Genomic DNA, 144,179 nt, shown 5'->3' on the forward strand with positions numbered 1-144,179 from the left:
AGAACACTTGCCTCCATCATTACATGTCTCCAAGCTCAAGACAGGATTGTGGTTCTGGCTCTTGACTTGCAGGATGCATATTTCCACATAGTCATCCACCTGGCCCACAGGAAGTACCTAAAATTCAGTTTCAGAGTAGCAGCCGTGTTAGTCTGTATCCGCAAAAAGAAGAACAGGAGGACTTGTGGCACCTTAGAGACTAACAAATTTATTAGAGCATAAGCTTTCGTGGACTATAGCCCACTGCATCCGAAGAAGTGGGCTATAGTCCACGAAAGCTTATGCTCTAATAAATTTGTTAGTCTCTAAGGTGCCACAAGTCCTCCTGTTCTTCTTTTTGCGGATACAGACTAACACGGCTGCTACTCTGAAACTGAATTTTAGGTACTTCCTGTGGGCCAGGTGGATGACTATGTGGAAATATGCATCCTGCAAGTCAAGAGCCAGAACCACAATCCTGTCTTGAGCTTGGAGACATGTAATGATGGAGGCAAGTGTTCTCATCCTGAACCTGAGATGGCATATATATTTATTGAGTATGATCAGGTCTAGGATAGAATGAAGACACCCTTTCTTCTCTGGAATGAGAAAAATATCCTGGGAATTGAAGCCTCTTTCCCTCAACTCTACTGGGAACTCCTCAATGGCTTCTAGACAAAGCAAAAAGAACAATTCTGTTTGTAGCAAGCTCTTGTAAGAAGATTCCCTGAAGAGGGATGACGTAGCCTTGCGCAATAATCTCTAGTATCCACCTGTCTGATGTCATGGCAGATGACACACAGTGGAATGGGAAAAGGTAACTTCTGAAGATTATGCTCTGTAGATTGGGTCTGATGTAGCTCTTGGTCTTGTAAAATCTGCTGCCGTGTTGAAGGAGCAGGGTGTGTTCCACAGTAAGAGGAAGGCTGCTGCCATCTGCTGTGACTTCAGCTCTTCTTGCTGTGATATTCTATGGTATGATATTCTATGAACTCTCACAGCTATTGCTGAAGACGTGACAACTTGTGGTATGGAACAGGGATGTGAACGGAGTCCTTCAGTGAGTGCAGAATGCCATCTTTCTTTTCACACTAAAGAACTCTGAGACTTCAAAGAACAAATCCTCAATTGTGGCCTGTACCTCTCTCAGTATGCCTAATGCTTGCAGCCACAATGCTCTGTGCATGGGCACTGTGGTGGTTATAACCTCTCTGCAGTGTCTGAGGCATCAGTCTCCACCTGCAAGTCTATTTTGGCCATCCACTGACTGTCCTTAATTATATCCTTAAGCTTCTCTCTGTTGTCATGAGGAAAGGTGTCACCCTGTCCCAGGTGAGAACACTGTAGTTGGCCAGCACAGCCTGGCGGTTAACCAAATGCTGCTGCAGTAAAGCTGAATGCAACCCTTCCTCCCAAGTCTTTTAGAGTCCTTTTCCTTAGAAAAGAATTAATGGACACAAATCTGACATCAGTAATCAAAATACTCAAAAACCAGTGGGAGAACACTTTAACCTGTCTGGTCATTCAGTGACAGACCTGCGGGTGGCTATATTACAACAGAAAAACTTCAAAAACAGACTCCAACGAGAGACTGCGGAGCTAGAATTGATATGCAAACTAGACACAATCAACTCCGGTTTGAATAAGGACTGGGAATGGCTGAGCCATTACAAACATTGAATCTATCTCCCCTTGTAAGTATTCTCACACTTATTGTCAAACTGTCTGTACTGGGCTAGCTTGATTATCACTTCAAAAGTTTTTTTTCTCTTAATCAATTGGCCTCTCAGAGTTGGTAAGACAACTCCCACCTGTTTATGCTCTCTGTATGTGTGTATATATATCTCCTCAATATATGTTCCATTCTATATGCATCCGAAGAAGTGGGCTGTAGTCCACGAAAGCTTATGCTCTAATAAATTTGTTAGTCTCTAAGGTGCCACAAGTACTCCTGTTCTTCTTTTTTCTTTGGCTACTTGCATCACAGCAGCCCCCACAGTAGATTTGCCCACTCCAAATTGATTCCTGACTGACTGGTAGCTGTCTGGCATTGCAAGCTTCCACAGGGCTATCGCCACTTGCTTCTCAACTGAGAGGGCTGCTCTCATCTTGGTATTCTGGCGCTTCAGGGCAAGGGAAAGCAAGTCACAAAGTTCCATGAAAGTGCCCTTACACATGCGAAAGTTACACAGCCACTGGGAATCGTCCCAGACCTGCAACACTATGCCGTCCCACCAGTCTGTGCTTGTTTCCCGGGCCCAGAATTGGCATTCCACAGCTATAACCTGCCCCGTTAACAGCATGATCTCCAAAGCGCCGGGGCCTGCGGTTTGAGAGAATTCTGTGTCCATGTCCTCATCACTCTCGTCGCCGCGCTGCCGTAGCCGATTCCTCCTCTCCTGGTTTTTCAGGTCCTGGTTCAGCATAAACTGCACGATAATGCGCGAGGTGTTTACAATGTTAATGATTGCTGTCTTGAGCTGAGCAGGCTCCATGCTTGCCGTAGTATGGCGTCTGCACAGTTCACCCAGGAAAAAAGGCGCGAAACAGTTGTCTGCCATTGCTTTCATGGAGGGAGGGGTGAGGCTGTACCCAAAACGACCAGCGACAATGTTTTTTGCCCCATCAGGCATTGGGATCTCAACCCAGAGTTCCAATGGGCGGAGGAGACTGCGGGAACTATGGGATAGCTATGGAATAGCTACCCACTGTGCATCGCTCCGGAAGTCGACACTAGCCTCGGTACAAGGACGCACACCGCAGAATTAATGTGCTTAGTGTGGCTGCATGCACTCGACTTTATACAATCGGTTGCCCAAAATCGAATTCTGTAAATTCGGAGTAATCCCGTAGTGTAGATATACCCTTAGAGTAACAAAGTTATAATACAAACATGTACCTGTCACTCCAGGCTATATCGGAGGTCTTTAGACAATGAGAGCATAAAATACCTCCCCCACCCCCAACTCCGTCCTTAACTGTTAAGAAAACATAGGATGGTACATATTAACTAATGATCTTCATTTAAATGCTAATTTGTTTTTTAATGGCACAAAGTGACAACTGCTTAACTGCCATGAAAAACTAACCCAGAACAAGATATGACAAGCATGTATTGCCAATACAAATCAGCAAAGAGGAAAGCATAGTTTATTATTTTGATGTATAAAAAGTACTCAAAAAGGCATCTATCTAGCGCTTTTTACACCTTGGTCTTAATAAATAAAATAAAATAATAAAACAAAACAACAAACAACAACAACAACTGAAACAAGAAGCTAACCCCTTCAACTGCTCCCCAAAAAAATTCAGTTCAGAACAGAACTTCTCCTCCCCCAACCCAACGTCAGCTCCCTTTACACTTTCCCTCCACAGAAAAGCCAATGGTTACACCTTGTAGTATGCCCTGAAGGTCAGCAGATCCAGGTTATTACAGGCAACTGTATAGGCAGCGATGCCAAGAAATATGGCTTAATAAGCAGGTTGTTGCTTTATGTATCCGTTTAAGTTTAGCAGAACTCTTGATTTACTGTTTTAGTATAACAATCTTTATTCCCTATTTTGTTAAAACCATGTTACTATCCAAGAGATACACAAATGCTTGCTCTGCAGAACCACCCTCATGCATGTCCAGGGAGTAAGATGAAATTTCCAAAAAACTGGTATGCATATATAGTTGTGCATGAAGGAATTTATTTGATTTGTAGTAATAGATGTTGAATTAGCAGTTAAAACTATGACGGGCAGGTCTGCAAGCACCAGATGAGAGATTCTTCAGGAAAGGAACGATTAGAATTTCAGCCTACTTTTGTATCATAAGATGCTTCATAGTTAATTTGCAAGGTAAACTTTTTAAACTCAATATGAACACAATAACACAATGAGATAAGAACCAACTAAAATGGGCTTGATACAGAGAGGAGATGACTACAGCAAAACAAAGATGGAAAAGGTCTATACTTGGATAAGATTGGGAAGTGTTGGGCAGCACTTTTTGCTCTCTCAGTGGTTTACCAACATTAACTGATCCTCATGACATTCCTGAGAGGTCATCCCATTTTAGAGCTGAAGGTACAAACAAGGTAGAGGGTTAAATGACTGGTCCAAGAAAACGGAAGTAGTAAATGACAAAGCCAGAATTACAACTCAGGAGTTGCTCGTTACCAATCCTGTGCTCAGACAAGATTTCTCTTAAATACTAAACATGGGGAAATTGTTAAGGCCACACATAGAACTATCCATACACAGACTGGCTCGATCAGCCCCTCCAGCAGTGAAACTGTGGACCAGATGGTAGTCAACTCATGATTTCTGTATATTCGCTTTAGGCCCAGTCTGCATGCAAAGGTGAGCCAAAATTTAACTGAAGATGTGTTTTTAAATCCATTTAAATTGGTGCAAAACCCTGCATGGACACTGTTAATGAGATAGAAATCTGGCTTATATTGATTTGGCTTCATTCAACTTCTTGCCAACTTAAGATAAATCAATATATACCAGGGTTAAGTCAATTTAAGGGGTTTGCAGCAGTTTAACTCAACAAGTTTTTAATATCAGTTTTAGTTAAACCAGTGTGACTTGTGTGTGAAGATCAGTCCCTAGCTACACAATTTGTATGATGGGCTCAGAAATTGGGATTCTTGAGTGAGAAAGTGTTCTGGTGGAACAGAGACAAGACAATATTGCTGGGAGAAAATGAAGAAGGCTCTGCTATCTGCAGGACAGAGGAGGGGAACCAAAGAAAAGACGTAAGAAATAACGAAAACAGAGTATCTTACAACTAAGACCATACTACAGAATAATGGCTTCCCTCTCCTCTGCCAATGTTCATAAGACTTCACTGTCTATCAACACCAGAAGACTTTTCTGAAGGGGCTGAGAAAAGAGGAAGACAAGGAGAAAACATTGGTGAAATCATTTTTAAATAAAGATATATGCAAAATCTTTAAAATATAGATATAAAATCACTATATGACAATTCATAAAATACTACAGAAGCAATATATACAATTGGTGGATTTTCATTTTTAGTCCTTTAGCTTTTGGTACAAAGTAAAGATAAAAACCCTTTTCATTGTGTTTTTTTACAGCTTCCTTCCATGAGATAATTAATTTTTCTTCTCTTTTTTTGCAATCTGCTTGTCCATAAGGTCTCTGTTAATCAGTCACTGTGAGGACAGGGCTTCAGAGATCAGGATGGAAATCCAGCAGAAAGAAATCCTGTTGCAAAGGATAGCTGTTTTCATCCAGCACAAAATGGCTTCTAATGTCCAACAGATAGGAGGCTTTGGTGTCTGCTAGCAGCGAGTGGCACAGGTCTGCTACTATCATGCCATAGGTTGTATCTGAGGGAGGCACTGCAAAAGACAGTGAACCAACCAGTTATACTTCATTGTTATCATGCTAACATCTACACTTAAGTTCTTCCTCCAAGCCCCCAAAAGCTGCCATTGTAATGTCACATTCTCAAATTAGATCTCCTCCCTGGAAGGGATAAAACGCAGGAAATACCGCTCAGCATTTGAATAACAAAGTTGAATAATTAATTTAGTAATTAAAAAAGTATACCTTTTCTTCGAAGAGTTTTGAACACCTTCTGATTTGCTGAGCCTGTCATTCATAAGCTAAACTACAATTCCTGTGACTTACCCTATAGCAGCTCCCAAGCAGGAAGTCTACTTTGAGGATATGTCAGCAACACGGGAATTCTCAGCAAGACACCAACATTTGCAATTATATACATTCTGAAACTATGGCAGTTATTTTTAAAAATTGAGATAAATCCATATGCATACATTACACACACAGAGAAAGTGAGAGAGAGAGAGAGAGAGAGACACACCCCCCCCCCCCCCCCCCAGGTAATAACTGTATTGAGCTATGTAAAGTTATAAATAAGGCTGTGAGTTTTTCACAGAGGTCACGGAAGTCATGGATTCCGTGACATTCCATGACTTCCGTGAGTTCTGCAGGGGCCGGTGCATCTAGCTCAGGGGCAGCTCAAGCAGCCCCTGCACCAGGCGCACTGTTCGCTGCTGGAGCAGTCTTGGGCCTCCACCGCCCCAGCAGCAGAGTTTGGGTGTGGGAGGGGCCAATGGATTGGGGCACCAGACAAAGTGAGGTGGGCTCTGGGCAGCGCTTGCCTGGGGGACTCCCCGGAAGTGGCAATATTCCCCTTGCTCAGCTGCTAGACAGAGGCGTGACCAGGCAGCTCTGTGGGCTGCCTCCACCCAGAGCGCTGGCTTTGCAACTCCCATTGGCTGGGAACCCCCCAGAACCAACACAGGTCCTGGGCCGTGCGGTGCTGCCAGATCCCCCCCAAGCAGCCAGGCCGCCCTATCCCAGCACCATTGGGGCCCCCAGGCAGCCTCTCACAAGTTTTATTCACTGGTATTTTTAGTAAAAGTCACAGACAGGACACGGGCCGTGAATTTTTGTTTACTGCCCATGACCTGTCCGCGACTTTTACTAAAAATATCCGTGACTAAAATGTAGTCTTAGTTATAAATAATCATCTCACAATACCTCCTGTTACCTAAATTCTATTCTGAACTTCCTAGATGTCTCACATTTGTCTTTTGTGACAATTACAATATTTGCCTTCAGGATTCTGAACAATTGATCAATGTTTATAAACTTAACTCCAGACTAATAATGTTTGGGAATTAAGTATAAATGTCTGACAAATCCACAGTGGAACATGAAACATATGCAATTCTTTTAAAGCTACATGTTACATAAAACATCAGAAACATCATACCAAACCAGATAAATGTCCTGGCCTCTGGTGTGTATGGGCAGTAACTATAACTTTGTTTCAGTTAAGTGTTTCTGGTTCTGTGCTGCAATTGATTGTTTTTCTAACAAAGAATGTATGGTACAGTACCTATGAATCTGTTCAGCCAGTCTGCAGGAATATTAAGGAATATTTTCTCCATCAACTCTGACACCACTTGAATACAAATCTCACATCCTTTGTCTTCTGCAGTCATCAGGGCTGGTCTAAATAAGAAAACAGATTCCCATAAATGCTTGCATTTGAAATGGTTTTATTTTTGCAGCAGAAACAAAATTTATGGTCAAGGTAATTAAATATAATATTGCCTTTATTCACCTAATATTATTGATCTGGTAAATCTCTTTTATGCTCTCAATTTCTGCCAACCTGCAGATCAGGAATCTGTGCCTGACAGTTTAATGGATTCTCTAATGACTGTGCATGATGATGCCACAGAATTATCAACCAAGCTGTGATTTTAGAAAATAGGGATAGATTTATGCTGTTTGTAATCTGTGCTTTAGTTTGAAAGAAAATGAAAATTGCCCCATACAACATGTTTAGGGCCAGACCCTCAGATGAAGCCATGGAACTCAGCTGATATCTTGAGCCCTGCGCGGATACAAAATTTGTATCTGCATCTAATCCGCGATCCACAAACATGGTCTGCGGATAACCATGGATATAAAGCAAATATCCACAGATTTGTAGGGCTCTACTGATTTGCACCAGGCTGAGCATCTGACACATTCTTCAAGCTCAAAACCTTAGTCTTGAGATTAAGATTCCTTAAGAAGATGCCAGGAGAACTGATAGTTCTGTGATCCAGTGGGAAATGACTATTTCCCTTCATCACTCAGAGAATGCACTACAGCCGTTGGCATTTCAACTTTCTGTTTCGATTAATGTATTAACATGAGTTATTCACACTGGGCCAAAAACTGCCATCTTTAGCAGGCACAACTTCCATTAAGTAAAGGAAAATTGTACCTTAGTAATGATAACATTTGGCCTGACCTCCACAAACAGAAAGGGCATTTGTTTCCAAAGTAAGTTGGCAAAGATATAGTCATAACAGTTTTCATTAACTGTTTTCTGGAGGTTAAAAAAAAAAAAAAAAAAGGTGTAGGTATTTTTAGTAGAGGGTGAAATGCTAAATTCTCTAATGCCAAGAATGAGCAGAATCAAAGATGTGTGTGTGTGTGTGTGTGTGTGTATGAGAGAGAGAGAGAGAGCATAAGAGTGCACAAGTGTGCCCACCATTCCTGCCACATGATTTACAATTAAATTATAGCAAAAACAAATATACTCAAGTACCTAAAGCTATGGCATTTCAGGAGCGAAGGACATTCTCTGCTTTTAACTCCAGACCCTTGACCAGTGGTTCAGCCTAATCAGCGTACTCTCTGTATGCAAGCAATTAAGCTAGCAGAACCTGTTGGCAGCTTAGCAGTCGCTTCAGACCCCCTGCTGAAATTTCTAATCAATTAAGAATAAATTGCAGTATCAAAGAGAAAGAGTCATATGTTTCTATTTCAGAAATAAATAAAAATTAATAAATAATGAAAATAGAACACTACGTTCTAATTAATTTATAGTTTTATCAGTTTTTGATATTACTCTTGGAGCCCATGACAATTTAAAAATCTTTAAAAGTTATTTTTCTCTATTAACTGTCACAAACTAAAATTAATTATTTGAAGTAAATAACACGTCAGCCACAGAAAGCTTTTATCATCAGATCTAAAGAAACAGAAAATAACAATCCCACATTTAGAGACTGATCCTCACTCTCCCAATCAATCATCTAAAATCAATTTTTTCCCTTTTCTAATATATTTTAATTGCTCACATTTTGGATCTTTGTCCCATATTATGTCTCCTTTTTGGTGCGGACATCGCAATGTAGCTTATCGGTGTCAACAGGATAAGCATCAAGAAACTGATTCTCGGAAGTCCATGTGTTCACAGCAAAACTAAGAGTTCGTCACTCTAATAAGCAAGTCCAAAGCCCATAAGACTACACAAAGACTGACCAATTGCATCTCTCTCTAGTAGAGTTCCCAACAAACACTGACAAGAACTAAGGACATTGCAGGATTCACTATAAAAGAGATTTGAGAAATAGCCAAAGGAATAATTAATCGATAATGACACCAGCTATCACATGCGGATATTAATAAGTATAATGCTAACAAAGAAATATATATAGCTTTTTTTGTTCAGGCAAATATTAGATAGACAATGTAGATAATTCCAAGTCAAATCAATAATAAATTTGAACGTCAACCCTACGTTTTTTAGGTGTCTGTCTGACTCCTTGTTGGAATGAATACTTTAATGCTGCTGGAGTTTCACTGTATTGTATCATTAATTATGATACGCATCCAGAGCCTTGGATAAGTGCATTTTTAATCATTTTAAATCTATATAAATAAATGAATAAAAGGCAGGCACAAAATCATTCCAAGTCTGGGTCTTTACAATGGATATGCCCACATCTCAGGGGCCACCCTACTAGGATGGCATGAGGGAGATAGGAGAAAGGGAAGGAGTCACTTCCATAGAAGAGATCTGCAAACACAGATGAGGTACAAGGTAAGAATGGCAGATTTCCATAGCTCCAGTGTGTTGCATCCTATTTGGGGTATGTTTAGCTGTTATCACTATTAATATAATAACTGAGCAGGTAATACAAGAAGAAAATGCACCAAACTGCACTACCTTTTAATGCTTAACGTTTAACATTTCTGCAGCAAGTAGAGAAGTTGATTGTGGCTGGGACATCTTCACTATGGGCAGGACTTTGGAGCTGTGCTCCGGCTCCACTCCAGCCCCAGGCAAAAACCTGCATCTCCACGCCAAAGCCCTGTCTATGGGCAAATTCTTTGACACACCATCTGCTAAACACTTAGGGTCGTAGCCATATTTCTTTGGATCAGATCTCATTATCTAAACATGGACAGTCCTGGTAAATAGTTAAGATAGGAGACCTCTAAGAAGTTAGTGAGTAGTTACAGAAAGTAAAAAGCAACAGAGAAGTCTTGCATCTGAAGAAGTGAGGTTCTTACCCACGAAAGCTTATGCTCCCAGTACTTCTGTTAGTCTCAAAGGTGCCACAGGACCCTCTGTTGCTTTTTACAGATTCAGACTAACACGGCTACCCCTCTGATACGTTACAGAAAGTGGTATTGGTGATATTATCCCTGTGCTGCTGAAATCTGTTGGATTAGACAGATAAAAATCAAGGCCCTGATCACATGTGGTCTTCAATAATCTGGTGGTACTTTTAGTAACCACGGTGTCCTGGCTAAATTCTAATTTGGGTAATGCTATTCTCCTTACTCAAGATTCTCCCAGTAGTTTTAACTGGAGCCTGTATACTCAATTCCCTGAGCTCTTATGGAGAATTGTTGTTGAACAGATGCAAACTTTTACTTCAGAAGAGGTGGTTGCATTTCAGTGTAGTTAGTTTAGATCTCACTTTGTCATCCTTGGACATATATAAGGTGTCATATATAAGTGTAAGTAATTATTAGTGGCTTCAAGAAATGCCACTCACACAACTTGACTGCAATATAATTAATTTAGATACCTTTTCAGGGGAACATACCTAGACCTGGTGCTTCAGGTCTTTTTTAAAAAATGAGGAAGTTAGTTAAAGTTGCCTGAAGGGAAGAGTTAGGAGATCAAAGTTCATATAATCAGCTAAAAGAAAGGAACATAAACTTTATTAGCTAAGATGTCGATTAAGAAGAAATGTGAATAAATACCTAGAGATATAAAGATAAACAAGAAATTCTTTTAGTGCATCATAAGTAAGAAGCAAGGGTCTGTGGACCATGAGACTGTAAAGTGGTAAATCAAAGGGGTTAAGAAGACTGCAGAGAAGCTGGATTTATTTCCAGGTTGTTGTTTTTTTAAATCACAAAAGATGAGAAAAACCTAATTGGGGGATACTTTTTTAAGATAATGAAAGTAAAGCACTACCCAAGGCAAAAGTAACAAAAAAAGAGGTGATTCTGTTCTGCATCAGATTTAGTCTTGGATTTTTCATCTTCTATGAAATTGTGAGCATTCAACAAATATAGTTTATTTCCTCCAAAGATATGGAAATAAGTAACTGTCCACTGGATTTCCTAATAAATTCAAATAATCTCCTGGAGAAACTGCTTAACTGCAAAAACCCTTCACATCAGAGATAAGCCAGAAATGATTTCATTTTAGACCTCTGAAATGCAAAATATTGTCTTTTGCATGGTATCTTTCTTACAAATTGTATCCATAACACTTTATGGGGTGAGTCTTGCTGCCTCATCATTCTGGGGATTCTCAGGGCATGTGAGTTAACAAACTTAGGTAGATTTCTGTTTAGACTGGCTCTGGACAAAACTTAAAACTTTTGCAATCCACAGTATAAAATAGATTGCAGAAAAAGCCTGTAGTGGATCAAATGGGGCACTTGGAAAACATTTACATTTGCTTGGGTTCTGCTTATGGCCTCAGGTTCTTAATTCAGAGACTTTCTTCCCAATGTCATCTAACTTCACTCAAAGGGTCTTACACGGTTTAATAAAAATAAACATCTTATTGTAATACCTAGTAGTAATTTTTTTCAAATATCTGTCACTCTCAATTCAACCTTCTGTTTGGTGCCTGACACAATGGCTATGACTCTGAACTATGCGTGGGATTCCCCTGCTCACATACACATACCGGTACTTCAGCTAGCTCGATGAGAGCCAACTCAAATATAAATAGCAATGTAGTCACGATAGCACGGGTAGCGGCAGAGGACCAGCTTAGCCACACCGCATTCATACCCACCAGTTTTAGGTGATTATGTACTCAGCATGGCCAGCACAATGAGAATAAGTGAAAGTATGTGTAAGTGAGCAGGGGAATCGCACTCCTAGCTGGTAGTGTAGACATAGCCTATGTCCATTTTTATTTACAGTAGCATACCACAGAAAATACTGATCTGTAATTAATCTCTTTTGCACAAGTACTATATTTTCTAATATAGCTACTTTAACCCACTGCAAACTAGATATCCAGCTACAATTTGGTGACCATGGAGAGAGTATATATAGCCACCTCTATCGAGTCAAACATGCTATCTAAAAATACCCCTAAAATTTACTACTGGTACAGATAGGCAGGTACTGGGAAACTGGGTATTTTCATTCCATGTTGCCAGAATACTCTCTAATCCTTAAATGCTGCCAGAATTCCAGCTCTCCACGGCAGTATACAACATATACAAGTTTGCTGGGCCAAAACAGTATGATGCTGTGTGTACTTCATTTAAAGAAACCCCTGCGGACTAAAGCATATAACCCCCTTGAACTAAAACAGACATTGTGTGTATAATTCTCTGTACACTGGGAATCTGTTTGCTCATTATTACTGGCACTACAGTGTTCTTTCTAATTAACAAAGTGCTGTTAGCTATAGATAAAGAAAATACAGCTGTGTGCCACTTGAAGGAAACACTATTACATCCTCCTCCATAAAGAAAGTATAAGGAAGGGATGCAAAAGGGTAGATATCTGGGATAAAAACATGGAAAGAGGAAGAAAAGAAATAACATTGTGACCTTTGAAATCCAAAAGAGGCATGATTGTATGAATAGTTTACTATTCTTTCTAATCTCCCTTAGTTGACAATATTTTTTCTGGGCCATTGTAACCATAGCCCAGAAGGAATCTGGTTTATTTTTATTATTTATTTATTTATTTATTTGAATTTTTAAAATACAACTGTAGGTACCCATTCAGTGGGCTCTTGGTTCTTACATTAAAAATCTAAACAAATATTTATATATAAACACCGTAATAGCTACCTCAGCCTAGGCCATGTACGGCCTAAGTCAACAGGGGGGAAATATGAGCTTTATAGCATGCCTGAAAGGTTAATAAACCTGGGCTCAGGCAGATCATGGTTGCATTTCATAAATAAAGATTAAACATTTAAAAGGAAAAAAAAAATCTAGCTGAGGCGGTCAAAATATTTTATAATTCCAGGGATAATGATGTATTTGTTAAGATATTAAAACAGTTAGCTCATCAGCTGTAATTTTTGCGCTGCTCCTGAATCAAAATCAGATGCTATTTCAAATTAGACATTTCCCTTGCTTTGTGAGACACCAGAAACACAAGCAAATGTACTATGAGATATTATATCTTATTCCTAATTATGCCCTAAAAATTAGTGAAAGTGTTTAAGATTATGAATATGAATTAGTTAAAGTGAGACCCGTTTAAAGGTCACAGATGATCCATATTAGAACTCTTCATGTAACAAAGTACAAACAACATGCAGATTATAAAAAATTGACTCCCAAAAAAGGTGCAAGGAGCAATTCTGTTTCTGGAACCACCAATCATGCTGAATTTACAACACTCTCATGCAAACAGCTTTAAATAACCTTCTGAAAAAGTCATGGGGGACATGATTCAGTGGGCTGAGGAGAAAGAAATGTTACTTGATCTCAATCACTAATATTAACTATTTTAAATGGAACAAATTTTGACATTTCATGCTCTTACAAAAATAGGGAAATAGAATGAGAACAACATGTTTTGTTAATAAATTGGATCTCATTCATTTAGATGAGATCTCTCTCTGGTGAATCCGGGGAAAGAGACATCTCTTGTTAGCATGCACTAAGTAGTGTTACAACACGCAACTTGGAATTGCTATTAAGATATGCAGGATGTTTTACTAGAACACCAAAATCCAGAATGTCAATGTGAAAACATTAGATGCACACTACTCTTTATAAAAAGTTATGGGTTCAAGGTCCACGTAAAGGCTCAGACTCAGGAACTGCTATACAATGCAACTCTAGGAGATTGTCTCACCATCATTTGTGCCAGCCTTGGGTGAGAGGTTAAACAGATGTCCTGTATGCTCATCTTGAAAAGAGAAAGTTAAAATTTCCATGGCAGGGACACCTTATTTATTTTAATTTATATCATAAATTTACCATATTTCTTTCATGCTCTTACAACAAGTTGAAAAATATAAAAAAAATTTCCTCCGATAAAATGTCAACAATGTTAAAAGAAATCTCTCCCTGCTGAACAAAACCAAACCTTTTTCATTTAATTCATGCTCATAGGAAAACACTGAGTAAACAGATAAGCTTTGCGATGTGCCCTGAAAGTCATAATATTTGGCCTGGGTTACAGCAAAGGTGGGAAGCAAATTCCAGAGTTACAGGCCTCTTCTGAAAATCCCCTACTAGCAATTCTGAGATATACAAATTGAAGGTCAGGAACTGTACAAGAACAAAATGAGCATTATTAACATCTTACAGACGCAATCTCCTCCCATGTGCCCCAGACCTATTCCAGGACTGGTCATGTGCACACTTGTTTTCTTCTGTATCTACAGTAGGCAGGTAGGCTTGGCTTTATTATAAGGTAGGGTGACTGACTGATGGCTGCTTCATATGGATTTTAACTTATGCAACTGGTAATTTATGTATTTTCCTCAAAGGTTTGGACTAGTTTGGTTTCGGTATTCTTGTTATGTCTTTTATTAAAGAAATAATGCCAAATCCTTATCCGTATTTGTAACGGGGCAGCACCCACCTTCCGCAAGCGCCTCCTTCTGGTCAGGTGTGTCTGCAATCTTTCAGTTTATGGTGACTCCTGTTAGTGGTTTCTCAGGCAGTTTTTCAGTAATTCAGCCCTCTGGCTGAGTCACTCACACTGTCTATAGGTGAAACAGAACAAACCCCTTCCGGGGTATACGGTCTTCCCCTTGTCCCGGCCCTGGTATGGGAGCTGTAACCCCAAAGCATCCTCCCTGGAGACACTGTCTTCTTGCAGCTCTCCCTGAGCTCAGTCCTTACTCAGTCCCAGCAGCCAGCCAGGAGGTCCTTCTTAGCTCCCCCAGTTCCTGCTGGCAAGTGTCTTGGGCTCAGACCCAGCAGCCAACCAAGAGCTCCTTCTTATCTCCCCTAGTCCCTGCCCAGCCTCAGCTGTCCATGGTCCTGTTGCTCTTTCAGCCAGCCAGGAACACAATCCTCTCTCCTCCAGCTCCAGGCAGCAACTGAATACTGCTCTGTTCTGCAGCTCCTTTTATATGGCCTGATTTGCTGCTCCCTGAAGCCTCTCTCATTGGCTTATTCCCTTCAACACCTATAGGTCATTTGAAGGACTTCTCTGCTGGCTCCTCTCTGGGATAGGGTGTGGCTGGACCCAGAGGCCTCCAGCAGGGGACCTCTGGGCCTAGTCCACCCCGTCACAGTGTTACATAAAGAAGAGACGGTACAGATGATGTCCTACTACTTCAGCACCCAAGCAGCAGGGTACTGTTCTACCATCCTCTTGAGTGCTACGGGAGGGACCTACCTAATTGCAGGTGCTGGCACACTACAGCTCTAGGGGGTATAGTCTGACAGTTTGGGACTGGCTAGACTCCCTGCCCCCCTCTAGCCATATACTATGGTGTGCAGTGTCTGTTCCCCACTTGTGTAGCTCACATTAGTAGGCAGGACTGTACCCATGTATGTTCACATTGTATTGTCCGTGACTAATTCTGGTTGTATGCTTTCTTTGGGGAAGGGGATCATGCTGTCATCTATGATTATTTAATACAGTCCTAAGCACGCTGTCAGCACTCAGAAAATAACAAAATAATAATTACTAAAATCTCTAATACTACAAAAACTAATCCCCTGGTATTTATTGAGTAGGGGATAATTCCAAAGACCAAGCTAATATTACCTTATCAATAAAAGGGGCTCTTATGTTAATTGCTGTGTGAGCTATTACTGAGTAAGACATTACTGCTTTATTTGCTGGTACTCAATCACCACACTCCCTGTTCCATCTCATTATAAAGCAAGTTAGGATAATTTAGGAAAATAAGGAGTTATATGTAAAAGTAAATTATATGCCAGACTTTATGCACATTGCCTCAGAATTCACCTGTACTATATGCATGCTATGCTAAATCCACTTTGCAAACAAGGTAAAGGTAAATAAGTATTTGAAATAATAAATTATTTAAAACAAATAATGATCTCTACATTTAATAATTATGTTGTTAAATCAAATGATGAGGCTTAAGTTTGCTTTAACTTGTTATAAATCCAAGGGTTTGCACAGCCTATCTCATACTGCCATCTGCTGTTCATTACGGTATGCCTGTTCTTTCCTATGCAATCAATTGGAAAGATGCAGGGTTTTTTGCCTTTTGTCCCTCTTAGTTTAAATTAGATGGCATATCTCGTTTCAGGATGAGGTTCTGCTTTCACCAAATTTGAAAGCTAGACTGAGGCATGACATGGTCAAATGGATTTCTTGGGTTCTCACATAAGCGCTAGGACCAGGATCCTCGTTGATCCCAGTCCAGTGTTACAGTAACCCCCAAAAATCACTACTACCCCTTCATCACATTAAATGGGAGTTAACAAATTATGATGGATTATTTAAAGATGGAATATAACCTTTAAGTAATGATAAAAATAATATAACACATAAGGATACTTTGCATTCTGGAAAGTTTTCCATCCAATGTACTTTACAAACACAAATGTAGTAAACCTAATATTGTTTTTGAAGAAGATAAGTATTATCATCTCATTTTGCTGGCGAGGAAGTTAAGGCAAAATGAAGTTACAGGACTCATCCTATGTCACACAAAAAGTCAGTGGCAAAGCCAGGAACAGAACTGCCTTTTGAGTCCCAGAAATGTGCTCTGACCACCAGAAAATGCTATTTCTTAAAGAGCACACGAAGTATAGTAAGGAATAAAACATATTTCCATTCATAATGTTAATGTATGTGAAGCCAAATTTACATGAAATTTATTATGGTTATTCAACATATTTTAAATCTCTCTCTTTAATACTAAACATTGTTTTACTGGTCTTAGTTTCTTATTTGATTTACCTGTAGAACTTTCTCACTTTGTTAAATGGTAAGCAACTAAGGCACTGCTTGTAGATCTTGTTCTCATCGGTCTGTAGTTCCAACCCACATTTTGCACAACCAGAATAGATGATCATAGGAAGAGAAGCCAAAATACATTCTAATGAAGTGTCAGCATCTAAGATGAATTGCCTGTACTGGGGAGTAGCAATGGTAAACTTCAAGTCTAAGACATGGGCTTTCAATTGAATCACTCCTACGAAAACAAAAGGATTAGATCAAATTTTGTGCCATCTTAGTATTTTATAATATCATAGATAGCAGTAACAAGAAGATATAGCTCAACTGATTCCAAACAAAAACTGTGTATAAATAGCATAACAATAACCTGAGATTTACTTTATCTTTTTGGAACTGCATATTGACTTGCTTTACAAAGAATGATTTCCTCAGCGATGAAATCATTATGATAAAGAAAAATAAATCTGAAAGTAATGACGTATGTGCTTAAATATTACTGTGATAGAGGCCAATATTTAAAAAACAACAACAACCAGACTTAGAGATCAGATAGGCAATACATCATAATAGCTCAGATGTTCTCTGATTATAACAGTACCAGGGATTATTCAAACATTTCTCAGATACACCTCTACCCCAATATAACGCGACCAGATATAATGCGGTAAAGCAGCGCTCCGGGGGGAGGGTGCTGCAGGCTCCAGCAGATCAAAGCAAGTTCGATAGAACGCGGTTTCACCTATAACGCGGTAAGATTTTTTGGCTCCCAAGGACAGCGTTATATCGGGGTAGAGGTGTATAGAGATGTCTTGGTAAGTAAACCTGGAAACATAAAACTTTCTATGGCAGGTACAACAACAGAAAATGGGGAAACAGGATGCTATGATACACCAAAAGTTTATAGCATCAAAGGACAGTTTGATGGAGGGGAGCAGGAGCAGGAGGAGCATTTGCTTTGCCTAAATGTTAAACAAGTCCTACTGTGTATGTGTAAATGGTGATTTTTCACAGCTTATAACTTAACCAAATCTGGATAGATTGTCATGGGTACAGCAAAAAAGACACCTCTCGAACCTCAGGACTATGCCCCGCCACATTTTAAGTCTGTGATTCAAACTTCAAAGGCGTTAGATTTGTTCAAAATGTCATTTCAAAAAATATACTAGCAAAACTACCTATTTTCATTACTTAAGTTCCCAAAAATGGCTGAACTGTTAAAAGTGATCACAGTTACAAGCAATGGAAAACAACTGGTTATTGATGTGGATAAAAAAAAAATACTGAACAAGCGCCTTATCCAGCCTGTGCACTGAACCAGAGAGGCGTCCTGCAGAAAACACAGTTTGTAGCAATATAATTAAAAGCTATATCATAATGCACACACACAAGAGTGCACAGGAAACTATAATTCTTTCATTTCCTATCTTCTGAACACTTGACTTTGCATCCTCAACAATGTTCTTCCAGCACAGTTTTGTTGAATGACTATACACAGACATAGGAGTCCATCCTATGCTCTAAGAGAAAATGTCTGTTTTGTTCTGCTCCTGGGGTTTACATAGTTTTTAAAGTGAAAAAGGACCATAATGCATAATACAGGCCAAAAAACCTCATCTAGTAGTCCTACACCTGCCCCAGTAATTTTTATTGAACCAGTGCATATCTTTTAGACAGATTTCAAACTTGATTTAAAGACTTCATGTGATGGAGAATTTATCACATTCCTTGGAAAGCTGTTCCAATGGTTAATTATCCTCACAATAAAAAAATGTTACAGTGGAGAGTAGATGGCGATATTAAAACATTTAATCCAAGCTGTTTTTATTCTGCTCCCCTTCACAGGTCATCTATATGCCTTCTGAATGAAGGCTGCATTCACACTTTGGCTGGGATACTGAGCAACTGCTTCCAAGACACACAATTTCAGGCCTACAGCCAGCTGTGTCTATCTGGTTTTAATGAAAACACTGTTAATGGTCATAAATATAATCAGCTTTCCTGCTTAGCAATGTGTCTCTCACTTAAATAGGTAGTCAACAAAGAACTATGGATTACAATCTCACCTGAACATTTTCCCTCCAGGTGTGTTAACAGATTTGTCATTTTCATGAGAGACTTTTCACTTTTTTGAAACTTCTCTTTAAATTCAACTGCCCTTTTATCATCATCAAACAGACACTCACAGGATGACCATGGAGTTGTGTGCAGTTCAATGTCACCTGAAATAGAACTACGTTGGGCAAGTAGATATTTAAATTCCCATATGTGATCTGAAAAATAAAGCAAGAACAAATAAAGATGCAAGACATTGAGTTAACTTCCATGCTATGGTTAATACTTGTAGAAAGCTGCAAACACCTATGAGAGTCCTTAATAAAACAGAATGACGTGCTCAGTGTTGTCTGCTATCGCAACTGTATCATAAGTCTCATAATAGTTGGCATTTTTCTTAAAAACTCAGTTCCTGGATCAAATTGATTGCATCAGACTCTCAGGTTTCACTATAAAATGTAAGCTTTTTAGTCTTCATGGTTCCATATAAAAATTTTAAGACATGATCCAAGTGTACCCAAAAAGCAAACCCAGAAAGTAAAATGAACCCCAATTTTATCCTTTTAAAAATCTCGTGGTTTTTTAAGGCAATCTAATAACTGGGTGTGGGGTGCTGGCTGATAATACTGAATGCTTGTTTTTGGCAATGCTGTTGCTCTCTGACATAGGACAGTCACGAGACCATAAAACATTCTTAATTAATGCAGTGAAATAGTATTGCAATAACTTCTTGTAAAATTTCTTTCAGAACACCTTGTACTATGAATACTACTATTCCTTAGGAGTTACCTATAAAATAACTAAACATTTTTTTTATATTTTGGTTTGTTATAAAAAGCTCCTATCTGTGTTTGGGAAAACGAAGGGGAAAATGTGCTAAATGCTGAAAGGGTTAATTACGAGAAAGATGACTTAAAAACACTAAGCTAAATTCTCCTCTCCAGTCCACAAAATGGGTCTCTTCAAAGCTATTCTGGCTTCTCTTTGTGCCTAGAACTCCTACTGAAAGAAGCTCAGTGCATGCTGGGAGAGTAGAACAGCCATGAAGAAATCAATTGTGGGGGGAGGGAAGGGGATTTGGTGTGATGAATTTAGCTCTAACAATGAAACAGTAATCCTTAAACTTACAATAAAGCAACTGTTCAGAGGTGGATTTTTTTCTCCCTTTATGACTTGTAGAAAGGGCCCAACTGTCAAAACACACTATTAAACCCTACTATTGTCCAGAATTAGTTTATTGGCATGCGGTTATGGAATTGAATCCTGGAACTTGAAGAAGGAAATTATATTAGTAGAAGAATTATAGCGGATATCACTGATAAAAGTCATTTTGCCATTGTCCAAACACTGATCCATCTTCCCAAAACTCTGTACTTTGTTCAGGACATTTCATTTTACTGACTTGCACCATTACAGATCACACACAGCAAATGATGAAGGTATTACAATGCAGAAATACTACACTCTCTGCTTCAGGGGGCACTAAACCACATGCCTGTGCATATTCTTGAAACACAATCACATGATGACATCGCACAGTGTGGATCCTGTGGTAAGCAGGTCTAAGTTACATCGATTAGAGTTATGCTATTCACGTAACTCAAATTGCGTAGCTTAGATCAAATTTCCCCTATAGTGTAGGCAAGGCCTTAGACAAACTATACTGCCCAGAAGTAATGCTACAGACTGCATTCCTCTGACTGAAGCAAGCCACTTTTTGTTTGCCTTTTCACTCTTCTTCTGGATCAAGCTGAAGAAAGTCCTGTCTTGTCACTATGTACACTGGGTTAGGGCAGGTTAATGCAGATTCCACAATTATGCAGAATTGTATTTTAGGTGTATTGAAAAATATCACGTGGATCCTTAACATGACTGCCATATAATTTAATTTCTTTTCAGTCAATCATCTGAAAAGCTGTTTCCAAAGAAAGCAATTTTCATATGTTAAATTGATTTTTTTAAATCACCTTACTATGGTTGAGAAAATACCCTCCCCTCCCGCCCCCCCCAAAAGGAATTGATAAAAAAGCTGCCTGAAATTGGCTCAACAAGCACAGAAGATTGTAAGCCCATTAAAGTTAATGAGAGACTTTCCACAGACTTCCATGGGCTTTCGATCAGATCCGCCATGCTCATTTCACCATTCGCTGTGTGCTTGGTCACTGTCTATCTAGCCTAGTCTATCTAGCTCTTATAATATCTTTTAATCTATTTGCTTTTATCACCTTATCTGGCAATTTGTACAGTCCCCAGTGCTACTATTCTTTGGAGAAAAACAATTCTGTCGGTATTCTCAATTTTTAGATTGTTTTCTATGGTTTTTAATACTCCTCACTAGTGTGAGCATTAATCTTTTTCACTTTTCCAAATTCTTTCATAATAATTTTCTCTGTTGCTTCAGTTAACCCACATTCCTTTTCTCTAATAGAGAGACCTTCACTTTTCCTAAATGCTGGAATCGTCCTAGTAGCTCTTGCTGTATTCTTTCCAGGGCAGTATAAAAATAATTGTTGGAATAACTACTACTCTCAGATGTTAATTTTCATGTCCTTCTTTAAAGCATGGAAGACATTCATTTAACTTGATAGCAAAGACTACTGCCCTTTTTTTAAAAAAAAAAGTTACATTTATTTCTTTAGCTTCACAAAAGCTTAATTTGTATCAGAAGTAAATTCTCTACTTGTGCTACGATTTTGACATAAACTGCATATTGTTACTTAGTCAGGATGAGGTGTGTGTCGCAAATTCATTTTTTAGGAACACAAGGAACACATTTTTAGTTGTAAAATCTTCATGGGTGAAATCCTGTCCTTAATGGGAATTAGCCATTGCCTTCAATGGGTCCAGGATTTCACCCCATGTTACTAGGCCTGTTCTGCTCTCCAAAGGCTGTTGGCCTACAGAAAAGTATTTCATTATTCAAGCCATCACGTTTGGTAACCTCAGCCAGATCAGAGTAATATAGATAATAGAGTCTGTACTACCTGATGCTATTACAAAGAAAGTCTATAGAACTGGCACAGTTTTTAGTGGCAGAGTATGAGTGTTTTCTTTACAACGTCAGTGAGAGGTGAAAATAACTGTATCTCTTTGTTAAAAGAATTTGCTTTGATGTTTCAAGATAGAGTTATTAATATCACTAAATATCCTTCTGTCTTTCTAGGGAAGTATAAAAAAGACTGCAATTCCTCATCCCTACTTATCAAGACTACTATGTAAAGTTTAACCTTCTAGTACACATGGCCATCACATGCCTAGCTGTTTTTGTCTCCTAGCAAGAATGACCATCATGTGGTGTCTTCCTGTGACCCAATCATGCCAATTAGTTGTTGTGACCTATACACTTGTTTGGCATGACGTGGACTTTTCTTGGCTGTCTTGCTGGGATCAAACATTCATGGCTTGTCTATCAGTGATGGGTATTTGGACAGTTGAGAAATCAGTCTTTTATCTTGCATTTTAGATATAGTCTTTTAATGATTAAAATATGTGAATTGCTAGATTCATAGAATACTAACTGGAGAATAAATTACAAGCTCTCTGGCACAGTTAAAACAATTATAATAATCCTATACATGGTTATATGTTATTAAAATTTCCTGTTATCGTCCACTGAAGGAACCAAACAACAACGTCTTTATTATAGTATAGTATCTTATGGCTTGATTATCCAGTGTAACTATTTAACTTGCTGCAGCACATACTGTAGTGTCGTGTCAAGAAACTTTTCAATGATCTCCCATATTATTTACCAATTAATACTTCACCTTTCTCAGTTCTAATAAGGAACTTACGGGAGTTTTGCCATTGCCTCCAATGGTCCAGGATTTCATCTTATGTTAATCTCCCATAAGTTCCTTATTTCTCTTGGACAATATTCACATGTCCTATTCCCTTCTTATTACAACATACCAAAAAATAAGGTCATGAAGGTTTCATCAGCTTAATGCTCAACTTTTGCTGGTAGTCTACTCTCTTCCCATTATTATTTTGTGTGTCTTATTGCTTTAGTTCTACCTGCAGCTACTTGAATTTTGAAAGAGCATGTGCTCTAGAGGTTAGAGCAGGAGAAGCAGTAGTCAGAATTTCCAGGATCTATTTCCAGCTCGACTACAGATTCACTATGTGACTTGGGCAAGTTTCTTAACCTTTATGTATTTCAGTTTCCGCATTTGTAAAAATGCATATAATATTGCACCTCACTGAAGTGATGTCTTTTTAAAATCTTGCCCCAAACATTTATGGCAATAATCTTGATAAGCAATGCATCCTCGGATTGACATCAATGGGATAAGAAGGCATTCAGCATTTCTCAGGATCAACCTCTAAGTCAAAACTAGACTAACATCTGTAAAGCCCTGTGAGATTCTGATATATGAAAATATAGATAAAGCATTATGAAGTCACTGCTAAATCCTTAAACAGCAATTTAAAACTCTCACTGGTGTTCCAGAATAAGTGGATGAAGCAAGCTGACGTTTCTGAGCCAACTTGCATAAAAAAAGGTAGTGTAGAATGGTGGGAATTGTTAAAACTTCTAAAAACCTCAAGTACATTGTCACAATAGGACTGAGGGACATTTACCCATTGAATAAAAATGTTTACTAAATGAATGTTTTAACACAATTAACAGCATCATGCAAAACATATTCTCATGCTACCTTTTCTCACTCTTCTCTTGACCTTTACTAGGACTGCAGATTACACATATTAATCATTTACCTGGATAATACATACAAAGAGTTTATTTATACTTACCCTTTTTCCTTTGAAGTTGAGGACACCAGGCTGCCCCTGCTCCCCATAATACCATCAAAAAGTGCTGATCTCTGATCTGTTCCACGGTTAGAATAATTTTTCTTTGCTTGTCTCCTTTATAACTGTATACAGACTCTGAAAAGGGTTTAAATGATATCACTGTGATTTTACAGAAAAACTTATTTAAAATGTACATGAAAATACCTGTGAACCCACAGCACCAATTAGGGAGGAGTGGGCAGCAGATGTTTTCCCCCACGCCCACATTTTTTGCACTTGCTCAAGTTCCATAAGTCACAGAGCCATGGAGGGTGGGGGGAACGGCCTGACCACTTTTAAGCAGTGGTCCCATACTATATCAGTACAGCTGCTGCCAGAGCATTGCTTCAGCTTTTTGGTCACAATGGCACTGAAATTGGACTCAACTCTGTACAGATGGAGTTGCAACCAGGCCAAATTTCAGTGAGTGGCGTTGTGACATGGTGCTCAGGGTCACACCACCACTCAAATTTGGCCCAGCCACCTCTCCATCCAGCTGCTGGATGGAGGGGTGGCCGGGCCAAATGGTGTAGAGATCTGGAATGTGGGGAGTCTGTTCCTGTGCAGCACAGTGTATAGGAGTTTGTCAAGAAGTCAACTCCGGGCGACACTGGCTCAAGCACTTTGTGAGTCAGAGAAATAGGAGGCCTCCATTGAGAACAACAGGTGAGATGCACTTTTGAAAATAGAGCCACTATTTAGGTGCTTTAATGGCAGGTGCTGAGTACTAAGACGTTTTAAAATCTTGCCCCAAACATTTATGGCAATGACTTGGTAGGCACTGAGCACCCTTGGATTGACATCAATGGGATAAGAGGGCATTCAGCATGTCTCAGGATCAAGCTCTAAGTCAAAGCTAGGAAAAAAATGCTGTAATAGTTAAGCTGCTTTCTCAAAGAGAAACATTTTTCTACTACTTTTCACTCAAAACAGGAATTATTGCTGTGTGTACAAACAGACTGAAAGGGATAACTGGTAAATCTTGAATGTATTAATTATAAGAGCCCTATTCACCTGTTCATTTTTGATGTCACTTAGAGTCCTAGAGTTTTAGGGCAGAAGGGATCACCAGATCATCTAGCCTGGCCTGCTGTATACCACAAGTCATCAACACCAACCAGTACCCACACATTAAATCCAATGACCAAAATATTACAGTCCACAGAAGACTAACTATTACGTGCCACAGGGAGAGAATAGGAAGGACCAAGGAGCACCAGTGCCTGAGGCCACTGTAATGGCAGTGCACTGATTAAGAGAACCACACCTCTTACCCCAATACAACTCTGTCCTTGGGAGCCAAAAAAATCTTACCGCGTTATAGGTGAAACCGCATTATATCGAACTTGCTTTGATCTGCTGGAGCACCCCGCCCCCCCCGGAGCGCTGCTTTACCGCGTTATATCCAAATTCGTGTTATGTCGGGTCGTGTTATATCCGGGTAGAGGTGTATATCCAGATAATCCTGGCAAGTCACACCCCCACACACACACAGTGCAGAGGAAGGCCAGAAACCCTCAATGTCACTGTCAATCTGACCTGGGGGAAAAATTTCTTCCCAACCCCTTATAGGGCGATCAGTTAGATGCTGAGCATCTGAGCAGAAACCGGGCACTAAAGTACATAAGGGTGAGAATGTCTGGTTACACATCAGAAAACTGGTCCCACCTATTCCAGTGGCCCATTGCCATCCCTAATACTTCAGATGAAAGAGAACAAAATAAAACAAAATATACTGGAGGAAGGGGGCAGGAGAATCCCTGCAGGTGGCTGGCTAAAGCCCGGAAGCACGGGCTTTTAGGAACATAAGACATAAACTGGAAGTGAGCTCCAGGGCTGTCACTGCACCCAACCATCAGAAAACAAACTAGACATAAAAATCACACTCAGAAATTTGTCCAGCTCTCTCAAAACTAAGTTGCTTTCCCCCACAACTCCTATGGGAGGCTCTTCCAGAACCTCTCTCCTGATAGTTCTCCTTCTAATTTCCAGAATGAATTTGTTCATAGCCAGTTTATAACTATTTGTTCTTGTGCCAACAATGTCCTTTTTCTTAAATAGATCTTCACCCTCCCTCCCTGCTGTTTACTCCCCCTTCTTTTTGATAGGCTGAACAAGCCAAACTCATCTAGTATCCTCTCATAAGATAGGCCTTCCATTCCCCTAATCATCTTAATAGCTCTTCTCAGCACTATTCAAGTTTGAATTCATCTTTCTTGAACATGGACAACCAGAATTGTACAGAGTATTCAAAATGAGGTCTTACCAGTGCCTTATGCAATTTTTCTCTCTCTCTCCCTACTAGAAACACCTTGCCTGATACATCCTAGATCTGCATTTACTGTTTTTGAAGCCGCACCACATTGGTGGCTCAGTCATTCTGTAATCAACCCATACACACCATTCTCCCACCTCCTCCATCGCTTCCAGATGATTAGCCCACACTTGTAGCAGAAATTCTTATTATTAGACCCTAACTGCATGACACCGCACTTTGTACTATTGAATTTCATCCCATTACAATCACTCCAGTCTTCAAGGTCATCCAGATCTTCCTGTATAATATTCTGATCTGCCTCTGTATTGATGATCCCTCCCAACTTTGTATCATCAGTAAATTTCATTAGTACACTCCTTTTTTTAATATCAAGATCACTGATAAAATATTGAGTAAGACTGGGCCCTAGACTGATCCTTGGGGAACTCTACCAGTAATCTCCCTCCAATCCAATAGTTCGCCTTTTACCACAGCCCATTGCCTTCTCCTCTTTAGCCAGTTCCTTATCCATCCTACAATTCTTGTACAGTACTAATTCCCACCTTCTCTGATTTAACTAATAATTTCTCATACGGTACTGTGTCAAGACTTTAAGGAAGTCCAAGTACATTATTAGATCTACTGCATTTCCCTTTTCTAAAAAATCAGTTATTTTCTCAAAGAACGAACGAACAGTTCTGGCATAATCTACCTATGATATAATGTAGCATGGGTTTATCTCCTTTACCATTTACCACATTTAATTTAATTATCCTTTCCCCTCACAATTTGTTCTAAAGCCTTGCATACAGCTCTATTACTCTGAACCAGGTAGTAATTGCTGGGATCACTTCCCCCCAACCCCCTTATTAAATATAGGTATGACGTTAGCTATTCCTTAGTCATATGGTACTGTCTCCCAACAGAGAGAATTATTAAAAATCCTTGCTATGAGACTAGCAATCTCATGTGCCAGTTCTTTCAGTATTCTGGGATGGTTTAGGGCTTTAAACCCCCCTACATTCAGTGTTTCTCACAAATACTTAACATAGTTCTCCAATAGCAAATTATGTTCAAAATAGAACTGTTGAGATGTATGTACAGTATATGCAAGCATACATCATGAAGAATTCCACCTTTAGAAAGTTCAATCTGTAGGAGAATAAAGACAATATTGACAATTACAGATAACAATGTGGGGAAGTAGGAGAAACAGGTGAAAGGGAGACTACTACTGCTTTCACTGAAAGAAAGAACCAGCTCATGCCAGTGATCCCAGACTAGGACCACTTAGAGAAAACAAAGGCTATCTTCTCTGCTCTAGGCAAAAAGCTATCAGCTTCCCTCTCCGTCTGTCAAGTCATGCTCACACTTGACCCCATTATGTCTTGCTCAGGTCACCCAGAACTGTGAGCCACTGTGTTACTGCTCTGTCTCAGCAAGAGTGAGTTTTGCTGTTGCTAAGTTATGTGTTAGCTCCCTGCCACACCAGCTAGTCAGCCTTGCCAGCAAACTCCTCGGGACTCTGCCAGTCCAAATACTACCTTGCAGGTAACAATTAGTGAACACCAGTTTCCAGGTTCCCCGGAGACAGCTTGCTGCAATGTCCACTAGACTTTCACAGAAGTTTTTAAGATCTCTGCCTCCAAAGAGACAGAGCACAGAAAAGCCTGTTAGGTTACCAGAAGACTTACACTTCAATACACCAGCACTGAGATGGTTTTGTAATGAAACAGGAATAAGTTTATTAACAAAGAACTCAGGTATGAGTGATTTCAAGTAAAAATGAAAAAGATTTTAAAAGGTTACAAACAAAACATGCTTTCTAGTGACTAAAACCTAACTTCAGCAAGTTACAATCCTTGTCCAAGCAGGTTGATCACTTATAGTCAATTTCCAGAGACTTCAACCCCCTTAGCTGAAAGATCCACCTTTCTCAGATTTCAAGAGCTCTGGCCTCTTGTGTTTCTCTGGTGATGATGACAAAATGGCTCTCTGTTTTTGCTTATAATTTTCATAATTCCACGGTCTCTGTTTCAGGAGCCAGGACAGCTTCCTGAGGGTACACCCTCCATCCCCCATCATGATCAAGTGGTCATCTCACCCACTTGCTAGTTTGATGGCTTTGTTTACCTTCTACGCAAATGTACTTCCATTGTTTCTGGTCGCATCTTGCTCAATTTATATTGGAGACAGAATCAAGCAGACAAAACAACATTATTTTGTCTATGAAAGGCTGGGCTTATACACTGCCTGCCAAACTCCTTTATAAGAATGTTTCCAGGATACATCTATAATTCTTTATATACCACCTGTACATATGTCATGCAGTAATATTAATGACCAGCATGTTACCAATTTACATATGATACCTTACATGACACCTTTAAGATATAGATTATGACAACAATGAGTTCGGGCAATGAGTGGGTCAGGCCTGATGTGAGTTATGGTATGATGTGCGTTCTATCAGTTGACATTGATGGGTTCCTGGGGTCACACCCCCTTCCCAGTCAACTAGCAGTTTTCAGGTCCCCTCTGCCCCTCCACCAACAATCAGCTGTTGGGGATTTCATGCTGAATTGAATTCAGAGGGGAGAACCACTTTCATTGATACAACAATCATCTTTTGTGCTGGAACACAATTCTGACTGAAAGCAAAGTCTGGTCACTCTGGGGTGACCAGAGCAGAATATGGAGGTATAGGGTGGGAAAAAGCAAACATCTAAAATTTAACTGCTGATTTTTAAAAAGTTTGAAAAAAAATTTCTAAAATTTACTGTCATTTAAAAATGCTGGTTTGTGGAGCAGGATTTAACTATCCTTTAGCATATTGGCAAGGTACTTGGGCTTGCAACATAATCATGAACTTGTGTCACTTAAGCTCTAACACTTACCTGTTAGTACAGTGATGCTGACAAGTTTTAGTACTGAATGCACCAATGTATCTGGCTGAAGTCGATCTAGCTGGACATGCTGTATGCGATCCAACTTCTGCGGTTGTCTGTGTGGGAGATCTCTGAAGTAGGCAAATTTTGAAGACACATATGCCAATAAATCTTGGAGAACATCAACATCTACAACATGGGAAACTTAAAAGAAAAGAAAAATAAAATAAAATGACCCTTTCTCTTTTGTTGGCCAAGAAATGTATTATAATCTGATTAGTGAGTGTTTGAATTGAAAAAAATAATTCTGAACCAGGGAATAACCTGGAAATATCATCATAAACAGTTTATCATTTGATTCAGACTTGAAATTAAAGCTTTTTTTTATTTGGCATTAAAAACAAACTAACCATACTATATTATTTGACAGAATTTCAGCACAACATGTGTGTTGCTTTAAATGCACCCAAAATTAGTAAGAAAACAAAAACAGCTCTTACATTGGTACAGAATCATATAAAGTGGTCCTCATTAAAAAGTCAGCATTTACTAAAGAGCTATATCTGAAATATGGCAGTTATTTCTTATTCTAAGTACAGAGAACTCAGATAGTTCTGTAAATGTTTGCTTTGTATGATGAACACTCAATTGTGTCACATAGTCCATCTGGCTAACAGTCCAGGATTGCTCTTTACAGATCACTTTCTAGTGTTCTGCACACTTTAGATGTTTACCTTTGCAGGGAAAATCCAAACAACAATAAAAAGATTATTTTTTAAACAGCCAATTTTCTTTTAAAATAAAATCTAGAAAATACGTGATTTAATCTGTAAACAATTCTCTTCTTTGAATTTGAATCTAGTGAAGTTGAGAATTAGATAAAATATAAAGACTCCCTTATGCACATATTGCAGTCTCACATTCTTTGGGATTGATAGCTGAGCAGCTCCCCAGATTAAATAACTGACTGGTAAATGTTGACTGCAGCATCATTTCTCCATACCAATGGTTCTCATACACAGTGACATCTGCAACAAAGAAAACAGACATCAATTCACAGCACATTAATGGTCGATGTATATACAGGTCGTACTTCAGCACTGGAAATCTTTAAAGTGACGTTAGCTCTGAATCTGAATTTGGAATCTTATTTCACTCCTCTAATGTTTCAGATGCTCCATCTATTTCCTTGGTCTTTTCCAATGCATTATGGCCTACCTGCTGTTCCTGTCTTGCCAGTGGCCTTCTCCACTACTCAGGTAGGTTACTTTCCTTTTATGTGCTATCTAAACAGTGATCTAGGGCTGACCTTGAAAGATGCAGCCAAGCGGTTATTTTGGCTTTAAATATATTCCTAAGACCTGAGCCTGCAAAGTTGTTCTATGCAGGCAGAAACCTATGCATATGCAGAACCCTGTGTACTTCACTGGAACTCTGCATAGCCCATGCAGAGCAGCTGACAGGACTGGAGCACTAGCTTGTTGCTGAAGAGTGTTTTTAGAAGAGGCTCTCTTTTTACAACAGCTTAATTTTAAAACAAATTTTCAGAATTCACAGAATTCTGAACCAATACACAGAACCAATAAAAGCACCACTTTATCAAGTCTTCTCAATGGTAGTCATCCTCTACTGTATGATATTTAATAGTCCAACACCAAGTATCTCATAAAGACACATTGTGCAAGGGAATTCCATTTATCAAGTATGATTTCCAAACAGCAAGGCAGGTAGACTAACAGTTTCTTATTGACTCATATAGCCAGTCTGAGGCAGGCAGTGGTAGGCTGGCTTAAAAATACTTTGGATGGAGTCTGACATAAGGTAAACAAAAAGAGGAAAGTGGCAGGGGGAGCTATCTTTACTTTCAGTTTTTCTAGAACACATAATACCACAGTATCTAAGCAATAGTAAAAAAAGTTAAAACTATACAACAAACGGAATTTAAACATTCAAAACTTTGACTGAAAAAGTCACAACAAGCAAGAGATAATGTAGACTCTCAATATTAGAAACAATTTTGTTGAAATGTCAGGGGGGGGGGGAAATCACAATTATTTCTCATGTTGAATTCTTAGAGGTTCAGGTATCAGTCTTCGGCTCAGTATAAGAGCCTACATAAAAGTAGGGATAACCAGATAAAAATACCCCAGCATTAGTGTTTGTAGGATTTGATAATAGGAATAATTCTATATCACCTTCAAGGAATAAATGGTCAGATAATAAAACCCTACAGCAGTGAGGATTTTGTTCAGATCTTGAAAGATTCTGGATTACTTTCCGGTATAGAAACAATTTAGGATTGATAAAGAACTACAACAGAAGAAATCCAAATAAGGATCTCAAAAGCAGATTAAATGAAAATGCAAAACACTGAACACCTTGTTCATTCTGGAGAGATCCCAATGTTTCTATGATGCCACAGTGATGGCTGCTTTATAAATGCTCTTTGGCTAGATAGATTACATACACAGAATACACTTGACTTGACCTACTGCAATATCTCAAGGTCAATATATTGCTCTTCTACATGGTGCATGCTGGAAATCAAAGAATCAATATGTATTGTATAATAGTGCAAAGTCCCTGCTCCCTAAAATCACAATTTGTTGCTTTTTATGTGGCAGGATAATTTAGATAATTTTCAGTGAATAAACTAATGATTCAAGTCTCTCTATACAAATTATTCTACGTCAGATACAGAAAAAGTTTTAAAAAGGTAAATTTTTAAAGAGCAAACATTAAAAATGGAGTTTTTACCTGTAAGTAATACAATATCTCCAGGAAACACTGTAAGTGACCAAAATGCAGCAGCCCGCCACAACACAACCTTCCTCTCTATTTCTGACTGGTCAATAACTACAATAGTTGCTATGGGAACTTTGGAGGAAGATTTTGGTCTTGACTTTATCTGTATTTCTTTGACATGACAAGGATGTACTACTGTGACCAAAACACTGTACTTCTGGCTCTTGCAGCAGCAGTCTTTAAGTAGCAATGGATTCTTCTGAAGTTTCCAAAACTTTGACAATATCTCTTGATCCACTTTTGTTTCAGGACTGGTTGGAGAACAAACCAATTTAGCTCTCTTTGATGTCTGCTGAGTTTTAAGTGTAGAGTAAGAAATACTTAGGACATCTTCAGATATTCGGGCTCTTTTAGAAGAGCCCTTATTATAATTATCTAGTTGGGAGCACAATATTCCTGTGCTCAATGGTTCAATATGGATCTCATTCAGCAGTTGTTCATCAGCAACACTGACAAGTTCTTGAGAGTCCTCCGCATTTTCCTGAGAACTTGTTTCTCTTCTTGTAGACTCAAGACAGATAATGTTCCCAGCACTCTCCGAACTGAAAAGTTCAAGGGAGTTTGCAGACTCTTGTTGCTGGTCAGTCTCTGCCACATTAATGCATGCTCCAACAACAAAATTAGTCTGGAAAGATTCATTTAAAACTACTTTATTTTCTCTATATTTTTTTTCTGCTTCTATTCCCTTTAGTTTCATGGCTTCTTTCTGTTCTTTAAAGTGCTTTTGTGCAAGAATGGCAATTTGACTTGATGTCATTATACTAAGAAATTCGGTGTCTGTTGATATCGCAAAGTCTGAACAATTACGCAGTGCTTTTTTTGTATTTGACGCCTTTGCCATTTTGGGAAAAAACATTTCCAGGTACTGACTAAGATGTTCATGATGGACACTATGATTGTCTGATGGAACGTCTTCTTTTCCCTTAGACCTTAAATCTATGCTAATCTGTTTAGTACTGGAAACCAAATCAGAAATATCACAGCACTTATCTTCCAGATGGCTGACACCTTTTTCAGAGAGGTTTGGAAAACAGTCATTTGAGGGTTTTGTACACTGTCCATCTGTTTTTGTAAATATACAAGGAAGCTGTTGATATTCAACTTGACTCATATTTTTGCATGTGTCTCCATCTCCAGATATTTGATAACCATAGGAAGTTACATCACCAGTCCTCTTCAATGTACTGCCACAAGTTTCCATCCCTTCAACTACACGTACACATGATGTTAAATAATCTTCATCCACTCCAAACCTCCCCGTTTCAGAGTTCACAGAGAAATGATCTCTTGTGTGAACAGTTGGGTCTCTAGGGTCTGGTGCCTGATGTTCCACATGATCCATGCTTTTGCATTTTCCAGCAAAAAGATGGAAGGCATATTTGTCAGATGAAAGGTGGAGTTCTTTCCATGTTTCAGTAGTGACTACCGAAAAACTCTGTTCCTCTGACACCTCCAGTGGGGTTGGAATGATGGGTGCTCCCAAAAAAATATGGATTTGTGGTCTTCCAGACATGCTTTTTGTATTTTTTTTTTTTGAGAAAATATAATTTTGTGCAATAAATACAAAATTTCAAATTTTAACATAAAATGCCACAAAACTTCATTAACTTATTTTCCTGGCCGTCATGTTAAAGTTTCAAATAATTAATTCATAGAGATAAATATTGTGTTTTATAAATTAACTGGCTAAAGCTATAAATACCACCATTTTATATTTTTGAATAGTCACGGATTCATAATATAGAGAAATTGGAACAAGTTAGTCTGCCCTACAGCTGTATATTGGACTACAATGATAATTAGGCTACATTTTTCATTTTGATACGTGTTACTATGAAACATATGTAAATTTGCAGTGCAAACAAAGAAAAACTGAACAGTCCTGAACCAATTCCCAGGAAGCTAAACCTCCTTTATTTCTGTGAAGATTCAAATATTATCATCATCATCTACTACTTAAAACAATTTAACATGAACTGGTTATTTACACTTTCATTTTATATTGGCAGAAATAAATACCTATATCAGAAATTTCTTACTGCATGATTACCAGTTGATTTCATGTTATGGGGGGAAGGGGGAATTCTCAAATAAATAATAAGTAATTAAAAGGGTTAAATCTGGTTTAAAAAATTAATTTCAAATTGAAAAACTTGCTACTTTAACATAAAAATGACATTGATTATATGACTATTTTATCAAAGCAGGTAATGTTATTGCAGAATTCCTAATACTTTTTCAATACACACTAAAAAAACCCCACACTATATTTGAGTAATTGCTTCAGCAGCAGCTGTTATTCATGTAAGTAATGACACACTGCCTAGGAAGTTACTAATCTCTTCTCCAAATTAACAACACTGTGTCCATCTTAAACAGTTTGTAAAAAAGGACTCTCAGATTTTTATCTTTGCTATGAGTCTTCAAATTGAACTGTATGTTGGAATAATACCCCAATCCTGATACTGTCCAAAGATAGCTGCCTAATATGGAATTTCAGGAAAGTGTAGACATCTGCTTATTTCTGTCTAAATGTTTTGGAAGTCATGGAACTATGAATCCTGTTGAAGCCGCAAGCATAACATCACATGAAGGAAGTTCAGAAATTTGATCCAGCTGCAGATAAAAGAGAGGAAAACATTTAAACACTGCAATAAAAAAAATGATATTTTTTCTTTATCAGTTTCATTTATTTAATATAGTCAGTTTCTTAATTGCCCATTAGGGGTCGCCAAACCCTATGACAAACTTCACATTCACAAAATTCATAAAAGGAAACAGGGAAAGGCCGTATAATAGTTCTGTGACACAGAGACTTGTGCTATTTCAGAAATTGGAAAAAAATATGTGATTATGTAGTTAAAGACTTTATCATAATGCATACACATAGAGGCTGAATTAAGGCTGCAAAGGCAACCTCAATTCTGGACTTCCCTAACTTTTTAGTGCTTGACTTTTCAACCTTAATAACGTTCTCTGATCGTAGTTTTTAATGTAACAGCATTCAAAAATAAAACAATGTAAAACTTTAGAGCCTACAAGTCCATTCAGTCCTACTTCTTGTTCAGCCAATCACTAAGACAAACAAGTTTTTTTACTTTTATGGGAGATAATTTTGCCCACTTATTTACGTCACCTAAAACTGAGAACAGGTGGGTTCTACTTGATAGTGAGCCAAAGCAGTGCGGACCAACGCACCTTCATTTTCATCATCTGAGTCAGATGCCACACAGAAGGTTGATTTTCTTTTTTGATGGTTTGGGTTCTGTAGTTCCGCATCAGAGTGTTGCTCTCTTAAGACTTCTGACAACATGTTCCACACCTTGTCCCTCTCAGATATTGGACGGCACTTCAGATTCTTAAACCTTGGATCGAGTGCTGCAACTATCTTTAGAAATTGCATATTGGTACCTTCTTTGCGTTTTGTCAAATCTGCAGTGAAAGTGTTCTTGAATCTAACATGCTGCGTCATCATCCGAGACTGCCATAACGTGAAATATATGGCAAAATGCGGGTAAAGCTATAGAGTAGGATACATACTATTCTCCTCCAAGGAGTTCAATTACAAATTTAATTCTATCATTATTTTGTAAATGATCGTTATCAGCATGGAAGCATGTCCTCTGGAACGGTGGTTGAAGGATGAAGGGACATACAAATATTTAGCATATCTGGCATGTAAATTCCTGGCAACACTAGCTACAACAGTACCACGTGAATGCCTGTTCTCACTTTCAGGTGGCATTGTAAATAAGAAGCGGGCAGCATTATCGCCTATAAATGTACAAACTTGTTTATCTTAGCAATTGGCTGAACAAGAAGTAGAACTGAGTGGACTTGTAGGCTCTAAAGTTTTACATTGTTTTGTTTTTGAGCGCGGTTATATAAAAATTAATTCTACATTTGTAAGTTGCACTTTCATGGTAGAGATTGCATTACAGTACTTGTATGAGGTGAATTGAAAAATACTATTTCTTATCTTTTTTACAGTGCAAATATTTGTAATAAAAATAACAGCATAAAGTGAGCACTGTACATTTTGTATTCTGTTTTGTAACTGAAATCAATATATTTGAAAATGTAAAAAAATCCAACAATATTTATAATAAATTTAAATTGGTATTCTATTATTGTTTAACAGTGTGATTCAAACTGTGATTAATTGACTAAATTTTTTTAATCTAGTTAATTTGTTTTGCATTAATTGCTTCAGTTAACGGTGATCAACTGACACTATTAATTCTGTTCTTGTTCACAGAGTAACAGCTTCATTCTCTTTTTATGGTCCATGACTACTACCTCCCAGGTATTAGCCCATACATTTCTTTTCATTATTTTTACCTTTGTGTTGCAGGCTGTAGTTTTTCCTGTATACTTTTAATCCTCTTTAAAATATCGTAGCACACTCATGCCTCCCTTCTGCAGTACCTATCCTGTCAAAATGAAGACCAGCCTCTTCTTTTATGATTTGTATTTCCAACACCATTTACTAGGGTGTGTTTCTGTTGACTAGGGTTACAATATTTTGAGTGTCCAAAAAGAGGACACTCCACAGGGCCCCGGCCCTGCCCTGCCCCCAGCCCCGCCCCCGCCCCAACTCCACCCCTTCCCCAAAGTCCCCGCCCCAACTCCGCCCCCTTCCCTGCTTCCCACGAACATTTGATTCGCGGGAAGCCTGAAGCAGGCAGCAGGTAAGCTGGAGGGGGGTGGAGGCGCGGCCCAGTCTGCCCCCCCGCACCAACTGAGCGGCTCCCTCCGGCGGCCAGCCCCGGCCCCAGCCTGGCTCAGCTCGGGCCCTTGGGTGCCGGCCCCCGGCCAGGACCCGGCCCAGCACGCCCGGCCTGGGGCCAGCCCCCGGCCGAGCACCCCCAGGCCAGCACCACTGGCCCCCGGCCCAGCGCCCCCGGCCCGGCCCCGGCCCAGCACTGCCGGCCCCGCACCGCCGGGCCCGGCCTGGCCCCGCAGGCCTCTCCCTATTTTCCCGGACATGTTCAGCTTTTTGGGATTTGCCCCCGGACGGGGATTTGACGCCCAAAAAGCCAGACATGTCCGGGAAAATCCGGACGTATGGTAACCCTATGTTGACAAATGTTATTCCTTTCCCTTAGTATTAAAAGCACCAGCTTGCCAATGCCCCCAGTTCCTGACACATCAGGACTCCTGCTATTTGGATTAGCATCATATTGTACCAGCCAAGACACCAGGGTACAGAGATAAGCAGCCAGGGATTTTCAAACTGGGGGTTGGGATCCCTCAGGAGGTCGTGAGGTTATTATGGGGGGTGGGGGGGAATCATGAGCTGTCAGCCTCCACCCTAAACACCACTTTGCCTCCAGCATTTATAATGGTGTTAAATATATTAAAAAGTGTTTTTAATTTATAACGGGGGGTGTCGCACTCAGAGGCTTGCTATGTGAAAGGGGTCACCAGTACAAAAGTTTGAAAATCACTGAGCTAGAGAGAGGTATCTGGACTTCCAGGAGGCTCTTGTTAGAATTCTAACTCTGAAATGAAAGGGAGATTGAAATGATTTTCCTGCTTCTACTAAGCTCTTTCCTTTGAACACTGCTAAATCATCCCTTACAAAAACGACTTATCCTTGGGTCTCATAAAAATACTTCTGAAGAGCAGATGCTTTGCCTTTGGACAAGGCCAGATTTTGCTGAATGTCAGACATTTTCCAGATATTTCCTTAGAGTAGGATATTCCAAGCCCCCCTATACATGGTCTTCCCTCCCACACTTCAAATTAGACATGTTGAAAATAGTATTTCCAGACACTTCTTTTAGGATAAGTGTGTTTGCCAAATAGCAGTGCCTTCTTTCTCAGTTATGAAAAAAAGTATTCTTGTCCAAACTGGAAAGCAAATGAAGCCTCTAGTCCCTCTACCTTATCTATCAGCTCATGCATCCCTAGGACACAGTATCTGGGGAAAAACATTCATGAGAATCTATAAAAACAGCTGTAGCACATCAGTGCCAAGGTGCCAATAGTGGAGTTCACTGTATGCTCACTTTGAGATAGGAGATGGAGTCACTTAGGAATGTAGAACACCTCACACTTGATGTAAAAATTACAGTAATTTCCCTCTCTCTATGTCTTCTTATGAAACCCTATAGCAGTGAGGATTTTGTTCAGATCTTGAAAGATTCTGGATTACTTTCCCACTTTCAGGTATAGAAACAGTTTAGGACTGTTATCACACCATATGAAATGGGACATGTGCAGCACGTGTACTCCCAATATAGATCCATGTAGCACCCCACTTGTTATTTTTCTCCTTGCTGACCCCAAATGTTTTGCACTTATCAGCTTCAGGTCACCTCACCAGCTTCTGACCCACTCAAAATCTGTGTCTTCTCTGCTGTACATACTTCCTTACATATAAGTATGTCACCTAGTGTGGTGTGCAGTGACAAGTACGCTTTAAAAACCCAAAAGGATTAAGGCCCCACCTTATCTGCTTACTGAACCATATCTTAAAAAAAAAAAAAAAACTACCAGGTTTGTCAGACACAATTTACACTTTAGAAAACCTTGCTGATTTCTATTTGATCATGTAATTTCTTCAAATGTTATGATATTACTTTCCTTAGGAATATCTCTATCATCTTATCTACCACTGAGGTCAGTTTTTCTGTTGACAATGTCCTAGCTCCTCTTTAGCCTCTTAAAAATTGAGTTATGTCTTTACTTCATTCAGTGTCCCCAATGATGTCTTAAAATTATCTAATACTGGATGAACAATCTCTTTAGGCTTCCATTTCTAGGGTCCTTTCTAGTATTTAACCCATCTGGTCCTAGAATTTTCAGGGATTTAAGACCGTCATCGTTTCACTATCACATCCAAAAAAAAAAAAAGTATCATTTCCTGGAACTTTTATTTCCACTTAAGGGATCTTGGCTCTAGACACCCGTATGAAAAATATTAAGAAGTAATTTAATTTTTCAGCTCTTGTATAGGCTATTCCTGTGTTATCAGCCCCCAAGGTTCTTTTATTTTATTAATTACTTTATTGTCATAGGCAAGATGAATATTTTACAATAACACAACCTTTGAAAACTCTCAGAGAAAAAGACTTATCTATCTAAATTGTCCTGCTGCAAAACAAACAATTAAAGGACCAGGCAAGAGGGTGGGATCAAATATAATCAGAGGTGATGGAAAGGAAGCCTAACAAAATGTTTCCAAGGAAAGTCTGGGAGAAGGTTCAGATGCTTGTCACATGGGAAAAGGGAGGTTGTTCCAAGCATATGGGGCAGCCTGAAAAAAGACTTAGGGCTTGTCTACATGGAGAAATTTTCACGGAATAACTATTACTAGCTTATTCCAGAATAATTTTCTGATGTAGACAAGCTGAAAATTTGGCATGAAAGAGACCAAGGAAACATTAAGGAAATAAAAAGGGATCTCAGTTATCTTGTGATTATAACCTAATCTTTGGATGCAGCATTAAGTAGGATGACTTCTAAATGTAACAAATTTAATATCTTGTAGACTAGGATGAAAACAAACTTTAAATCCTTATGGGATCAAAGGCACAGACAGAAGGAAGGAAAGGCTGTGCTTCAAAAATGTATGTCCCTGAAGGGCAAAGTCTTTGAAATCTTTGTAAATTTTTGTATGTAGAAATATGTAAACATGTTCCTGTCATATCTGTGGAAACTAGACTGTATACCTCTGAAAAGTTTGGTGAAAAGACTGTACTGTAGTTCCAATACTGTCATCTACCACAAGAGAAAAAGACTGAATGAAATGTGTATGAATCAAAGTTCTCTTATTCAGTTCTCTTACCCGTTTCACCCTCCTGGCAAGGTAAGCTTCTAGGAAAAAGGAGGCCAGTGGATTGTGATTTTGAGATTGTGGGCACACAATTGTTCGGTGGACACTGTGTGATTCAGTTCTTGGCAAATCTTGATGAGGACATCAGTGGGACAATCTGGTCTCTGGAGAGACGGGATTATTAGATCAGGTACTGTGCTAAGAGAGTGACTTGTCTACAAATCAACACTGCAAGACGTATCTCACCACATATTCATATCTGAAGGTAAACTGTCATTTAAAAATGTCACCAAAATGTAAAGTCATCATAGTTAAAATGAAAACCCAGCTGCTGTTTTCTGTAAATACTTTGTAGGGATTCACATGGCAGTCTAAAGCAGCTTCTTGCAGTGTTTAGCTGAGAAACAGAAAAATAATTTTAATTAAAGGGATAAATACATAATATTCAAGAATGAAAAAGAAATATCTTAGAAATGTGATGTTGTTTTACACTATTTCCAGCAGTGTGCTGAATACCACGTTTCATACATACTCTGTCTGCAAGATGATTGTGCTCAACAACAATCAAGTCTGTGTAAGGAAAAACATTGGTGGAGAATTACAGTCAAACATATGCAGTTCTTTTATTTTGTAATTTTGGCTATGATTAAAAACATGGGAACTAGATTTGTTTTTAATTCCCAGGCACTACTATCTTTAGTTTCCATGAAAAACTGCATCAACATATGAGAATAAAACTGCAAAAGGTAAAATTAAAGAAGCCCAAAGTTAGCTCTTTTCTGTTAATACATGAGAACATGAACTGTATTTATGGCTGTTTATCCCAGTGTAAATTAGTATTTTAGATTAGATGTAAAACTGAGGTCCTGGCAGACTTTCTTTAAAGGTTCCATAGCATAGATTTTACCAAATTCTAACATAGGTAATTACACTCTACCTATCTAAATTTCCCCTGAAAATTCAACTGGATGAAACATTCTCTCTTGATTTTGCATAATGTTGTCTAAGGCCTGGTCTACACTGGGGGGGAGGGGCAGGAAATCAATCTAAGTTACGCAACTTCAGCTACGTGAATAACGTAGCTGAAGTCGACGTACTCAGACCTACTCACCACGGTGTCTTCTCTTTGGTGAGTCGACTGCTGCCGCTCTCCCATCGACTCTGCCTGCGCCTCTCGTGGTGGTGGAGTACTGGAGTCGATGGGAGAGCGCTCGGGGGTCCATTTATCGCGTCTAGAGTAGACACGATAAATTGACCCCTGCTGGATCGATCCGGTGGGTAGTGTAGACATACCCATAGAACTTTAGGGGGGAAAAGGAGACCTGGTTCTTGCCCCAGACTCCAAAAAACTTACAATTTAAGTTTAGACATAACAAAATAAATGATAAAAATAAACATGGGGGAGGACGAGGTTTATAACAATATGATTATGTACTTTTTTGGTTTGTTGTGGGTTAAATAGCTCTATGTTTTGTTTTAATAATTGTGCTTGCTGTTCATAAGTGTGTATTTATAGGGTTTAGAATACATGAGATAAAAGTAGTGAAGTACACACATAGTAAAGGAAGTGGGGTATATCAGAGCACGGGAAAATGGAGGGAAGGAAAGACCGGTTGATATTGAAAGTTGCTTTAATTCCTCCCAGAGGATTTCAGAACTGGGAAAAGTGATAGTCATCTATACGTATGCCTGGGAAAAGTGAAAGTCATCTATGCGTGTCTCTGTACTCGTTCACATACATACAGACAGAGGCCAGGCTCTGCTTTGGGATCCACCTTGGTGAGAGGCACTATATAAATATGTGACTACAATATTTTCAAAGCCATTTTAACATGTTTTCTTCTTTAGACAACTGTTTTTGCATTAATGCCTCAGCTATTACATGATCTAGCAATGTACACATGCCTTATATAAACAAAAAGGTATTAAATGGTGACGTGTTTACTGCAATACCAAAATACTGTCAAGCACAGAAAGATCTGCCAGCTGCAGATGGGGAAAAAAAAAAAACTTGGAATGTTGGCAGAGTGTAATACCGTACAGGTACTGTACAGGCCTGGGGGCATCTTGTGACATTACGTTAAATACTTTCCCTGAAGTGGATTAAATGAGACTGCAATCTGATGATTTTTGTCAACTTTTAATATAGAAACAAAATATTATTTGCATGAAGACGTCATTTACTCTAGCAAGTCATCTATTTTGAAACAATTTTTTTGGTACATGAAAATGTATTCAGAATAAATTTTGCATACATTCTGTATAAAGCAATGTAAACATATAACATTGCTTTAAAGATGTCTGGTTCTTATTAAATGACAGAGCAGTTTTCAAAACACCAGAAATCTCCACTATGGGCTGGCAAACTCTCAGTTATGGAATGCTTTAGCAACTTCTCATTAAATGGTCATATTTCTTCTCCATTTCTTTTTCTCTCATCTTTGCTGATAAAGCAAAATATCAACATGTAAATTCAGGTATTCTCCTGTATGAAAGCATAACTTTTTAGCCTCAGGTTTCAGAGTAGTAGCCGTGTTAGTCTGTATCCGCAAAAAGAATAGGAGTACTTGTGGCACCTTAGAGACTAACACATTTATTGTAGCATAAGCTTTTGTATGCTACAGCTCACTTCATGGGATGCATGTAGTGGAAAACACAGAAGGAAGATATCTATCTATCTATATACACACACACACAAACACAGAGGGAACATGAAACAATGGATGTTACCATACACATTATAAGGTGAGTGATCAGTTAAGGTGAGCTGTTGTCAGCAGGAGAGAAAAATAACTGTTTGTAGTGGTAATGAAAATGGCCCATTTCCAGCACTTGACAAGGAGATATAAGGAACTGTGGGGGGGGGGGGGGGGAGATAAGCATGGGGAAATAGTTTTACTTTGTGTAATGGCCCATCCACTCCCAGTCTTTATTCAAACCTAATTTAATGGTGTCCAATTTGCAAATCAATTCCAATTCAGCAGTCTCTCGTTGGAGTCTGGTTTTGAAGTTTTTTTGTTGTAATATTGCGACTTTTAGGTCTGTAATCGAGTGGCCAGGGAGGTTGAAGTGTTCTCCAACTGGTTTTTGAATGTTATAATTCGTGACGTCTGATTTGTGTCCATTTATTCTTTTGCGTAAAGACTGTCCGGTTTGGCCAATGTACAAGGCAGAGGGGCATTGCTGGCACATGATGGCATATATCACTTTGGTAGATGTGCAGGTGAACGAGCCTCTGATAGTGTGGCTGATGTGATTAGGTCCTATGATGGTATCCCCTGAATAGATATGTGGACAGAGTTGGCAATGGGCTTTGTTGCACGGATAGGTTCCTAGGTTAGTGTTTTTGTTGTGTGGTGTGTGGTTGCTGGTGAGTATTTGCTTCAGGTTTGGGGGCTGTCTGTAAGCAAGGACTGGCCTGTCTCCCAAGATCTGTGAGAGTGATGGATTGTCCTTCAGGACAGGTAGATCCTTGATGATGCGCTGGAGAGGTTTTAGTTGGGGGCTGTAGGTGATGGCTAGTGGTGTTCTGTTACTTTCTTTGTTGGGCCTGTCTTGTAGTAGGTGACTTCTGGGTACTCTTCTGGCTGTGTCAATCTGTTTCTTCACTTCACCAGGTGGATATTGTAGTTGTAAAAATGCTTGATAGAGATCTTGTAGGTGTTTGTCTCTGAGGGGTTGGAGCAAATGCGATTGTATCGTAGAGCTTGGCTGTAGACAATGGATCGTGTGGTGTGGTCTGGATGAAAGCTGGAGGCATGTAGGTAAGTATAGCAGTCAGTAGGTTTCCAGTACAGGGTGGTGTTTATGTGGCCATCGTTTATTAGTACTGTAGTGTCCAGGAAGTGGATCTCTTGTGTGGACTGGTCCAGGCTGAGGTTGATGGTGGGGTGGAAATTGTTGAAATTATGATGGGTCCAGATGATGAAGACGTCATCAATGTAACGCAAGTAGAGTAGGGAGTTGATAGGCCATTACACAAAGTAAAACTATTTCCCCATGCTTACCTCCCCACCTCCCCACACACTGTTCCTTATATCTCCTTGTCAAGTGCTGGAAATGGGCCATTTTCATTACCACTACAAACAGTTATTTTTTCTCTCCTGCTGATGACAGCTCACCTTAACTGATCACTCTCCTTATAATGTGTATGGTAACACCATTGTTTCGTGTGTGTGTGTGTGTGTGTGTGTGTGTGTGTGTGTGTGTGTGTGTGTTCCTTCTGTATTTTCCACTACATGCATCCGATGAAGTGAGCTGTAGCCCACGAAAGCTTATGCTACAATAAATTTGTTAGTCTTTAAGGTGCCACAAGTACTCCTATACTTTTTTTAGCCTCAATTTACACTAACATCTACCTCTATCCTTCATGATCCTTGTATCCTCACACTTTTTCTGCAGTAAATAAATTACATCACAAACACAGAATTAAGGAGAGATTACAGAAATTATTGTGCAAGGTAAAGAAATTAATTCCCCTCATTTCAAGCTTTCTGCACTGCGATTTTTCTTATGTTCTTTTGAACTTTGGAAAGTTAAGAGGAAGCATTATCAGCCTTTGGTCTACTCCCTAATTCATCTGGCAATGCCACAATAAAGCAATATGCTTTGGCAATACCCAAGTGATTTACTAGGTCAAATGCACTAAACTTTGACAATGCTCTTCATAATCAGTATTCATATGGAAAAATATGTAATATTTTAATGAGGTTCTGGAAAAATCTCTCTCTAAATCTGAGTGTGGTGATGGCCCTTTAAAACAGCTCTCTTTGGTAGGTAGTTCTATCACTTATTTACTTCAATAAGTTTCATTACCAGGATGCTTTCTCTGTCTTTACATGTTTTGCACTCAAAGAAACGAGTCTGAAAAAAAGAAACAAATCAGAATTTCTTATTAAGACTGCAGACCTTTAAAATGATCAGAAAGCCACCTGAGTACCTGCTGACATACCACTGTCAGAGAACTAATGCCTATTTACTACACATTTGGTCATGCACACATAGCTTAAAGAGTTAATCACACAAAGATAATAGGACTTGAAACTCAGAGATACTAGCTGAAACCTGAATGCTCCCATCCATTACTCCTGTTAATGATTACACCATTTCTCAATTTGCAGAAGGGTGCTGTACTCAGAGACCAATGGAAACATAGCTTCTTATCTCTGAAGTGGTCAGAGTCTGATTGACTGGTCAATGATCTATTAAAACACAACTAGCTGCATCAGCAAGTTTTGCATTTGCAATGCACTGCAACTAATCATATCAAATCTGGTAGAGCACATTAATAAGTTTTTCTCCAGCCCACACAATAAAACATTCTCATTTTAACACAACTCTTTTGAAGCCACTATGCCAATATCATTTATTAGCATTTGAAAAAGTGTGTGATCCGCCTAACACAATATTCAAGGCAGTTTTAAATATCTATAGTTTTAAACAGATAGATGCTAAACACCATTAAATGAATTTACAAGTCAATATCCATTACCTAACTATGTGTCTCTGCATCCACTAAAGCTAGTATGTTAATCATCACACATAAGACTGAAACCTTCGAAGGGGTCTGACTCAAGCTGAAATGTAATGTGAGTAAGGTGCCTTACTCCCTTTAAGTCTCTGAAAAAAAAAAATCACAGCTCCAATATTGATTCAGAAGGATTATTTCCCTATTTAGAAAAAAAATGACTACAATTCCGCCTCATAGTTTCTATATCTATAACACAGAATGACATCCCTAGCCTCTGTTTGCCAGAAGCTGGGAATGGGCGATGGGGGATGATGGATCATTTGATGATTACCTGTTCTGTTCATTCCCTCTGGGGCACCTGGCATTGGCCACTGTAAGAAGACAGGATACTGGGCTAGATGGACCTTTGGTCTGACCCAGTGTGGTCACTCATATGTTCAATTGGTAAATAAAAAAAGTCTGGTGGAAATGTACCAAAGGAGATAATAGGAATAGATTCATGTAGTGTATAAAGCTTAATTGTTCTCATTCAATAAATTTTGTGAAAATGCCAATATGTTATTGCACTTGAACCTTTGATCTGGTATTCTGTGACAGCAATAGGTAAGAGCCAGATTGTGAACCCCTTTACTCAGGATGACAGTTACTACCTTGAGTAGTTCCATTTTATTTAAAAGGAGCTATGCAGATTGAGCCCAGCTGAGGATATGGCCCTGTATGTTTAGTGCCTTATAAATAAATTAATAAATGAGAATTTCCTCTGCAGTTGTAAAGGGTGGCAGTGCTTTTATTTTTTGTTCATTTCACTATTACTTCCAGGCCTTTCCCATCTTCAGTTTAAACAAAGATAAGACCGAACTAAACTTCCATTGGCCTAGTGCAAAGTCTTCTTACTAATAATCTCGTTTATCTCACTTTCAAGTTCAGTTCAAAGTAGGGTTTAGAGTCTGTGGTGAAAAATAATCTGCCCTAGGTAGCTAGCGAATAAAAGGTTGGTCGGGTAATGTGTCAGCTACAAGGAAAATCACAATGGGAACAAAGGGGTCAGAGATCACTATGGGATTTGTCTCAGTGGGATCAGGGCTAGGATTGCACTGGTACACAGCTGCATGGCATATTGGCACCTTTTTCATGTCTCCAGAATCAAAGCATTTTAAAAAAAAAATAAGTCTCTAGCTGTTGTGACTGCTGAGATAGCCTCAAAAATGTGAAACAAGTGTAATCAATGCACTGACTTTTCCCTGCATTTACAGCATGGGAAATGCTGAAAGATGTAATCTGCACAGACTGTCACATCTGCCCCATTCATTTCAATAAGCATTCAGATGCCAATGATAATCCTTTAAATATCAACATTGGTAACTGCTCATTAATTCAAATAAGAAAGGAGAGGAAGGATCATGTTATGAAGATCTACAGTGACCACTCATGTTGGCACCACAAGTGAGGTAAGCTAGAGAGTATCACCACTTTTTGTCCCACGCAAATCAGTAAAAAGCCAAGCCCAGGAGCCCAGCAGGGACACTGAGCCCTCTCATGGAGAGACATGCACAAGAAAGGGGCATACAAGTATCAGGAAGGGGAAGCCAGGTAAGATCATATACGTGATCATATTGAACATCTGCACAATATACCAAGTCATGTCTCATATGGGCAGCGCTTGGAAGAGAATCTAGTCCCACCACTAAGTGGGGGTCCAGAAAAATAAGATGATTTCGGATGGTCTGTTGGAGTAGCAGCCATAGCGAGAAATGGTAAGGAATAAAAAAAAAAGCTGTGCACACACAAGAGAACTGCATGACTTCTTTTTGTCATCCTCATCCTCCTTTTTACCTTATCCCAACGTCATGGCTTGTAACCACCACACAATGCCTCTCATCTAAACCTTAAATATAAGTCTTTGCACAGAGATTATGACCTTCACTACCTAGCAAAATCAGCTAGCAGAGTTACTTCAGAGTAGCTATTCTCGAATACTGGACATGCCTTTATTCCAGTTATTCTGCTAAAACAGTGTAGTAATTATTCTAGAACAGAGTGTCCACACAAGGGACATTCTATGGGGACAACTACTGTGGAATAATTTATTCCGCGATAGCTATGCTAATCAATCTCCCCACTTAGATAATAACTATGTCTTTATTATTTTCCTGTGAGGCTCTTCTTATAGCAAGGATGAAATTGGCTACATGTAAATAGTACTTACACTTTTCATTGAAATTCAAATCTACATTAATAATGAACAGGAAAGCCATTTTATTTTTAACAATATTAAAATCCTCCTCCCCCTCAAAATTGTCTACTTAGTATCTCATTTTTGATCCAGACTGATAAAAGCAGATTGGCTACAGGAACTCGAGGTCTGGATTAAAATGTCTGATGGGCCGGATGCAGCCCGTGGACCAAAGTTCGCCCACCCCCGTTCTAAAAGAACAGTCAGTTCAGAAAATGGAGCCTAGAGTTTAAAGCTCACCTCACTGTGAGATACTCCTTTATTTCTTCTTCATAACTCCTTCATACAGTGATTTTACTATTACAATTGCTTACTGAATGGGAAGTAGTCCAATGGGACTACTCAGGTGCTTGAAGTTAAGCATGTAAGTGTCTGCAGGTTCAGAACCAGGAGTTTCTCAATTTCTGATCTGCATTTTGTTTTCGCCTACAATGGGCCAATTGATTTTGACTAGTTATTCCCTGAAAATAGACAGCTTACATTTGGATATTTTCAGTTAGAGTTAACTATAATAGACATTATTCATTTTAAAGGCTATTTTATAGTAATAAGGCTGCAAGTTTTGAATATTCAAACATCTGAATATTCTTTCTATTCAGACAACTGAGATGCCTTCCTTTTGTCTTTAAAAATTAGAATAAAAGGAGAAGTTACTTTGCCGTAGCTAAATAATGCCTTTGCTGATTCTTGTAGCATCACTTGCAGGATTTTTCCTTTTGAAAACAAACAAACATTATTGATTTTTGTTTTGCAATACATACAGCACACACAATTAAAGAGACATGAGCATACAGCGATCATTACAAATAACAGAAGTTAAAAGTCCTTTAGAACAGTGACCTTTCAGAGAATGAGAGATAAAGGTAAAAAGTCAGGTAAAACAACTGTAACACACAAAAAGGATGAAATATTCAAGTCTTTGACTGTGCTTTGGTATCAGGTGTTCAAGAAAAAAGTATCAAGGTACTCTTTTCTCACACACATCAAGTGCACATTATGACGAGACACACAATTTTCCAAAACCTCAGTTTTGAGGAAGGGAGTTTTGGTGTCCTTCAGACTAGGAGATGCATGATCTTTTAGCTTTCAATAGTATGGATAGATATTAGTTTGGCAAACTAGTTAAGCTTTAACAGAAAACAGATGACTGAGTAACTATCAAACATAGATGACTGCACCAAAGGTGCCTTTTCACATTTTAGATGTAGTTTGCCCCACTTCTTTTCCCTCTTCTTCTACCTTTAAACTTAAACTGTGTGCTCTAAGGCAGGGGTTCTCAAACTTTTTCTTTCTGAAACCCTCCTCAACATGCTATAAAAACCTCTATGGCCCATGTGTGCCACAGCTGTTTTTTCTGCATACAAAGCCAGGGCGGGCATTAGGGGTTAGCAAACAGGGCAATTGCTTGGGGCCCCACATCACGGGGGGGGGGGGGGGGGGGGGGGGGGGGGGGCCACGAATCTACATTGCTCAAGCTTCAACTTCAACCCCGGATGACGGGGCTCAGAGCTCCAGGCTTCAGACCCATGCAGTGGGGCTTCGGATTTCTGCTCTGGACCCCAGTGAGTTTAACACTGGCCCTGCTTGGAGGACCCCCTGAAGCCTACTCATAGCCCCCCAGGGGGCCCCGGACCCCTGGTTGGGAACCACTGCTCTAAGGCAGTGAAGCAAATGGTATTGAAACAAATGCACTTCATTTTGTTTTCACAATGGGTTGATTATATTTCTCTCGGTTAATGAAACAAGCTGCTTGTCAACTTCCTGAATTGCAGACTGCTGACATCTTTGACCTGGTCCACACTTAAAAGTTTTACTGGCATAGCTATGAAAGTTGGGTGAAAGACAGGACGGGGGCGGGGCTAGGGCGGGGCTCCTCCCGTCCTCTGTTTTTGATTGTTGAAATATGGTAACCCTACCTAAACTGACACAGTTATCCCAGCAAAAGTCCTAGTGTAGTGGCAGTGATACTGTCAAAAATGTCATTTTGCTAGCATAGCTTATTTTGTTTGGGGGAACTGGTATAAGTTACACCAACAAAATATATCTTTTGCTGGTATAAGCTGTCTCCCCATTCGGAGGATTTGCTGGTATAGCTATACTTCCAAACCCTTTCTTGTGCAGACAAACCCTTTAACTGATCTCTTCCTCTTCGAGCAGTTTCTGAAAGGCCTCAGAATGGGCAGGAATGGTGTCCCTAGCCTCGGTTTTACCAGAAGCTGGGAAATGGGTGACAAGGGATGGATCACTTGATGATTACCTATTCTGTTCATTCCCTCTGAATCATCTGGCATTGGCCGCTGTCGGAAGACTGGATACTGGGCAAGATGGATCTTTGGTCTGACCCTGTATGGCTGTTCTTATGACCACAAAAGCCACGATAGATCACCATCATCTTCATAGGGCAAAAGAGGTGTGAGCTAAGTCCCTCTCTAGCTGCCCACTCCAGAGGGAATACTCTTGGTCACTTGAGGATTACAGAACCCATTGGCCTGAGCTCCAGCTATCTATTCTTTGACCCTGGGCAGCCTATAAAAACCCTATACAAAAAAACCCTGATCTGTTATCTTACATTTGCCTCTACGAGTGTGTCTTCACTACCCGCCAGATCGGCGGGTGGTAATCGATCTAGACGCGATAAATCGATCCCCAAACGCACACCCCGTCAACTCCGGAACTCCGCCAGAGCGAGAGGCGGAAGCGGAGTCGACGGGGGAGCTGCGGCCATTGATCCTGCGCTGTGAGGACCCAAGGTAAATCAATCTAAGATACGTCGACTTCAGCTATGCTATTCTCGTAGCTGAAGTTGCGTATCTTAGATCGATCCCCCCCCAGTATAGACCAGCCCTAAGAAATGGTCTTCTCCAATGTTCTGTACAGTTCCAAGCATAATGTCAAGAAATAATCTTGATGTTTGGAAATCCCTGATGCCTAGAAGCTATCAGTAGAACAAAAGCAACTTTTATGAAGATATACCAACTTTTACTTATTGGTTTAACTTGCTACAGTACTATGTGGATAAAATACATACATTTCAATTTTCTTTGATCACAATAAACCATAGTTTATAAAAAAAAGTCTCAAAGTGCATCAGTGACAAAATGGAAACCCATCTTTACATAAACTGTTTCCAATAAAGTAATGAAATCTATTAATAACCTAGTACAGTGGTTCTCAACCTTTCCAGACTACTGTACCTCTTTCAGGAGTCTGATTTGGCTTGCGTACCCCAAGTTTCATTTCACTTAAAAACTACTTGCTTACAAAATCAGACATAAAAATGCAAGTGTCACAGTGTTCTCCAGGTTCTGGACCTCAACCACCAAGACATTCCATACAGATCACTAAAAGCTGTAGCCTAATTTATATTATTAGAAAGTTTTGGAAGGCTTAACTCAGAATTCAATAACCAACATTTCTAAAAGTAAAAAATAAGTGGATTTTTTTTAATAGTTATGGAAACACAAACAGTGCAAGAAATGGGGATTTGACAGCAGCCTTCAACTACCTGAAAGGGGTTCCAAAGAGGATAGAGCTAGGCTGTTCTCAGTGACAGTAGACGACAGAACAAGGAGCAATGGTCTCAAGTTGCAGTGGGGGAGGTCTAGGTTGTATATTAGGAAAAACTATTTCACTAGGAGGGTGGTGAAGCAATGGAATGGGTTACCTAGGGAGGTAATGGAATCTCCATCCTTAGCGGTTAAGGTCCAGCTTGACAAAGCCCTGGCTGGGATGATTTAGTTGGGGTTGGTCCTGCTTTGAGCAGGGGGTTGGACTAGATGAACTCCTGAGGTCTCTTCTAACCCTAATATTTTATGATTCATTGTGTTCTGCAAAGACAGAGAGTTGACACAGTGTTTTCCTGCCTCACCAGTATTTCCAATAAACACTGCAGAGGCAGCTCTCTGAGTCACTGGACCGGGGGAAAATAGGATTGCCAGGTGTCCGTTTTTCGACTGGAACACCCGGTCGAAAAGGGACCCTGGTGGCTCCAGTCAGCACTGCTGACCAGGTTGTTTAAAAGCTGGTTGGCAGCGCAGTGGGGCTAGCAGGCTCCCTACCTGGTTCTGCGCAGTTCCCGGAAGCAGCCAGCATGTCCTGCTCCTAGGCAGAGGGATGGCCATGGGGGCTCCGCCCCAGCTCACAGCCCCTTCCCACACTCCAAACCCCATGACCCCAGCCTGGGGCCCTCTCCTGCACCCCAAGCCCCTCATCCCCAGCCCCACCCCAGAGCCTGCACCCCAAACCCCTGCCCAGTGAAAATGAGCAAGTGAACGAGGGTGGGGGGGTGGAGCGATGGAGGGGGGGGATGGAGCCTCAGAGAAGGGGCAGAGCAAGGATGTTCAGTTTTCTGCTATTAGAAAGTTGGCAACCCTAGGAAAGGAAGAGTCTTCTTCTTGCACTGCATAATCTCTCTGGGTTGGTGTATGCCTGTGCTGACACAGCTTGATTCAAAGCCCACTGAAGCCAGTGGAAAGACTCCCATTGACTCAGATGGGCACAGGATCAGGCCTGTGTACTCCAAAGAAAGCCCTCTCAAGTTCTACTCATCTGAAAGTAGGAAGTAAATATATTTGCTTTGTGATGCGTTTTGTTTTGCAAATGCATTAACTTGCAAGGCCTATTAGTAACATTCAGAGCAACAAGGTACCTAAACTAGGGTTACCATTCGTCCGGATTCCCCCGGACATGTCCGGCTTTTTCGAGTTAAAAATAGCGTGGGGGGGGAATTTGTCAATGTCCGGACTTCCCCTCCTCCCCCCCCCATACAGAGCGTGCGCGAGGCTTACAGAGCAGCTGGGGCTCCGACAGCCAGAGCCAGAGCCCTTCCGTCACTTCCCCCCTCCTCTCTCCTGAAACTTGACACCACTCCCCTCCTCTCTCTCCCTCCCTGCATTCACAGATCGCCGGATGTTCGTCTGGAGCTCCGAGCCTGCTCCCCTCCCCCGCTGCCGAGCGCGCTGCTCTGCAGCACAGTAAGGGGGCCGGGGGCCAGAGAGGCGGCAGGGAGGTTCGGGGGGGGGGGGAAGTCAAGAGACAGGGAGCAGGGGGGAGGGTTGGATGGGTCAGGAGTTCGGGGGGGGGCTGTCTGGGGGTTGGGGGTGTAAGGTTTTGGGCAGTCAGGGTACAGGTGGGGGGGTCTCAGGAGGGGGCAGTTAGGGGATAAGGAACAGGGAGGCTTAGGTAGGGGGTGGGTTTCTGGAGGGCAGTTAGGAGCAGGGGTCCCAGGAGGGGGGGACAGGGAGCAGAGGGGTTTAGATGGGTCAGGAGTTCTGGGGGGGGCTGTCAGGGGGTGGGGGTGTGGATAAGGGTTGGGGCAGTCAGGGGACAGGTAGGGGGTAGGGTCCTAGGGGGCCAGTTAGGATGTGGGGAAGGTCTCAGGAGGGGGCAGTCAGGGGACAAGAGGCAGGGAGGCTTAGGGAGGGGGTGGAGTCCTGGGGGGCAGTCAGGGGACAAGGAGTGGGGGAGAGGGTTGGGGGTTCTGAGGGGGCAGGAAGTGGGAGGGAGTGGAAGGGGCAGGGGCGGGGCTAGGACAGGACGGGGGCAGGGCTCCTCCCATCCTCTGTTTTTGATTGTTGAAATATGGTAACCCTACCTAAACAGATCTTAGAATACTGTTTTTGCATGTCTGCAGACTATTTAAACAAAAGATGTGCACATGAAGAGCTTTTATATCTGTTCTATCACAGAGATGAAGTAAGCAGTTAACAGTCTTAAGTCACGAACAGCAACAATGCAAACAGATGGAGACAAAAGACAAACATAAGCATCGCTGCTTCACAGTGCAATCAAGATTATTTGTATGCATAAGGCAGTTATCAGAATCTATTCAGTATTATTTGGCTCCACCAGCAGAATAGAAACATTTTAAAAGCATGGGAAACTGCCCTTAGTGACACTTGGTCTGAAACACATTAGTAAAAGATATGTAGCAATAAAAGAACCATTGCAATTAGTGTAAAATTTTGCAGGTCATATTACAGTCTTTTATACAAGATATTAATTACTCCATGCAAATCTTGCCAAACATGCCACCCTACTGCTAAAGATGTAAAATAAGATTGGTACCCTGTTTCAGATGCTTTGGAGTAGTCCAAAGTTGTCGAATTACTGGAATACAATTTTAGCTCATAATGCCAAAAAAATACATATGGGAATTCCTGTGTCCCCCAAAACTCTGTCTATTACTTAACGTGAAAAATATGTTAAGACTAGGACTGTCAAGCGATTAAAAAAATTAATCGTGATTAATCACACTGTTAAACAATAATAGAATACCATTTATTTAAATATTTTTGGATGTTTTCTACATTTTCAAATATATTGATTTAAACTTACAACACAGAATACAAAGTGTACAGTGCTCACTTTAGTTTTGATTAGGGTTACCATACGTCTGGATTTTCCCGAACATGTCCGGCTTTTTGGGCCTCAAATCCCCATCCGGGAGGAAATCCCAAAAAGCCGGACATGTCCGGGAAAATAGGGAGGGAGGGGTCGTGGGGCTTGGGTCCGGGCTGGGACCAGCGGTGCTCGGCTGGGGGCCGCTGGGGCCGGAGCAGGCCGGAGCCGCTCAGCCGGAACCAGAGCCGGCGCCCCAGGGCCCAGGCTGATCCGGGCGGGAGACGTCGGGGCCAGAGCCTCTTGGCCTGGGCCGGCCGGCCGCCAGAGGGAGCCGCTCGGCCGGGGGGGCCGGACTGGGCCGCGCCGCTCCCCGCTCCGCCCCAGCCCCAGCTTACCTGCTGCCTCCCTGTTTCAGGCTTCCCGCGAACATTTGATTCGTGGGAAGTAGGGGAGGGGGAGGAGCAGGGGGGCGGAGCATTCCGGGGAGGGGGCAGAGTTGGGGCGGGGACTTTGGGGAAGGGGCGGAGTTGGGGTGGGGCTGGGGCCCCATGGAGTGTCCTCCTTTTTTTAAATTAAAATATGGTAACCCTAGTTTTGATTACAAGTATTTGCACTGTAAAAAAAAACAAAAGAAATAGTATTTTCCAACAAATACTTTAGTGCAATCTCTTTATCATGAAAGTTGAACTTACAAATGTAGAATTATGTACCAAAAAACTGCATTCAAAAATAAAAATGTAAAATTTTAGAGTCCACAAGTCCACTCAGTCCTATGTCTTGTTCATCCAATCGCTCAGACGAACAAGTGTTTACACATTTGCAGGAGATAATGCTGCCCTCTTCTTGTTTACAACGTCACCTGAAAGTGACAACAGGCATTCTCATGATACTGTCGTAGACGGCGTCGCAAGATATTTACGTGCCAGATGCGTTAAAGATTTATATGTCCCTTCATGATTCAACCACCACTCCAGGGGACATGCGTCCATGCTGATGAGGGGTTCTGTTCAATAACGATCCAAAGCAGTGCAGATTGACGCATGCTCATTTTTATCATCTGAGTCAGATGCCACCAGCAGACGGTTGATTTTCCTTTTTTGGTGGTAAGGGATCTGTAGTTTCCGCATTGGAGTTTTGCTCTTTTAGGACTTCTGAAAGCATGCTCCACACCTCGTTCCTCTCAGATTTTGGAAGGCACTTCAGATTCTGAAACCTTGGGTCAAGTGCTGTAGCTATCTTTAGAAATCTCACATTGGTATCTTCTTTGCGTTTTGTCAAATCTGCAGTGAAAGTGTTCTTACAATGAACAACATGTCCTGGGTCATCATCCAAGACTGATATAACATGAAATATATGGCAGAATGTGGGTAAAACAGAGCAGGGGACATACAATTCTCCCCCAAGGAGTTCAGTCACAAATTTAATTAACGCATTATTTTTTTAAACACGGGTCATCAGCATGGAAGCATGTCCTCTGGAATTGTGGCCGAAGCATGAAGCGGCATACGAATGTTTAGCTTATCTGGCATGTAAATACCTTGCAGCCAGCTACAAAAGTGCCATGCAGATGCTTGTTCTCATTTTCTGGTGACACTGTAAATAAGAAGAGGGCAGCATTATCTCCTGTAAATGTAAGCAACGTTGTTTGTCTTAGCAATTGGCTGAACAAGAGGTAGGACTGAGTGGACTTGTAGGCACTGAAGTTTTACATTGTTTTGTTTTTGAGTGAAGTTATGTAACAACAACAAAAAACTACATTTGTAAGTTGCACTTTCAGGACAAAGAGATTGCACTACAGTACTTGTATGAAAATACTATTTCTTTTATTTTACAGTGCAAATATTTGTAGTAAAATATACACTTTGATTTCAATTATAACACAGAACACAATGTATATGAAAATGTAGAAAAACATCCAAAATATTTCATAAATTTCAATTGATATTCTATTGTTTAATAGTGCGATTAGAACTCTGATTCGTCGCGATTAATTTTTTTCATTGTGATTAATTTTTTTGAGTTAATTGTGTGCGTTAACAGTGATTAATCGACAGTCCTAATTAAGACCCATACAACATTTCTTCATTCTCAGTGTTAATGACAAAAAGAAAAAGCAAAGCTACCTGGAAACCTAAAGCTCCACCAGACATTATGTATTGATTATGAGAACTTAAAAAAAAAAAATCCTTCTGTAAAGAAGGAGTTAGAGTTTAGGTATTGTATTCTTTTAGAATCCTTTCATTTAATATATATTCAATATAAATCTGGAACTGATCTTCATAATGGAATCAAAACTTTGCAAGAATAGCCATATCATGCCATTCGTTTATAAGCGTAACTCCACACTGATTTAAACAGCAAATTTCTTAAAAACGGATAGCACAAATGGCACTGCACAATCCTGCACCAGTGCAGTCAATGGGAGTTTTACTGTTAACTTTAATGAGCGCTGGGTGAGGTCCTAAACAGATAGTTATACCTAATTATTTTCCACATTTCAACGTTACTATTCAGTATAAATATTTAATCATACTACTGTCAGCATTTTTCTTCATTCTACTTGCTGAATTTATCAGTGTTGTTAGCAGCAATATTTCAGCTAACAAAAGGGAACTCCATTTGAAACGCCCATTGTCTGTTGCTTATGACTTTCTGAAAAATGCTTCCCATGTTCAATTTAAGACCAAAAGTGATTTATTTTTAAGTCTCAGCAAAATCCATTTGGTTAATGTTCATGAAAATATTAATTTTATTCTGTTTTAAAATGTATTTATTTGGGATTTAAATCATTAAAAAAAAAAAAAAAAAAAAAAAAAAAAAGGACACCTATCCAATACTCTACGTGCTTTAACACACCATTTACAATACAATAAAATCCCAGCAGCTTTAAAGTCATCTCCACAGAATTTCGGCCAGTATATCTACAAAAAGTCCTTTCCAGCCATTCAGTGTTGAGGAAAGCGCATCTCAGCTCTCCTCCAAAGCCCAGATACATACAAGTCTTTTTCAGTGTGCCTGGATGGTTGCCAAATTTGGGCTATTTCAGATCAAAAATGGATGGAGCAAGTTCAGAAGCCCTCACAGGAAATTTTCTGCTAGCTAGCTCCGCTGTCTTTTTAATGAGAAGATTCCAGCTCAGGAACCTCTGGTGACTACAGCTGTGGCAGAAGGACATGGAGAGAAATGATTCTTTAGGCAGGCTGGTCCCAACCCATTTAGGGCTTTATGGATTATAAACAATATCTCAAAACTCCACTTGGAGATCAATGGGCAACCAAAGCAGATCCAAGAGCACTGGTGTCCTATGTTCCCAGGATGATGACCCACTCAATAAACAAAGCACTGCATTCTACATCAGCTTCAATCTGAACAGTTTTAAGGGGTAGCCTTAGGTGAAGGTTCCCACAGTAATGTTAAATGGGCCATGCTGCATATAAAGAAATATCGAACATAATACCACATATTTCCCAAATAAAAATTAACATCCGCAGAGGTGGTTCTAACTTACAGTTAGAGTTGCCTGTGATAGATCCCTAGGGAGCCATTTGGCAGCCCAGAATAGCCAGAGTACTGCTCCTGCCCTTGACATGCCCTAACTAGATTGGCATAATGGGCCACAAAGCAGCCCAGAAATGTGGCCCTTAACTGCTGACCTAATTGATGAATGGAAAGTTGTGATTTACTTGAAGTTTGGGATGAAAATTATAATCAAAGCAGATTCTCTTTATATTGAAGCAATGTTTAATGTGTTTTTTAAAATTGTGACTAACTATACTGCTGCATTGTATATTTGTTATATATTTTACTTTCCACAGATGGAAGGCTCCATATGGTACAGCATATTGTACTGAAGACAGTGAGAAAAAACAAAAATTAACTAGTAAAATATCATGCATTTTCATGGTGAGTAGGAGAGGAAGACAGAGGAAAAAATGAGGTAGAGATTTCACCACAAAATATCTAATAATTTAGGGGAACAGGCACTGGACTTCAAACCAGAAGACCATGAGGACTAGTCCCAGCTCCTCCGCTGTTAGTAATCGAGCGGACTTCTTCATACCCCTTTGGTGCAATTCTGGGGCATATGTAAGAGCTGCTTGGGACAGAGGGCACTAGTTTCAGGGCCTGTCCAAATGGATCAAGAGCAGAGTCCCCACTACAAATTGAGCCCAGATTAATGAGTTTTGGGGCCCTGTGCACTATGGAAGCTGTCCCCTCACCAACTTTCCTTAAAGTGCCCCGGCCCCTTACGTACCCCACCCACCACATACCCTAGAATGCCGCTCTCCCCACCCCTCACCTAGACTCCTGAATGCCCCTCACACCCCACAGATATGCCAATAATTCTTCATCAAAACCCTCACTTATTCTGACAATCCCTACACACATCCCAGGAGCCCTGACATACATCTGGCTCACTGAAGCCCCCAACACCTCAGGTGCATTGGTCCTTCCCCCCCAAATCTTCCACTCATCCCCAACCTCTCACCCCCAAGAGTCCCCACTCACCTCATAGCCCACCAACAACTCACCGCCAGTCCCTTGACCTTCCTGGCCACTCACTGGCACTGCTTCTGTCCCAGGCTGGGGTGGATCCTCCTGATCCCAGATGCCCAGTTCAACTCACTCTCATTGCATGCCCCTCACTCACACAGCCCCATACCACTCAGGTTTGGCCTGGCTGCCTCCTGTCATGACAGAGAGGCAATTGGGCCAAATCTGAGAGTTTGGCATTGCAATCTGGTGCATGGGGTGCATTTGTTTTATTTTCTGCTGATCAAGGGTCCCCCTGAGATGGAGGCCCTGTGCAAGTGTACAGAGTGCACAGTGGTTAATCCAGGCCTGACCAAGAGAGGTGTCAGATAAGAGGCATGTGCCTAGAGGCCAAAGCCAGGAAGAGTGCCCAGCCCCAGCAAGTGAGGGGCATTTGGGATTCCGCATTTGGATCCCCTCACAGCAGTCTGGTGAGTGTCCAACAGGGAGACCTTAAACAGACCTGTGACATTGCCATCTTAGGGAAAGCAATTATCATTCACCCATTTTTACACATGACTGAAAAAAGTTGTGCAAGATTACTTCAGGAACAGTTGGGAACAAATCTGAGGTTTCTAATATGACAGATCACTGCTCTGCCCCTTAGCTACACTACTTTTCAGAATTAATATGCAAAATTATGTCCTTAGCTATTTTGCCTCTAACCAACAGACCACACACTACACCCAGAATCAGGAATAGAATCTGGGAATCCTGATCCCCGATATTTCAGTGCTATCTCAGGAATAATTACACAGTGTACTGACCAAATGTGTGTTGTGTCCCCTCTATGGGTCAGTCCCTATCAAGGATAATAACTAGGATGGATAAAAAGATTGATGATTTAAAAACAATAATTTTTTTTTATTTTTATCATTTAAATCGGATATCCATATTTATTAAATTAACCTATTGTAAATTAATTCTGAAATTGGCAACCTATGTTAAGGCCTAAACTTATTATAATCTATTAAAATCATATAAATTAAATAAAAAAAATATTAAGCAGGTTTGTTGCCAAGTTTTAAAGAAAAATCACACTACTGAACTAGTGGAAGTCACTGGCTAAGCACCTGGAGCAGAGTTTGTTGACTTGCTAAACCAGCTTTTGGACAGCAGAAGCCTCTTCTCCAAGTGCAGAGAGAATATTTTCTTCATTTCAGTTTATTTAACTAGTTCAGTTCAATGACTAGTTCATTCAAAGTTAAGAAACGAACTGAGAGCTGAAAAAGCAGGAAAGTTTGTTTTCCTCTTCCACTCTAGGAACAACAACTAGGTGTGAGAGGATAAGAACTAATAGTTCTAGAATCTTAAAGGATATGTTGACCAGAAACAATCATTCAGTTTGCTAACTATAGATAACACTTTCTTTTTTAAGAAATTAGCAAGATCAGTAAGACGCGTTTGCTAAACTTTTTTTCTTATGTATCCAGTACATTTAATAAAACAATTAAAATAGTGTTGTATTTGAATATCCATCCAAATAGAACTCGATGCAAATTGCAAGTAAAATATTAATAATCATCTAGTAAATGAGAAATGAGTTGGTCACCATTTTCTAACATAAAATATGTAAAAATTAAGAATCTGGAAAAAATGTAACTTATGCTACATAATTGCTTAAACAAACGTATAGATATAGTATACCTCCTCATGAGTAAAAGGAAGCAGCAAAATTAGTGGAAAGTCTATATTTACTTGCAAATCAACATGCTTTACCGCAGCATTTTTCAAACTTCGGGTCGCAACCTAGTACTGGTCAGCACCGCCGACCGGAACGTTAAAAGTCCCATCGGCGGTGCTGCTCAGCTAAGGCAGGTTAGTACCTACTTGTTTCAACACTGCCCTGACCCCCTCCCCAAACCCAGAGCCCCTCCTGCACACCAAACCCCTTATCCCTGGCCCCACCCCAGAACCTGCACCCCCAGCCCAGAGCACTGACTCCCTCCTGCACCCCAACCCCCTGCCCCAGCCCAGAGTCCCCTCCCATACCCTGAACCCCTCATTCCCGGCCCCACCTCGCAGCCCTCACCCCAGCACCCTAACCCTCTGCCCCACCCCTGAGCCCCGGCTCCCACACTCCAAACCCCGCACCCCCAGCTCCGCTGGGTCGCAGGCATCAACCATTTTCTTCAACTGGGTCCCCAGAAAAAAAGTTTGAAAACCACTGCTTTACTGGACACAAATGAGAATTAACTTTTCTTTAGGAAAATAATTAAAAAGTACTATTGAAAAACACAATTAAAACTGATGATTTAAATCAATGTTTCCTGCTTGCTGATTTAAATCATAATTAAAATCAGTGATTTAAATTGTTTTGATTTAAAAATCAGTCTACCCTGATAATAACTTGTTTCATCAACTACTCCTACAGCTCAAGTGAACAAGGTTTGTATTATTGAGCTGAAAACCCTGGGTTTAATCCCCGTTGATGATCCATATGGGAGAAAATACTATGTAATTGAATCTTAATGTCTACACACTCAAGGCTGAATTGAGGCGGATACCTTTCATAAGCACAAACTCTAAAAATTGTTTAAAATGACATGTATGCAAATTATTTGCAAATATGCAAATTAGTTCATTCAATAACTGGCATGTAATGTCAGCACATGAAGCTGCAAAAAAATGACAGCTGTCTTTATATAATCCAATAACATTTGCTGTCATATATATTAGTACCTATATTAATGGCTGTATCAAGAAGTATTAATACGTATTAAAAAAATCTGATTATTCTTCCAAATGTTCACTTCTCCGGAGCGATTACACTGGAAAGAGCAGTATTTGACCACCAATTCAGTTTGCAAAATACCATATGATGTAGAATTAGTTGCTATTCAATAACCCAGAGTAACCAAAAAAAAACAACAACATTTTTTTTTCAGTAGAATTACAAGAGTGGGAGAAGAGGGAGAAATTGGGGGGAAAAACTGTAGGGAATAAACACACCATCAGAATACTAAATGACAAGAACACCGAGTGCAGTGATCTTCTAATACACTGAGCATTACTGATGAGAGAAAATGAATTCTTGGAGCTTATAAGGCTTAGTGGCTCATACTGGAACCAGCTGCAACATTCAGTTAAATACAGTAAACAAGATTTTTTTTTCTTGCTCAACAGAGAAACTCCATCTTTAGACAGATCATAGTCCTCAAGTAAAAAACTGCCCATTTATCTGATTTTATAATATAAATTCCAGAGGCAGCAATCAGTATTTTTAGCTAAAAATGTACATATCTAGGGTTTCAATAATAGATTTATTTGATTTTGTCTGACATAACCAATGTATTTAGCTCAGTACTGGGTGACATTTTCTGTGACTGTTCTGCATGCCTAAGATGCTATTTGTTTTATACACTCAACCCTTGCCCCCAAAATCCTAAAACAAATTTTTGCCTTCAAGCCTCCTTGCTTCTTTTAAAAATAAAGACCGCTACAACTGAAGTTTAGACTGGACTTTTCATCCCAAGGACCTCAAAATGTATAAGTTATACACAAAATAGCTACCTTTTATACACAATGCAAATTTATTATCTATAATGCAGATCTCAATGGTATATTCTGCATTTATTTCACACATTTGCTCCAAACGCAGAACTTCCACTGACCTCAATCAGAATTTTGCACATTGCAAAAGTGCTTTACAAACACACACAGGTATCATTTCACTTACCACAAGCGTTAAATGCCTAAGTGAACTCTACGCAACAGGTTAAGATAGGAAATAAAGAAAAATACTTTAACTGATTGAAACTGCAGCTGAAATTTAAGTAGGCAGAATGTAATTACTCAGACTGGAGTCCAAACAGGATACAAAGGGTAAGGGGATAATACCCCCATCACGTGTTTAAAGTATCATGTGATCTTTAATGGCCACATTTGGCCAAGACCTCAGTTTTGTGTCTTGTTTGCACTGATTTAGAATTGATTTTGAAATAAAATTATTCTGTTTAACTGCCAGGAGGCAAATTTGTCATGTACACATGGGAGATAGAAGAAGGGTAACATGCAGTGTCAGCTATGGGTAGTCTTAACTCAGGAAGTTCCTTCGAGAGGAAATGTAACCAAACTCCAAACCTGGAGACAGTGGAACTTTCTGTGCCTGCATCCTGTAGATAACTAACTGCTTGGTTTGCAAATAATGCAAGGGGGGGGCAAGTAGATGAACAATAAGGGGTCACAAGAGGGGCGGATACATGTAGCTTGCTAACTACGTATGGTAATGATAGCAAATTTTGGCCAATTTTGGATCGATAGATTAGCATAGTCAACTGCATACAATGCTTTGGTGTAAGTGTTTTCTTTGTTCTTGGTGACTTATGAGCTCAAACCCAATTGCAATTGAAATAAACGGATCACCCCTCCCGGGGCTCCTTGCTTGATTAGCTGTGTCCGTCTCTCCTTATTCCTCAGTTGGAACGGACAGGAATTTCTACGACAATTTGGAGAAAGAACATCACTTAACAGATCATCAATAGCTGATGTGAATTTCCAACAGCAGAGAATTTTGAGATTCCAAAAAGTGGTTTCAATCCATTCAAAATTTTGAAAATTTTCTGCAAACTGGAATTATCATTCTATAATCAGTTCTACTGGGAGCCTGGGTTCTGGGGGAGTCTGCCTGGCAGGTTGCCAAAAACCAGGGACCATGGAAGCCCTTAGAGCGCTGACTCCAGGGCAGTCTGCCTGGTTGGGTGTTCCAACTCCAAGGTAGCTCCTGCAGCCAGGAAGCCTAGAAGCCCTGGGAACCAAGGCTGTTCAGAAGCCACAAGCCTAGGCGCTGGGGGCAGCCCACAAAGTGGGCTGCTGAGGAGCCAGGATTTCGTAGAAGCCTAGCCGGCGTGCAGAAGAGGAATCAAGTTGGTGAACTGGCCGAAAACTGATGGAAACCCCCCAGGCTTCTGGAGGAATTCTGTCAAAACTGATAGTCCTGCAGAATGTGTTGATTTCAATGAATAAACAAATTCTGAAGAAAAAAATATTTCTAATTTTTTCTGACCAGTTCTAGTTTTAACCCTGTAAAATTATTAGGGATTTTTTCCTTCTGTGTGAACTAATCAGTTTCAGGAATAGCAAACAAGGATACCCAGTGGTCATTCCTGTGTAATTTCAGATAGTAGAATTATATAAGCTTTTGAGTAATATTCTGTCAACAAAGCAAATGCAAAAGTCTACTGGGTTCCTGGCTTTGAATGATTTTCTTAGTACACCTTGAACAATAATTTTAGCCAATATACTTATTTGTAATGAAATCTGCTAAAATAGCATGCATATAAATAAAAGTGTTTATATTATATCTAAAATGAAATAAGCCATCATATTTAAAGTTGGAAGTAAAAGCTATTTCAAAAATAACTGGCACAGAAAAAGTTGTCTGTTCTATTTTTTCCAAATTCAGAATGTTTTCCCAATTCTTAGGTTGTAATGAACAAGTATATAACCATCTCCCATAAATTAGAGCTAAATAAGTCCATCACCCATGCAGATAGTTTCCTTCAGTACATACGCTTGTTTACCATTGTACTTCTGTGGGTTTAAATGACTGGGAGAAAAATAATTCAATTTCAATATGAAATGAATTGAAATGTACTGAAATTTCTAGTTGCACACAAAAATATAAAAAAGTTACCTTTAAAACCATCCTAGTGATCTTTTACCAGTTTAACTGAAAGGAGAGTCCTCCATGTGTTACTCTAAGCCAGGGTTAGGCAACCTATGGCATGCGTGCCGAACGCGGCACATGAGCTGATTTTCAGTGGCACACACACTGCCCGGTTCCTGGGAGCTCTGTATTTTAATTTAATTTTAAAATGAAGCTTCTTAAACATTTTAAAAACCTTATTTACTTTACATACAACAATAGTTTAGTTATATATTATAGACTTATAGAAAAAGACCTCAGCACACCACTTCTGAAAGGTTGCCGACCCCTGCTCTAAACAAAGAACATACAGTGTATCTTTCATTATTAGAATTATTGTTTTCATAGCTACAAGTCCCAATAAACTATTAACAGACATATATGCATACTGAGCAATGTTCTGAGACCACGAGAAATAGCTCCCTTAATTACTGCTTACTCCTTAACACAAGAAAGGCAGAGATTTGACTGGAATAGAGAGAAGATATGCAGTCTAGCTGATAGGAACCAAGACACAAGAACTCTTGAATTCTAATCTTAACTCTTACCGAAGACCTGCTCTGTGTCATTGGGCAAGTCACTTAACCTCTGGATCCACCTCATAATCAACCTCACAGGAGTGTAATGGAAGTCAATTATGCCGGTGAAGTGTTTATATATATTAGAAACATACACAATTATTCTTCTCTCACATGTGATTGTTTTCAAACATTACAAAAATAAAAGATAATTTCTGATTTACTTTTTTTTAAAGAGTTCCAAGTGTAACTTGTTGAATATTTTGTTGGAATTCAGTAATACTGGACTTTCACCTTTATCAAAGCAGAAGGGCTCTGCTCATGCGGTTATTTCATAAAAAGACGTGCTACTGAAACTGGTGAAAAAGGATATTCATTTTCACTCTTACATTGTGTTTTACCATTCTGAATCCCTAACATATGACGTAATATATTATAAACATATCTGGGTCAATGCATGCAGCTGATAAATAGGTAAGGAACACTTTCAGAGAGGTGTATTCTAGTGATCGGAGTACAGGACTGGAAGCCAGGAACTTTACAGTTCTAACTCTGATGTAGGCCTTTCTGAGCTCTTGAGCATGTCAAATAATTGTTACATTTTCCACTTAACTCCTGCCTCAGTTTTCCTATCTGTAATATAGGAACACTATTGCTTTACCTGTAAAGGGTTAACACGCCCACAGGTAAAAGGAAAGGAGTGGGCACCTGACCAAAAGAGCCAATGGGAGGGCTAGAACTTTTTTAAATGGGGGAAAAAAACTTCCCTTTGTCTTCTTTTTGTTGTCCTGCGAGAGTAGAGACACAGAGCAGCAATGCTGTAGGCAGCTTTAAAACTATGTATGAAAAAGCATCAAATCACACCTCAAACTACTTATCTGAAACCCCAAATATGTAAGTAAATTAGGGAATGACTAGGAAGATGCGATTAGGGTTTTTGTTTTTATTTCTTATTGGCTTGTGGACTCCTCTGTGCTAACCTCAGATGCTTTTGTTTTGCTTGTAACTTTTAAGCTGAACCTCAAGAGAGCTATCTTGATGCTTAATTTTTGTAATTGTTTCTTTTAAAATCTAGCAATAGCCTAGGTTTTCAGATTTATTAAAAAGAAAAAGAAAGAAAATACAATTTCCCTTTTTTAAGAACAGGATTGGATTTTTAGTGTCCTAAGAGGTTTGTGCATATGTTGTTTAATTAGCTGGGGGCAACAGCTAATTGCCTTTGTTTTCTTTCTCAGCTCTTCCCCGGAGGGGCGAGTGAAAGGGCTTGAGAGTACCCCACAGGAAGGAATTCCCAAGTGAGCCTCCCAGGGTCCCAAGGAGTTCTTTTGCACTTGGGTGGCGGCAGCATCTATCCATCCAAGGTCAGAGAGAAACTGTGACCTTGGGAGTTTAATACCAGCCTGAGTGGCCAGTATTAATTTTTGAATCCTTGCGGGCCCCCACCTTCTGCCCTCGAAGTGCCAGAGTAGGGAATCAGTCTTGACAGTATCTATCCCCATATTAATATATCGAAGTAATTGAGCAATTCTAATAATGTAAATATATTGAGAGGCTGAGTCTCTAAAGCAGGCTTGACAATACCTGCATAACCAGTTCTCCCTAAAAAGAAACATTTCATGCCTTTGCTTCCCTCTGTTTTACTAACAGGCATCTTCAGACTCTGGACATGATAATTTTAACCCCTGCTGTCTCTCCCCTTCCCCTTTAGTTTAGTTCCCCTTCGCCCCTCCTAAATAAGTCCCTAAGCCAAAAAATCACAGAACTAACGTAATTTGCTGCCATCACATTGTTCACTGTGCTTGTGTGTTATACCCATTCCCACATCCTGTGCTTGTCTTGTCTATTTAGATTGTAAGCTCTTCGGTGCATGGACTACGTACTACTCTGTGGCTGCACAGCACCTGGCATAAAGGGATCCCATTCTTGGTTGGCCTTTAAGAACTGCCGTAATACATAATGATATACCACACAAATCCTGAAGGTGAGCAGGAGCCTGCCATTCTCTCTTCAGTGGTCTTCCCTACTTCTTATCACGGACAATTAGGGGTATTTAACATGCAGTGACAATATAAAACAGAGACTGGGATTCTATCTATTCAGTTTCCTTTATTCATTGATTTATTACAGCAGTTCTCAAATTTTGGCAACTGGAGGACCATTTTGATTTACAAAATTTTCGCAGACCCCCAAGTCCCTTGCTCAGCCCCAGGCCCCACCCCCCACTCTACCCCTTCCCTCAAGGCCCCACTCTCACCCCACCTCCAAGCACACCCTGTCCCCGCTCCTCCCTCTCAGCACCTCCTGCACGCCGCTGAACAGCTATTCCCCGACCTACAGGAGGCACTGGGAGGGAGCGGAAGAAGTTGATCAGCGGGGCCCGTGCCCCGCTGAAGTATCCTCACGGACCCCCGTTTGAGAAACACTGATCTACTATGTACGTGTCAAAACTCCTTTGTAAAAAATACTTGTAATACAGTTGCATAAGTGTATACTGTGTGATGTGGGACTGCACTTGTACATAGTGCTTTTGTTTCATATAATTTGGACTTTTTTCCACTGCATGTACAACAGTCTTTCCTGTTCAAAACTGCAAAAATTAACAAAAAAAAGATTGATTTTTGCCAAGACCTTTCTGTCTTTGATCCCACAATAAAAAGCATCAAATATGTTGATGTTCACTAACTGCAGGTTACCCATATCATTTCTTGAGATGAGTACACAGGAGGTTTTGTCTATTTTTTTGAAATCCCCTTTTCATGACTCTTCTATAGTTCAGCTTGTCACTTAGGGCTTGTCTAGGTGACTGCTTAGTTTGCAGCAAATTGGAGCATAAATCTACCTTGCATTAAGCGCCTTTGGGGACCCTGCTGCCATGCACTGTAAGTTCTCTAGTGCACTTTAATCGTCCGTTTCAAAGCACGGTAGAGCAAAGAGCACTACAGAACTTTTGTGTGGAGCAGCAGATCCATATAGGCACTTAGTGCTGGCTAACACAAGGTAGATTTACACTCTGGTTTGCTGCAAATTAAGTGTCCATATAGACAGGCTCCTAGTGATATTACCTCCTGCTTCTGACAATAACAAATGATATCTTCACCAACTGCAGGATTGGGCAGCCACACATTCCGAGTTCAACTCTGACTTCTGATTAGAACACACAACTTTCAATTACTTCAATGAAAGTTACATATATTTATCTGAAGGCAAAATTGGGCCCAGATGTTCCCAAATATAATATTTGAAAAGCAGGCATAAGGATGTCAACACAACTGGATACACAGGGGAGAGCCATTCTTTCTGTCTCTCCTGCAATTCTTACAGCAAACATGTTCTGGGTGATGCCTCTCACAGAGAAAGGTTGAAATGTCAGAACTTAAAGGTTTCCTGGCAGTTGGAAAAGCCCCATTAATATGAGTGAGACTCTTGAGTTTCACTGCGCTGAGAGGTTTGAGCTCCTGCCTGACATGATGCAAATAACTCCACCTATTGAGTAAATTCTTATCAGTGAGGCAGTCATTAGCTCCAGGGAGAAAGACAAGTGGGTTTTTCTTTTGAAACCAACTAATTGAAAAATGCTGCAACCCAGAGGACTAAACCAATGTCTGATTGCTCCTCATATTGCTATGCTCCTCATATTAGATGATTCAAAGTTCCTTTAGACTGGGACACTGTAGCCACCACAGTCTGCCTTAGGGTATGATTGTAAGTTAAATCAAGTTATCTATACCTAACTCTTCTCGAATTATCCTATTTTGAGCAAAAGCTGCCCCATCACAAAACACTTTGAGATGCACAAACTGGTTGTGTTAGCAGGTGGCAAGTCATGCTAACTTGATCTTTCTCTATACCACTTGATGAGCCAACTAAAGTTAAAAGCACCTCCACACTTAAAATAAGGAGTTTTAGAATAATAAGTATTATCTAGACCGTCCCTGACAGGTCTAACCTGATCTTAAAAATCTTCAATGATGGAGATTTCACAACCTCCCTAGGCAATTTATTCCAGTGCTTAACCATCCCTGACAGGAAGTTTTTCCTAATGTCCAACCTAAACCTCCCTTGCTGCAATTTAAATTGCTTCTTGTCCTATGCTCAGAGGTTAACAACAACAATTTCTCTCCCTCCTCCTTGTAACAACCTTTTATGTACTTGAAAACGGTTACCATGTCCCCTCTCAGTCTTCTCTTTTCCAGACTAAACAAACCCAATTTTTTCAGTCTTCCCTCATAGTTCATGTTTTCTAGACCTTCAATCATTTTGTGTGGATTTGACTCAAATTAGGGGGAAAACTCAACTTAATTGCAAGGAGGACAAACCCTAAGGTATTTCCATCACAGACATCGGCACAGCAGCTAGATCAGTGGTCCTCAAACTTTTGTACTGGGGACCCCTTTCACATAGCAAGCCTGTGAGTGCGACCCCCCTTATAAATTAAAAACTTTTAAATATATTTAACACCATTATAAATGCTGGAGGCAAAGCAGGGTTTGGGGTGGAGGCTGACAGCTCACAATCCCCCATGTAACCTCAAAACCCCCTGAGGGTTCCGAACCCCAGTTTGAGAACCCCTGAGCTATATGGTCTCTTCACACAGTTTGCAAAGAATTATTGCTTGGATTAGGCCTGCAGGAAAGAATTTTATTTCAGACTGTGTCCTGAAATTTGTTTCCAATATAGGAGAAGTCAAACGCTCTCCCTGTCAAAAGGTAGGTTTATTTTACTTCAGTTGGCCTGTTTTTTCAAGTTTTCCCATCCTACTGATTGTGGGTTGATTCAGGTATAACATATATCTTGAACATGCCTGAAGAATTTTGAGATTAGCATATCTATCTAGATCAGGGGTCGGCAACCTTTCAGAAGTGGTGTGCCGAAACTTCATTTATTCACTCTAATTTAAGGTTTCACGTGCCAGAATTACATTTTAACGTTTTTAGAAGGTCTCTTTCTATAAGTCTATAATATATAACTAAACTATTGTTATATGTAAATTAAATAAGGTTTTTTAAATGTTTAAGAAGCTTAATTTAAAATTAAATAAAATGCAGAGCCCCCCGGACCGGTGGCCAGGACACGGGCAGTGTGCGTGCCACTGAAAATCAGCTCATGTGCTGCCTTTGGCACATGTGCCATAGGTTGCCTACCCCTGATCTAGATAGACCAATCTACCCTAGATAGACACATGTCCCTGTTCCCACTGTTTGGAGGGCAGCATGTTTGCTTGGCAAGGGGTTGCATGCTCTGGCCAAAATTAGCCTGATTTGTACTAAACAGTACTTTTATTCATCTGTAACTAGAGAACAAATGAAAAAATATCCTGTACAGGTTAGGAAGCCTGAAATTGTATTCAACAATAAATATTTCCACTCATGCTTTCCCTCCTTGCTCCTATTTAGGACAGATATTTTCCCACAAAAAATAAGTCTTTCAGAAAACCGGCAGCATTATTTGCTATGGATCAGAAGGCAGCTGTTGCCCCCCTCGGGGCAAGTTTTCATAGATCTATATGCTCTACTTCCTTCCCTGCCACCCCAAGACTTTGCAGGATATAATATCATCATATATATTCTATACACCAGCAGTTTTCTTTCTGAAATGACATCCTTGAATAACAGATAAGAAAACTGCTATTGTCTAACTCTGTCAAGGAAGTTAGTACACTGGTTTTCACCACAATCAGATTCACATCCTCTGTGGCCTGGGTCCAGAAGGGGACATAACACACACTGACCAATGGATTACCTGTGCAGTTCTCCTCCCTGGCTATGCATGTCTGCTCTAATCTTGGCTCCCATCGAACCGTACAAGACATTGCTCTGAGAGGGTCAGAGAACAGGGATCTCTGTGTTACCTGGTGACAAGCCCAGGCCAGGCAGGCAGGATAGGGAATACCCAAAGCTAAGGAAGATACAAATGGTGGCATGTTAAGCCCTGTGTTACCTAGGGCAGAGGCTCCCTGTACCCCAGATAAGCGATGCAGCAAAGCCCATCAGCGCTGTAGGTTAAAGCAATGATTCTCAACCAAGGGTACGTGTACCCCGGGGGTACTTAGAGAGCTTCCAGGGGGTACATCAACTCATCTAGATATTTGCCTAGTTTTACAACAGGCTACATAAAAAGCACTAGCGAAGTCAGTACAAACTAAAATTTCAGACAATGACTTGTTTATACTGCTCTATATACTATACACTGAAATGTAAATACAATATTTATATTTCAATTGATTTATTTCCAAACTGTATGGTAAAAAATTAGAACATAAGCAATATTTTAGTAATAGGCTATGACACGTTTGTATTTTTATGTCTGATTTTGTAAGCAAGTAGTTTTTAAAGTGAGGTAAAACTGGGTAGGCAAGCCAAATCAGACTCCTGAAAGGGGTACAGTAGTCTAGAAAGGTTGAGAGCCACTGGGCTGAAGCTCGCTCAGCCGGGATAGCCACTGTGGCCATCGCTCGGGGGCGGGCGGGCAGCTGGGGAGGGTTGTGGGCAGATGGCACCGGAAAGGAGTGTGCAGCGGGGCGGGCGGGCAGGCAGCAGTGGCCCGGGGAACGAAATGGGAGGTCAGGGGCTCTGCCGCTCCCCGCAGCAGAAGGGGAAGGATGACCGACTCTACTGTACAGTGCCCCCTGCCCAGGCGCAGGCCGCCGCCGCCTCCTCCCATGGGGCTGCCCGCGCCTGCAGTCGGGAGAAGCGACCACACCGCACCTTCCCGACCCCCTGCACGGGCGGAAGCACTTTAGGTTCCCGCTCCCCCACCAGCACCCTGGACTGAGAGCGACAACCGACCGAGGCGAGATCCCGACACGCATGCGCACCACACACCCACCTCGGGCCTTCCGGGAGACGGGCTGGGGGCCGGCACCGCGCCCAGCTCCTCACGGCGGAGCCAAGAGGGCGGAGGGGTTCCGGGCGAGGCGTGTGCGCACGCGCAGCAGGGAGGTGTTGTGTGACCCGAGCCACCCCTCCGGCCTCGCCCCGCGGGGCCATTTAAAGGCGGCGGCGGCGGAGGCAGCGACTCTGTTGTGCCACTGGCCGCGCAGCGCTAGAGCAGCCCCGACTCTGCCTCCCAGCCCCACTGTAGCTGCCACCATGTACCGTTACCTAGGGGAGCTGCTCGCGTCCCGCGCCGGGGCCGGCTCGGTGCTGGCGGGCACGGAGCCCAGCGCGGCGGTAGCGGCAGCCCTGTGGGGCGGCCCCAGCGGGAGGCTCCCGCAGCGGCGGCGCTACAGCGAGGCGGAGCGGGAGGACGACCCCAACTTCTTCAAGATGGTGGAGGGCTTCTTCGACCGCGGCGCCGGCATCGTGGAGGACAAGCTGGTGGAGGGGCTGCGCTCGCGGGAGAGCCCCGAGGAGCGGCGCCACCGCGTCCGCGGCATCCTCCGCATCATCAAGCCCTGCAACCACGTGCTCAGCGTCTCCTTCCCCATCAAACGCGACAACGGAGAGTGGGAGGTGATCGAGGGTTACCGGGCGCAGCACAGCCAGCACCGCACCCCCTGCAAGGGAGGTGAGCTCCGCACCTCTGTGCGCGCACACACACAGCCAGCACCGCACCCCCTGCCCGGGGGGTGAGCTCTGCACCCCCACCATCACCATACACGCAGCCGGCTCCGCACCCCCCCCCCCCCCACCATTCAGACAACCGGCGCTGCACCTCCTGCAAGGGAGGGGAGAGCCCCTCTACCCTGGTATACAGACATCTAGCACCCCGACAACCTGCAAATTGAGACCCACGCATGAGATCCACGTATAGACAGAGCCATACATACTGGGGTACCCCCTGCAAGGTTCGTGAGACCTCCTCATAGATACCCAGCACTCCTCATGCATAGCCAGTACTGCACCTATATAAACTAATGCAGCACTGCACTACCTGCAGGAAAGGGGACACCCCAGCCCCATGGATTGTTGACACTTTATTTTCCATACGTTCATAGTTAGCACCCAACCCTCTGCAAAGCAGGAGAGTCTCTTTATTCATATACAGCCAGCACTACACCCAACAAACAAGTGATTAAAAGTAGAGTGAACCAGGAGTGAGAGCTTTCACTGCGCCAGCCCAGGAGGGAAGGGCAATTATTGGGGATCACTGCTGACCCAGAAATAGGGAGAGTTCTCATCTACTTTCAGCAGAGTGGGAGCTATAATTCCCCCTTGGTTATCAGCTGCTTCAAACACAGCCAGCAATATATCCACTGTAAGAGTAATGAGATACCCTCCTATACTTCACAGCTGGAACTGTACCTTGTGAAAGGAGTATGACAGAGTCATTTTTCTGTTTCTCAGCTAGTGTTGGCTCCCTGCAAAAGATAGGAAACACATACACAGCCAACATTGCACCCCTAAAAGGGAGTTCATGTTCCCAGTACTGCATATTCAACAGTGCTAGCCCTGCAGCCCCTCTAAGGCCTGGTGGGGAGCTCCTTGCCACTGACTCCCTACATCCATCCATGCATTCTCTGCAAGAGAGGCCAACTCCCATCTCTGTCCCATCCTAACCACATGCCTGCCAAAATAAGCAGTAGAATGTAAATATATATGTATTTACATAAATTCAACTGCAAGTCATTTGAAGCACATACTTTCCTATTTTTAGCTTGCATTGTACCAAAACTTCAGTGGGTGGAAGAGGAAGAACTTGGCTTACATCTATGGGGCACTTAGAGCTTGATAAGCACCTTCTACAAGGGAAAATAATTTTAGTACCATATTTCCAATGATTCTGTGCTTACTAAGAAGGTGGGAAGTAGAGGGATTTCAGTTCGTTAATATTTAAATGTTCACTTAACCCCTAAAATGCTAGGGTGCTTTCAACCACTTTTCTAGTTTGTTTAGGAGATTTGATTGTGACATCCCAAGGTTATATACTAATGTCAGGGATCCAAAACAGTTCAGTTTTGTCTTGCAAAGAATGATCATTCTCATCCAGGGAATATTCTGAGCAATTCAAATTTACCCAGAGACATTCTCAGCAAATCTCAAACGTTAATATCATGAATGGTGAGATCTGAGGAAGTATGTACACTTGCATAGTTTAATTATGAATTGAAATTAGAAAGCTGTTTCTAATACATACTTTGATTTAATACAAAATCCCCTCCAGCCCAGAACAGGAAAATAGCCAATTGGTCAAGTTTCTAGGTAGATGTACAGAAAAAGCCAAAAACTAGCGTTCTTCTAGGAAAAGAACGTCACACCTTTATAAGAGAATTGAAAGGATTGTCCCACCCCAAGGCCCGGTACAGGCAACCGTGCATACCTAATACTTCCAGGGCTGTGAGCCTATGAAGCAAGACTCCCAACCATCATTAAGGACTCAACCAGTTAGTCTCTAAGGTGCCACAAGTACTCCTGTTCTTTCAGCCAGTACTATATCCCCTTGAAAGATAGTTAGACATCCTGGCTTCCAGCCTGGATCAGTCAGCACTGTGCGCTCGGTTAGGTGCATAATCTTTCAAAACAGTTACTCTGAGATCATTACAGGCGAGTATAGGACTTCAAACTAAACACCTTACCTTTGCCAGACATCTGAAATTGTAATTGTACAGAACGCACCCTGCATGTTGTGTCATAATGGACCGCCTCTTTCTGGTTGCTAGAAAAAGATTGGGGGAGTGTTAAGAACACTTACTCATCTTATAAAGCATTAAGTATAGGTGCTCTCTAGGTCTGACTATTGGATTTATGCTTAGGATTCGGATTCCTTAACTTCCTCTTGAAAGACTGAGGCACTTTTCTTCTGTTTTTTGGTACAATAATCTACTTTTGAGACTTTTTTTTTTTTTTTTGCTCTGCAAGTTGGACTGTTTGCATCGTTTTTAACTCTATAGCAACACTGCAGTTTGACACCTATGTGTCAGCTGACTTGGGCACACACGGCTGAGGCTACAGGGCACTTTACTTAAGGTGTAGACATTCAGGCTTGGGCTGGAGCCCAGGCTTCGGGACCCACCCAGTCCTCGTCCTCAAAGGAAATGTGCACAACAACTTCAAAAGATGAGCATGGATGCTTAAATTCATAACTTTGCTGGATACTAAAAACTGGTCTTAATAAAGACACTGGATTTGTGTCTTCTTACAACAGTCTGTAACCCACTAACCCCTCTTTTGCCTATGTTTGCAGAGGGGTTAATGGGCCACTTAACCTTGAACGTCCCTTAGAATTTGTTTACTTATGCTATACAACCTGTTCCACCTTGTAATAGGTGTAACACTCGATACCTTTCCCAGAACTGAAGAAAAGCTCATTTCTTTCACCAACAGACGTTGATCCAATAAGGGCTTGTCTACACTTTTAGAGCGCTGCAGGAAGTACTCCACACCCCTGAAAAAAACAACAAAGAGTCTGGTGGCACCTTAAAGACTAACAGATTTATTTGGGCATAAGCTTTCGTGAGTAAAAACCTCACTTCTTCGGATGCATCGAAGTGAGGTTTTTACTCACGAAAGCTTATGCCCAAATAAATCTGTTAGTCTTTAAGGTGCCACCAGACTCTTTGTTGTTTTTGTAGATACAGACTAACACGGCTACCCCCTGATACTCCACACCCCTGAGTGACCTAGTTATACAAACATGAGTTTGTAGTGTAGACCAGGGCAATAGAAATAAATGGAGATATCCGATCTCCTAGAGCTGGAAGGGACCTTGAAAGATCATAGAGTCCAGCCCGCTGCCTTCACTAGCAGGATCAAGTACTGATTTTGCCCCAGATTCCTAAGTGGCCCCCTTAAGGATTGAACTTACAACCCTGGGTTTAGCAGGCCAATGCTCAAACCACTGAGCTATTCCCTATAAGGATATTATCTTAACCACCTTGTCTTTAAATTGGTGTGGGCATTTTAAAATACATTTTCCTTTGACTCTGTTTCAAGATGTGCATTTCTGATGATTTAGGAGTAAGAAATGAGAACATCAAACTCAAAGCTCCTCTCATACAGGCAATGGCTTTATCTGCGTGGAGTCAGTGTCCCTAACTATTGCCACAACCTTGTCTGAGGCCTGGCCTACACCAGTGGTTTTCAAACTGCCGGTCACAACCCAGCTGCTTTTGTCAACCTAACTCTGTAAGTATCTACTCTAAAACGTAGCTCCCACTACACCAACTTAGTAACTCTACCTCTGCAAGTGGCCTAGCACTTACATTGATGCAGTAGACACTGCATTGCTTATATTGACTGTTGCTGCCTTTCAGAAGCTGTCCCACAATGCCCTACACTGACAGTTAAATCAGTGCAAGCGCTCCTGAAGAGGATGGACACTGCTGACACAAGGAGTATAGTGTGGACATGCAAAAGTGATTTCATTAGTTTAGTGACTGAATGTTGACGTAACTTAGGTCGACTTAATTTTGTAGTGTAGACTTGCCCTGGTGTACAGATGGCAAGTATGCTGCTTTCTCCTGTAATTGCTTCTCTGTCCTTCCTGCTTTGTAAGTTATCTGATCCATCATACTGCAGTTGTGTAGAAAGCCATTCTTTGTGTTACCGCTGTTGTTGGTCAGAGCCACATTTCTGCACTCATCATGTTAACATTTAGTTTTTATAGTCCAGTTTCAGATTCACCTAAAAAACTTCAGGTGACTTATTAAATGCGGTTATTATGAACATAATGATTTCTACTGTAAACTCATTAGCAGTATTATCCAGAAAATGTCTTTAACATCAATGTTAATAATGTTCTGTAGCAATTTACTCTGCAAGTAAATGTAATGAGGGTTGGCTGTTGGGATGTCTCCTACTATGGTAATTGACCTTTTTAGCTTGAACCTTCTACACCAGGGGTGGGCAAACTATGGCCTGCGGGCCACATCCAGCCCACCAGATGATTTAATCTGGCCCTCGAGCTCCCGCTGGGGAGCGGGGTCTGGGGCCGCGCTGCACGCACATGCTGCTGCTCCCAGAAACAGCAGCATGTCCCCCCTCCAGCTCCTATACGTAGGGACAGCCAGGGAGGTCCGCACGCTACCTCCATCCCAAGCACTGCCCCCGCAGCACCCATTGGCCAGGAACTGCAGCCCATGGGAGCTGCAAGGGCGGCGCCTGTGGATGGGGCTGCGTGCAGAGCCACCTGATCGCACCTCCACCTAGAAGCTGGAGGGGGGACATGCTGCTGCATCCGGGAGCTGTTGAGGTAAGCGCTGCTCGGAGTCTGCACCCCATGCCCCGACCCCCTGCCCCAATCCTGATCCCCCGCCCGCCGAACCCCTCAATCCAAGACTGGAGCACCCTCCTGCACCCCAAACCCCTCATCCCCATCCCGAGGCTGAGCCCTCACACATACCCATGCCCCAGCCTGGAGCCCCCTCCCACATGCTGAACGCCTCGATCCCAACCTGGAACACCCTCCTACATCCCTCACCCCCAGCCCAGAACCTGCATCTCCAGCCAGAGCCCACACCCTAACCCCTGGCCCCACCCCAGAGCCCCCTCCCGCACCCTGAACTCCTCATTTCTGGCCCCACCCCAGAGCCTGCACCCCCAGCAAGAGCCCTCACCCTCTCCTGCACCCCAGCCCCAATTTTGTGAGCATTCATGGCCCACCATACAATTTCCATCCCCAGATGTGGCCCTTGGGCCCAAATGTTTGTCCACCCCTGTTCTATACCATTAAATACCTGAGTTCTGATAGTAATTCTGTCAGGTCTTAAACCCCTTCTCCCCTCCTCTCCCCCCGTTTTTTCATTTTTTCAACTCAGTGCGTTACACAAACATTTCACTCTCTGGAGCATTTCCATTACTCCCAGTGGACCAGATAGTTGAAACGCCTCATTCCCCTCAGTTCAGTGAGACCAAGGGTCTTTCTCAGTCTCTTTCCTGGCTCCCTTGGTTTCTTCATTTATTTTCTTTCTCCTTCCTTTCCCATTCCTAACATTGTTGCTCTCATGGTTCCCTAGCTTCCTGTGCGCTTTCCCATCTCTTTTCTCCCCAGTGGGGCAAGTGTTGTACTTTCTTTAGATCCTCTCTTCAGCTGTCACTTCCAATTGCTGTGGAACTTTCAAGTTCCAACATTCCATACCTTCTGGTGTCAGTGGCCCAGCTCTGAACATGTTGTTCGCTGTTTGAATAACAGGAGATGGGTTTGGGGGAGGAAGGACGGAAGAGATTAATGTAATACAAATCTAATTTATGCTATATAGGCTGTTTCATATTTGATCTAGGCTGAACACTGTAATTTGCCTATTGGGAGACCAGATTATTAGCATACAGTAACTGGGAAGTGATAGTTCATCAGATGACTTCAAGTACCTGAAATCATATTTAAACAGATCATAGAGATGGGACTTGTACACTTGCTATGCATTAGGTAGCTGGAGGACTAAACCCACTATGCAGGTAGCTATGATAGACTAGGGTGGGGATATGCACCAGCAAGGGATAGGGGCAGAAAGAAACCCTGGTAAAATAAAAATCAATTTCCTGAGAGTTGTAGAAAAAGAATGGGATGATGCTGTTATTTCTACATTGGTGCTACCCCATAACCCTTCTTTGAATGCTTCAACTTTTATGAGCCTCTGTACAGTATATCTCTTAAACTTCAAGCTCCATAACTTCACTGCTAGAAAGGTGAAGGAATTTTCTGTTTCTCCTTTCTCACTCAATTTCTCTCAGAGCTGCCTTCGTGTCCTGAAGAAATGGCAGGTCTCCACTAGGACTCCTAGTTTTGAGTTCTCCTCCAGTCTCTGCCTCTTTTGCCACTTCTGGCTTTCACATGCAGCAGTGTAATGAAATGGACATGATTCTTTACTGTTTCATTGCTGCTCATAGCAGCAGTGAGTCTAATCTAAGTCTTGTTAATATGTTGCTGCTCAGCAAAATTCTGAGTAGCAGTAGGAGCTTTGAAACTGTCTGGAGCTTCAGGAAGATGTTGTACTGGATTGGATAACATTTGGAAAGTTATCTTTGTGATCAGAAAACATGCATTCTGCAGAAATTGATTACTTAGGCCCTTCTAGTAACCAGAGAAGGTTTCTTATTCCAGTAAGTGAATTTTTAGGGACTTGCTTGTGTGCTTAAAACACTCAGTGCTTTTATTATACGTTTAGATGTCTGCATAAACTAAACTGGAGTCAAAAGATAAGTGTGTGAAAGTAGAGCTCAAAAATTAATATTGCAAACTGTTTGCCAAATATGAAAATTACTGGCTATGGGTTTTCCAGGCTGTGGAGGCCAGAAGATAGTCTGGACCACAGTCAGCAGCAGCAAGAACCAAGTAGGGAAATTTAAGGCCTCTGCGACAAAAGTTGTTGCAAGGAGAGAAGTGGCAAGTAATGCTCTTGGGAAGGCTTTAATGGCACTAGCTGACACACCGCTCATAGATCAGTTCGATCACCAAAACAGACTTTTCACTTGCAGCTGGTGAACCCAAATTTTGAGCACTGGTGAAAGGAAGGGTTTCGCTGTGGGGTCAAAATGGGAACCTTTCCTATTTCAAGATTTGCCAAATGTATCCCCAAATAAACATGCTTGAACAGGTGTTTTGGACCTCTATGTAAAGTACTGTTAGTAAGTACATGAACATCAATAATTAGCATAAGCATTGTACATTAAACTCCAATATCATTGGGTTATTTTTGAGCTTCAGCAAATACTTATAGTAATCTAATTTGGGTTTACATCTTTATTTAGTAAAAAGTGTAACTGAGGAAAATCCAGGTCATGCCAGGTATTAAACTGAAAGATAAGAGCTGCTTTTTAAAAGGATCAGTATTAAATATTATCTGAAGATTATAGACAAAAGGCTCTAAGATCTTAGGTATATAATACAATACATGTTATTCCATTAGATCAGGGTTCTTTTGCACTTGTTCCCATCTCCTTCATATACGTTCCGTAATTCATTTATGGTGATTTACTGTCTTTAATGACTGTATGTATTTTTGTTTAAAATGTCATACTTGGGTCATTTTACTTAAATTCAATTATCCAGAATAGTCTACTTTTAATTTAGGTATCTGTTGGAGTCGGTAGTTATGCAATAACCCTGTCAAACTTTGAGTTACCTCAAAGTTTAAAATGTATAAATACTGTATGCATTTACAAAATCTGAGACCAATAGAAATGTTTTCATAATTCGGTATTCCAGTGGGAAGTGAGCTTTGCTCACATATTCCTGCAGTATTTGCAACTCAAATACTAGTGTTAAGTCTTTCACCCAAAAGTGAAACTGACTTGGTCTGTCCAATCAATGAAATGTAAGGAGTAAGCAGCATAAATAGTTAAATACGTTTTTTAATACTTCTAGATTCAGTAGTCTAAGGTGTTGGTGATATATATAAGAACTTGTTTGGTGACTCTTTTGAAAGGCTTAAAAACAAAAAATGATCTGATTAATTTGAATACCATAATTCACTACCAATAGCACACCCTACACAATAATAGTTCAGGGAAAGAGCAGTTGCTTCGTTTCAGTGGTAGGTGAAGGGAAGTGTTTTGAGTCCCTTCAGAAAAACAGGCAATTTATAATTAAAAGCACTTGCCATCGGAAACAATTAAAGAGCACCTGAAATGACTTTTTTGCTCAAGCATTCATGGCACTTCTATTATAAGAGAGTAAGTAGTCAAGAGGGTACTAATTATATATGTTGGGGGTTTCAAACATATGGAACCCAGCAGCATAAATCTTTTTCTTTCCATTTTGGTGCCTCACCTGTATAAGCTCTAGGAACATTTCAAAATCTGCCATTAATTTATCAAATTATCTGGCCATTGAAATATTCTGCTTGAGATATCCTAGATCATTCTTTTATAAATCTTACACATCCCAGTTTCTAGTAATTACCTTTTGGTAGAAAATAAAGTTAAATGACAAGGAAGAATAAGACTTCTACAAATTCTCAGAGAAGTAAGGGTCCTTCTTTCCTCCCTTTTTTTGTGGTGTAACTTCTGGAGCTTATTATCTTAATTACTTGTTACCCAAAATTCATCTTTTTTTAAAGCTGGAGAGATGCTTAGTGGTAGCTAAAATGCTACTAAGAATCATTTTCCCTTCTTTTGCTCATATGGTGACTTGTGTGCTAAGAGCTGGAGTTAACAGGAAACCACAGCTGCTGTTGCTCATCATAGCGACAGCTGCCTAGAGAACTAAAACAATCCAAATAGGGTACAGGAAATGGGAGGCAGCAGAGCACAACTGACTTTAAGGCAAAGTAGACTAGACTAGCTGTTTTCTAACTAAAATCTATAATCTTATTTAACAGCCTAAAAATTGTGTAACTGATAGCATAGCTGGGACAAAACTGTTTAGTTAAGGCGTTTTCGCATGAGCCAGTTGAGAACAGTTGTCAACAGGTAGGTTTCCTAGAGCTAATGGGGCTTGAAAGCTTAAGGTCAATGAAGGCATTCTTTTATATTAACATCTGAGGTGGGGTTCTCAGCTACTTGGTAGTAAGGAATGGATTCACTGATGTTCATAGGGCCCCGTTTACATTGGGGCTAAAATTGTACACTTTTAAAAATTACTTAAAACTTGTTTATGCTAACTGTTTAGGAGTCCACTATCAATGAATCCAAATTGACCATATGGTCTGAAATAGCTTGGCCCCTGTCCACATTGGCTACCTTAAATAGTCTAAAACTGATGCAACAAGCATATATTTTAGTTCCAGTGTAGCTGAGAGCTAAGGGTTCTGGTTTCCATACACATTTTGCATCTCTGGTCAGACCGTTCGCAGTCCCGTGATGTTAGGGATTTTCAATAACCTGTTGAAGTGGAATGACACATGACAGTGGTCAAATATTCATGGCCCAGTCCTTATTCCTTATTTTAGAGACAAATGACTGCCTTAAATTATTGCTCCTGCAACTTGTGGATGATGATTCTGCATTTCTTTGTGGAGCAGCTTAGCTGACTGACTGCCAAGAGGAACTTACTTCTGCTGAGAAACTTTCTAGTCTCTATCTCTTCTATTTTCTATTCTCCTCTGGCTAGTAGATTTCGCCTTCTCTCCTGTCCTGTATCTGCATGTCAGTGTTTTTCTTACCCTAATAACTCATTCCTCTACTTCCCCATTCTACTGTTATCCTCTTCCCCCAACAGGGGTTCTACGATTGAACACTAGATGATTGCTAATATTGGTTCTCTGCTGCTGGCAGTGCTCTATTATACAGGCTTTATTTAGACAAGGCCTGATTTCTCTAAGGGCTTGTCTATGCTGGTACGCTAAATTGGTGCCGCTGCGATTGATGCAGCAGCGTCGATTTACTGGGTCTGGTGAAAATGCGATAAATTGATGGTAGAGTGCTCTCCCATTGACTTCAGTACTCCACCTTGCTGAGAGGTGGAAGGTAAGTTGGTGGGAGAGCATCTCCAGCCGTCATAGCATGGTGTAGACACTGTGTTAGGTTGATGTAAGCTATGTCACTCAGGTGGATGCTTTTCCAGGAGAGATGCTGTAACTCAAACAGGAGTTAATTTAGGGAAGTCCTATGGTGTACAGAAGGTCAGACTAGATAATCACAGTGGTCCCTTTTGTCCTAATCTATAAATATACACATTGTACTACTTTAACTATACCCATATAGTTTGAGTGTACAAACCCATCCCCCATTATATTGATATAAAAGGTGCCTCTACCGGAATACCTTATTCATGTATGGGAAGGGGAATAAGTTGCACTGTTCTAAGGCACGTCTTCACTATGGGGAGGGTCGATTTAAGATACGCAAATTCAGCTACACGAATAGCGTAGCTGAATTTGACGTATCGGAGCCAACTTACCCCGCTGCGAGGACGGCGGCAAAATCAACCTCCGCGGCTCCCCGTCGACGGCGCTTACTCCTACCTCCGCTGGTGGAGTAAGCGCGTTGATTCGGGGATCGATTGTCGTGTCCCGACAAGACGCTATAATTCGATCCCCGAGAGATCGATTTCTACCCGCCGATTCAGGCGAATAGTGTAGACCTAGCCTAAGACATCTTTATGTCGGTAGAAAGAGGGGTTGTACTGGTAAAACTATTTTTTTTTTTTTAATAACCCCAACTCAAATAATTATACCAGTGCCAAAACTATGTAGGTCAGGCCTTAAAAAGTTACAGGCCCTTACCACAAGGTCTTTAAAATTGTCAACCAGTTCTAGTATAGCTCACGCTACTAGCTGTCACTGGGGGCCATACAGCAGATGGGATTTTGCACACCATATGACACTTGAAACGTAAAATGAACCCTGAAAGCTAATAACTTAATTTTCAAGTTATGGACACTCTTATGGAAAACACTGATGGAAATGAGCCGTGTTATGGTGATACAATTTCTACCAATAGCTAAGTTTGTGTGTATATTTTACATAATGGTTCCTTATTTTAGCTTTAGGTCTTAGCATTATCATTTAGGTTTAGCATTCCCCTTTTGTTGAAACTAGGCATGCTAGAACAGATGCAATTGTGGGTATACATTTAAATATCAGATTTGAAGAGCTACTGTTGACTTCTCTGGTTGCTGGTAGGGAATGATTTACTTAATGTGCTGTGCACTTGAACAAGCACTGCTTATTAAAATGAATTTTTGTAGGCCATTAATAAACACAGTCTTGTTTCACTGCTCTCCTGGAAGAAATAAGCCATCCAAAGAGGGAATGTACATGCAGATAAGTAGGTCTGAAGTACCAGAGCTGTTTCTGCTAGGAATGCAGGAATTGTCAGAGAAATAAACTGGTGGTCCATATAGTTGGTATCTGCTCTAACAATGACCTTTAGTAGATGCGTCAAAGTAAAATGGAAGAATCACTATTATAGACAACTGTAGACTAATCTACCCACAGAGAGGGTTTTTCCTAACCCTAACTAACCACTTGTTTAGTGGTTGGGTAATCCTTGGGAATAAGAGGGATTTTATTCCTTTTTTTTAATCTCCATTTAATGTAGTTTACTCATACTCTTTCCTGAGTGATTAATTTAGAACCCAGGAATGAACATGAGTAGTTAAATTTCTTTATTCCAATGCAAGTTACTTTGCATTTGTCAACAATGACTATTATCCTGCATTGTATTACCCACTCACCTAGCTTTGTTAGGTCCCTCTAGAGTTTCATTAAAATGACCTATTTTTGTTTTTCAACTGCAAGTTTGCCACTTTACTGCTCACCCCCATTTCCAGTTGATTAATAAACATTAAACACGAGTCCTGGTATGGAACCCTTGGTGCACCTCTTGGTTAACTTTCACATGTGGAAAAATGACCATGCATTCTGAAGAGGCCTGTGAATCATGTTGGAGCAGGCAGTTAAGAGTTCTATTCCTAGTGTCACATATGAAAGCTGGTGGTTGTGGTACTTTTATATATGCAATTGAAGGTTAATCCATAATATGGACTAATCCTTTAGTACAAAAACCAACTAACCTCTTCCCTTGTACTCTTCCCAAACTTAACCCATGTGAAAATGTTACCAGGAGATCACATATCTAAAATGAGTATCTATAGCAGAATTACTTTATATCAATGAAAGCTGATTTAAACTGATCGTTGCAGCATCAAAAGAGCTGTTGCTAATGTGGGATTACAATTAATATCTGTTTGCTGTAGCTCTTATAAGTCCCAATTGGGATCTGGGACCCCATTGTGGTAAGTGCTGTACAATCAGAGTTGGATAGTCCCTGCCATGAAAAAGCTTATTTTCTGATACCTATATGTTTTGCATATAGAGAGGTGTACAGAACAAGTACATTTTGTACACTTTAAAAAAAAAAAAAGGGGGGGGGGTAAATTATGATCTTTAAAAATGCCTGAAGCTTGTATCCCCTTCCAATCTTGATTCTCTTTTGTAGGGTGTGTGTGGTGTTTTTTGTTTGTTTGTTTGTTTTGTTTTTTTGAAGAGTTGAAATTCAAAGTAGAAAACAAAACCCTAAACTTTACATGAGTGGATTCAAACCAGCAGATGGAAGGACGCTTCCAAGTCGTGATGAACTCTTATTCAAACTTGCTGAGTTCTGTAAGAAGCTTAATTCAGTGGGAGTAGTGGTCTGGGATGTTTTGCTATGAAGTGTTACTATGGTGACTAGAGAACCTTTATTTACTCCTTAAATGGAAGGACTACTTTATATTCTGTAGACGTTGGAGTATCTAATGTAGAGATCATGCTGTGGGATAACTAAACTCAAAGGGTCTAGAAACATTCTGAATGTATCCACTTGCAAATGGGTACAATTTATTAATCATCACTAGGTTCTCAGTATGCCTGGAAATCTAATTTGCATTTGAAACTTGGTTATTCTGTAGTGTCTAAAAGTAACATACTGTCAGTTTCTTTCAGAAGCCAAGGCATATTAATATGCCTAACATTAAAACTTTCAGGTCTTGGATTAGAAGCCAGGTTGATTTAATTTTTTCACTTAAAAAATCAAGGTTTTTCATGGGGTACCTGCTGGTACCTGTTTTATGACAGTTCTCTTCATTTCTGTAATTCCTATTTAAACTGGTTAGGCTGAATATGCCTGCTGTACATCTGGAGTATGATTTGTAGATAAGAGCACCATTGCAGACTCCATTGACATTAGAATCCAAAAGATGTTCTTATGCTTATAAGTAACTTCTATTTTGACACATCCTTTAACAAAAATCTCATCTAAACTGATTCAGGACTTGTAAAGAGAAGAAATTCAGATCTAAAGTTTCCATTTCATCTTGCTATACTGTTTATTGATGTCCAAGGATCCTTTCTGGAAGCTATGCTGTAGTCAAATAAAAGCTTTTGAACTTAATACAGAGGTTAACTGGGTGAAATTTAATGGTCTGCAATCTATAGGAGATCAGATTAGGTCAGGGTCCCCAACGTGGTGCCCGTGGGCACCATGGCACCCGCCGGGGCGTCTAAGTGCGCCCGTGTGCTGGCTGGTGGACACGTATCCGCCAAAATGCCAACAAGCAGCAGCATCCAGAGGCGTCGCCGCTGAAATGCCGCCGATTTTCGGTGGCATTTCAGCAGCAATGCCTCTGGATGACGCTGCTTTCGGCGGCGATGCCTATTGACGTTGTCATTTGTCGGCGGCATTTCGGCGGATGCTCATCTGCTGCCATGGTCCTCCGTGGCTTGTCGTCTGGCACCCGCCAGACAAAAAAGGTTGGAGACCACTGGACTAGGTAATCTAATGATCCCTTGTGGCTTTAGCATCTGTTAATATATCATCCATGACCCTTAGAGGGTGATACTTGGACACAGAGAGATGTGCAAGTCTGTTTAGAAATCTGAGTTTGTCAAACATTAAAAATATGTTCTAGGGATCTGCCAGAGTGTGATCTGATTTAGGCTTTAGTATGTCCAGTAGAGAAGATTTCTTTGGCTTCCTTTCTTGTATACATGAGGAAAAAAACAAAAGCCTCCACTTACTCTTTCCGATCCAAAAATTATTTAACTTCTGTCCTGTTATATGTTAGAGGGGTAATTGTTGAGTACGCATTCAACTTTGGTGGTTTTAGATCAGGGGTGGGCAAACTTTTTGGCCCGAGGGCCACATCTGGGTGGGGAAATTGCATGCAGGGCTGGGTGTGGGAGGGGGTGCGGTGTGCAGGAAGGGGCTCAGGGCAAGGGGTTGGGGTGCAGGAGGGGTGTGGCAGGGGGTTGGGGTGCAGGAGGGGTTTCGGGGTGTGGGCTCTGGCCCAGCACCACTTACTTTGAGCAGCTCCGGGGTGGCAGTGGTGCGCAGCAGGGCTAAGGCCCACGGGCCACGTCCCTGCAGCCCCTGGGGCGTGCTGGAGGGGGCAGAGGGCTCCGCGCTGCCCTCGCCTGCAGGCACTGCCCCCCGCAGCTCCCATTGGCCGGGAACGGGAAACGGTGAAGGAGGGTTCCTGGCCAATGGGAGCTGTGGGGGGCGGTGCCTGCAGGTGAGGGCAGCACAGAGCCCTCTGGCCCCCCGCCTCCCCGACATCTCCCCAGCGGCCGCTTCCGGGAGCGGCATGGGGCTGGGGCAGGCAGGGGACCCTGCCTTAGCCCCGTGACGCCACAGGGGTGGCAATCCCACGGGTCAGATCCAAAGCCCCGATGGGCCAGCTTTGGCCCGTGGGCCGTAGTTTGCCCACCCCTGCTTTAGATGGTTAACTGTAGTGATAGTACTCTTTTACACATTATCCGGTGGAATTAACTTATTGCATCAATGTACTTGGCACTATTGAAACCTCCTGTATTCTATTCCTCTGTCTAAAAAAAAATTCTAGAATGGCAGACTGGTGAGGTAGGTGATATTTAGTGAATTATTGTATTTGGCAACATGCTACTTATGATCTTTACTACTGGTATGAGCTTTTCCTGATGTATTATACAGTTAAATATTTCTGGTATGATCTAATTTTTAACCTCTCTAACAATTCAGACTAAAGGTGATTCAGCTGACTGGCTTGCCTCTGGCCTGTCTCTCTACATCATAGTCACAGGTTGGGGGAATCAGTCCTTTATTCTTCTTCTAATGTACTACTGACCAGTAATGAAAATTGTGTGTGTCCGGGTTTAAAAGCTGAGACCCTGCAATATGAATATCTTTCCCTTTTCTTCAGCAATTAAATAGAAAAGTAGGTTGGAATTTGAAGCAATTTAAACAATGTAAAGAAAAGGAACAAGAAACTAATAACTTACTATACTGTGGCTTGGCTTAACTTTTTTTGGGTGTGGTGGGGAAAGAAAATCCTTCACTTATAAACAAGACTTTCTGGGTCTTTTCCAGTGGAAAATATTTTCCATGGTTGTGAGTCATGCTGTAACTTAAGGCTTTCATTACAAAAGATAACTTTGTCTAACTGTCTTCAAAAGTTACTGGTTCAAGAGACATTGTGTGGGCCATGCTAGGATTTTTAAAATGTTAATTTTGGTGTGCAGCTTGTATGTGATAGTCTTTATGGCACTCTAAAACATTTAAGAAACACCATGAACTATTGGATTGCTTCAAGCTTTGTTCTTTATTCTAATGTGGAAAATGTGCACAAGTTTTCAGAAGTGGGAACACAGTGCAGAAGGGATTTCCAGATGCATAGCAATGCTGTTTCCCAATCTAATTTGCACTGAGTCTTTTGCTAAACTAGGAAGTTGTCAAACTAGATTTCACCGAAGTCCTTAGTATACTAGAAATTAAGTCTTATCTTTGTGCATCCTCCAGCAAAGGGCTGGCAATTTCCCAGGAAAAACTAGTTTAGGACAGGACACTGGTAAATATTGGCTTAAACCCTGTTTAAACTGAGAAATAATTGCATCAGTGTCCAGCAAGTTCAGCAAGCATAGAATGTCTCTTTTTTTTCAAATTTTGGATACATCCTTTCAAAAAACTAGTATGAGACTGGGTCTGTAAACTACATCAAAGTTGGTCTTCTGCTGCATGGCAAAATGGACTTGGACTGGTAGTCTACATCTCTGTAGAAATGTTGTTTGACATATAGTTGAAACAGTTGCTGTGTGGACAGAAGTCTGTAACTAAGTCAAATAAGCATATCATAACCTGGTTACAGAAAAGCTGGCTTCTACTTAGTGTAGATGGTGCTTCAGCCACTTCTAGTTTGACACTGAGTGGCAAGCATGCCCTAGAAAGATGGGTGTGTCAGGAAAACCTGAACAAAAATGGAATGTTGTTTTCAGTCAGAACAAGCTGTGCCGTATGTAGTATACGTTCCAGATGAAGTATTTTCAGGAAGGTAGTGAATTCCGCTTCCTCTGAGTTATCAGAGCAAGATTGGGGAGAACATGTAAACTGCATTTCAGAGTTTAAACATTACTATTCTAATGCTTTACACCTTTTTTTAAAACTTAAAATTTCCTCTAACAGTTTGTGGTATTTCTAGTCTCAACACTAACCATTTATGTAATGAATTTGCAATGAAAAATCTAACAGTCTTTTTTCATTTACTGTCAGATAAAAACTAAAATCATATGCCTGTTCTGAGGGAAGCATTCAGCCCTATAACTCTTGTTAGACTTATTGAAAAGTATATTCACATAGGAGGGCAGAAATTTGGCCGCAAACTTTTGAGCTGCACTCAGTTTCTTTGTAGACTTGGGATCATTTCCAGTGCATTCAGGAATGGCTTTCATAGGAGCTCAGGGGTTTACTTTGGATAATGCTTTTCACGTCTGAGGACCTGGATTTGTGCTCTTCTTTGGATAATAGGAAATCTGTGGAGTCGTTCTAGTTTCTAGTGTACACTCTGTCCCTGCTACAGCCTTCCCCCTCCCCCTCCCCAGTTTGGCACAATTTACAGCCTATGCTCAAGAATCATAGGATTAGGGTAGAGAATCATTGTAGGTTAGAATTTAGACTCTGTAGAGCTGTGGGAGAAACTTGCATAGTAGCTACTTTTGGTTGCAACCTTGTGCTGTTATCCCTTGGCTTTTGTGGGCACTAAGTTCACATTCTAAACTGCAAGTCTAAGCATCTAGAGTTCTATTTATGTACCCAGTTTGGGTTGACTAAAAAAAGTTACCTACTTTGCAGCTGTAACTTGGTAAGGCAGAATGACGCTGCCATGTAAATTAAATATAAAAAGAATTAAAAACCAATTTCTGACATTTGACACACAGTCTTCAGCTTCAGTAATCAGAAAAAAATAAAAGTTCTTAGACACAATTTATACTCCCAACCTTTGTTAAATTAGCTTCCAGTTTGTTTTGAACTGCCTCTAAGTCAGAAAGATACAAAATATTACAAGCCCTTCAAATTTTACAAAAGCTGTTTTGCATTACCCTACCTGCAAGGTCATATTCAAGTTCTCTTATTGTAAAAGTCTCCATGTCCAGTGACAAATCACTTCATTTTCTATAAAGTGAATGATTTGCAACGCTTAGGGTTAGAGGGATCCTGGCAAGCTTTAGCATTATGTTGCTGAATGATTCATTCTAGAAGCTACTGATTCTTAAATGGCAAGCTTTGTTAACGCAGAGTTAAGGTTGCCCAGTGATAGCTCATGTCCTTCCAGAATGTTGATTTCAGCAAAACTCAAACTCAAGCTTCTGAACACCAGGAAGTACGGAGTACTTAGTTCTGTGCCCCCCCCCCCTCCCCCCGCCACTCCCCCCAAGCTGGCAATAGCCATTGGGAGTTATCTGCAGGCACTCAAGCTACATTCACTGTCCTAGCTGTACAGAGTGGTAAAGGAATACGTTGGAACAGCTTGGGAAGAGTTGTGATTGTGATGAGGAGATCTGGGGATTAGTTTGAGGAGCATAGTAGAGTTGTGATTATGATTCAATGAAATCTGGATCTGATTCCCCTGTGTGCTTTATCAAAGGAAAGAGGTGGATGTGTACCTTGAGGTTCCAGTCTTCATCATTACAGTACAGAATTGTGTAGGTTGTGTCAGTAGCAGGGCACTGAGGTCATCTTCCCATAGGTATTTTCAGTTGTGAGGTGGGATATGAGAACAGTCTGTGGATTTAATGATAGGGGAAAGAATAGCTTTTGGTGGTATCCTATGCAAGTTGATATCTATCCGTGAGCGCAAAAAAAAAAAAAAAAGTTGCCAGAATGCATCAACGTAAAGAAAAGCTGTTCTCTTTCTGGGGGATGTATTTCTAGAACCTCGTAGTCAAATGGACCCACACTTGGAACACTGTCTCTACCCTGTACCACCATGACACACACCAAATTTCAAGGCAATCTGATTAACTTTATGTATTTTAGAGCACTTAGAACAGTCAAGTTTTAAACCTTTACTGCAGGAAAGCTGTCCCTCTCCTTTAATACCTCTCAACTGCCCCTCGTTTAATGGCACACCATTTGTCCCAAGTTAACTATATGGTGTACATTAAGTGCCCCTTTCATTTCTACTATTGAAAACTACCAGAAAAAACTAACTTGAAGTTAATGATTTGTATTTTATTTCCTACACTGTTTTTGTTATTTTGAGGCTGTTGTACATCATCTCTTACTTCAATCTTGACAAGCTGAGAGAGAGATTGCCCACTTGCATGTAGTGGGCTGGTGTCCTAGAGCAGTGGTCTCCAAAGTGGGGCGCGCGGCAGGAGGAGCTTTTTTTGTTTGTTTTGTTTGTTGTTGCTTCGGCGTGGCGGGGGTGCATGGTCAATTTTTTTACTGATGGGGTGCACGATCAAAAAAGTTTGGAGACCACTGTCCTAGAGTTGTTGTTGTTTGCAATTTTCAAATACTAATTGCAAACTCACTTCATTCTTCTTGTTTGTTTTTCCTTTGTTTTTCAGGTATTCGTTACAGCACAGATGTTAGCGTGGATGAGGTGAAAGCTTTGGCCTCTCTAATGACATACAAGTGTGCTGTGGTTGGTAAGTGATACTAGTTTGTCAAGTACGGATTATAATTATTTGAATTAGCATTGATTTAAGTCACTGTGAAATAGCTGAAGGACTGAATTTTGTTATTTTTAGATACTAATCTCCTTTTACTAAAATCTAACCTATTAAAATCTGCAACAAGTGATTTTGAATGCTTACCCAGTAATTATAGTGCTGTATTTCCTTTGCTATTATTGAAGCTACATGTTTTTGAATAGTACTTTGTTCTCTACATTCAGCTCTTCTACTGTGCTTCATCTCTCAGTAAAATTATCCCATGCTTAATATGTTAGTACCACATGGCAACATCCCACTTGACCATAAGGACTTATTTCATGATTGAGTAGATGGGGCTGTAAGGAAGGTCTAAGATTGTATTTTAACAAAAGTGTCCTTAATAAACAGCAAAACTTGAAGGAAATAGATTTAAATAGATCTTAGCCTTCCTGAGTTTAGAAGACCCTCTTCAAACTGATCTGAAAAGACTGCCCCTTGTATGAACAGAATGTAAATTTTTAGTGAACATATTAGTGAAATTGTGCTGTGGATGTGGCAGAGTCAGCTTCGCAGTTGACAGTGAGGGTTTAGTGACGTATAACTTTCAAATACGCATGTTTACACAAACTTATAGAAGCTCCCCCTTTTTTGCATAATTTAAAGATGTTGTCACTTCTGTTCTACCTTTATCTTGAAAAATGAAACTCTTTTCCTTTACAGATGTGCCATTTGGCGGTGCAAAGGCTGGTGTTAAGATCAATACCAAGAACTATACCGTAAGTCTAAATTATATACATATATTGTGTAAACGGGAAGAGTTTGAAAGCTCTTTTGTAGGACAGCATTGAAAGCCCAGTAGAAATCCACCTATATCTTTCTTAGAAGAGATTAAATCGGGTGGGTAAACTATGGCCCACGGGCCACATCTGGCCCGTTAGGGCTTTGGATCCGGCCAGCGGGATTGCCAGCCCCATGGCACAGCAGGACTGAGGCAGGCTCCCTGCCTCCCCTGGTCCCGCATCGCTCCTGGAAACAGCCTGCACCATGACCCTGCGGCCCATGGCGGGGCAGAGGGCTCCGCGCGCTAGCCTCGATGGCAGGCACCGCCCCCTGCAGTTCCCATTGGCCAGGAACGGGGAACCATGGCCAACAGAAGCTTCGGGGGAGGTACCCACAGGCGAGGGCAGCACACAGAGCCCTCTGCCCTCCCCTTCCCCCAGGTCGCAGGGACGTGGTGCTGGCCACTTCAAGGAGTAGCATGGGGGTAGGGCAGGCAGGGAGACTGCCTTAGCCCCCTGCACGCCATGCCACCCCAGAGCCGCTCAAGGTAAGCGGCACCAGGCCAGAGCCTGAACCCCCTCCTGCATCCCAACCCCCTGCCCTGAGCCCCGTCCTGCACACCGCACTCCCTCCTGAACCCCAACCCCCTACCCCAGCCCTACATTATCCTAAAATCATAGAATATTTGGGTTGGAAGAGATCTCTGGAGGTCATCTAGTCCAATCCCCTGCTCAAAGCAGAACCAACATCAACTAAATCATCCGAGCCACGGCTTTGTCAAGGCGGGCCTTAAAAACCTCGAAGGATGGAGATTCCACCACCTCCTTAAGTAATCCTTTCCAGTGCTTCACCCCCGCTCCTAGTGAAATAGTGTTTCCTAATATCCAACCTAGACCTCTCCCACTGCAACTTGAGACCATTGCTGCTTGTTCTGTCATCTGCCACCACTGAGAACAGCCGAGCTCCATCCTCTTTGGAACCCCCTTTCAGGTAGTTGAAGGCTGCTATGAAATCCCCCCTCACTCTTCTCTTCTGCAGACTGAATAACCCCAGTTTCCTCAGCCTTTCCTCATAAGTCATATGCCCCAGCCCCCTAATTATTTTCATTGCCTTCTGCTGGACTCTCCAATTTGTCCACATCCTTTCTGTAGTGGGGGGCCCCAAACTGGACGCAGTATTCCAGGTGTGGCCTCACCAGTGGGGAATAATCACTTCCCTCGATCTGCTGGCAATGCTCCTACTAATACAGACCAATATGCCGTTGGCCTTCTTGGCAACATCCAGCTTCTCGTCCACTGTAATCCCCAGGTCTTTTTCTGCAGAACTGCTGCTTAGCCAGTCGGTCCCCAGCCTGTAGCGGTGCATGGGATTCTTCCTTCCTATTCATGGTCCTGCATGCAATTTCCCCACCCAGATGTGGCTCTCGGGCCAAAAAGTTTGCCCACCCCTGGATTAAATGAAGTCTCTGTGTTACTCCTGGGAGAATTCGCACAGAATTCCATGTTTTCCCCCACAGAACTGGGGCTGCAGAGCTGCTGGCTGCCACTAGGGGCTGCTGGACTCTGCAGAGCCCTGCTGGCAATGAGCAGCATGCCCAGCCCAGTGGGGATGGAGGCTGCACACTCTGGCTGCCAGGCCCGATCCTCATTCTCCCGGGGACAGGAGAGGGCTCGGGAGACCCAGCTCTGGCAAAGAGTGAGGAAGGGCAGGGCTGCACCACACCACCTCCCCTGGCAGGACAGTAAAGAAGCTGGGGGGAGTAAAGGCTCTGGAGGTGTGTAGGTGTCTGGGCCAGGGGATGCCCTAGGGCTGGGCTCTGGGGTAGGGGGATGCCCTGTGCCTGGATTCGAGGGGTGAGGAAGGGGAGAGGGAGCTCTGGGGGCCCCCCAACTGGAACTGGGTTGTCATAGGGGTTTCTTTAACTGTCTGTGCCTGGGGAAATCTTTTGTTGTTGTTGTGTGTATTGTTGACATACACGTTGACAGGTATTTTCAAATAAATTACCAAAATAATGTAAACTGGAGTGATTATATTGTGTTTTTTTGACCAATAAAGTTTCAGAATTTAGCAGAACTTTTAATTTTTTGGTGCAGAATTTCCCCCAGGAATACACTGTGTACAACTGGCAGGCAAAGATGTATCCAAAACAATTTGATATTTAAGAACTCCCTGTGTAAAAGGTCAAGTACTCTTATATCATTTAATTTGCAAAGTCTTTTCCTGAAATTTAAAGGCAATGCAACTAGTCTGCAGCCTAGATTTTTTTTTTAAATGATGCTATTCATGCAGAAAGCTTAATCCCAAACATTACCTTTTTTCTCAGAATAATTTTGCACTTAGTGTACCATAAACTTTCTTTAGCAATGAGGTTGACACATTTTTAAAGTCTTAAGTATTATATAACGTGGGTGATTTGCATACTAGTTTTTAAAGTGAGCCAATTGCAGCCATGTTTTCCGGTAATCAGATGTTATAGAACTAGAATAGCCACTACATGAAATGTCAAAGTTGAAATAAACTTAATATTTGTATGAATTACTGAAACTTTGCGTTAATTATGCAATAATCAGGACTGATTGCTGTCATCTACTATACATCTAATTTATATTATATTTGTTTGCTAGGAAAATGGTTATTTTACAAGTTTTTTCTTTAACACTGAAATATTTGACCAAACAGTGTCCTTACCTGTGTTTCCCTGATGCATTCATGATTTCTTTTGAATAATTGAAAATATACATAAAGAAAATGAGACCTCCCTAGGCTATTTACCTACTATACTGACCATACAAAACAAGGGAGTTACCAGGCAGACACTATGGAAATCAATGTGTAAACGCATGAACAGCTTTTTATTTAAAAAAATAAAAAAAAAATTATGATGTTTGTGGGAAATTTTAGGTTGACTTTTAACACTTATACCAAATCCTGGTGACTCCTATATTTTCTTAATAGGATAATGAATTGGAAAAGATCACAAGAAGATTTACTATGGAGCTGGCAAAGAAGGGATTTATTGGTATGTAAGTACAGTGATACTAGTCAGTGGCATAGCTAGGAGTGGAAATTTGGGTGGGCCCTGACTTTTGGATGGACGAGCAATGACTCTGTGCTAGCTCAGCTTCTCCCCCTACGCCATGCCCTCTTTCTAGCTCTGGCGCCCCCTGACACAGGGCTTCACCTGCCGAGCTGGGCACACGCGTGAGGCAGCTCTGAAAATGGCAAGGCAGAGCTGCCGGAGCGTAGCTTTCTGAAGGGTGGGCGCATAGCTCCATCCTGAATTTCTGGTGCCCAAGTGACGCTTCGGGCCGCTGTGGCAGCACTACATCCTCGCTCAGATTTGGGTGGGACTGGATGTTAAGAGGGTAGGCCACAGCTCACCTGTGGCTATGCCCCTGATACTAGTAAACTTGTAACTTGGGAATCTAATTTTATGTGTGTTAGCAATATAGACTAGATAGTATCCTGTAAACATGCTGCTCCAGCCCTGTTGTGTTACACTTCTTGAGACTTGGCCTCTGATGGGGTCAGATATAGTGCAGAGTAAGACAATAGTTCATCAATCTCACATTGGGCCTTCAGTCCAACTCAGGACTTGTTGATCTTTACTCTGGATATCGGGGGTTTTCAATAGTCCTGACCAGGGGTAAAGGGGTTTCTGTTCCACCTTCCTCAATGGGTAGGGGAACTCTGGCCCTCCCTCTCCAGTGGATTCTGGTGCAGGGACTCTTTTAAGCAATCAGGGCCTGACTACACAGATCCCTTGCTATATCCCTGCACCACTTCCTACTTGCCCTGTCTTGGGTCTTGGCCATACACTGTGAACCCAGGAAGAGGCTATCAGTGCCTCTGTTTCTAAGCCTCTTTCATTGGCTCACTGCAGAGCTTTTTAGTGCTTTCTACCACCCACCTGGTTCTGCTGTAGGAGTTCTCTCTGGTTCCCTGACAGGGCAGTCCATGACCTTGCAGGACTCTTCCTGCAGCCCCTTCTGCAGAATAGAGAATTCTGAGGGGACTCACTTGCTCCCATTTACCTTCCCAACTGTCTTGAGATCCCTGTTACAGGCCTACCTTCAGGGGGGCTCTGCCTCCCAACAGTCCAAATCCAGTTCTCTCGCTGCAGAATTCTCTGATAGCCAGCCATCTGCTCTCCTTCGTGGTCAGCTCCCAACTGAACTGGGTTCAGCCCTTTTAACTTCTCCCTCCATGCTTGATATCTTCTGTGGGTGTAGCAGGGTAAGGCAAATTAAGCTTACAGGCTTTTATTAACCTCTTCTGGTCTAATGTGAGATTGATGCACATCGTTATTTGAATTTATGCTTTTAAGAAGGTGTTTGGTATCTTTAGTATGATGTAGGCTCTGTGATGCAAACATGCTTCAGCTAATGTCAAATTGCTGAGTACCTAGCAATAAAGGATTTATGCCAACTCTGCCTTGTACATATTAAGGTAATGACATTGCCATTTAGAAAGAATTAAATTTCCTGTTTACTCTCAAGTTGCAGTACACTTTCTATGGAAGTTTAAAATAGTTTAGGTGATAAGTGTAGCACTATGCTTATTTTATGGTTATCTCAGAACACATAATTTGTCACACTTGAAATATGGTTGGTTATGTATGGTCTTTTAGATTGAACTGTTCACTAGTACCGTGTTTCCTGTAGTCTCAAAATCAAGGCTTTTGGCTGATATCAGAGGAAGGAAATGAAAGATCCAACCCATAGCAACCACAGAGATGGTTTCAAAAGAAATGAAGTGAACCCATAGCCTGTGTGGGGACATTTATAGGTGACCCATTTCATTCAATCTCTTTGAATAACTAAGCCTATCTACTTGAAGAGAGTTCCCAGTTGAACTGATGGTGGAACACTTGCAGGCAAAGAGCTCTTGGTTTCATAGGAGCAGGAGAGGAATAAGGCAAGGTTTTTCTTTCATTCCTGATCTCTTAAGAAAACAAAGTCCCAATAGATGTCCCAACAAGCATATTCATGTATCTTCCATTTTATTGCTGTCTACATGGGCAGAAGTATGTTTTTTCTAGGATGCATGAGAGTCTGTCAGTGTCCATACAAATATATTTATCAAAATGATAAATGATTTGTGTATTGTACGTAGTGGTAGCTAAGCTGCATTGACAATTGAAATGGTTAGATAGAATGTCTTTATTGATTGATTTATTTTTTTTAATGAGATGCTGTGTAATTTGTTTGAAATTTTGGAAAATTAAAAGGGGGCTTGGTTTGTTTAAATTCTTGCCAAGGATATCTAGAGCTTGTTTATTTCAAATAGTTTGGCTTAGCACAGTCCATAAGCAGTTACCCAGAAGAGTACATAAAATTACTGGTAGGGTGGTACATGAAGATGCCTCCAGGAATGTTCTTCATGAAAGATGCCTTGCCTCTTCCATTTTTAAGTGGTTACCTCTGATATAATGAATAAGAAATGAGTATCAATAAACTAGACAGTAATATCTAGAACAGCCTATCAAGTATTTGCAAGCAAGAAAATTTACCCAAACTCAGAACATTGATGTAAAGAAGAATGAAACTGAAGTATACGGCTTTTACGTTTAAAATCAAGTGTAGTTATGCCAAGTATAAGTTGTATATGTGTAGCTTTTTCTCTTCTTCCTTTCTACTGTGGTCTACATGAAATATACTAGATAAATAAAGCAAAAGCACAAACACACTTTTAATTTGTTAGTGATAAAATAACTACATTTTTGATTAAATAAAATGTGGACCAGATAGTCAATGATTTCAATAGCTTAAAGGGGTTTTGCCAGGTTACTAAAACAAGATATGGTGTCTAAAATCCACAGTTGTTAAAAGTATGGTCTGTTCTTCCTTGAATAACTGAGGTTTAAATATGAAATTAGGTCATCTCAACCAATCCCAGCTGTCACACCAAGCAGAGGAGATAGAGAATTTGAAGATAAATATTTGTATTTACTCTTGATACTTGTTTTTACTCTTGCTAATAGGGCCTGGTATTGATGTGCCTGCCCCCGATATGAGTACAGGTGAGAGGGAGATGTCCTGGATTGCAGATACCTACGCCAATACCATAGGACACTATGTAAGTTCTGAGCAAATGCTTCAAAGTAAAAGAGCTTCCTTGCTCTTTGCGGAAACCCAGCCAACATTATGCCAGAGATTTATTGCCTTGTTGACTAGTCCTCTAATTTTATTTAATTGTGTATGTAACTATAGCACTTTAATCATGGGGTTTTAGGTCATGTTTATGCAAAAAGAGTATGAAGACTTCCTCTTCAGACATCACAATGTAAAAGTTTAGTTGATATGACCAATTTCCAAAAAAGAAGCAGCTTCAGCAGTCATCTGACATGTTTTCATGTGTTGCATATAATGGAACAAATAGTATGGTCATATTCAAACTGCATTAAACCGTTGGTCCAATGTCCTCCTCTTTTCACAGCAGTATTTAAAAATAAAGACCCGCAAACAAGTTTTCAGGGAGATCGGTCGTTAGCCCCTGGTAACTCTGACCATTCTTAATGTCATTCCGGTTAGCATTGTTTCGTTATTACATCCCTGACCTATTAGAGAACATACTCATTTAAAGTTGCACAATGTTGCCTTATAACGTTGTTTGGCCGGGGGGCTTGGAACCAGGGTGGGTCGGCAGCCTCCCATCAGCTCCCTTCCAGTCCCTCCCCCCCAGCGCCTCCCGCCCCTGGCAGCCCCACGGATCAGCAACTCCCCCCTCCCATCCGCAGCAATCAGCTGTTTCACGGGTGTTCATGAGGCTCTGAAGAGGAGGAGGAAGGACGCAAAGCGCAGCCTCCCCCTTCCCTCCCGGTGCCTCCCCCTGCAGCAATCAGATGTTTTGTGGGTGTTCAGGAGCTCTGGGGGGCAGGAGCAAGGATGCGCTCAGGGGAAGGGCTGGGTTGGGGGCAGGCCTGGTGTAGAGCCGGGAGTTGAGCGCACACATCCCCCCCCTCCCTCCCTCCCCGTGCAGCCATGCATGCACCATCCAGAGGAGGGAGTGGTGCGCTCCAGAGGGATAGCGTGGGTTCATCATTACATTCAGTTTCACCAGGGAAGTGTTTGCAGCCGCTGCCCTGCAACTACTGTGTCTCTCCTTGGTGCTGCCTTGTAGAGTGTGAGACTCTCAACAACAATGTGTTGAGGGCTCAGCCAAGTGCTAGTTCATCATTTAGCAGCAAGGGATTCTCTGTGAAATATCCCACCTGTGATCAACACGGTTGTTTTAGGACAAGCTCAGGGAGCTCATGAGCAGGTCCCCAGACAATCCTCTGATTAGCACTTGTTTAAAATATATACTGTATATGTATATAATGTCTTGTGTCTGGCGAAAAAAATTTACCTGGAACGTAACCCCTCTCTATTTACATTAATTCTTATGGGGAAATTGGATTTGCTCAATATCGTTTCGCTTAGTTGCATTTTTCAAGAACATAACAAAGTTAAGTGAGGAGTTATTGTATTTTACGATGTTCTAGAACAATATGAAAGCACAATAAGGTGGGTGATTAATGACGGACAAAATTCAGAATTGGCGTGCGTTTTAAAATCAGACTCAGTCCTTTTTGACTATTTAGCTAAACTAGTTTTAGTTTAACACTACTTGTTACATACTGTATTAAATTAAATACTGTATTCAATACTCCATCTCTGTACAATGAAGAAAGATAGTGTTTCTGTTCAAAGCCCATATATTTAGCTCTTTAAAGTCTTAATGAAGTTTTACCATTTATCAAATGTTTTTAAAGCACAGTATCTCAGGTTTTTGCATCCGTTATTGCAGTGATTTCTCTGAAATTGTTCCTCTATATATTGACAATTATGAATGGCTAGTCTTAATTGTTAAAGTGCCTGAGTGTTTGAGACATCACTTGAAGTGACACTGTCAAGCTGGAGAAATACTGCGACTGTTGAATTGTGTGTATTGTGTTAATACCCTGTTGATCACACACAGTTAATCCTCTATCTACCACAGGTGCTACAAAAGCATCAAGATGTTTTCAGATTACCAAGGAAAGAATTAATGTAGATTTCAAAACTAGAATAGAGCAAGAGAACAATTTGTGTTTGGATACCCACAAAGCAAAAGCAGAAAAACTTGAATTTTATGCCTTCCAGTTGTTATGATTAAGGCTAAGTTTTTATCATTGATATTTTTAATAAAAGTCAGACAGGTCATGGGCAATAATGAAAAATTCATGGAATCCCGTGACCTGTCCTTGACTTTTACTAAAAATATCCATGACAAAATGGGGTAGCCTGGGCAGCTCGGGGAAGGAGGGGCTGGAAGCTCCAATCTGCTGGGGTCCCACCTGCCTCTCACAGCAGCTGGGAGCTCCAGGGTCGCTCTTGCCGCCCCCGATGGCAGAGGTCCCCCCTGGCGGCCAGAAGCGGTGGGGCTACTCCCCAACTCCCTGCAGCTTCCAGCCAGCGCTGGCTGAAATCAGAGGTCTTTGGAAATCACAGGTTCCGTGACTAAATCGCACCCTTAATGATGATGATCTGCTTATGATTGTGCAAGGCTGCTTTGTCCCTGCATAGTCAATAGTTAGATTTTTTTAGCTATTAGCTCTGACTGTCTGAAAACATAATTGTTGGTTAGACAAGTACTCAAATTAATTTTTTTCTGATGTTTCAGCACCAGAGTGTATATAAGATACTTATTGGTGGCTCTTTTAAGTGTGTCCTTTAAATAGTCCAGCCAAACAAAAACAAAAAAAATAAAGTAGAACCTCAGAATTATGAACACCTCAGGAATTGAGGTTGTTTGTAACTCTCAAATGTTCATAACTCTGAACAAAATATTATGGTAGTTCTTTCAAAAGTTTACAACTAAACATTGATTTAAAACAGCTTTGAAACTTTACTATGTAGAAAAAAATATGATTTCTCTTTATTTTTTATTCATTTCTGTTTAACACAGTACTGTCCTGTGTATGCTTTGTTTGATTGGATTTTTTGGGGGGGGGGCGGTCTCTGCTGCTGCCTGATTGCATACTTCCAATTCCAAATGAGGTGTGTGGTTGACTGGTCAGTTGGTAACTCTGGTGTTCATATCATTGAGGTTCTGCTGTATTGGTCTAGTTCAGGGATCGGCAATGTTTGGCATGCGGCCTGCCAGGGTAAGCCCCCTGGCGGGCTGGGCCGGTTTGTTTACTTGCTGCGTTCGCGGGTTCGGCTGATCACTGCTCCCACTGGCTGCGGTTCGCCATTCTAGGCCAATGGGGGCTGTGGGAAGCGGCACAGGATGAGGGATGTGCTGGCCACAGCTTCCCGCAGCCCCCATTGGCCTGCAGTGGCGAACCACAGCCAGTGGGAGCCGCGATCAGCTGAATCTGCAGACGCGGCAGGTAAACAAACCGGCACGGCCCACCAGGAGGCTAACCCTGGCGGCCCACGTGCCAAACGTTGCCGATCCCTGGCCTGGTTTTTAAAAGGCTGTACTGTTTGTGTCCTCTGAGCTCTTGAGTTTCCCCTCGATGATGCATCACTGGATCTCAAAGATTTTATACAGGTTTACAATTTCACTGATGTGCTGAGTATACTAATATACTCTTTGAAGCTATAGAAAAGAATGCTTAATGTGCTATCTCATAACTAGCTCAACCTCTGCTACTTCTGAATGAAAAATCTTCCTTTCTTGGTTTCTGCAGTCATTTAAAATAGTTCTTTAGGGCATAGCTTATCATTTTTGATTTCATACTTTCATTCATAGTGCTATAAACCTGTTATTGCTTGTTCATCTCTGGCATAGAATGCATGTTTAAGGGATGACTGTGTTTTCCCGAGACCATGTGCCTCTTGGCAAAGCATTTACAACTTGTTGTTGTAATCTTTGACATTGGGTGTGGTATTCTAGAGCCAACAGGCCAATCTCTCAAGCATCGTCAATTATTCATGGGGGAAAATAACAACCCTGTGGGGAAAGACTTTGAATAATTTCATAAATCAATCAAGTAGATTGCTCTTACACAGCACTCTGCCTGTTTGAGTTAGCTATGGAAATAAGTGTTATGAATAACTTCCTGTACTTGTACTGCACGCATGAAACTTACTTTGTAAAAAATAATAAAATCCAGAAGAATACTTGGCTTCAAAAAGTAGTTCAGGTTGCTAAATGATAATATATTTCCCTCTCATAAATTACAAAATCCAAGTCCTCAAGGAAACTAAAAGCTAGACACTATAAATAGTATACTGCCAGCACAGTAAAACATTCTTAAAGTACAAAAATACATATTTCATTATAACCCAACAATCTGTCCGTTATGTACTCCTGAGAACTCAAGGCAATGACTTAAGACTTGTGTGCTGTAAAAATTAAGTTTCTCTGTACTTTTCAATATCATCTGTCCATTTATGGAAGGTTCTTGCAGGATCTTCTTTGTAATTCTTAAATGAAAAAATAAACATTTATCAAAAAGAGCTGAACCACTGCACAGGAAAATAGTAAACTCTACAGCACTGAGAGTTTCCTTGCTTCCTTTTCCCACTCCATAAACCCAACTTGGTTTGCCAGTTTCTGCAGAGGTGTAAGCTATATACAGACAAACTTTAGTAAGATTAATTTAGAGTTAAAAACAAAAACCAATAACTAAAAAATGTAGATCTAAGCATGGCACCTTCTTACTCAGACATACTTTGCATTAAGTTTTGGTCACTAAAGTTGAAAGATACGACTTTTTACTCTTGGTAGCTACCGGCAGAAATATATAAATCTGCGGGTGCAAAAGTGGTGGTAACACTCCAAAAGATCCTTACCGACGTCTGGGACAGTAAAGAAATGTCAAAAGACTTCAAAGATGCCACAGTTATGTCTTTATTTAAAAATAAAGGCAGCAAAATTCTCTGTGATAACAAGAGAGAGAGCCCACGGTAATCTGTCGCTGGAAAAATCTTTGTTTGTGTCCTCCTGAACCTGACTGATTTCACCTGTCTCAGAAGCCAATCTACCCGAGACTCACTGCAGATTGATAGCACCACAGACATGATTTTCAGTATCAGGCAAATACAAGAAAAAAGTATCAAACAAAACATGAATCTGTTCAGTGTTTTCATCAATCTGACAAAAGCATTTGATATAGTCAATAGAGAAGGATTATGGATGATCTTCAGCAAACTTGGTTGCCCACCAAAACTGGTGTAAAGATCATTTGTTTATTTCTTGAGGGGATGCGAGGTCAGGTACTTTTTAATGGCGAACTCACGGACTCCTTTCCTATTTCAATTGGAGTCAAACAAGGCTGCGTCCTTGCCCCTGTACTGTTCAACCTCTTCTTCAGCCAAGTTCTCAAACATGCTACAGATGGTCTCAGAGGCATATACATCAGATAGTCACGATGGCTCAGTCTTCAGTCTTATAAGACTTAAAGCAAAAGCAAAAACAAAAGTAACAGAACTATTAATAAGAGAAGCACTTTTTGCAGATGATTGTGCCCTCCTGGTACACACAGAGGGAGATCTCCAGTGCATCGGAGATCGCTTTGCTGAAGCATCAAAATTGCTTGGCCTCACAATCAACTTGGAGAAAACTGTGGTGTTGCACCAATTCTGTTCATTGCTCTGTGTCATATCCCCTAGTGTATCCATAAATGGAAACCAACTAAAGCAAGTTGACAGTTTTACCTATCTTGGCACCAACATCTCCCATGATGGATCTCTTGACAAAGAGATCACGAAGAGGATACAGAGAGCTTCAGTCACTAGGAAAGTTAAGTAACAAAGTCCTGAAATCCCACAACATAACCCTCTCAACAAAAATAAAACTTTAATTCTTTTGTGCTCACATCTCTCTTCTACGGCTGTGAGACCTGGACACCATACAAATGGCATATCAAACCGCTAGAGGCCTTCCATATGTAGTCTCTGCGCACCATTATGGGGATCCTCTGGCAGGACAAAATTACCAACCTGGAGGTTCTCCAAAAGTCAAATCCTGTAAGCATTGAGGCCATGCTGATAAAAGCCCAACTATGCTGGGTTGGACACCTCTTTAGGATGCCTTAATATCTACTCCCCAGAAAAAATTTCTATGGAGAATTGGCATAAGGACACCGGAATCAAGGCCACATTAGAAAGCGTTACAAAGACAGCATCAAGAACAGCATAAACTTCAGTGCAACAAAACCGGATGATCTTGAGAAGGCTGTGTTAAATAGATCAGCATGGCAACACACAACACTCCTAGCTTTTCAAGTCTTTGAACAGGACAGATATAATCAATTTTTAGCTGCAAGGGAAAAGAGTCATACTACCGCTATAGCTACCAAGATGCTCACCAATGACTTTATCTGCCCAATCTGCTCACGAGCATGCGCGTCATGCTTTTGACTTCAGAGTCACTCCAGAATCCACAGTGAGAGAGCATGAAAACGTCATAGTCAAATCAATGGACTACATACACAGCTGCTTTGGATCTGCAGGGCTGTGTGAGTAGGATTCGGTTTCCTCTTCCTGGCAAGCAGAAGCCAGCTGAGAGAGGTGGAGGATAGGGAAAAGTGAAACCTGCTTCAGAATTGACAGGAAAGAGCCACAAGGGCAGGAGAGGCTTGGGAGAAGGGTTAAGAGGGAGGGAGGGCTTTTTATTTAAGTTGGGATGTCTGACAGGGCCACTAACCAAGTTTTGACATGACCAATAATAAATATTTGTAAAAAAAAAGCTTGAAAATTATTTATGGTGGGTCTTTTTTCCTCTAACTGAAGTTTACCATAAAATTCTTGTGCTCATTTGTTTAATTAAACAGTGCTATTTTAATCTTTGGGTGCACTGTTTCAGTAGATCTTGATTTGAGATTGTTCTGGGCCAAAAGATATGGAGGATTTTTCTGAGGCGGATTGTATGGAATGAAGACCGTTTGGACATGTCATACTTTCTCATTCCCCAGCATTCTATACTATAAAGTAGTGTTGACAGTACGCAGCTCTGATAAATCTTGAGTTTGGTTTTGGTGTTGTATTTTGATGATTTCCAGACTGTATTTAAGCTCCTGAAGGTGTTCCTGGCTTTGGTTTTGTTCCGGTTGTCCTGGCTTGTTCCACCATCCTGGCTAATGGTGCTGCCCAAGTATGTGAATATTTCTTCATTGGTGAGAACGTAATCCTCTATCCGTACTGGTGATGGTGAGGCAATATTAAAGGTCATGATATCTCTTATTGCGGTTGATTTTCAATCCAGTTTGCTGACTGAATGTGTTGAGTCGAGTTGTTTTTTCTTGTATATGGTGTTGGGTATGTGATAAGAGAGCGACATCATCTGCAAAGTCCAGGTCTTCAAGGGATGAGAAGAATGTCCATTTAATGCCTCAAACCAAGATCTATTGACACAGTGCAGCCAAGAGGATCTGAGCACCATCATTAGCAGGAGGCGTTGGAGATGGATCGGTCATGTGCTTCAGATGGAAACTGATTCCATCACCAGAGTAGCAATAAGATGGACACCTGAAGGCAAGCAAAAACGAGGTCTCCCGAAAACAACATGGCAAAGAGCTGTGGAAACCGAACTGAAAAACCTGGGGCAGAGCTGGGGAACCATTGAAAGACTTGCCAGAAACAGACCCAAGTGGAGGAGCTTTGTCACTGCCCTAAACACCAGAGGCGTAATAGGAACATGATGATGATGATTTTAATCTTTAGGAATCTCACTCAGCAGTTTCTACTGATACTAAATATTGAAGCAGAGATTTAAACAACATTGCTATCTGAATGTGGATGGCTTTAAGAATAGTGGGCCTTTCCTGCCAAACCAATTATGTCTTAATGGGTACCATATTAACTTGTCCAGAAAAGCCACGGTAAGTTTCTTGATCACTGAATTAAGAAATATGACTAAACTTCTCGGCTCTGAAATTCACATTAGTGAGCTGGTACAACTCTTTCCTTTCTTTCCCCATTCCCTTGTATTTTCTAAGGCATTGGCCTCTCTGATGGAGGGAATTGTGGAAAGAAGCTGTGTTCATCAACTATATGCTCATAAACTACTTATTTCTTCTGTGTGACGAGTTTAGATTTTTAAAATGTAACTGATTGGAAACCTGGTAATACTTTGAGTTGGCCATGATGGTCATATCTCTGGTAAGTGGTTATAGTTGACTTACCACCAGAGGGAGCAGACTACTTTCTGAAGGAAACACTTGCATTTAGATTTTGGAATAAAGTTTTTAATAAGATGGACCTCACTGTTGGAAAATGAAGGATACTGAGACTCCTATATGTTAATCTTTGTCAGAGTTTTAAGGAGTAGGGTTTATTTTGGGTATCAAGCACATGTAAGGCAACTAGATAGAAGTTTTATTTAGTTTAAGACTGCATAAAAGATGGGGATTTGGTGGCATGTGAATGCATTTCCGTGTAGGAAAAGATACTTATCTACTATTTTTCCACATGACTTTGCACTGTAGGCTATCCTCTTGAGGTCAACTATGGCCCCTCTGTTCAGATAGTAGGAAAGACTAGTTCATAACATATGTGGGTAAAACCTGTTACTTGGGGGGTAAATTTCTTATGATCGCATCTCAGCCAGATCATTGTATACTCATTTCTAAAGTTGTTAGTACACCTGTATTGCATGCTTTCAGATAATTATATTCACGTTTCCTGTTGTGACTGTTTAAAGCTAAAACTGTTTAATCACCTTTAAACTGCCCATAGGATATGTCTAAGCTTTTTGTTGTTTTAAAGGATTAATTTGTCAAGAACAATGATGGTTATCACAATTGTAGAGTGATTACTTACCACTAGAAGGCATGTAACTCACTGCCTTTCTGTGGCTAGTCAGATGGCAGCTTCTATCTGGACCCCTCATCCTTATAACATGACTGTAAATAAACATACCACTGTAAATTAATGTAAGCATAGAGCTGAATTGTGCAAATCACACTTCAGAAAATTGAACAGTATCTCAAGTACTGTAGTTATGTAATTGCATTGTACGGCAGGGTAGAATTTTTCTAGGATGCTTATGGTAAGCTGAGCAAGGGAGTTTGGAGAGGTAAGCTTAAAAAGGTGATTCATATCTTCATTATTGCTGTCAGTAAAAGCTATAATGTAAGTACATCAGGGAAAGAAATCTGTTAGTGTTTGAAGCTCACGTATACATTATACCTCAGCTGTTGTTTGACTGATCCTCTTCTTGGAAAGATTGGTGCAATTTATAGAATTCTAAACTGTCTTGCAGGATATTAATGCCCATGCTTGTGTCACTGGTAAACCTATCAGCCAAGGTGGTATCCACGGACGTATCTCTGCCACTGGTCGTGGTCTCTTCCATGGAATTGAAAACTTCATTAACGAAGCTTCATATATGAGCCTTCTAGGAATGACTCCAGGATTTGGGGATAAGACATTCGTGGTCCAGGTAATTTTGTCTAGAAATGCAATTGTTTTGGTAAAGAAAGTTGAAAATGTAGTTGCTTTTAAAATCACTATTAAAGCGGTAGACCTGGTAAGGTTTTATAACTGTAGAGATTAGCCTTGCAATCAATTTAAACTTCAAAGCACTTTTCAGACAAGAGTCCTCCTTTATTTTGCATTTTTTTTAAATTATATACATAGGCACACAGCTAAAACTCCAGCCATTTTCTAAGAACAATGTTGTATTTATAGACTAAGAGTATGTCTATACAGCAAAGAAAAAATCGCGTCTGGCCCGTGCCAGCCAGCTCAGCCTCACTTGTCTTGGGGCTGTTTCCTAAACAAACTAGAGAAATTCAGCCTAGATGGAGCTATTCTAAGGTGGGTGCATAACTGGTTGGAAATCGTTCCCAGAGAGTAGTTATCAGTAGTTCATAGTCAATCTGGAAGGGCATATCAAGTGGGGTCCCGCGGGGATCAGTTCTGGGTCCAGTTCTGTTCAATATATTCATCAGTAATTTAGATAATGGCAGAGTGAGTGCACTTATAAAGTTTCCGGATGACACCAAGCTGGGAGGGGTTGCAAGTGCTTTGGAGCAGTGGCTCTCAACCTTTTGAGACTATTGTACCCCTTTCAGGAGTGGTCTTCTGTACCCCCAAGTTATACCTCACTTAAACTACTTGCTTACAAAATACCATGCTGTGACACTTGTATGTTTATTTCTGAAAAATTGCTTACTTTCTCATTTTTACCATATAATTATAAAATAAATCAACTGGAACATAAATATTGAATTTACATTTCAGTGTATAGCATATAGAGCAGTATAAACAAGTTATTGGCTGTATGAAATTTTAGTTTGTGCTGACTTGGATAGTGCTTTTTATGTAGCCTGTTGTAAAACTAGGCAAATATCTAGATGAGGTGATGCACCCCCTGGAAGACTTCTACGTACCCCTAGTTGAGAACCAGTCCTTTGGAGGTTAGGATTAAAATTCAAAATGATCTGGACAAACTGGAGAAATGGTCTGAAATAACTAGGGTGAAATTTAATAAGGATAAATGCAAAGTGCTTCACTTAGGAAGGAACAATCAGTTGCACACTTACAAAATGGGAAGTGACTGCCTAGGAAAGAGTACTGCGGAAAGGGATCTGGGGGTCGTAATGAGTCACAAACTAAATACTGTATGAGTCAACAGTCAACAGCTGTTGCAAAAAAAAAAAAAAAGGGAGGGGGGCAAACATCATTTTGGGATGTATTAGCAGGAGTGTTGTAAGCAAGACGCAAGTAATTCTTTTGCTCTACTCCGTGCTGATTAGGCTTCAACTGGAGTATTATGTCCACTTCTGGGTGCCACAGTTCAGGAAGGGTGTGGATAAATTGGAGAAAATTCAGAGAAGAGCAACAAAAATTATTAAAGGTCTAGAAAACATGACCTATGAGGGAAGATTGAAAAAGTTGGGCTTTGTGTAGTATGCAGAAGAGAAGACTTGGGAGGACATAACAGTTTAAGTATATAAAAGGAGGAGGAGGAAGGAGAAAAATTGTTCTTTAACCTCTGAGGATAGGACAAGAAGCAATGGGCTTAAATTGCAACAAGGGCGGTTTAGGTTGGACATTAGGAAAACTTCGTAACCGTCAGGGTAGTTAAGCACTGGAATAAATTGCCCAGGGTGGTTGTGAAATCTCCATCAATGGAGATTTTTAAGAGCAGGGACACTTGTCAGGGATGGTCTAGATAAGACATAGTCCTGTCTTGAGTGCAGGGGACTGGACTAGACCTCTTGAGGTCCCTTCCAGTCCTATGATTCTATTGCTGTGTAGACTTCTAGGCTTGGGCTGGAGCTTGGGCTCTAAACACTGCAGGGTGGGAGGTTCCCAAAGCTCGGGATCCAGCCTGAGCCTGGAAGTCTACAAGGCAATGATAGAGCTGCACAACCCGAGCCCCATGAGCTTGAGTCGGCTGGCACAGGCCAGCTGCAGGTTTTTCTTTGCTATGTAAACATACTCTTACTGCTCTAGACATCTTTTCCAAGTTCTTGGAGCTTTAAACTAAGGGGTATTACACATTTCATGTGTACTGTAACGCCACTTTTTGCAAAATTATATTCTGTAATTACTTCCATATAATGGAAACACGAGCCCTTTATTTACCTTATTTTTGGATCCTAAAGAACAAAATTCAGAGCTCAGAAAAATTTGAATCCGATCTGTGGTATTATGAAATACGCAGATGTATTTAGGTCAACATGATGACCTAGATTTTCAGTTTTAGTTCTGAATTTTTTTTTGACTTTTGTGAGACCTCAAAAGACCCTTAATTCAAACTATGCTCCTACATGTTTTAGGACATGAATATTTGGCGAGAAGGAAGACTACACTGAGAAATGGATTTCTAATACTACTTAACATGTGTAATTATATCCTTCAAGGGTTTTTTTAAATTTGTCCTGTTCACCAGGTTGGATAAATCCATAATTATTCAGCTATTAAATGCAGAATCTGGATGATGGGCCAGAATGCTTTATTTGGAACTGTTCTCATATCAATGTGGCTAGTGTTAGAAATGGCAGAGGACTGATTGCTACATTTTTAGTAATGAATCCACAACATCATCTAATCGCACCCTACTGTGCTGTGCCAGTTAACCAGTGACCTGAGACAAACCTCCTGTACCCTATGTAGAAACACAATAGCACAGCAACGTCCCCAACCTTTGGAATTCACATATTGGCAGCGCCTAAATATAAGAGTCTAAAACTAAACAAGCAAACTGAAAACTTGGCAAAACAGTTGAAGACTAATCAAGAAAAAATGAGGACACAGCACTGAAGACAAACTCCGTACATAAATAGAACTTAATTCTTGTATCGAAGCTAGCTTCTGATGTAAAAGGGGAACTATGCAAAATAATTTGAAAGCAATAAATTGAGGAGTTTCATATTCACTCTTCCCTGGAGTTAATCTTATTCCCAGCTTTGCCAAAGACTTCCTGTGTGACTGTGGGCAAACCACTTAATCCATTCTTCCTTACCTGTAAAATATGGAAACTTGCATAACATCCCAGGGGGCTAAGGTTTAATTCACATTTGTAAAGTAGTATGGTTAGAGGCTACTATTGAAGTGCAGAGTATAAGATCATGTAATTTAAAACCATAGTTTTTGTGGAAGACTGCTTTAGAGACAATAAAATGGATTATCAGAAGGACAAGGCTCCATTAAAGAGTCAACATGAGAAAACAATTTAGTTGTATTTTGTTAATAAATAAAATGATATTGAGCCACTCTTAGAGGCTTTAAATTTTGCAGGCATTCCATATCTGTAGTGACTAGAGGAAAACAAGTGTCAAGCAAATTCGGGAATTGTCATTTAAAAGTCCCCAGAATCCTATATAACGTTCAGTTATGTGCACATTCAGAAAATATGTGATTAAGGCAAATGTAGTTATGAAACATTACATTAAGTGACTAAATGAATAGCTTTAAAGCTGTTTATCCTCAAGAAAGAACTTACAAGTACACTAATGCAGTAAAAATTAATAGTAACTTATGACAAATTTCAACTGAACTTTTAGTCTTTGAAATTTTACGATCCCCAATATTACCACAAGCACTCTGCTACAGATGTTCAGGAACTGGAAGCAAAAAAAGCATGGAATAGCAGAGTTTAGGAATAGGAGAGGGCTTCATCTTGGCTAGCTTTTCTCTCACAAAATAAATGCCTTCTTCATATCACTTAACTGGTAGCATCCTTGCAAGTGTATGCAGCCTGAATGAATCTCCGTGGAATCTTGCATGCTACTTTTTAGAAGAAAAATATTGGAATGATTCATAGATTCTAGGACTGGAAGGGACCTTGAGAGGTATCGAGTCCAGTCCCCTGCTCTCATGGCAGGACCAAATACTGTCTAGACCATCCCTGATAGACATTTATCTAACCTACTCTTAAATATCTCCAGAGATGGAGGTTCCACAACCTCCCTAGGCAATTTATTCCAGTGTTTAACCACCCTGACAGTTAGGAACTTTTTCCTAATGTCCAACCTAAACCTCCCTTGCTGCAGTTTAAGCCCATTGCTTCTTGCTCTATCTTTAGAGGCTAAGGTGAACAAGTTTTCTCCCTCCTCCTTATGACACCCTTTTAGATACCTGAAAACTGCTATCATGTCCCCTCTCAGTCTTCTCTTTTCCAAACTAAACAAACCCAATTCTTTCAGCCTTCCTTCATAGGTCATGTTCTCAAGACCTTTAATCATTCTTGTTGCTCTTCTCTGGACCCTCTCCAATTTCTCCACATCTTTCTTGAAATGCGGTGCCCAGAACTGGACACAATACTCCAGTTGAGGCCTAACCAGAGCAGAGTAGAGCGGAAGAATGACTTCTCGTGTCTTGCTCACAACACACCTGTTAATACATCCCAGAATCATGTTTGCTTTTTTTGCAACAGCATCACACTGTTGACTCATATTTAGCTTGTGGTCCACTATAACCCCTAGATCCCTTTCTGCCGTACTCCTTCCTAGACAATCTCTTCCCATTCTGTATGCGTGAAACTGATTTTTCCTTCCTAAGTGGAGCACTTTGCATTTGTCTTCGTTAAACTTCATCCTGTTTACATAAGACCATTTCTCCAATTTGTCTAGATCATTTTGAATTATGACCCTGTCCTCCAAAGCAGTTGCAATCCCTCCTAGTTTGGTATCATCTGCAAACTTAATAAACGTACTTTCTATGCCAATATCTAAGTCGTTAATGAAGATATTGAACAGAGCCGGTCCCAAAACAGACCCCTGCGGAACCCCACTTGTTATGCCTTTCCAGCAGAGATGACCTCTCAAGGTCCCTTCTAGTCCTAGAATCTACGATGTGTAAGTTCTATCACTGATCTTGCAAAGTACATTATAACATTAATATTCTCTCTAGAACATCAGGCCAATGTGGTTAACGTATACAAATATGTCCCCATCCCATATCACTCCATGCCAACATATGATACAAAAAGGTGAAAAGCAGATATATTCTTGTAAGGATTGAATGTTTTAAGACTTGTGGGCTCATTTCACATGATTTAACTACTCTTCCTTCTATTCTCCCCATTTTTATTTACAGGGATTCGGTAATGTGGGCTTGCATTCTATGAGATATCTTCATCGTTTTGGTGCTAAATGTGTTGGTGTTGGAGAGATTGATGGCAACATCTGGAATCCTGATGGGATTGACCCAAAAGAACTAGAAGATTACAAATTGGTATGAGACTTATGTATTGCTCCCTATGTAAACTCTGAAAATACTGGAGATGACTAGAGGCTGGTGTTAATCGTGCGGAATATTTGGAAGTTATGATCAGCAATTTATAATGTTCAGGATTGGCAACTGTGTTTTTTAGCATTCCATTTTCACTAGCTTGAATGCAGACCAAATAGACTAAACTAATTGGTTTCATGGCTTTAATAGCCTGAGTGGTGCTGGTCTGTTCATTTCTCTACATTGCCCATCGCCACCCAGATAGGCACAGTTGCGGACCTGAGTCTCTGCAAAAAGGCAAAGGATTGCATCCAAACAAACTAACTTACCATGGTTTAGATAATTCTTAATGTGGGGGGGGTCACGATCTCAAACTCCCGCTCCCCCCATGTTTGCTAAATAGCAGCAGCATCCCAGCTAGATTGCAAAAGGTGGGAAGGAAAGGGTCCTGGTTTGGAACAGGATGAGAACTGCTCGTTTAGACTTACTAGTGTAGTACTATGAGCGAGCTTGCATTGCTGCTGCCTCTGTGCCATCTGTTGTATGGACAGATAAAAGTTTCTTGAGCAACTTCTATGCTCAAGAAAAGAGATGAAGTTCATTTTGAGGAAATTGAATATGGTCTTGTAAATTGTGGCTTTAATTTGCTAGCTTCCAAATATATCGGCTGGTTGGGGCCTCTTCCAACTCTGGGCCCGGCGCCATGGTAAACCTGGTACTGCTTATATCCAGTATCTCTTCACCTGGCCCCACAGACAGGGTGCTGTGAGGAAGGCAGCCACTGCCCCCTCTCTGCAGCTAGCTGCTCTGGCCCTGAGCCTGCTGCCCTCTCTTCTAGCATCACAGCAGGCGCTGGTAGGCAGAGGTGTAATTGCAGCACCTCCCTGACCAAATCTATTTTCTGTAGAGGGAAAAAAAATATGCAGGGGACATGAATTCTGGGTGTGCACACTGGTGCAGAATTCCCCCCGGAGTACACTAGAGTCAAGAGATGTAGTGCTTAAGACAGAAAAGGCAATTTCATTTTAATATAAAATAGTAATTTGTGTACTGCAACAGTAGTGATTATTTGTAGATGTTCTGATATACTTAAAATCTAGACTGATATTTTGAAAATATATGTAAGGATCTTCCATGGATGCTGCATGGGATTCACCTCTGTTTTTAGAGTGTATTTTTGAGCTTAGGGTGAGCATACCCTTAATCTTCATTCTTATCCCACAGATCTACTGTAAACAGATTGTAGAATCTAATCAATATAAATGTATTTCAGGCATTTAAATTAATTGACACACTGGCTGATCTTGAATTAATTTTACTGTGAACTGCATTAAGTTTCAACTTTTTATCCAACAGTCTTAGTGGGATGATCCTTGGCTGCCCATGTAAATAGGAATGGCAGCCACGTTTTATACTGACTTTGTGAACATGCTGTTCCTTATATCTGTTTTCCTTACTGAGATGGATTAGTAGGTGTTTGAATTGACACAGTTTTTAATTCAAGATTGGGGAACAAGCAAGGCAGCAGACCCCTTTTTTCTCACTCTTCTAGTATGGTAAACTTGCATTCTGTTTCTCTAAAGTGCAAGTACTTTAGAGAAACAGAGTATTGAAAATACTGAGTATTTTACCTGTCTCAAATGGAGTAAAGTGCTTATACAAACCTATTAGAATTGTACAGTCTCTGTTTAGAGAGATTTAAGGTTTAATTGAAAATTTCATTGTATTTGGATTTTTTTTATGGCACTTGCTATAGTTGTAGGAAGGGAAGGAGGGCATTTGTGTTAGCTTTAAACACATAGTGCAGTAGACATGCTGTGCAAGGTGTTGTACAGACACATGCAAAGATGCATAAGTGAAGATTGTTGTGCAATAGTGATACTGAAAATAACCGATAGTCACACTTCTCTTCCCGTCAAACAGCAACATGGGACGATTGTCGGCTTCCCCAAAGCACAACCGTATGATGGCAACATCTTGGAATTAGACTGTGACATTCTCATCCCTGCTGCCAGTGAGAAACAGTTGACTAAATCCAATGCTCACAAGGTCAAAGCGAAAGTAAGAAGAAGAGTTAAACTAAATATTAAAACAGGAAACAGTATGGCAAATGCCTTTCTCCATATTTACTCCAGTTATTGGTGTGAATATAAATATATGCCTCTGTGTGTCAGTAATTATTGTGTCATGGTTCTTTCCCTAGATTATTGCTGAGGGTGCCAATGGACCTACAACCCCTGAGGCTGATAAAATCTTTTTGGAGCGGAATATCATGGTCATTCCTGTAAGATTATTTTGCCAACACTAATGGAAAGTAGACTGTCTGTCTGCAAATGCATTCTTTCTCCTGATCACAGGATCAATCTTAGCATTAATATTCTTTAAGAATCACTTAAGTGTTCAGAATAATTTTCCTATGAAAGCCATTCCTACAATGCCCTCCTTTCTGTGCCTCTCACCTTAAAAATGGGTGTTCTAACTTCACTCAAGACTTGTGAGGTAATTATCCTCAAATCCCAGATCTCTCATTACAACCATCTTCGCTTACTTAAATTCATCTATTGCATGGCGGTGACATTTTCAAAAGAAAAACAATTTACAATTATTCCTATCAAATAATGACACAAATCCCTAAAACCTTGGTTTTCCTTTCTGGGAATTGGCGCTTCGTTAACTGCCCAGTCCAGTGAGCGGAGTAGGGAGGGAAAGTCTAAATGCAGTGGCCAAATTTTTCATACTTGGATGTCTAACTTTTATTGAAGTCAGTGGAAGGGTTTTTGAAAATCAGAGCTGCCTCTCTGGGTACCTAAAGTTAGGCAGCCAAGTATGGAAAATTTTGGCCATTGTCCTCTGTGCTCTAGAAATAAACATGAGCATGGGTGCTTTGATAGAGCTTTGTGCTACAGATGAATCTGGAATGTATAGCCATAATTAAAGGTTGCATGCTGTACTGATTACTTGAAAGAAACCTTATCTAGGACAGTGAGATCCTTTTTGGGGAAGGGAAATGCTATCTCTAAAGAAAGTGATGTTGCTGCCAAGTGATTTATTTTAAATCTTACTCATTTGGCTAGTCTGATGCATGCTTTTATTTTCTTGCCAAAAACTTACAGGTGGTGAGGGGGGGAAAATAACAGTTAATCATGCATAGTTGAATTTGAGGCTTTTTAAATTCATACATTTTTAAATTAATAAAACTTGTAATCCTGATAACTTCAGTGCTCTCCTTAGGGGAATTAATGACTGAATTATTCTCTGTGCTGCCTGTTACGTTTAAACAGGATTTCCATGTTTTTGCATTTTAATTTGCCTTCTAAAAATACAACAGAGTAAGTTGTCTTATCATAGGTTTATCGTTCAGAAAGTTTTCTATTAATGTTGTTTTTGTGCAGGATCTCTACTTAAATGCTGGTGGTGTAACTGTGTCTTACTTTGAGTGGCTGAAAAACCTGAACCACGTCAGCTATGGCCGCTTGACATTTAAATACGAAAGGGATTCGAACTACCACTTGCTGAGTAAGCATTACTTCTACTTTTATTAGCTCTTCAACAGATAAATTGAACTAGAAAGGAACTCAAACCAAGGTTACATTTAATATCTTCCTATGCCAAACATGGAAGAAATCAAATACAAAGATGTTCTAAATTTAACTTCTCTTTAAATCTGCTCCTAGTGTATGCTGGACAGTGAGAGAGCTTACAAATGCACCTAGTGTGACTAGTAACTGATGAATTGGGTAATACTTGGGAAAACATTGTAGAAAACTAACAGTGTCTTCATGAAGTGATGCTTAGCTTTTGGTATTGTCAAAATGCCTTACAAATACTAATTCAAATCCCTTATCAAAGAAAATATTCACTTCTCTTCAGTGTAAAAACAAAATCCAAAAACCTTCAATGGTGTATTTGGCTAATCAACAAGTTACAGCTTTGAAGATCACTGCATTATGACACTGAGCAGTTATACAGCAAAGTAGGATTTCTGTGAAGTGCAATAATATAATTGATACGGCTATTCTTGAAACTTGGCTTGTGGCCCCCTTGGCTCCTGACTTGTTTGGGCTTTCCATTTCCTGACCAGAATGCTGATCTTATGAAAAAAATAAGCTTCGTGGAGTAAAAGAACTGTAAGACTTGTCACCAGGCTTAGATAACACTTCATCGTAAAACTAAATACCAGTAACAAATGCCTTAGTTTTTCAGAACTTAATGGAGTTGACAAAATTTAGATAAGGAATCTTTTTTAAATATATTCTCTTCACATAGGTTACCCTGTCTGCTCTGGCATTGCTCAAGTAGTAGAGGGTCCTTCTTAGCATTTAGAATGGTGCCTTAAAATTGCATTTATCTGAAACATGTTACGCAGAGTTGGTTAGGAATCGCTACCAATATAAATGCAAAAACTTGCGTAAGAGACTGTGTCCTGTGTGCAGACATTTTAAATTCCTTTGGAACTTAGAAAGCTTTTAAAACGTTTTAAGCTTTATTGTTAGTAAGTGCTGTCCTTCTTAAATTTGAGCTATAAAGGGGAAATGTTTGTTCACTTTACTCTCTGAAACTCAGTGCCTGAAGTTTCTACTTTAGAAGTATTGGTCTATACTCTTCAGGGCGGTCATTTATAGAGGACTGTGATGGTGACATATCAGCTGGTTGAGTTTAGGCTGCAGCTCTATCACCACCATCTCTACTTCACCATCCCAGTCTTCCAAATTGTCTTGCAGCAAAGAGGTTAAGGGACCTTAAGGTTTCTAATTTGAGGCCTTTGTATATCAAAGCAGTCGGACTCAAACTTTGTTTCAGTTCTTTAAAAGGTTACCTAGCACAGCTCAGTTTATACTACTGCTTGAAGTAATGAGTGCTGAAACTCTTAGAATAACTTTTCAGTGAAAGTATTTTTTATCACTGCTGAAATTTAACTTGCCTTGTTTTCCTTCCCCTTCCAGTGTCTGTCCAAGAGAGCTTGGAAAGAAAGTTTGGGAAACATGGTGGAACTATTCCAGTTGTGCCTACAGCAGAATTCCAGGATAGAATATCAGTAAGTAGCTGCTGTGATGCTTTTAATCTTTGTTACTCCAGTTGCATTCTAGTATTATAATTGTAAATAAAATCCATTATTTTGCTGTTGGACATATGTTTTTGCCATAAGGCATTAGTGTGTGGTTAGTTACATGACCGAACAGAGTGCTCTGAAATGCCCAGTAGTATGGCAAGCAGGCTAGCTATGTCCAATTGGTATCTTGCACCTGATTCCACAGAACATTTCTAGCTCTAAAGTTCTTCTAAAGCTGAAATTTAGTGTGTACATACAAGTCATTTGGTCTTGCATTGTTAATCAGATGGTTGTTTTGTAATACTAGTCCCTGTTTATAGTGCAATAACCTTTCTCCTTTTGCAGAGGTACAAAATCTAAGCCTCTTCTACGGTGACACTATATAAATAGATTGATTTACTGAACATGTTTCTGATGTGCCTACCTCTTATACTTCAGTGATACGTTACAAAAATGTTACTCAGAATTGTTGCTGTTTATATGAAGTGATCACCAACTCTAGTATTCTGAATAACACTCTCCCTTTCTTATACATACATAACTATATGAAAAAGTAATTAAAGGATTTTTGAGGGGGGCAATGGACAAATAATGTGTTACTGTTTTGTATCATTTTGAAAGGAAGAGGAATTGCAAATAGGTACTTCAGAGGCAGAGAGTTTCTCAATAATGAGCTAAATACTCATGAAAGGTCACGTTAGACTGAGTCAGAAGCCTAGTATACTGATTTCGTAGCGTTTAAGGCCAGAAGGGACCATTGTGATGATGTGTTTTTGACCACCTTCACAACACAGATCATAGATCTTCAGACAATAACTGTTGCGTCAATATCATATATGCTGTATCTCAAACAGAAATTCTCTTAGAATGATATCCAGTCCTAATTTACCAGTCTTGTGGCTGCCCTAGGAATAGGATCTTAAAAATTGAGGTTTGTGTTAGTCATCCCACTTCAGGATTTTTTAAGTATTCCTGTATTCGCCATAAGAAATGTACTGAGAAACAGGGACCAAATAGCTTGCTCGTACTTGCATAAGTACTGACCAACTCATTCAGTGATGCATGTCATTTTGGAATCTATACCACTGTAATGGAGCAACATTTTATCCTAGAAGTCTTTTGTAAAAAAGAATCTTCCTTATTCCAGAATATATCTTCATTGACTTTATAAATGTAAAAGTAATAAATTGTAGTTCTCTGTAGAAACACTAAAGTCGGAGTGCCACTACTGGGCATTTTATTCACTGCGGGCTTGATACCTAGAGTCTATCTTCTCTTTTTATTGAACCTCTAAACATTTCACATACCATATTCTAGTAGTCTAGGGCTTACTGTCTGTAAGATCACCTGCTGAATTAGCAATGTTCACATATTGGTCTCCTTTTACCAGGTATTAAAAAAAAAATATTAAAAATTAGAAGAAATCTACAGTGAAAGCAGGCCGACTTAATTATCGGAACTGAGCATGTTAGTCTGATGTACTAAGAGAAAATCAATAATCCTGCATATTCATTCATGTCATATTGAACCCGGATTGCATTCATTCCCTTTCAGGGTGCATCTGAAAAAGACATTGTCCACTCTGGATTGGCCTACACCATGGAGCGTTCCGCCAGAGTAAGTATTGCATTAACATGTAGAGTTGTAGCAAGGGAATGTAAACATAACTGTCACAAAAGCAAACTAAATCAGCATGTAATGGTATCAGTGAACGACACTATTTCCTTGCACTTAAAAAAGAAGACCGCTATTGACAATAATGGTAGTCACTGCACGTATGACACTCCTTTGAATAGATGTTTGTGTGGATGCCTTTAATTGGATGTTGTAGGCCATCCAGAAACTGAAAACAAAGTTAAAGTCAACTTGTGTGGATTTAGCAAGCATATTTTTTGGTAAAAAGTTTAGCCATTGGAGAGCCCCATCATTTATCTTTTTATGTTCTAGAAATCTGTTGGGGCAGAAATATTTTCAAAGCTATACTTAATATTACCACATATATGTAGACCAGACTGTCCCTCCAATGGAAAATACTGCAGAAGGGGGCATGAAGTCTACTGGATACTCCATGGCTTTTGTGAAGATTTTACATACATGGAGGGGATAGAGTCTTGGATGGTGAGAAGTGGCACCTTGGAAATCTAGGAAAGACTAAAACCTCGTGTATGCTGAGCTGTAATCTGAATACTAGGATCTCTCTGTACTGAGCCTTAGCCTCTCTCTGAAATTCCTTGAAAATAGTGTACATGGAAAGGCTTTTCAAGCAATCATAAATAACTTCTGCTTTCTTTCATTTCACTTCAGCAAATCATGCGCACTGCCATGAAGTACAACCTGGGTCTGGACCTGAGAACAGCTGCCTACGTCAATGCAATTGAGAAAGTCTTCAAGGTGTACAATGAGGCTGGTTTGACTTTTACATAAACGGGTCATTACCTATCCTCATTGATACCCTTACTCTTCCTGCCATTGTGTACCCTCTTTTTGAGAAGCTTATCACAAGTTTACATGTAACCACAAAAATTCCTCTTTCTTCTGACATTATAGTGGGTACTATTCTGAATTAGTTGCAGTCCAAACAAATTTTTTTTTTTTTATAATAAAGATCCATGGATTAGGTATTGAATACAAGTATGTATCTAAAGATAACCAGTTCATCTGCACTTGTGGGGGCCATTCTGGATATTTCACCTTTAAAATAAAAAGGTACACTTCCTGAATGGATCAGCAGTCATGTTACATGGGCAACCTATCAAATTTCAGATAACATACTGTACTAGATGAGCAGTTAGCTCATCCTATTACTTCATGCACTTTTGTTTAATGATGTAATTTTGGCTTTGGCACTTTCAGTAAGGCCTTGTATGATCAATGCTGTGGCATTGTCAAAGGCAGAATGGGCCTCCTGCAGGGAGTAACTTTGATAGGACTCTCTAACTTCTACTTGTTGCAGAACGCCAGGCCTGAGGTTTTTTTAGGCAATGTTTTTCTCTTTTTATAAACTGTGCTTCTCCTATAGGACTGCCTTTAATCACTAATTGAACCTGAACTTGACTCAAGCATTGAGATACATTAGAGGTGACAGGAGCTAGAATTTTTATAAGCTGAAACAGTATCATTGTGTACAGATATCTAGCAAACATATATCTGGTTATGTTTTAATCAAGTCACTCTACATAACCACTCAATTATAGTTTTTTTTAAAGATTATCTGAATTTGAGATGTATAATCATATATCTATGTAGTCCAGTGAACTCTAACTTTTTTTAACGTTAATTCTTTTCAGTGATCTTATTTCCAGAGGCTTTTTTCTGAACATTTAGTTGCCTCAATGAACAATTAGAAGTGGAGTCTAACCCTGAAACCGTTAGTACAAAGGAGCTAGACTGCTGCTGTAGACCTTATGCAATGTCTTAACACACATTGACTTGCAATTTTTTTTTCTTTATTGGGAAAGCTTGCATATTCTGAACATACTCAATTGTAACAAAATGGACCTTGATATAGTATTAGATCAAACATAGCTTTTTGAGTTTTTATCAAGGCCTTTGTCCAGGGGAGTCCCATTGAAGTGCCAGATGTTATTTATGTAATGAAGAATTTTTTTAAAAAAACCAAACCTAATCCCTCTGAGGAACTCATGCTTTTTCTAACTACTTTGTAACTGCAAGACATAACAGGGTGAGAAAAGCAGTTATTAAAAAGTTGACCTTTCCAAATCTACTATACTGGTGTATTACTGTTTTCCACAATCACTCTACATGGTAATAGCTTTGTTGTGTAGCAGTTGCTAAACAGTGAAATCTCTGAAATGTCACACAGAATTTCACATTTATTCAACTCATCACTAGCGGTAAGACCCTAATCCTTCTGATTCCCAGGACAAATAAAAAGATTTTTATACCTTCCCCTCCCCTCCCAAACAAAATTACTTATTTACCCAACACAACTTCTGAAACTGGTAATCATCTCAGCCTTTTGCTTTCCATGTCTTTAAGTTCTGAGAAGAAATTAGCCGCCTTCTTCATAGAAGAATTATGAAGCAATAAACTACAACATGGTGAGGCACTTAGTGTCTTACCCCTTCGTGTGTGGTGAGGCAAAGGCCAGAATAGTTATTTCAGCTGTCCAAGAAGTGCAGTAGTAGTTAAGTAATGCACATGCCAGCATAGCTTATTGATACTGGATTCTTTAAGAAGTGCTTAGAGATTTTTTTTTTTTTATTTTGAGACCTAAAGTAAAAGTGTAAAAGTTAGGTAAGTCTGTATTGCTGTCTAAAGTCTAGAGCCAAAAGCTAGAGAACAAAAGTGAACTTCTGGGAGGTTACTTTTCAATACAGCTTTTTATGTAAATCTCCATGAAGTGCTAAAATAAGACCTTGTCTAAGGTCATCTACTCCTGACAAATTTTAAGTGGCATCAACCTCTAAACAAGTTTGCAACATCAATAACAGTAACCTTAATCTTATCAGTTATGTTGAAAATAGGTGACTGTCACTTTTTGTAACCTCATCTGTTCTAATTGTAGTGGATTCAGAATCTTTTATGGCCTGGATAATGTAAAAAAAGGAACAGTAAGGAGACTTGGGTACTTGTGCTTAAAATTCCTTAGTGCTTTCATTGGGCAAATGACTAATACCATATCTTCCTTGTCTTCGTTATACTCTGGTACTGCTGCTTTTAAAGATAGAGCCAGATCCTGGGTCCTGTGCTCTTGCACTGTTGGAGCCATGCACAAAGGTAATGGAAACTGACATAGGGCTTGTCAATACAGGGCAGCTATTGCAAAATAAGATAGGAGTGAATTTAAAACAATAGCTATTCTGCAGTACTCCACTTCCAAAGTGGATTAAGCTAAACCATCCAAAGGCACTCTGAGTGCAGAATAATTGTCCACACAGGGAGTTTCTGTGGAATAGCTATTCTGAGCTGCCAGTTGGGAATTCCTCTCACATAAAGGAATCTCTGGATGGCAAAAGCTGTTGCTTGTTGGTTCTACACCATCTGTTCCCAGGGTCTTGGTCAGAGTACCTAATATTCCAGCAATCCCCAGCTATGGGGTGAGTGGAATAATAGCACTATGCCGTCTGCCCCTCTTCTCAGGTCCTGCATTGAGTATAGCTTGACTGGACCCCAGGATCTAGCCCTGAAATTAGAGCAGTTGGGTTCAGTTGTAGCCAACTTGATGCACATTTAACAGATGGATTATTACTATGATTTACAATAGCATTTGAGTTGGAGGCTTATATAAAATTGTAAGATATGCTGAAATTATGTTTTGATTGATTTGTGGCAAAGACGATGCATACACTATCATAAATGTAGAGAGGAACAGAATGGCTATCAATTTAAGGATGTAGGTTTGTTTTTAAACTAATCTCGTTGGCTCACAAAAGACTTATGGGAAATAAATCGCTTGAGAGGAAGACTCCTGGGATGTTATGCAGTCAGAGCAGTTGGGCACACTCTTGAGTAGTTGTACAGATTTACAGGTATACTTTGGTTTAACCCAAGAGTATTTCTGGTCTCCAAAGCAATAGACAAGTCATTCAGCTGTACTGTTCTGAGCAACAGTGAGTCCAGACTTCCTCGGGCAGACTTGTTAGTTGCTCAGGCACCCATCTCCTTTCCAGCTTAACTGGATCAGGAACAGTTCAGCCCCAGGATGGTGTCCGTAGCGGCATACACCCGCTAGGTTTTGAACTCCTGCCACTATCAGCTGCTGAACTCCTACCTAGCATCTTGTTTTGGAAAATCATGTATAGCCAGGCTGTTCAAGGCATTGTCCCTGCTCTTGAAGGTAGCATGCATTGGAAGGTAGGCAGTAAACTGTACTGAGATGCACTCTTCCTAAAATTTCCCTAAGTTGCTGTCAGCCACTTGCAGTCTAAGTATAGGATGTTTTGGCTTCCACGAGTCACACCTAATCTCAGTTCCACCATGGCAGTGATTGGTTATTTAAATATAAATTTAACAGTTACACGAACTCTGTTCAGACTGATAAACCTGGCCAACATCACTGAGTGCTTCAGAAAGAAAGACTCGTCTATGTTGTATCAAATGTGTAGACTGTGTTTGAAGATGAGGCATTAGGGTGAAGCAGTTAAGCATATAAGAGCATGTTGAGGTAGAGGTGACCAAGGTAGCCACTGTTCCTCTTCTTGCACATAGACAGAGCAGTCAATCCCATAGCCAAACAAATAGTGACATTTGCAATAGTACCCGCTGGAAGATATTTTGCAGCTAGGGCTGTAGAGGGAGTTTTAAACCTTGATCTTGTGACATTCCAGCATTTTTAAATGACCAGTCATTCAAAAGTCAGGGTGACAGGTTGAAATATCCTTGTGAAAGACCCTGGAATGACAACCCCGCAGCTTGAAATTCTACTTGGCCACTGCACCAAACATGCCCCAAGTTATGACACATGAAAGATTCCTCACAAAGATGTGCCTCTATCTTATCCTGCTGGGACAACATTCTTCATGCTTTTTCAATTCTTGCCCTATATCCTGAGCCTACTAATGAGTAATATTTGTAATGTTGGACACCTGTCTTCTGGGAAGTATCCTGAGGGCACCAATATCATAGACTATAATTTGGCTACCAGTGCAGACTGGGGTTGAGTCTGCAATGTAGGTGTGAGAGGCTGCCAGTACTCAGCCCCTTAATATTACATACACAAAAAGGCCCGCTACAGTGGAGCACAGTAGAATTGGGCCTTGTCCTAGGTACAGTATAAAGACCTCCTTCATGCATAGGGCTTAGTCTGAAGTATTGTCTAATCAAAACTACCTTCTACAGGTATTACCTGCATACGAATTCAGGTTTATTAGACTAATAGGCTACAATGTCATGTGCTTTAGGCAGATTCCTAACGTCTCCTTGAATTACAGAAAAGTATCTAATGCTAATCAGTGAAACTGATACTGCCTTCATACAGGGTGAGTAGTTGTAAGAAGCTTACCGAAGAACAGCTTTGTGAATTTGTGGAGTCCTACTCCCTAGCCTCAGTCTTGGTTATGAAGATGGTTTATGGTGTAACTTCTTCAGTGTGACAAGTTTTGTAAAACTTCTCTGATAGACTGGAATAGTAGTGTGGAGTTGCTTGCCCTATTCTTCGTTATAACTTTACCTTTTATTTTTAAGAGTAAAAACATCATACATTCAAAGAGCTGTCAAAATCGGATTAAAATGTCCCTGAGGAACCTGTAACCATCAGACACTTCAATGCCTAGCAAGCATACACAAAGGCTATGCCATGGATATTGTCAGCCACAGTTAATCGTTGTGATAAGGAAATTAGATTTTAATTAAAGTTAGAGGAAAATGAGTTGTATTGTTACTCCTTTGTATAGTAGCACTCTACCTTCCCTACTTTATATATTTAACAAACATACTCTGAATCAGTGGTCCCCAACCTTTTTCGTCTGGCATCTGCCAGACGACGAGCCATGGAGGACCGTGGTGGCGGACAAACATCCACCGAAATGCCGCCAACAAGCGGCAACGTTAATAGGCGTCGCCGCTGAAAATTGGCAGCATTTCGGCGGCGACGCCTCTGGATGACGCTGCTTCTCAGCGGCGTTTCAGCGGATGCTCGTCTGCCGCCCAGTACGCGGGCGCACTTAGACGCCATGGCGCCCACGGGCACTGCGTTGGGGACCCATGCTCTGAATCATGCCTCTTAGTAGTTGGCCTAATAAATAAGAGGCAGGTTGCAGAATTACTGAATTTATTTATAAGCATTGCAAACCTAATTCTATTTTAATGCAGTTTTTTTCTAACCTCTCAGCCAACCACTCTGTAGCAATAAAGAAAAATTGAGGCTAAATATGAAATATTAGAGCTGTTTAGTTGCATGCTGCAATCACATTTAATTTGAACTAATTTTTATCAAACTTTTAAAATTTTGTCACTTCTCTGACACACCATTTTTGTATCAACCCTTTAGTGTAAATTATTCAAATAAGAATACACTAGCCATTCCTTTAGTTAACTCTCCCACTTATTCCTAATGCACTTAGTTGTGAATTTCTCTTGCAAAAAGTGCAAAAAAAAAAACCCAAAAACCTTCAGAGTTTAGAGGGTCAAATTGCTGAGGCAAGGTTCCTGCATAAACTTCATCTCCATTCCCAAGATCATGGCCCTGTTTTGACCCATGCTTTCATTGATCAGATTTCTTTCCTGAATGTCCAAGCAGCTTCAACGATGTAGTGCCATGTGCAGAGTTGAATAGCGTGTATTTAAATAGCTATTTTTGGGAAGAATGGGTAATTTTAAGATTTAGGTTGGATGGGGGCTGTTTTCCATTGTAGCCTCTTCAGCAGTAGCAGTCATGGGGGTGAACAAGATTAAGGCCTGGAATCAGCCTTCCCACAAGCTGCCAGTAATGCTGCTTGCCTAAGTACTTTGTATAGGTGGTTTGGCTCTAGAAGGAGCAGCAAGTAACGCTTCTGCTTATCCAACCGCGTATAAATACATATGTGCTCTCTACCCCACCCTTAGAAACCCTCTGTCCCAAGGAAAGTTAGAATTCAACTCTGTCTCCTTGCACTATCCTGTTTCAGTAATGAGTACCATCTTTGAAAACAATCTCAGGAACGAACAATCATTAAGGCCCAATTAGCTTTCACTACTGCCACTTCCAGAAGTACTGCTATGGAACAGTGATGCTTCCTGGTGTGACCTCATCCAGGATATCAAATAAGCAATTAACAGTTAATTTTGGGAGGGAGGTTAGTTGTTGGTACCTTACTGCTAGTTAAATGCTATAACCACATCTTTCAACAGCTCAGATTTCTGTGACTCCCTTCACTGGCTTCTCTCTTTCTGCATTAGGTTCAAGCTCTTCCTCCTGGTTCAAAGTCCTCCCCAAGGCTATTTCCTAGTTCAGGGGTAGGCAACCTATGGCACGTGTGCCGAAGGTGGCACGTGAGCTGATTTTCAGTGGCACTCACACTGCCTGGGTCCTGGCCACCAGTCCGGGGGGGCTCTGCATTTTAATTTAATTTTAAATGAAGCTTCTTAAACATTTTAAAAACCTTGTTTACTTTACATACAACAATAGTTTAATTATATATTATAGACTTATAGAAAGAGACCTTCTAAAAACATTAAAATGTATTACTGGCACGCAAAACCTTAAATTAGAGTGAATAAATGAAAACTCGGCACACCACTTCTGAAAGGTTGCCGACCCCTGGCCTAGTTAAACTTTCTTCATTGTTCCTGCTCCCACCTACCTGCTGTCTGTCATCTTCCCACGCTCTGTGTGGTTTAAGGGAACTGTACCCTTCTAGTAAAGCTATAAATAGGTATTGGTACTCAAGACCATCCCCTCCATCACCATGGTATGAGTGCTTCAGGATTATTATTTTTAATGGTTCTATCTTTACAACCCCTCGGAGGTAGGGAAGTAGTAGTATCCTAATTTCACAGACCAGAAACTGCAGCACCGAGAGGCTAAGTGACTTGCCCAAAAATCATACAGGAATTCTGTGGTGGAGCAGGGAATTGAATCCATGTCTCAAGTCCTAGGCTAGCGCCCTAAGCATTGGACCATACTTCCTCGTATCTAGCCCAGTAGCAGCGGTCTTTCTAGAAACACCAAAACATGATTTTTCATAATGTTACTTTTTACTTGAACAGTGAAAAACAGTCAAACTGTTAGAAAAGATAGCTAGATAAAAGCTTAAGTCCTTAGGGCAGTTTGTCAGTTCATCTTTAATGGGATTATAAAATTGCTAAAATCTTACAAAATTAAACCACCAAAAGATTAGTACAATTGTCTAGATCTTGGGTATTTTATTTTTTAAAAGCATATAATAAAATCATGAGATTTCAAAAGCAATAGTGCTGGTACATTCTCTTAGCTTCACTGTCCAAAGTTTTTGCCCCAGGCAGATGCCTGATTTGGTACACGCTGTACAGCATGTCACCAGCTTCCTGAGCAGCTTTGCACATTTTAGCCACATTCAAAATGGGTGGGGTGGAGAGCAAATTTAGGGTCATGTGGACAAATAAAATGTCTGTTACTTTTCCCACTAAAGACGGGGAAAGCATGGGAGAAACTGAAGCAAGTGACCTATAACCATTATACCCACCTGATTCTGTCCTGTTTGCTCTAAAATGATAGCTACTTCATGTGTAGCTTATGAAAGAAATATAAACGGGGGTAAATTTCATGGGAAGCCAGTATTCGCTTATTGAGGCAAAACAAATATGACGATTCTTATCAAATCAACCATTTGAAGGAGGGGAAGACTTTACCACTTCAGAATCTTTCTTCAGTCGGCCAGGGCCTCCCTCCCACTGGACTATGACTTATGTATTTTTTACTTCAGATTTCACTGTCTCCTTGATAAGCACCGTTACTAGAAGAGCTATATTGAAAATTAATCCAACTGCAGTCCCATAGGCAATTAATGTATTTAATGGGTAAGGACAATTTAAGAATCTCAAGGAAAGACTAATTATTTAAGGTAGATGATGAGGACACAACTAGGAGTAATGGTCTATCAGGAAAATATAGTGTGAGGATTAAAATTAATAGTGTACAACATTCTAGGGAGCAATCCTGTACTGAAAAGGGGTGGGTTAGATGCCCTTAAAAGACTCTTCCACCTCTGGCTTCTCTGAACAGTACTGGCCTTATGCTCTGACAGCAGAGTAGTGCATGGTTATGCAAGAAACACAGGTTCTAGTGCAATGGTTTTCAAAGTGCAGGTCGTGACCCAGTACTGGGCCGTGGAATGTATGGCACTGGGTCGCGGCGGCTCTGGTCAGCACTGCTGACCGGGCTTTTAAAAGTCCCGGCAGTGCAGCCCAGCTAAGGCAGACTAGTTCCTATCTGTTCTGACACCGTGCTGTGCCATGGAACTTGCCAGCAGCAGGTCTGGCTTCTTGGGGAGGAGGGCCATGGGGCGCACTGGCTCCACACTCCCATTGGCTGGAAGCTGGGGGTGGGGGTGCTGCTTGCAGGTGAGAGCTGCGTTCGCCTAGGAGCTGGACCTGCTGCTGGCTGCTTCTGGTGTGCAGTGCAGTCTGCGGTACCAGAACAGTCAAGAAGCCTGTCTTAGCACCCCCACTGCACCGCTGTCCGGGAGCTGCCCGAGGTAAGCCCGACCCTGTGCCCAATCCCCTCCCCCAGCTCTGAGCCCCCCCCCCAAACCCCTCATCACTGGCCCCAGCCCAGAGCCCTGAGCCCCCCCCAACCCAGAGCCCCCTCCCACACCCCAAACCCCTCATCCCCAACTCAATTGGGTCATGGGCATCAACTGGGTCGCCAGAAAAAAAAGTTTGAAAACCACTGTTCTAGTGTATTTGAAAGGATTCCAGCTTTGAGTCAGAGACCAGTTACATTACGAAGGTAATACACTTACATAACCCACAGCAGGCTTCCACCCAGGGCACCCACTTGAATACGAGTCCCCTTATAAAAAGTTGTGGGATTATAAGAAACGCCTGCAGAGGCAGTCCCGGTCTGCCCCCCAGCCTGGGTCCTCCAAGGGTAAACAGGTGGGGAAACGTCAGTTTTGACGGGACGCCCAGGGGCAACCTACCGGTTCACACCAGGTATCCACCTGCAATAAAGTTTCCCTTCTCCAACCGGTTATGTGCTTTTCTCCTGGAGTGGTCGCAGCTGACCTCGGACCAATGGGTCCTCAACACTATCTCCCAGGGCTACACCCTCCAATTTACCTCTATCCTGCCCAACCACCCTCCCCCCCCCATCCCTCCAGGGGGACCCCTCTCACGAGGCACTGCTCGAGCAGGAGGTGGGGCAGCTCCTTAGCTTAGGAGCAACGGAAGTGGTGCCAGCTACATGCTCCTGGTCACACCTCTCATGGAAGGTAGCCTTCCTGGTGGCAATCACGTCTGCTAGATGGGTCTTGAAACTCAGAGCCCCGTACATGGTGTTCCATAACGATAAGGTCCAGCTCTGCCCACATCCTTCGTTATTCCTGAAACTGGTCTCCACCTATGTGATGGTGCTGCCAGTGGGAGCCAGCTGAGGTCACTCAATTAGGGTGAACTGCAAACAAAATGGGGCAGACAAACCCCAGAAGCTGGTGGTTATTCCAATACTTAGATTTACCAAGCCAGCACAGAACAGCTTCTATAGTAGTATATAATAAATGGAGATATCCTATCTCCTAGAACTGGAAGGGACCCTGAAAGGTCATTGAGTCCAGCCTCCTGCCTTCACTAGCAGGACCAAGTACTGACTTTGCCCTAGATCCTGAAGTGGCCCCCTCAAGGATGGAGCTCACAACCCTGGGTTTAGCAGGCCAATACTCAAACCACTGAGCTATCCCTCTCCCACAACTAGTACTTCACTGGTTACTCAGAAGTCCAAACAATGCAGTTCCCTTAAAGTGCCCAGCCTCAGGCCTCCATCCAGACACACACGAGAGCTATGATGATTATTACTGAAAATCTTATCTCATCATATAAAAGAAAAGGTTCTTCCAATCCCAAAGGATCAGCCACATACTCAGGTCCAATTATAACTTAGATCTTACCCAAAATACACACTTATAGCCAATTCTTATTAACTAAACTAAAATTTATTAAAAAAAGAAAAGAAAGAGAGTGTTGGTTAAAAGATCAATATACATACAGATTTGAATTCAATTCTTGAGATTTAGATACATAGCAGAGATGAGCTTGTAGTTGCCAAAAGTCCTTTTAGAAATAGTCCAGAGGTTATAGTCCAATGTCCACATTCAGTGACTGGGGATCTCAATCCTTATGGCTTAAGGTTTCCCCTTCTTGAAACCCAAAGCAGATCTGAGATGAAGCAGGATCGTGTCCCAGGGTTCTTATACATTTCCAGCAGCCTTTTGGCCTGAGAAAACAATAGGTTTAACTCTCCTTCTCCCAAACATCATGGCAATTAGCACAGGGTAATTTATCCATTAAACAGTTCAGATACAGGTTACCACAACCTTCAAAGAGACATATAGACAATAATACTATTTCACTCAAGTATCTTCCTAAATGTTAATATTCCTTTTTTGATCTTTGAATTAAAGCTATAGCAATAGACAAGACTTGTTTGCTTACATCACAAGACCTGAGCAAACATCTACCCTTCTACCTCTAACAATGCAGACTTGCATTTCAAAGCTCTATTCATTTACATATCTTCCTAACCAGTCTTTAAAGTTCGGCCATGGGTCATGTCAGTCTGTGAGTTCATTAACTCTTTCTGGCCCTGTCACCTTTCAATGAGATATTATATTACACTCAAAACATCACAGCCTACCACATGGGTCAGGATATTTTCCTGCTGGTCCTGTGCCCCAAGCCCCATGTGTCCAGTGAGGAGCACCGCCTCCACATGCTGGATGTTAGATGGGCTCTGGCCTTTTACCTGGAGTGGACTAAGCCATTCAGGAACTCTTCGCAGCTGTTCATCGCCTCGGCCGAATGCATGAGGGGTCGGCCGATCTCCACTCAGTGGCTCTCCAACTGGATCACCTCATGCATCTGTACCTGTTACGACTTGGCGGGTATCCCCCCGCTGTCAATTGTGATGGCACATTCGACTAGGGCGCAGGCCTCGTTGGCTGCCTTTTTAGCCCTTGTCCCCATTCATGACATTTGTAGGGCTGCCACATGGTCTTCAGTTCACATGTTCACCTCGCATATGCAATCGTCTCCCAGACCAGGGAAGACGCCGGGTTTGGCACAGCTATGCTCCGTCCCGAGAGTCTGTGAACTCCTATTGTGGAAAACACACGAGCAATCACTCGAAGAAGAAAAGACAGTTACCTTTTCCGTAACTGATGTTCTTTGAGATGTGTTGTTCATGTCTATTCCACATCCCACCCTCCTTCCCCTCTGGCAGAGTTGTCTGGCAAGAAGGAACTGAGAGTGGAGAGAGTGCGCAGCCATGGAGGAGCCCCTCCAGGGGTTACTAGGGGCGCTCCCTTAGGGGTACTGCTAGGGGAAAAAGTTCCAGCACCGGTGCACATGGCGAGCACACACACCTATTGTGGCATAGACATGAGCAACACATCTCGAAGAACACTAGTCACGGAAAAAATAACTGTCTTTTCTGGTCCCAGTCTTGTGCATTAGCTGTAGGACAACCCTTGTTAAATCAATTACTTTATCAAACTTTTAAACTAGAACATAGAGACATGCACACACAAGGGAGGGAGAGTGACTATTCTTTACCTGTGTCTTGTACAGCACTCCCTGCCTGTTGTATTGCTTCCCTGGCAAGGTTCTTTCCAATCCCAAACAATGGCCAGTTGTATGTCTTTTCCATCAGTAAAAGGATGAGTGAGTGAAACCCTACATTTGATTCTGTTACACTGTTCTCAAATGTGCTGGGTTTTGTTTTTTTAATAGACAAAGCAGAGCTCCTCCCAATAGCCACAAGGCAAACTGCACAATTGGAACACATGAGGCCCAAGACTTCACTGAGTGACTAATACCTAAGACATCAAAGGGTAGGGATGTTTAGAATTAGTGTTTTCCTCTCCCCAAGGAGCAGGTGTGGATTTAATCCAGAACTGCCCTAGAATAAAAGCTTTGCTTCCCAGTGCGAAGCTAGTAGACAAAATACATTCCATAGCTGGTCTTATAAGACATTTTCCAAGTGAAGGTCGCTGGAGGAGCCTGAAGCAGGCGCAGTGCCTCTGAGGCTACACAATAACAGCAGAAAATGCTAAAAAAAAAAAAAGTCTCAAGAATATAGAGCGAAAAAGCTAAATAAATATTGGCCCAACACTCAGACAGGCGTTTCAAAGGCTGACTTGGAAAAGTGTTCACTTACAAAGGATTTTTCCCTATCCAGCTAAGGCATTGTAAATATGATTCAGTGTAAGAAAACATAAAACACAATTTTATTATCCAAATGGTCATACATGGATAATCTCATTAGAGAGAGAATATCTATTCTGGAGCCAAGTAACTCAGTTCTATCATGCTAATTTAATTAAACTATTGATTAAAAAAAAATTTCAACCCTTTCCCCCGGCCCCCACCTCCCGAGCTCTGGGCTCAGTTCTGAGCTGCATCAAGCTCAGACTCTGCACAGCTAAGGAGTGGTCAGGGAAGAGCCTAGGGTGTGTATGTGCAAAATGGTCCATAGCATATTTTAGAGCAGCTTAAGGGCTGTTTTAAGTATGCTAGCTGCAGTGATCTCATAGGGGCTTGTGCACTAGTAAAGGATTGAACAGAATGCATGAGCTCCATCCTGAACCCTGCCCACCCTTTACATGCTCCTGATCCACACCCCACCTGGGTAAGGATGAAGCGTGCATGGCTAGCTACACCAGCTTTAGTCAGCAGAAAGCATGTTTGTAACCACACCTGTCTTTTATTCTTGCTTAGTGTAGCAAAGCAGTGGGCTACCCCACAGCCCCACTGAGGGCCGAACCTCCCCTAATACCAACGTGGGTGGAGCCACCGGGTCCGGCGCCCGCCCCTCCGAGGTCACGGCCCCGACCCAGAAGTATAAAAGCCCGCCTGCAGAGCTCAGTGGAGGCCAGGCCGGCGGAGAGAGCAGATGTCCGTGGCTGAGCTCCTGCTTGGGAAACAGCTGCGGGCTGCAATCGGCCTGCTGAGTCACCGGGCCGGTCGAGCCTACTTCTCGCCCGGTACCGTGAGGAGGACTGGCCAAGCCTGCCCCATGCCAGCTATCCCGAGGAGGAGCCGAGCCTGCCCCGTGCCAGCTACCCCGAGGAGGAGCTGAGCCTGCCCTTCGCTATCTACCCAGAGGAGCCAATGCTGGTGGAGAGCACCGACAACACTAACACGGCCCAGGTACCATATGAGGGGGAGAGTAGAAGTAGCCCGGGGGCAGCCGACCCCAGTCTGGCTGCTACACTGCCAGAGCTAATGTCAGTGTGTTGCGGCCAGGATCCCCACTGACAGCAGTGAGTTTCCGCCGCTGCTAGGGCCCTGGGCTGGGATGCAGTGGAGTGGGAGGGCCTGCGTCCCCCCTGCCACCCACTCCTTGGGTGGCAGACTCCCTGTTTCCCCTGCTTAAGGGCTGCGACTAACTCTGACCCAGCCCCTGCTTAAAGGCCTGGGTATTTGCCTGACTGTGCGATTACTGCCCCGCCCTGATTGAGGGCTCGGGGCTCTTTTCTGACTGTAGCAAGGCGGTGGGCTACCCCACAGCCCCGCTGAGGGCCGAACCACAGCCCAAAACTATTACACTTAGTATCACTTAAATCTCTGTTTTTTATTAATAAACTAATTCTTGTTTTATTACACAACCATCTCAGTGCAGTGTATTAATAGCGTAGGGTGTATCCTCAGCTAACCTAACAGGTTGGTTTGTATACTGTCTCTTTGCAGCAAACTTATTAACTTCTGTAAGCGTCCAGTGAGAGGAACTGCACACTACAAAGAGACTCTGGGGAGCTCAGGAATTGGGGTTCACTGATTGTTACCTGCAAGACAAGGTTTGGATTGCTAGAGCCCTGAAGAGCTTGCTGACAAGGCACACAAGCTGTTGCGTCAGGGAACTGACATACAGCTTAGCAGTAGCAAAGCTCACTCTAACTGAAGCAGAATGGTAACACAGTACAGTTCTGAGTCTCCTGAACAGGAAGGATATCACATGAGCCAAGGTATATGAGCTATCTGGCTGGGGAACTGGTCACACCCACAGACAGCAAATTATGCCTATTTTCAGTCTTGAAGTGCTAGCGGCCAGGGCAGCTATTCCCACCTTCTGCATTCACTGAAGTGCTAAATATCCTTCACTCTGCTATCCCAAAGGTGGATTAGAGGAGGAAGGGGGTTCCCTATGTCTCTCCCACAAGTCCCCCAAAAACAAAGCCAAAACCAAACCAAAGACACACACTGCATCATCTGTCCCTTAATCTCTTTTCTCTCCTTTTCTTCCAGTCACTGAAGTTTATTATTGATTGCAAAATCCTAATTTAAAAATATTTTGTTTGTTATATTCCACACCAAATTACCTTCAACTCTCAGCAGTGAATTTCTAAGGGAGTGCATACCACATGTAAAACCAACTACTGAGCACAATGTATTGTGGGTTTTTTTTTTCCCCCAAAACTAACATCTTGGTTGTCTGTCTTTATTTTAAATGAGACACACCTAGAATTAAGTCCATAAGAGGTCTAGGTTTCAAAGTTAAAATAAACAACTCTGGTCTACTCCTCATTTACAGACTCAGGGCTAAATTTTGCCTGCAGTTATCTGGGTTACCTGTCCATTAACTATGGAGGAATTATCTTTTATCTGGTATATTTAGGTTATAGAGGTAAAACATAAGTACTAATTAATGTTGTAACATGTGGCCTACCGGCCTCATACTTGTTAGATATTTAGCTTAGCCAAATTAGGCCTTAGGACCCAGGATAAGTCAATTAGCATAAGTAAATTAATAACTTGCTGAGCTTGTGTCTGTTATGCTGATGTTTTGAAAATAACTACTTAGTTTGGATAATAATGTCCATGAGAGATCAGTAGACACCATGGAAGAACTCTTGGTAGCTGGGATGTAATGTTAGAGACTTCCTTAAGGTAACCATCTGTTACTATGGTGATAAGATGATGTACGTGTTAATGAGTATAAGGGGAAACTAATGAGTTAGCCTATGAAAAACAGGGCTCCCCAAAAGTAGTGGGGTGTGGAAATTCAAATAAGGAAAAGGGTTTTGTAAAGCCTTCATAAATATGTATGAATCCCAGTGGGCATCAGTATAACACATTATAAAAGCTGTATTTCAGCCTGTGTGCCTTCAGGGAGATGCCAGGATAACGACCACTGGTGATGATGGTGAGGAGGCGGATGACTAACACTTGAGGTTTTTTTGCAAGGCATGCTGTGCGTAGTGAAAATACTATGCATTCTGTAGTGATCTCTCTCTCTCCTTTACCAGACTGCAGTGTGTGATTATTGTTGTTTGGTTGGCTAATTGGGGGTGGGTAATTGGTTAAAGTAACACAACTATATATAAGGCTACATCTGGATTTACTCTGGTATAACTAAGAGCAGAATTTGACCCTTGTGGTTTCAGTCCATATTAATGCAGTGGAAAAATGTGTCTATAGTTTCTTCCAAATAATCTAACCATGGATAATTGGCAATGGTTTCAGGAAATAATTTCCACGTCCTAGGCTGCTGCTGCTCCAATTCCTGTTCATAACTGACCAATGAAACAAAGAAGTCCCAAAACTTGCCAACTAGAATGTTAAAAAGTAATGAACTACTTTAATAGAATCTAGAAATGGAAAAGTCCATAAATCTATTTTATATCCCATTCCCCAATGGCTAGTGAAGGGCTGTTTCTTATAGTTTATTTTCTAGTGCTTCAATAAGTATAGCTTTTTAAATGTCTCCATCAAACAAATGTTCAGTACTGTTCTTGAATGATTATCTCACAGTACAACAGATCTAATAGTAATGAGGGGGAGTGGGAAGGGGGCAAGGGCCCCTTGCTGTTTGTGTGTGTGTGTGTGTGTGTGTGTGTGTGTGTGTGTGTGGTTTTTTTTAACTATAAACTAAACTACATTCAAAACTTCTTGATTTAAACAAAACCCTTTCATTAACTAGGAGACTATGCAGGCAGAAGCCCAGCAGCAGAGTGGGGGCTATCCAGTTTATTGCACTGAGTGCAGCATGTATGATTACCTGCCCTGTGGGCGGGTGGCGTATGTGTGCATTCGGTGCAAGGAGCTCCTGGCCCTCAGAGACCGCATACAGGCTTTGGAGGCCAGGGTGGCGGAACTGGAGGAGCTAAGGGGGCGCAGAGAGGTATGTTGATGAGGCTTTCCAGGACACTGTAAAATTGTCCCATCTCCGGTCAGACAGCCCCCGCACTGTTGAGGAGGACAAAAGGGCCAGGGAAGCAGAGCAGTCAACAGGAGCAGAGGGAAACCTTCCCATAGTTGGGACCCTCCTTCCAGATGGTGTTAGGGTATCCTCTCACACTGAGGTTACCTCTCCGGGGGAGGGAACTCCAGTCATTAGGAAAAGGCAGGTGTTAGTAACGGGAGATTCAATCATTAGAAACGTAGATAGCTGGGTTTGTGATGACTGGGAGAACCGTACGTATGGTGACTTGCCTGCCTGGTGCGAAGGTTGCAGATCTCTCGAGGCATCTGGATAGACTTACGTGTAGTGCTGGGGAGGAGCCAGAGGTCATGGTACATGAAGATACCAATGACATAGGGAAGGGTAGGAGAGATGAACTGGAGGCCAAATTTAGGCTGCTAGGGAAGGGACTGAAATCCAGGACCTCTATGGTGGCATTCTCAGAAATGCTCCCAGTTCCATGCGCAGGGCCAGGTAGGCAGGCAGAGCTTCAGAGTCTCAATGCGTGGATGACACGATGGTGTAGAGAGGAGGGGTTTACATTCATTAAGAACTGGGGAAACTTTTGGGATAGGGGGAGCCTATACAGGAAGGATGGGTTCCAACTAAACCAAAGTGGAACCAGACTGCTGGCACTTAACATTAAAAAGGTTGCAGAGCAGTTTTTAAACTAGGAGATGGGGAAAAGCCACCTGCTGCAGAGGAGCATGTGGATCGGACAGAGACCTCTCTTAGAGGAGAGTCTATTGATAGAGATTCTCTACGTTCTAGTCAGGAGCAGAGGATGGAAGAGGATAATGTAAGGGCCAGATCATACGAGAAACATTCACATAAAGAATTGGACACATCAGAAAAGGGCAGACAGATAAACAGTGACAAGTTTTTAAAGTGCTTGTACACAAATGCTAGAAGTCTAAATAATAAGATGGGTGAACTAGAGTGCCTCGTGATAAAGGAGGATATTGATATAATAGGTATCACAGAAACCTGGTGGACTGAGGACAATCAATGGGACACAATCATTCCGGGGTACAAAATATATTGGAAGGACAGAACACGTTGTGCGGGGGATGGAAGGGGGAGGGAGTGGCACTATATGTGAAAGAAAATGTAGAATCACATGAAGTAAAAATCTTAAGTGAATCCACATGTTCCATAGAATCTCTATGGATAGTAATTTCATGCTCTAATAAGAATACAATATTAGGGATCTATTATCAACCACCTGACCGTGATAGTGATGATGGAATGCTAAGGGAAATTAGAGAGGCTATCAAAATTAAGAACTCAATAATAGTGGGGGATTTCAATTATCCCTATATTGACTGGGAACATGTCACCTCAGGACGAAATGCAGAGACAAAATTTCTCGATACTTTAAATGACTGCATCTTGGAGCAGCTGGTGCAGGAACCCACAAGGGGAGAGGCAACTCTAGATTTAGTCCTGAGTGGAGCGCAGGAGCTGGTCCAAGAGGTAACTATAACAGGACCGCTTGGAAATAGTGACCATAATATAATAACATTTAACATCCCTGTGGTGGGAAGAACATCTCAACAGCCCAACACTGTGGCATTTAATTTCAAAAGGGGGAACTATGCAAAAATGAGGGGGTTAGTTAAACAGAAATTAAAAGGTACAGTGACTAAAGTGAAATCCCTGCAAGCTGCATGGGCACTTTTTAAAGACACCATAATAGAGGCCCAACTTAAATGTATATGCCAAATTAAGAAACACAGTAAAGAACTAAAAAAGCCACCGTGGCTTAACCATGTAAAAGAAGCAGTGAGAAATAAAAAGACTTCCTTTAAAAAGTGGAAGTCAAATCCTAGTGAGGTAAATAGAAAGGAGCATAAACACTGCCAAATTAAGTGCAAGAATGTAATAAGAAAAGCCAAAGAGGAGTTTGAAGAGCGGCTAGCCAAAAACTCAAAAGATAATAACAAAATGTTTTTTAAGTACATCAGAAGCAGGAAGCCTGCTAAACAACCAGTGGGGCCCCTTGATGATCGAGATACAAAAGGAGCGCTTAAAGACGATAAAGTCATTGCGGAGAAACTAAACAAATTCTTTGCTTCAGTCTTCACAGCTGAGGATGTTAGGGAGATTCCCAAACCTGAGCCGGCTTTCGTAGGTGACAAATCTGAGGAACTGTCACAGATTAAAGTGTCACTAAAGGGGGTTTTGGAATTAATTGATAAACTTAACATTAACAAGTCACCGGGACCAGATGGCATTCACCCAAGAGTTATGAAAGAACTCCAATGTGAAATTGTGGAACTATTAACTAGGGTTTGTAACCTGTCCTTTAAATCAGCTTCTGTATCCAATGACTGGAAGATAGCTAATGTAACGCCAATATTTAAAAAGTGCTCTAGCGGTGATCCCGGCAATTACAGACCGGTAAGTCTAACATCGGTACCGGGCAAATTAGTCGAAACAATAGTAAAGAATAAAATTGTCAGACACCTAGAAGAACATAAATTGTTGGGCAAAAGTCAACATGGTTTCTGTAAAGGGAAATTGTGTCTTACTAATCTATTAGAGTTCTTTGAAGGGGTCAACAAACATGTGGACAAGGGGGATCAAGTGGACATAGTGTACTTAGACTTCCAGAAAGCCTTTGACAAGGTCCCTCACCAAAGGCTCTTACGTAAATTAAGTTGTCATGGGATAAAAGGGAAGGTCCTTTCATGGATTGAGAACTGGTTAAAAGACAGGGAACAAAGGGTAGGAATTAATGGTAAATTCTCAGAATGGAGAGGGGTAACTAGTGGTGTTCCCCAAGGGTCAGTCCTAGGACCAATCCTATTCAACTTATTCATAAATGATCTGGAGAAAGGGGTAAAAAGTGAGGTGGCAAAGTTTGCAGATGATACTAAACTGCTCAAGATAGTTAAGACCAAAGCAGACTGTGAAGAACTTCAAAAAGATCTCACAAAACTAAGTGATTGGGCAACACAATGGCAAATGAAATTTAATGTGGATAAATGTAAAGTGATGCACATTGGAAAAAATAACCCCAACTATACATACAATATGATGGGGGCTAATTTAGCTACAACAAATCAGGAAAAAGATCTTGGAGTCATCGTGGATAGTTCTCTGAAGATGTCCATGCAGTGTGCAGAGGCGGTCAAAAAAGCAAACAGGATGTTAGGAATCATTAAAAAGGGGATAGAGAATAAGACGGAGAATATATTATTGCCCTTATATAAATCGATGATACGCTCACATCTTGAATACTGAGTACAGATGTGGTCTCCTCATCTCAAAAAAGATATACTGGCACTGGAAAAGGTTCACAGAAGGGCAACTAAAATGATTAGGGGTTTGGAACGGGTCCCATATGAGGAGAGATTAAAGAGGCTAGGACTTTTCAGCTTCAGAAAAGAGGAGACTAAGGTGGGATATGATAAAGGTATATAAAATCATGAGTGATGTGGAGAAAGTGGATAAGGAAAAGTTATTTACTTATTCCCATAATACAAGAACTAGGGGTCACCAAATGAAATTAATAGGCAGCACGTTTAAAACAAACAAAAGGAAGTTCTTCTTCACACAGCGCACAATCAACTTGTGGAACTCCTTACCTGAGGAGGTTGTGAAGGCTAGGACTATAATGGCGTTTAAAAGAGAACTGGATAAATTCATGGCGGTTAAGTCCATTAATGGCTATTAGCCAGGATGGGTAAGGAATGGTGTCCCTAGATTCTGTTTGGCAGAGGGTGGAGATGGATGGCAGGAGAGAGATCACTTGATCATTACCTGTTAGGTTCACTCCCTCTGGGGCACCTGGCATTGGCCACTATCGGTAGACAGGATACGGGGCTAGATGGACCTTTGGTCTGACACAGTACGGCCGTTCTTATGAGGCGGTTTTCCCTGCTACTCAGCTGATATTTTGCAGACTGTATCTGGAAAACTGTACTTTGAAATCACATAATTCAAATTATGTAATGTTGCAGGGTCATTCATTGGTCAGTGCACCTCCTTGCCGCAGAAAGCAGCATGGCAGTCCCTCTGCATCAGGTGCCTCCTGCTATGAGATGCTCTCAATGGCTGCAGTAATCTACCCCTTTTGGAGAATTAGTCCTCCAGCCAGGTTGCTCATAGTCTTGCCCTTTCTGGTGTAACCAAAGTTCAGACAGAACCAAATGTCCAATGACCTTAAATTAGGTCTTCATCTCTAACATGGAACTCAGCAGTCCTTGTCCTTTTGTGCTCAAAGAATTGCACCTCCCCACTGTTCGGGTGATAGTAAGGGAACCCAAGCCCACCTTTTCATCTAGGTTCCAGCCCAGCAACCCTGTGTTTAGGCAGCCAAGGACTGTTTCTTAAAATCCACTGCTGCTTCCTACCTCATACCTGCTTGCAGGCATTTTTCAGAGTTCTACTCTCTGACTCACTCTACCTGGAAGTCTTACCCCTCTGGTAGGTTTCTCCCTGTCTGTTGCTGGGGCTTTTTTTTTTTTTTTTTTTTGCGGTAACTCTCTGGCAATCACCCTTCCCTACCTAAGCTGTAGCTAGCCACTTTGTAGCTGCTACTGGCAAGGTAATTGCTCCATCTATTAACTCTTTAATGGCTGCTATACAACCCATTACACATTTTGTGTGTGTGTGTGTTATATACATATACACTATTTTTATATACTAAAAGGTATATAGGTGCCTAACTATTTATGCACCTTTGAGGATCTGGGCCTATATGTATATGTGATAACAGCAGGGTTTGTGCAGATTGGCATGCTGCAAGTATATAGCAAAGTATAAAGCCAAAGACAGATATGCCAGGATGACACAGCATCTGTTATTACACTCACAAAATGAGAATTTTTGACATTAAGATAAATAACTAAGACATTTTAAAAAATCTAAGAGGTATAAGTGTGTTTCTTAAAAATGTTTTTTTTTTTTTTAAATTGTTTTCCGTTCAAAGTGTCTGAAAAGCACCAGGATCTTTAAATCTCTATTATGGACTTAAACTAGCACTTGGCTGTAGCCTGTGCCATAGTTTCTGCTGCTTTTAAAGCCCTCACAGTTGAAGTTGTTCTGAAAGGGGAAAAATGGATTTTTAAAATCTGAGCTCCTAACTGGACTGTAAACAGTAGCAGATTAATTGTTTCATGTTTTATTTTTTATAGCACATCTACTTCTAGGCTATTATATGGAGCAAAGGTCAAATGGGAGAAAAAGAAGTACACCTCTACCCCGATATAACGCGACCCGATATAACATGAATTCAGATATAACGTGGTAAAGCAGCGCTCCGGGGGGGGGAGGGGCTGTGCACTCCGGTGGATCAAAGTAAGTTCGATATAACGCAGTTTCACCTATAACGCGGTAAGATTTTTTTGCTCCCGAGGACAGCGTTATATCAGGGTAGAGATGTAGTACTATTCTGTTGTGTCTTTTGCTATTCACACAAGAAATATAATATGAAAGAATCACACAGCATGGCGGGGCCCACGAAATAGGCCATACATGTTGTCTAAATATGGTTAACTACGTATACGCGCTGTTGCTCTGGTTGGGTTCTGGCAACTTCTAAAACATAAAAGCTCTCTTAGGGATTTAAACAATTTAAAGCAATACTACCCTGTTCCTGTACACTACATCTTATCCTAAACTCCACCCACAAACCAAATTCTACCCCCTGGAGATGCCAAAAAGAGATTCCGCAAGTCTCAGATCATTCCCACAATCCCCCACAGTTAGCCACTCATTCCCTTTTCACCTGAACAGCTTCGTCAACTCTAAGGCTACTGAGGTTGATAAGAAGCTGTTGCACAAATGACACATTGTACATTGAAGCTTTATTATTGGAAGAGTTCTGCTACCAAGCCAACCCCACTTGCCATTCTCCCCATATCCCTGCCTCCTTCAACCATACCATGTCCAATGCTTTCATATAAGCCCACACACTCTGAGCTTTGCAAGTTTGAAGTGGGAGCACTACTGGGGAGGCTGACCCTTTCCAACTATGGGGGGCAATGAAAATGGGGGGCAATGAAAATGGGAAGCAATGGGGGAGCGATTGTGTGCCTTGCCCTCCCCACACCTGCAACTGGTTCCCTGCTTCCCTCCACATGTTGACTCACTCCCTGCCTCCCATTCTCCTCTATATTGGTCAGGTATGTGGCAGGAGAAGTAGAAGGATTTGCTGAAACTCCAGATTTTTACCTGCATTTCTTGGCCTAGCACTCTACAGATTAAAAACATTTCTGACATAACTCCAGTTTCACCAAACTATTGAGAAAATGTCCATATTTGCATTATATATGCAAATTAAATTTCGGTTCTATTTCAAGTTTGGTGTGAATGTTCACAGTAGATTTGTTTAGAAAATAGATAAAAAATAGGGGAGATGCACTTAGCTCAGTTTTAGAAGTGGGAGAGTTTAGCACATTTATATCCTAACCAAGTAGTATTTGTCATTGCCCAGAATGGCTTTAAAAATTCATCCAAATCCTCAAAGTAGCTTCCACTTTTTTTTTTTTTTTTTTTAAACAAATCAGTCAGTTTGAATGACAAGAGGTATTTATATCCCATCAAATGCAAAAACTTGACACAACCTTCACTATAGAGGCACTAACATGCTTCCATAACGTAGCCGCATGAACAGGCTTGCTGGCTACACTTGCAAATTACAGTGCAACAAAGCAGCCCCGGGCGCCCTAGCTTGCTCCCCGTCCACACTGGCAAGGCACATAGAGCGCTCTGACTCCGCATCTACAGCGCTGCTGGTACTCCACTTCGGCGAGTGGCATAACGTTTGCTGTGCCCCTGCTGGAGCACCGTGGTGCCAGTGTGAACAGGGTGTTGCGTTACTGCACTGTGATCAGCCTCCGGAAACGTCCTATAATCCCCTTAAATCAAGTGGCCACTCTTGTCATTGTTGTGAAATCGGCTGCAGGAATGCGGAAATGCCCTTTCAAAGCTCCGTTTCGGAGAAGCCGGCTGCTTATCAGTTCCGTAAAAAAGCAAATATTTACTGTTTGCTGTGAGTGAGTGAGAGAGAGGTGGGTGGGGAGGCGGAGGTCTGAATTTACAAGACAGCATGCTGACATACTCTCAGCACTCCAAAAACGCACTCTCTCTCCCCCCACATACACACAACACACTCCCTGTCACACTCCACCCCACCCCCGCCATTTGAAAAGCACATTGCAGTCACTTGCATGCTGGGATAGCTACCCATAATACACCGCTCCCAATGCTGCTGCAAGTGCCACAAATGTGGCCACGCCAGTGGGCTTGAAGCTGTCAATGTGGACAGACTGCAGCACTTTCCCGACTGTGCTCTACGAAGGCAGGTTTAACTCACAGCGCTCTACATCTGCAAGGGTAGCCATGCCCTTAGACTAGCAAGATCTTACTAAGCTTCCTGTTATAACTCCACAGATGACTTTGCACACCCAGTGATTACTCTGAATGGCAATCAAGGCAGAGTTGGACAACATGTGACTCAAGCTTCACTTCTATAGTAGGATGATGTGGCAGTCCAAGTTTGTCCTATGCACCCTCAGCGCCAACCTCAAGAGATAAAAAATCATAAATTGATCCCCTTTAAATTATTAAAAATGAGTTTTTTTAAGACTATACTGATTTGATTTGTCTTCTGATTTTTTTAATGTCTCCCTGTCCACTCTCAGGTGTTTGTCAATTAGTGTTGCCCATGCCCCCCAGATTTATTGGATAAGGTGATTTAGACCTGTGCTGAAAGAGCTCTCTCCCCCACATCTGCCCATCCCCTGCCCCACAATGAACACTGACCCCCTCCTCTCCCAAGGAGGAACATAAATTTTGGAACTGGGAGCAGCTGGGAGCTTCATGGAATTGGGGGTCTCATGGTATTGTGGACCCGGAGAGGAGATTGGAGACAAAATTAACTGTACATCACCAATAAGGATGCAGGAGGACAAGTTGTGTACTGAGTAGACATGCACAAGCTGCAAATGACAACCGGCTTTGCATCTCAAGCAGAACTGCTGAAAAAGGTAACTGATCAGAATAGTATGTTTTTTTAACTTGATTAAAAACACTTCCCTATACCCCAGAAAAAGAAAACTATTAAGGGGTTCATTTAGCAAAAGCTCAGTTCATATTTAGTAGAGCTCTGACTGAATACATGGCTGGAATTGATTTTCTGAGTAAGAAGGTATAATTTTAACAGTCAGTTTTCAAATTAGAACTGCACTTTAAGCCACAGTCTGCAGTAAGAGGTGATGTAGCAATGCGGAGATGCGTCATGCCAGTGACAATTTCAGGAGGCATTGTGCTTCAGTCAGACAGAACGCTTACTGGAAGAGAGGCAGAGTGTGTCTACTGTGCTACCATGTACACTTTCCCTTGCACTGACTTTCTGGCTATTGCAAAATGGATGGTGCTGAGGTGCCCACTCATTTCTCTCTAATCACTTTGAGGCAGTTAGAGTTGGTACCAGTCCTAGCTTAGAGGGTGCACAAGGGGAAAAAGGTTCTTTACACCTTTGCTACCTCTTTCCCACCCATAGAGTTCAGCACAATTGAGTTGTCAGGTTAGAAGCATAGGGCCAAATTTACCATTGATGTGGGGAAGTTCAAATCCTTTTAAATCATTGTAGCTTCACCCACTTACATTAGTGGTGAATTTGGCCTGTGGATTGTACTAGAAGCAAGCAGAGCATAAGATTGTTGTCCTATTTGTCATGCTCAAAACTTATGCACAGAGATCATTTGAACTGATAGTGTT

General features: G+C 41.2%; 2 protein-coding genes across 5 annotated transcripts; one reads left to right on the top strand and one right to left on the bottom strand.

Moving 5' to 3' along the window:
* Window positions 1-3,112: 3,112 nt before the first annotated feature.
* On the bottom strand, window positions 3,113-70,951 carry SHLD2 (shieldin complex subunit 2). 3 transcript variants are annotated; one of them, XR_010589216.1, is made up of 10 exons: window positions 70,819-70,951; window positions 31,420-34,083; window positions 29,583-29,690; window positions 28,672-28,866; window positions 23,479-23,613; window positions 18,732-18,938; window positions 16,669-16,903; window positions 8,075-8,236; window positions 6,866-6,981; window positions 3,113-5,336 (listed from the first exon to the last, which is right to left on the bottom strand). XR_010589216.1 is itself a non-coding variant. In XM_024106952.3 (9 exons), exons 2-9 carry the CDS (start codon window positions 32,978-32,980, stop codon window positions 5,164-5,166), a joined length of 2,730 nt encoding a protein of 909 aa, XP_023962720.2. In that variant the 5' UTR covers window positions 32,981-34,083; window positions 70,819-70,951; the 3' UTR covers window positions 3,113-5,163. The 3 variants fall into 3 exon arrangements, 2 of the variants coding, with proteins under 2 accessions (XP_023962720.2, XP_042710616.2); XM_024106952.3 differs by lacking the exon at window positions 8,075-8,236; XM_042854682.2 differs by lacking the exons at window positions 8,075-8,236; window positions 31,420-34,083; window positions 70,819-70,951 and adding an exon at window positions 39,263-39,382.
* On the top strand, window positions 70,914-120,356 carry GLUD1 (glutamate dehydrogenase 1). Of its 2 annotated transcripts, none has more exons than XM_005293997.5 (13): window positions 70,914-71,499; window positions 90,113-90,193; window positions 90,920-90,975; window positions 93,935-93,998; window positions 96,963-97,057; window positions 106,160-106,339; window positions 111,448-111,585; window positions 113,506-113,643; window positions 113,786-113,866; window positions 114,975-115,098; window positions 116,526-116,617; window positions 118,187-118,249; window positions 118,937-120,356. In XM_005293997.5, the coding sequence occupies exons 1-13, from the start codon at window positions 71,082-71,084 to the stop codon at window positions 119,054-119,056; spliced, it is 1,650 nt and encodes a 549-aa protein (XP_005294054.1). In that variant the 5' UTR covers window positions 70,914-71,081; the 3' UTR covers window positions 119,057-120,356. The 2 variants fall into 2 exon arrangements, with proteins under 2 accessions (XP_005294054.1, XP_065407889.1); XM_065551817.1 differs by lacking the exon at window positions 70,914-71,499 and adding an exon at window positions 74,865-75,056.
* The last annotated feature ends 23,823 nt before the right edge of the window (window positions 120,357-144,179 follow it).

The sequence above is a fragment of the Chrysemys picta genome, chromosome 7 (genome assembly GCF_011386835.1).
Source record: "Chrysemys picta bellii isolate R12L10 chromosome 7, ASM1138683v2, whole genome shotgun sequence".
Classification (NCBI taxonomy): Eukaryota; Metazoa; Chordata; order Testudines; family Emydidae; genus Chrysemys; species Chrysemys picta.

Coding starts and splice junctions, on each gene's coding strand:
- GLUD1 (XM_005293997.5), top strand. CDS start 71,082: ATGTACCGTTACCTAGGGGAGCTGCTCGCGTCCCGCGCCGGGGCCGGC. Junction 90,194..90,919: donor ATACAAGTGTGCTGTGGTTG/GTAAGTGATACT, acceptor TTTCCTTTACAG/ATGTGCCATTTGGCGGTGCA. Junction 113,644..113,785: donor CTCACAAGGTCAAAGCGAAA/GTAAGAAGAAGA, acceptor TTCTTTCCCTAG/ATTATTGCTGAGGGTGCCAA.
- SHLD2 (XM_024106952.3), bottom strand. CDS start 32,980: ATGTCTGGAAGACCACAAATCCATATTTTTTTGGGAGCACCCATCATT. Junction 23,614..28,671: donor CAGCATCACTGTACTAACAG/GTAAGTGTTAGA, acceptor AACCCTTTTCAG/AGTCTGTATACAGTTATAAA. Junction 6,982..16,668: donor AAAGTGAGAAAGTTCTACAG/GTAAATCAAATA, acceptor TTTCTTATTTAG/ACCAGCCCTGATGACTGCAG.